Source organism: Podarcis erhardii (genome assembly GCF_964252035.2).
Source record: "Podarcis erhardii genome assembly, chromosome: W".
Taxonomy (NCBI): Eukaryota; Metazoa; Chordata; class Lepidosauria; order Squamata; family Lacertidae; genus Podarcis; species Podarcis erhardii.
This window is the reverse complement of record NC_138506.1, coordinates 8,123,399-8,267,577: the sequence shown is the minus strand read 5'-3', so window position 1 is coordinate 8,267,577 and position 144,179 is coordinate 8,123,399. Positions and strand designations below refer to the sequence as shown.

Below are 144,179 nucleotides of genomic sequence, written 5' to 3'. Positions count from 1 at the left end.
TTATAATGCTGTACTGTTTTAGTGTTGTTAGCCGCCCTGAGCCCGGCTTCGGCTGGGGAGGGCGGGATATAAATAAAATTTATTATTATTATTATTATTATTATTATACATGACAAAGCCATTTTTCACCTTTTCACCCCTTGCTTTTTCCTGTAAGACCTATTGCAGTCGTTAAGAGTCGTCAACAGGCTCATCACAGCTATCTGCCAATCACCCATTCCCACCACCCTTCTGAGTAATACCCCTCCCCACCTTCTCACTATATAGAAGGGTCTGGAAACTTCTGTTTCAGTGTATCTGAAGAAGTGTGCATGCACACGAAAGCTCATACCAAGAACTGACTTAGTTGGTCTTTAAGGTGCTACTGGAAGGAATTTGTTTTGTTTTGACTATGGCAGACCAACACGGCTACCTCTCTGTAACTGAAACAATATTGGGATCGTCTACGTCAGATACACCTGTCTGACAGTGCTGGTTCAATAATTGGACTAACTAGGAGACTGTATAGAACTGTGCTACCTGAAGGTGGATGTTTAATTACACACCTCCAGACTTTGCGCATGTTATTCCTCCAGCTGCAAAGGAAAGGTAAAAGATTTCCAGACCTGGATCAAGTCTATATCCTGCTATCCAGTCTCCCACCAAGCTTTAATATTGTGATAGCCTCTCTTGAAAGCATGAGGCAAGAAGATTTATCGATGGCGTATGTAACAACCTGTCTACAGGAGGAATCTGAAAAGCGCATGGAAAAGCTGAGTGAGAAGGCAGACTAGAAGAGTTTGAGTCGCCCTGCTAACGAGAAACCCAGATTCTCAGGAGGAGATGGGACCGAAGAACGCTCCACGGATCGTGCCATGTTGGCAAAGAAATGCTATTGGTGTGGCAAGCTCGGGCACATGAAGAAAGATTGCTGTGTGAAAAACCCAGGAAAAGTGAGTGATCCACGTGAGACAGAAAAGCGGATGCATTTCGTCTCGGCCACTGCAAGAAAAGAAAATTTCTCCAGACAGCTACATTTTGGACTCTGGCTCTGCCAGAATCATAATGAACAGCCCTGACTGCTTTACAACACTCAGCAAATTGCCAAAAGGCAAGGACAGAATTTGTCTTGCGGATGGGCAGCATTGCCCAATTTCAGGTATAGGTATGTGTTATTTGCCATGCCTAGATGCAGACTTGAGGGATGTATTGTTTGTTGAAGAACTAGAATTTTCTTTATTGTCAATTTCATGCCTTACCAATGTTGGTTTTGAATTTATTTTTGAGGGCGATGAATGTTTTATTAAGAAGCAGGGCAAGGTAATTGCTTCTACAAAAATGGTGGATGGCTTGTACTCTTTACAGCATTCTCCGCCCAGTGATGGGGTCACAGAGGGACCTATAGCTGGAAAAAATGATGTGCTAATAACTGAACAGGATAGGTGGGAACAGGTTCATGCCAATCTTAGTATTTTAATTCCTCTCTCAGTACAGTCACAGGAGCCTCTCAGGCAGCCAGCTGCTGAGGAAAGGCTAGAAAGTGGGGAAAAATTGCCCTCAGACACTGACACTTTGCAAAGTGCCACAAGCAGTGAATCAGAGGAACAACAAAATGATGAACTGGAGGAGCAACAAGAGAAGGAAAGCCAGTGGTTATTCCTAGGAGGTCCACACGGACTACCAAGGGTATTCCCCCTGATAAATTGACTTTTGGTGCAACAAAAGTGTGTCATGTTAATTGTACAGAGCCACAGGACTCTGCACAGGACAGCAAGTAAGCCTAGTGTACATGATTGGGCTGCTCTGAAGTGAATACTGAGATACCTGAAGGGTACACAGAATAAGTGTATCAGATTATCTGCATCTAATTCAAGTGATTTGCAGGTGTTTGTGGACAATGACTTCGCAAATTGTCCATCCACGAGAAAATCAACCAGCGGTCTAGTGGTCATGTTTAGAAATTCACTAATTGGTTGGAAATCCAAAAAGCAAGGTTTTGTTGCCACATCTACGTGTGAGGCAGAAGTCACATGGTACATCCAGGTATTAAATGATTTGGGATATGAAGTGCAACAGCCTGTGACAATCTATGAGGATAATCAAGCTTGTATCGCAATCGCTAATTCAGGGAACACTTCAGCACGTGCAAAACACGTGGCCATCAATTTTTTCAATGTTATAGACTATATACAACGTAATGTGATTAAGTTGGTTTATTGTCAATCACAGGATAATTTGTCTGATTTATTTACAAAAACGTTCCCTAGGGTGCAACATTTAGAATTGATTGCAAAGCTGAATCTTGTGGACAAAGTATATGAATAAATTAATTTTTCATGTTTATACTTCTGCTCTCTAGGTCTTTGGGGGAGTGTCATGTGACAAAGACACATGAGAGCAGAAGCAGCAAAGCAGGCTGGGAAGTGCTGGGACTGCACAATCATTTGGGCCTATTAAAATTATTCAGGCCTAACTGCTAACTGTTGAGTTACTCTGACATGTGACTTAGCAGCCAGTTTCACTGTGTGCTCTTTGTAAGATGTCAGTCAGAGTCTGCTTCAGTTGTGAACAGAGTCAGTATGTAATCTCAGTCAAACTGTTTGGAACCATGTTGTTTATGAAGAAGTTTATTTTAATTCAGTAAAGCTTTTATTCTTTAAAACGCTGCATTATTAATTTACGCTGCATGTCAGATGGAAAGAGAGGAAATGGCACTAAAAATACAGCCACAGACTAAGGACTATACAGATGCAAATATAACGTTTTAAGTGCACTATACAAATGTGACACTAGATGGCGACGGTGAGCTTATGGCAAATTCAATATATTTTTCAAAACACTTTTTTAAAAAGTATTTTCTTTATTCTTTAACTTTTTATTTTCAAAGTTTCAAAAAGAATTTTTTTTTTTACACACACACACACACACACACACACACTTTTACATTAAACCATAGTCCATATCAGTAACTTTATAGGGTTCCCTGAACCCCCGGACTTCCCTCCACCCCTCCCTTGGCTTCCAAAATTTATCTTCCTTTTTTAACTGCGTCTAATTGCATTTATCCAAATTATTGTACTTCACTTTTATCCTTTGTTATTTTAAACTGCAAGTACTATGTCAATATTGCCAACGTTTTAAAATGTTTAGTGTTCTTTAATTTATTCTGTAAAGGTATGTCATTCTTTATTAAATTTGTAATCCTTTTGGTGCCTGATTTTCCCTGTCAGCCTTGCCATCTCCACATAGTCCGTTTTGAAGCACGGATCCTCATGGATCCTCAGGGTTTTTGCATTGGATCACCCCTAACTCACCATCAAATCACACATCATGTCCATGTGCACAGCCTGTACCACAAAAAAACTCCCGGATCCATGGCTTCTGGCAACACCGGGGGTCAAAAACATGGTTTACAAACATGGATCCTCATGGATACTCAGGGTTTTTGCATTGGTGAACATCAAACTCACCATCAAATTACACATCATGTACATGGGCACAGTCGGCATCAAAAAAAGGATGGATCCATTGCTTCCTGGCAACACTGTGGGCCAAAAACATGGTTCCAAACAATGGCTCCTAATGGATCTTCAGGGTTTTTGCAACGGGCCACCCCAAACTCAGCACCAAATGACGCATCATGTCCATGGGCACAACCTGCGCCACAATAAACACAGGTCCACAGCTTCCTGGCAACACAGTGGGCCAAAAATGCTGTTTCGAAGCAGGGGTCCTCATGGATCCTCAGGGATTTTGTATTGGACCACCCCTAACTGTTAGTGGTTTCAGAACTCATAGGGTTAAGGAGTTCTGGATGACGTCTGTCCATTCCTGACGCGTGACTCAGAAGGAGGGAGGAGTTGTTCCTCACTGTCTGTCTCTGCTTTCGAAGGAGACGGTAGCAGCCATGAGCGCTAGAAGTCCAGGGAAAGTCTGAAGTGCTATTTTATTGTTTTTACTGCTTGAATAAACACTGTTAAATAAACACACTAATGCCTGGGTGTGTTTGCATCTTCTAAATCACCGGAAGCAATAGCTCCGCTGTGTTTACTCTGCATTTCGTGGCGGAACGAAGGATCGGCGCAGCTAGAGGGAAACGTGCCGGACTGGAGATCGTTGTAAGCTGGGGCTAATTGGGGTCGTAAACCAATTAGCTACGCCAATTATTCAACAGGTTATGGACTCTAATTACTGCTTTGAAGCTCTTGCGACATCGTGCCGGTGTGTTTTGAAGTCAGCTGGGAAGACGCTGGGGCCAGCTGGGAAGACGCTGAGTCCTGCCTGACGCTGAGAGGCAGAGGAGCTCGCTGGGGGAATCGCATCTCCAAGAGACAGGTGCCGGAAAGCTGCTGCTCCGTGAGTAAGCTGGGGCACTGGGGGAGAGATGGCGCAGTCCCAGAAGCATGGCTTTGAGCTTAAGCTGCCATGTGAGAAGTTGACGTGCGAAGGCTGGTTGGAGTGGAGCTTTCACGTAGAACTTTTTCTCGTCGGGACAAACCTTTGGGAAGCAGTCCAGCCCCCACAGAAGGCGGCTGGGGCAGCTATAAAGGCTGCAGGGCTGAGTGAAGCTGAGAAGCGTGTGCTTGCTTTTCTGGCAGAAAATGTGAGTGCTGATCTGAAGCATGTTGTCCTGGATGCTGAAAGGCCTGAGGCTGCTTGGCTGGCACTCCGTGAGGCTTGTGAAGCGGGAGTGGGAAGCAAGGGCCAACATGTGGCTGCATCCGAAGGGGAGAGGCAAGATGGCGCTGGGCACATTCTTGAGAGCCAACACACAGCTGAGGGAAGCTGTGAGCCCCCACGGGGGGACAAAGGGACTATTGCTGGCAGCTGTATGAATGCTGCACCGTACCTGTGTGAGGAGCCAGGCCAGAAGCCAAGCGTTGGGAGCCCTTTACCCACCAGAGGGGGTGCAGGAAAACGTCCTGGGAGCCCTGAGAGCAGTGGGGGGGCAGTGAGCAGTGAAAGCTCAGAAACGGCTTGTTTTCCAAAGGCAGCCAAAAGTTGTTTTCGTCGTGAGCCGGGGCCTGGGAAGCTGCGGAGAGTTAGACGCTTCAAGGCCAGCCACCTGCACAAAGTGCAGATAAGCCCTACAGAGTTGCGTGGGAACGCAGAGACCAGTCCGGTCTCCAAGGCAACGGAGGCAGTTGCATCTACGGAAGCTGCCAAGGTCCTGAGCAAGTCTTCCTGCAAGGGGGAGTTGGTTGCCGTGACAACCAGAGAGAACAGCTGCAGAAGCCCCAAGGGAGGGGGCACCGAGACGTTTGTTGCTTCAGACAATGAGGATGCTTATCAACTGACAGCCAGTCTTGCAATGTTTGAAAAGAGCTCTAAGAGAGACAATGAACTGTGCTTTGTCATCGACTCTGGAGCGAACCGAAACCTGATTCCAGAGACCCCTACTGTCGAGATGTGGAATTGCACGGCAATTCCAGCTGGAAAAACTGTTCAGTTTGCTAGTGGAGAAAAAAAATCTGTGTCTCATGTTGCAAATGTTTATTTTTCTGTTTTGCAGGAGCAGATGGAAGTTTGCATTGTGCCTGGGATGAAACACTGTCTTTTATCTGTCCCTTATTTGTTGCCAAAGGGGTTTAAGATTTGCTTTGAACAAGATGTTTGTACAATCTTCAAAGGAGGGAAGCAACTGATCAGAGTTGAAAAGGGGCAGAATGATCTCTTTATTCTTAAAACGCCTCTGGGGGGTGAGGGGAAGGCTGAGAGGGCACAAGCTATGCGTGCTACAGTTCCCACTCATGTTTCATGTGCATGTGCATGGCACAAGAAGACAGCCCATAGTTCTCTTGAAGAAATCCAGGTGTTACCTGAGTGCACTAAAGGTTGTAAAATTCAAGAATGTGGAAAAACCCTAAGTTGTAAGGCTTGCAAAGGGGCAAAGGTAAAAGGGTGCAGTTACCCCAGGGTGGACAGGGTAACCACAAAACCTTTTGAGCTTGTTCACATAGATCTGTTTGGTCCCATGGCAAAGCCAAGTCTGTGAGGGGCCAGGTTTCTGCTGACGATGCAGGATGATTTTAGCCAGGTTTCGTGGTGTTTTGCTCTCAAATGCAAGGAGGATGCACCACAACTGATTAAAAATTGGATTGCGGAGGTGGAACTAAGGTTCTCCACCAAGGTGCAAGGAGTCAAAAGTGACCGATGTGCAGGGTTTACTGGGTCTGCTCTGCAGAAGTTCTTTCACCAGAAAGGGATACATCACAAGGTGACTTCTCCTCAAGAGAGGGGGGTGGCGGAGCTCAGGAGTGAAGCTCTGGTTAAGGCTACAGAGGTTTTGCTGTCAGACTCTGGTTTGCCTCCAAGCTTTTGGGGGGAGGCAGTTCGGACCGTGACATTTACGGCTAATAGGTCCTACAATTCAGTGGTAGGTGACACCCCATTTTTCTTGCTTCACGGAAGGAAACCTCAGATTCATTTCCTCCGTGCGTTCGGGTCGCCGGCATCTGTGCCGGTGCCAAAGGCTTTGCAAAAGCCAGGTGGACCCAAGTTCCAGAAAATGATCTTCTGTGGGTATGAGCCAGCCACTAAAGGATGGAGGTTTGCATATCCAGGAGGTGATCAGAGCAAGCTTCTGGTCAGTAAACATGCTGAGTTCTATGAGCAGGATGGTTGGTCAAAGACTCCTGCAAGGCGTGACGTTCTCTCAGAATGCCTGTCTGATTCGGATGAGGATGAGGGAGAGCCAGGGGCTGAACCTGTTGATGAAGACCAGGTCGATGACCAGGGTCAAGAACAGGGTGGGGCGTCTCCACAGGTTGTCAAAAGAGAGCCCAAGAGTGAGCCTGCGTCTCCTGTTAGCGTGATGCAGAGAATTCGAAGACGCTTTAAGTCAGAGGGGGAATCCAGTGATGCAAAGGACACACCTGCTGACCACAGTGAGTCAGAGGAAGTACCTGAGTTTGTGCCCAGGCAGTCCAGTCGCACAACGAAGGGCATTCCACCTGAGAGGTATCAGGCCACAGGTGTGTGGGTTGGTTTCGCACAGTGTGAACCTGGGAGTTGTGAGGAGGTTCCACTGGTGCCTGACAAGGATGCCAGGAAGGGGCACAAGAGGTCTGTAAAGGTAAACACCCAAGTCACCTCAGGACTGGACAGAAGAGGGGGTGTTAGTGGTTTCAGAACTCATAGGGTTAAGGAGTTCTGGATGACGTCTGTCCATTCCTGACGCGTGACTCAGAAGGAGGGAGGAGTTGTTCCTCACTGTCTGTCTCTGCTTTCGAAGGAGACGGTAGCAGCCATGAGCGCTAGAAGTCCAGGGAAAGTCTGAAGTGCTATTTTATTGTTTTTACTGCTTGAATAAACACTGTTAAATAAACACACTAATGCCTGGGTGTGTTTGCATCTTCTAAATCACCGGAAGCAATAGCTCCGCTGTGTTTACTCTGCATTTCGTGGCGGAACGAAGGATCGGCGCAGCTAGAGGGAAACGTGCCGGACTGGAGATCGTTGTAAGCTGGGGCTAATTGGGGTCGTAAACCAATTAGCTACGCCAATTATTCAACCGTCAAATCACTCGTCATGTCCATGGGCACAGCCTGCTCAAAAAAAAAAGAGTATCCACGGCTTCCTGGCAACACCGTGGGCCAAAAACATGGTTCCAAACCATGGGTCCTAATGGATCTTCAGGGTGTTTGCATTGGACCACCCCAAACTCAGAGTCAAATGACACATCATGTCCATGGGCACATCCTGCACCACAATAAACAAAGGTCCACAGCTTCCTGGCAACACTTTGGGCCAAAAACATGGTTCCAAACCATGGATCCTCATGAATCCTCAGGGTTTTTGCATTGGGACACCCCTAACTCACTGTTGAATGACACATCATGGCCATAGGCACAGCCTGTAAAATAAAAATCATGGATCCATGGCTTCCTGATGACACCATGGCCCAAAAATGTGGTTTTGAACCATGGATCCTCAGGGTTTTTGCATTGGGGCACCCATAACTCACCTTCAAATCACAAACTCTCCATCGAATTACACGTCACATCAATGTGCACAGCCTGTACTACAAAAAACTCGGATCCACGGCTTCCTGGCAACACCGTGGGCCAAAAACATGGATCCTCATGGATCCTCAGGGTTTTTGCATTGGGGGACCCCTAACTCACTGTCAAATCACACATCATGGCCATAGGCACAGCCTGCACCATAAAAATCATAGATCCACTGCTTCCTGGTGTTAACAGAGAAATTCAAGGGCTTCCTTGGACAAATTTTTTTTACTGTTCACTGTCCTGCAGCTTGGAGGCCATCTAGGATAGCCTTTTAAAAGATTTTTAAGCTCCACATTCCCCCCAACGTATTATAATCCCAGGAGGGGTCGTTTAGGAGAATTTGGGTTGTTGAAGCGGTGGTTCCTGCTGGTCTGTCGGCTTGGTAGTCAGGTCTTCTATGGGCTTCTCCTGCTTTAACTAGAATTTCCCTCTTCTCTGCATCATTGAAAAGGGCATTTAGCAACATATGTGTCAGAGTCACCCGTGGTCCCAGCTCACAAGAGACCAAAGTCCACTGCAGCTTATGTACAAAAGCTTTTATTGAAGAACATTATTAGCTTTACATCCGAGGTCCGTGACTCTACGTCTGTTACACTTAGACCGCCGAAGTCCCCTCTGAGTCACTCCCGCCCCGACACCAGTTTAAGAGGCTTGTACTGGTCCACCTCTTTCTCTCTTTCCTTTTCCGCAGGGTCTTTCTGCCCCCCTGTGTTCTCTCCCTTCGGGACTCTCCAGAGGCTGAATCCTCTGCCGCCTCCTCCCCCCTCCTTCGGGCTTTGGGACCAGGCTCCTCCCCAGGACTCTCTTCATTTCCGCGCGCCTCCCATTTTGAACTTGGCGCGCGTACGTTGCTCCTGACCTTCCTTTCGACAGTTACACTGCCCTCGATACTACTTTCCTCCCCTTCCGGCAGGACGTCTTGCCCTGATCTCCTTCCCCTCTCTGCTTCCTGTTCTGCTCCTTCTGACACACTGGTCACTCCTCCCCCCTCACTCCGTTCCAGCGGAGCAGCCGGTCTCGCTCTCCAACTCCCACTGGGGGTTCCCCCTTCGTTTCCCTGCTCCTGACTGCTTCCCCCTCTAGCTCCCCTTGGCTTGACCAGAGGGGCTCCCTTTTGGGAGTCCTCCGATTCACTGGACGGACTCATGGACAATCTTGGGTCATTGTCATCCTCTTCCTCGTCAGTCTGGAATCCTTCCCCCTCACTCTGCGTCTCTCTCCCTGAACCCCTGACAATATGTATGTCGGGCCACGTTGGATTATGTGTGGAAAAAATGGTGGTGACTTGTCGATGTCATTTATCTGGATCATCTCGAAGGGAAGGCATTTTATCTGACCAGTTCATTAAATCACTTATGAGAAAAGGTTGAGGAGTAAAGACCATGCAAGGGGGGGTCTCCATGCCTTTCAGGGGGTATAGGTAGTGCTCTGAGAGGAAGTACAGTCTCTATCTCTCCATTAGGGAGGTTATTTCTCTGGCGTGTTCGGCTGGAGACTGGTGCTCCATCTTCCTCATCTGTGGAATTCTTTGCTGATGGATTGCCAGGATTGCCCCCCTCTGTTACCAGCAGGGTTTGGGTTTGGTTTTGGGCCAGAGGTGCATTAGGCAGTCCTCCCCCTCTTCCTGCTGGTAGATCTTGGGGCAAGTTAGGGGGTGACCCAGTTCCCCCGTTGCCAGGCAGTGGAGGTCTCATTGGTTCAGGATAATAAAAAGGAACAAGGGTACTGTCTAACTGATATTCCTGCGCTTGGATTTCATCATATGGCGGGGGTCTGATCGAATGTGCTTTTAATACTGCCATCTGCTGTGCGACCTGCAGTTGTTGGTGCTTAAAAAGATCTTGTGCCTCCGTAAAAGCGTTGAGGTAATACAGTTGGCAAGGTTTTTCGTCTGCTAAATAGCGTTTGAGGGTTTGGATTCTTATGTCATTGAAAGAACCTTGAGGTGGCCATTTGGATCTTGCTTCTAAGCAGTGGGTGTAAGCTACCCATGAATGATTGCAAAGGTCCTTTAATTTAGACTTGGAGAGACCCTTCGGCCCCCTCAAGTTCTTCCAGTTGGAGAGTACAAATTGGAGTGGGGTGTCAGAGTCCTCCCGCAAGCAAGAAGGTTTCCTAGAAACCTGGGTGCCAGGGGAGGTACGATAGCCGTGTTTAGAGGATTGTGCTCCCATCACCCTTGAGGGTGTCCGAGCTTGGAATTAAGGAATTTTTGGGTATTAGTCTAGACACTTTCTATAGATAGCACTACGTGTGTGATGATTTGAAGAAGGGGGGGGAAGGAGGGGGAAAGACAAAAGGAATGTCTCTGTCAGTTAAGGGTTCAAAGTGCATCCTTTCCTACAATACATGTCAACTAACCCAAGTGACACAAGCCTGGAAAAACCACGGGACACAAGCCTGAACAACTATTTCTGCCTGTATAACTAAACTTGGTGTGGTGCCCCGTCTTTCCTCGGTGAACCTCCCGTTCTACCGTCCATGGCAACTTCCTGCTGGCACCAAAAGCTAGGTTCAGAATCCCTTACTGGACGCTTGCACAGTGCAATGCCAGATCAGGACCTGAGAATGAGAGTTTGAAAAGGAACAAACAACCTTGCATTCTCACATTCACGTGTCATCCCCAACAAGGGTTTTCGTGAAGGAGGTGCGGCTGCACTTGGGCAATATAGTATATAGAGGTGGAAAGGGAGAGAAAGAAAGTCGAGTCCCACAACCCTCTCTGGGCAGCCACCGATGGATTGGGACGAGGAGTCGACGTAAAGAAAGAAAAGAGTTTAGTCTTTCAGGTGCCGTGGAGACATCACCCCCTTTCACCCTTGTCCCAGTGCACTGCTTCCAACCATACTCACGTTCTAGGAACGTCCCTCAAGGATCCTTGGTTGGACGGCTTGACCTTGCCTTTGCTCCTCCTGGCTGAGCCTTTTGGTGACAGTTGATTACCGCCCACAAAGGGAAGGCAGGAAGAAAGAAAAGGATCCCTGGGTCAAGGCTGCCCAGTGGCGCCCGATCCCCTCTATTTCCCTCCTCACCTCCACAGGAGAACCAAGCATCCCTTTGTATGGTCGCCAAACTGTTAACAGAGAAATTCAAGGGCTTCCTTGGACAAAAACGAATACACCAGCCAGGAATATCAGAGCAAAGCAGCAGCCAGTAGGCTTGGTCTTGATTGCAAACTGTCGTGACAGGACTCCCACTCACAACAAGACGAAGCAAAATGGAAGCCCCGAACAACAAGAGACCCCGACTTTTATCAGTTCCTAATCCCCATGCTACACCCCTAAAACTACATCATTGCTACATCATAACTACATCACTGATACATCACAAAAAGGAGGGGTTGAGGGAGGGGTTGAGGCTGTATCCTGAGTGTCTTGACACCTGTCTTGTTCCTCCCCTCTCCCTTCTCAAGCGTACATTCCAGAGGACAAAGAGAAGTTCACAGTTTCCTGCCCCCCAGAGGGGAGGGTTGACCACTGTCCTTTGTTTTAGTCCGTACTGAATCCACTTCCAAATGCTGGTTCTTTGTAAGTGAAAGCCACTTCTGACCCTAGGGAGGAGGTGGGGTTGCGGGCTTCCCGCCCCAACACCCGTGCGGAGGCTGGCTTCCAGCCCCACGCGTACAGGGGGAATCCTCTGCCGCGTCTTCCCCTGGCCAGCCTAGCAGCTGGCTCAGGGGGCGTGGCTTGCCGCATTTAAGGCAAGCGCGGCAGAGGAGCTTCCTCTTTTGCCGCCGATCAGCTGGGAAATTTGGTTTGTATACCTTGCTTGCGTGGATTGTCTGCTTTGCCTTTTCCCCTGTTTTTCCCTTTTAGTAGGTTATTTTTGCGTACTGCAGCACGAGGAGCGAGGGAGCGGAGGAAAGTACATTGGCTGCTTCCTGCCTGCTGAGTTCCCTCCCTGCTGCTGCTACCGCGCCGGCTTCCCTTTGCTGCCGATCACCTAAGCTTCTCCCGCCTGGGTTTTTTTCCTGCCTTCCTGTTTGGCTTGCCGCCGGCTTTCCTCCAGCGGCTGCTGCCTGCCTGCAGAGTTCCCTGCCTGCTGCTGCTACCGCGCCGGTACCCCCTTAGCTGCCGATCAACTCCCGGGAGGAGCTTCTCCCGCCTGGGGTTCTCTACCTTCCTGTTTGGCTTGCCGCCGGCTTTCCTCCTCACCTCAGCAACAGCGATCTGCCTGGCCATCCCGTGTGCCCCTGTGCAGCATTAAGAGGGAGCGGAGAGCATCGGATTAGCGTGGGCGCGCCTGAGACGCGGTTTGCTGCAGCAACCGCACGAGGTGGGATCTATTTTGGGCTCCTTGATCTGTGGGGGCTCCTGTGTTGGGGAGGGAGCAGCCCGATACCACTTTAAGGGAATTTGTGTGGGGGCGCAGCCAGGTATCTCAGCTGCTGCTGTAACTGCTTGCTCAGAGCTTCCCCTAAAATCATTGTGCAGTGCCTTTACGGCGATAGCCAAACACTTGCTTTTGCCGGGGCGGAAACTCACATTTGCGCAGAAAGGACCCGGTAGCTTCTAGCCACACGGGAGAAGGGGGCTTAATTCCTGTCTGTAAATTCCCCTCCTTAAACATTATGATGGCTGACTGGGAACAGTTATGGACCACAGGTATGAAATTTACGGCATGTAATGCCCTAAAAGAGATATTTTTTTTTATAAAGATATTTATTAAAGTTTAACAATTACAAAAAAAAAATAGTAATAAAAAAGATTACAATACTTCAAAAATAAAGGAAAATACAATACTAAAAAAAGGGGGGGAACCCAAAAACAATACAGCTAAACAATAACATTTAAAAACAATAACATCCAGTATTTTCATATATTTATCTTTCATTTACTTATTTCCATGACTTCCTCGCGCCTCCCTTTTTGTATTCTTAGTTCATAATTGTTTCAGCAAGTCCTTTCCCTCTTTCTCAGATTTTGTTCTATAATTTATCTTAACGCAATTTAACCTTAAATTTTACACTTTAACCCATTAACAATCCATTTTAACATAATTCTTTATAACTTTTCTTCTAAGACCATGTAAGTTCATTCCAGCATCTTTCTAACATTCATTAATTTTACAATGTTTTTTTAAATATACTCTAAATTTTTTCCAATCTTCTTCCATCGACTCTTCTCCCTGGTCTCGGATTCTGCCAGTCATTTCCGCCATTTCCATATAGTCCATCAGTTTCATCTGCCATTCTTCCCTGGTGGGTAGATCTTGCGTCTTCCAGTACTTTGCAATAAGTATTCTTGCTGCTGTTGTGGCATACATAAAAAACGTTCTATCTTTCTTTGACACCAATTGGCCAACCATGCCCAGAGGCAAGGCGTCTGGTTTCTTCAGAAAGGTATATTTAAATACCTTTTTCATTTCATTATAAATCATCTCCCAGAATGCCTTAATCTTTGGGCATGTCCACCAAAGGTGAAAGAAATTACCTTCTGTCTCCTTACATTTCCAGCATTTATTATCAGGCAAATGGTAAATTTTTGCAAGCTTGACTGGTGTTATGTACCACCTATAGATCATTTTCATTAAGTTCTCTTTTAAGGCATTACATGCTGTAAATTTCATGCTAGAGGTCCATAGCTGTTCCCAGTCAGCCATCATAATATTATGTCCAACATCTTGTGCCCATTTAATCATAGAAGATTTCACCGTTTCATCTTGAGTATTCCATTTCAACAGCAAGTTATACATTCTTGACAAATTCTTAACTTTAGAGTCTAGCAGTTCTGTTTCCAATTTTGATTTTTCCACCTGAATACCAATTTTTTTGTCCAAATTATATGCCTCCATTATTTGGTAATAATGGAGCCAGTCTCACACTCTGTTTTTTAATTTTTCAAAACTCTGCAATTTTAGTCTGTCTCCCTCTTGTTCCAAAATTTCCCAATACTTCGGCCATTTAGCCTCCATACTGAGTTTTTTCTGAGCCTTTGCTTCCATTGGTGACAGCCATCTTGGGGTTTTATTTTCTAGCAAATCATTATATCTTATCCAAACGTTAAACAATGCTTTCCTAACAATATGGTTTTTGAACACTTTATGTGCTTTAACCTTATCATACCACAGATATGCATGCCAACCAAATACATTATTGAAACCTTCCAAATCCAACACATCAGTGTTTTCAAGAAGCATCCATTCTCTCAGCCAACAAAATGCGGCTGATTCATAATAAAGTTTAAGGTCTGGCAGGGCAAATCCACCTCTTTCTTTAACATCTGTTAATATCTTAAATTTTATACGAGGCTCCTTGCCCTGCCAGACAAATCTAGAGATATCTCTCTGCCACTTCTTGAAACAATCCATTTTATCCAGAATTTGCAGTGTTTGAAACAAAAACAACATTCTTGGCAATACATTCATTTTTATCACAGCAATTCGGCCTAACAGCGATAACTTCAAATTTGACCATATTTCTAAATCCTTTTTCACTTCAGTCCAACATTTTTCATAATTATCTTTAAACAAGTTCACATTCTTAGCAGTCATGTTTACCCCTAAATATTTCACTTTCTTAACCAGTATCAATCCTGTCTCCTTCTGAAACTTATCTCTCTCTATCGCAGTTAAATTTTTCTCTAGGACTTTAGTTTTCATCTTATTCAACTTAAAGCCTGCTACCTGACCAAATTCTTGAATCAGTTCCAGTACTCTTTTAGTGCTTGATTCTGGCTCCTGTAAAGTAAGTACCAAATCATCAGCAAATGCTTTCAATTTGTACTGTTTGGCTCCCACTTGTATACCTTTTACCAATTGGTCCCTTTTAATCCTATTTAACAAAACTTCCAGGACCGATATAAAAAGCAATGGAGAGATTGGGCAACCTTGTCGTGTTCCTTTCTCAATCTTAAATTCTTCCGTCACTACATTGTTCACAATTAATTTAGCCTTTTCTTCTGAGTAAATTGCACCTATACCTTTTCCAAAACCTTGACCAACCCCCATCCCCAATAAATTCTTCTTCATAAAACTCCAGGAAATATTATCAAAGGCTTTCTCTGCGTCCACAAAAATCAAAACTGCTTTAGTATTAATCTTCACCTGTAACTTTTCTAAAATATTAATTATATTCCTCGTGTTGTCAGACAAATGTCTACCCGGGAGAAAACCTGTTTGATCTTTATGAATTTCTTCTACTAGCACCTTTTTTAATCTTTTAGCCAAAATGTCTACAAAAATTTTGTAATCCACATTGAGCAGTGATATGGGGCGGTAGTTCTTAAGCTGCGTCTTTTCAGACTCTGTTTTCGGTATAAGTGTGATGTACGCTTCCTTCCACGACTCTGGCGCCCTTTTCCCTTCCATTATTTCATTACAAACGTCCTTTAAAGGTTGTATTAACCATTCTTTCAAAGATCTGTAATATCCTGCATATTCTGAATGGCCCCTTCTACATCCTGTTCCGTTATTTTATAATTCAGCATTAATTTATTTTCTTGAGAATTTATTTGTAGTACATTTATTTTCAAAAATTCGTCAATATCCATTTCTTTCTGCTTCTCCTGTGTATATAGTTGTTTAAAGTACCTCTGGAAACATTTTCTAATCTCCACTGGATTCTGTATATTCTTTCCTTCCACTTCCAAATTCGTAATAGTATTAAGTTTTTGTCTTTTTTTCAATTGCCAGGCCAACAGCTTCCCACACTTGTTTGCCGATTCAAATGTCTTTTGTCTCATCTGTTTAATCTTCCATTCTATTTCCTGATTCATCATTTTCATATATTGTACTTGATATTACTTTATTTCTTTCAAAATCTCCTGAGACTTTGGTTTCGCCCTCAATTTCTTCTCTCCTTCCTTTATTCTTTCCAAAATTTTATCTTTTTTCTCATTTTGCATTCTCTTTTTAATTGCATTTTGTTGTATCAAAAATCTTCTCATAATGGCTTTGCTTGCATCCCAGATTACTCTTTTTTCCACTGTTGTGTTCATGTTTATCTCAAAGTAATCTCTCAAAGTTTTTTGGGCCTTTTTAATAAATTCATCATTCCTAAACAAAGAGTCATTCATCCTCCATCTAAAGGAACCAGATGGCATCAATTTCATTTCCATCTTCACAGCATTATGATCAGAACTGGTCTTGGGGCAAATTTCAACTTTACTTATCTTCGGAGCCATTCCTCTGGTTACCCAGATTTGGTCAATTCTTGTCCATGTCATTTTAGCCTCGGAGAAGAAAGTTCCCTCTCTTCCCAGAGGGTTCTTCGTTCTCCAGATATCAATTAAGTCCATATTTTCAGTCATATCAAAAAAGGGTTTTGGTAGTCTTCCATCCTTAGTAACTATTTGTCTTTGTGCCTTATCCATATTTGTAGACACTGCGCCATTCATATCTCCCATCAAAATCATATTATAGTCCAAAGAGTCCATCAGTGTCTCATGTAGCTTTTTGAAGAATTCCGATTTCCCTTCATTTGGTGCATAAATACCTATTATAAAAAAAATTTCTCCTTGTGCTTGAATTTCGATTGCTACAAATCTTCCTTGATCATCTTTAAATATAAACTTAGGTGATAGACTCTCCTTTGCATAGAGAACCACTCCTCTTTTTTTAACCTTATCCGATGAAATAAATTCCTGGCCTAATTTTTTGTTACTCAGTAGCTTCCTGTGTGACCTTATCACATGTGTTTCTTGTAAACAAATCAAGTCCAATTGCTCTTTTTTCAACAAATGAAACACTCTCCTCCTTTTTTCCGGGCTGTTCAGTCCATTCACATTCCAGCTCAAGGCTTGCAACGCCATCCTGTGGTTACTTTGATACCCCCCCAACTGCCCCCAGAGCTTGTTCCTCTTCTGTCAATAATAGTGTTGGTACATTCACTGGGGAGTCCAATCCAAAAGACAATGTTAATATTTCCAAGGTTCCCTTGCTTGGTGATATTCTCTCCCCTCTTTGCTCCGGTCCTCTGTCTGGTGATCCTCTGTTCAATGTTGTTGGCTCTTTTCCGATTCCCTTGTGTAAATCCTCTCCGTGGTTATACAGGAACTTTGTTTTGTCTTCTACTGATCTTATTTTTATTTTCCTTCCTTTAAAACTAAATGACAGGCCTTGAGGGAATTCCCATCTGAAATTGATTTCGTTCCTTCTCAGCGAAGCGACCAAATCTCCAAAATTGAACCTCAGGTCCAAAAGATGTTTAGGGATATCTTTAAATATTTCCACTCTTGACTGATGTATTACCAGGGTCTTCTCATAGTGCCAACTCAAGATTTTGTCCCTCTCTTCTTTAGATCGGAGGGTAATCAGACTCTTACCTCCTCTTCCAAGTCTGAAGGCTCTCACAATTTTAAACTCCTCTTTTTTCAAGTCCCGGTCTCAGTAAGTTGCAAATTCCTCCGTAAGATAATCTATCAAAGAGTCTTTTTCTAGTTCAGGTATTGCTCGAATCCTCAAATTTGTCTGTTTCTCCTTGAGCTCAATCATAGACAGCGTCAACTTATGGTCCTCCACTTGCTTCTTTAGATCTGGAACCTCTGTTTCCAGTTGAGTTACCTTCGTTTCCACAGTGACAACCTTTTCCTTAACCTCCTCTGCAATCTGCCGGGTTGAATTGGACTCCTTAACCAATTTCTCAATTGCTTCTGTATTAGAATTAACTTTTTGTCCCAAACTATTTATGCTTTGTGTATTTTGGTCCAATTTTTTATTCATTTGTTCCAAAGAATTATTAATTTTACTCAGAGCAAGTGCCAAAGCTTCTTCCGAAATCATTCGGCTAATGGCGGAGTTCCTCTGATCAGAGGAGCTTGTTCCGCGGAAATTGGGTCTCTCGCCGCGGCGAAGGTGGGGACCCCTTAGAAATCCCGGGTGGAGAAACCTGGGAATGTGGGATTTGGCAGGGCACCAAGAGCGCCTCCCCTACTCGCGGGGAACCCCAGTCGGGGGCTCCAGAGCGAAGTGGGGTGAGTGGCGCGGTGCTGGGAACTGACTGCTACTTTCGCGGAGAGAAGCCGCACAGCCGTTGCCGGAGAGCGCTGACTTTTTCCTGTGGGCAATTGGACTCAAAAGTAATTACCCGTGAGTAAAGCGAAGAATTGGAGTATTAAAAGCTGAATTTGACAACGAACGGGGGGAGGTGCAAAACAGGAAGTCCGCCTCCTCCTTTTTGTAAATAGTTGGAAGCAAATAGGCTTAAGCTAAAGCCTGAAAGTCTGCTTTAAACGTCTAAATTTTCAGTATAAAAATAGTGAACCCTCCCTTGGAAGCAGGGGAAAAGGGGGGGGGGAGCTTTTGGACTTTATTTCACCTGCAAAAAAAGAGGAGAAATTAACTTTCCATCACTCGGAACCTGGGAACGGCAGCCATTAAAATCGCTGCATCTTGGAGTGTTGACTGAGAACAGACTGTTTATTTGACTGTCAGTGAAATAGTGAAACTAGAGTGAAACTTTGTTTCAATTACTTTCTCCTGGTTTAAAAGCTACAATTACCTTCTTCTGACCTAAATAATAATAATAATAATAATTTATTATTTATACCCCGCCCATCTGGCTGGGCCTCCCCAGCCACTCTGGGCGGCTTCCATAAAAACCAAAAATACAGTAAAATATCACACGTTAAAAACTTCCCTGAACAGGGCTGCCTTAAGATGTCTTCTGAATGTCAGGTAGTTGTTTATCGCTTTGACATCTGCTGGAAGGGCGTTCCACAGGGCGGGGGCCACTACCGAGAAGGCCCTCTGCCTGGTTCCCTGTAGCTTTGCTTCTCGCAATGAGGGAACCGCCAGAAGGCCCTCGGCGCTGGACCTCAGCGTCCGGGCAGAATGATGGGGGTGGAGACGCTCCTTCAGGTATACTGGACCGAGGCCGTTTAGGGCTTTAAAGGTCAGCACCAACACTTTGAATTGTGCTCGGAAACATACTGGGAGCCAATGTAGGTCTTTCAAGACCGGTGTTATATGGTCTCGGCGGCCGCCCCCAGTCACCAGTCTAGCTGCCGCATTCTGGATTAGTTGTAGTTTCCGAGTCACCTTCAAAGGTAGCCCCACGTAGAGCGCATTGCAGTAGTCCAAGCGGGAGATAACCAGAGCATGCACCACTCTGGCGAGGCAGTCCGCAGGCAGATAGGGTCTCAGCCTGCGTTCCAGATGGAGCTGGTACACAGCTGCCCTGGACACGGATTTAACCTGTGCCTCCATGGACAGCTGTGAGTCCAAAATGACTCCCAGGCTGCGCTCCTGGTCCTTCAGGGGCACAGTTACCCCATTCAGGACCAGGGAATCCTCCACACCTGCCCGCCTCCTGTCCCCCCAAAACAGTACTTCTGTCTTGTCAGGATTCAACCTCAATCTGTTAGCCGCCATCCATCCTCCAACCGCCTCCAGACACTCACACAGGACCTTCACCGCCCTCACTGGTTCTGATTTAAAAGAGAGGTAGAGCTGGGTATCATCCGCATACTGATGAACACCCAGCCCAAACCTCCTGATGATCTCTCCCAGCGGCTGCATGTAAATGTTGAAAAGCATGGGGGAGAGGACAGAACCCTGAGGCACCCCACAAGTGACAGCCCAGGGGTCTGAACACTCATCCCCCACCACCACTTTCTGAATAAGGCCCAGGAGGAAGGAGCGGAACCACTGTATGACAGTGCCCCCAGCTCCCAGCCCCTCAAGACGGTCCAGAAGGATGTTATGGTCGATGGTATCAAACGCCGCTGAGAGATCCAGCAGAACTAGGAAACAGCTCTCACCTTTGTCCCTAGCCCGCCGGAGATCATCAACCAGTGCGACCAAGGCAGTTTCAGTCCCATGATGAGGCCTGAATCCCGACTGGAAGGGATCCAAATGGTCCGCTTCTTCCAAGCGTGCCTGCAGTTGTTCGGCAACCGCTCGCTCAATCACCTTGCCCAAGAATGGAAGATTTGAGACTGGGCGATAGTTGGCCATCGTGGCCGCATCTAAAGATGGTTTTTTAAGAAGCGGTTTAATAACCGCCTCTTTCAGCGGGTCTGGGAAGGCTCCCTCACAGAGAGAAGCATTCACCACCCCACGAAGCCCATCGCCCAGTCCTTCCCGGCTAGCTTTTATAAGCCAGGATGGGCAAGGATCCAGGAGACAGGTGGTTGGTTTCACTCGTCCAAGCAGCCTGTCCACATCCTCGGAGGTAACAGATTGGAATTGATCCCACTCAACTTGACCAGACAGAACTCTAGCACTCTCCCGCCCCGGTCCTGCTCCCACGGTGGAGTCTACTTCTTCCCGAATCTGAGCGATTTTATCTGCAAAAAACTTTGCAAAATCATTGCAGGAGAACATGTGGCCCGTACTGGGCCCCAATGTTGCAGGTGGTTCCGCTAAATTGTGAACCACCTGAAAAAGTCTCCTGCTGCTGCTTTCTGCAGATGCAATAGAGGCGGTGAAGAAATTCTTCTTCGCCGTCGCTATCGCCACTTGGTAGGCTCGACGTTGAGCTCTAACCTGTGTCCGGTCAGATTCGGAATGAGTTATCCGCCACCGGCGCTCTAGCCGTCTCAACGATTGTTTCATTGCCCTCAGATCCATGGAAAACCACGGGGCTGTCCGGGCTCCATGCAATCGGAGAGGGCGCTTCGGAGCCAAACAGTCAATAGCCCTGGTTAACTCCACATTCCAGCGGGCCACCAGGGAATCAGCTGAAAGGCCATCAACATGGGATAAAGCATCCCCTACCACTCTCTGGAAACCATTTGGATCCATTAAGTGGCGGGGGCGGACCATCCGAATTGGTCCCACCTCCCTGCAGAGGGGATGGGTCGCAGAGAAGTCCAGTTGCACCAGGAAGTGATCTGACCATGGCACTTCTTTCGTTTCGCTTTTAGTTAGTGTCAGATCACCAACATCCATAGAGGTAAACACCAGGTCCAAGGCATGTCCGTGGCTATGGGTTGGGCCAGACTTATTCAGGGACAGCCCCATGGAGGCCATGCTTTCCACGAAGTCCCGAGCGGCCCCTTGTAAGGTCGTGTCGGCATGGATGTTAAAATCCCCTAGGACAACCAAGCTGGGTGTCTCCAGGAGAACATCCGCCACGACCTGAAGCAGCTCGGGCAGGGAATCCTTGTTGCAGCGGGGAGGTCGGTACACCAAAAGGAATCCTGTACTGCCCCTATTGCCCAACTTCCAGAACATGCACTCAGAGAACTGGGTCTTCCCAATAGGACGCCTGGTGCAAACTAATGACTTCCTAAAAATCACTGCAACCCCCCCTCCCCGCCCACATGACCTGGGTTGCTGTGCGTAAGAGAAACCTGGTGGACAAGCAGCGGCAAGGACAGGCCCATCTGCTTCATCCAACCAAGTCTCTGTTACACATGCCAGGTCAAGTCCTCCATCCATGATCAAGTCATGGATGGCAGTGGTCTTATGAATCATTGACCTGGCATTGCACAGCAGCACCTTCAGGTCATGTGGGTATCCCTTGCTGATTCTAGTATCCATCCGGTCAGGACCAGACCCGGAGGCAAGAATAGTCCTCAGATAACGACTAAACCTGCTCCCTCTGTAATGACATGGTCTAGTCTTAGTGTAACTCCTCCTCCTACCCGTGATCGCTGAGATTGTCCCAGTGCATCCCCGGTTGTCCCAGTGCATCCCCCCCTGTGGAACATGCCCCAGCCATTTTGTGGGCTGGGGCCCACTCCCCGGCAGCCCTGACCCCTCCCCCTAAGAACAAAATAACACCTTAAACAAACAAACAAAACCAATAAAACAATACAACAACAAAAATGTATAAATTACAAAAACATCAAAATAAAAAAATAATTCCCCAAAACCAATCAAACATCCATCCCACCCCCACCCCCCACATACAAAAAATCCAAAAGAAAATTTTAAAAAACATTTTAAAACCACTCTGTGCTCCTCTTGCAGTAACAACTGTCCTAGTGAGGCCTGTCAGGCCAGGTGGTAAGTGGCAGGAAGGAGCAGGACCCTCAGGCACTCACTCAGGGGAGTCCTCCTGGGCAGCAGGCAGCAAGCCGCATGCAGTCCTTATGAGGCTTCAGGCCCCGCCCCAGGCCAGATGGTAAGTGGCAGGAGCAGGACCCTCAGGCACTCACTCAGGGGAGTCCTCCTGGGCAGCAGGCAGCAAGCAGCACGCAGTCCTTATGAGGCTTCAGGCCCCGCCCCAGGCCAGATGGTAAGTGGCAGAAAGGAGCAGGGCCCTCGGCACTCACTCAGGGGAGTCCTCCTGGGCAGCAGGCAGCAAGCAGCACGCAGTCCTTATGAGGCTTCAGGCCCCGCCCCAGGCCAGATGGTAAGTGGCAAGAGCAGGACCCTCAGGCACTCACTCAGGGGAGTGATACTAAATATATTGGTGCAACTGTAATTTTATATATATATATATATATATATATAAAGGATACTTTGGATTAACATAAGAGGAACAATATATATTTCCCTCTAGAGGAGGACTTTGAAACTGCTACAAGGAGTGGAATTTTCCAACTTTAAAGATAAGACTTTGGGACTGTGTTTGACCTTGAGGGTCTGTGTGTTATGGCAGATGGCAGAGAAAAAATAGATCCCTCAATTCAAGAAAAAACAACAAGGTCTGGGAAATCTTTTCGAAGAGCCTCTACATCTGGCCCTCCTGCCTCATCTGCAGCTGCCCTAAGAGAGAATTTAATGAAAATGATTTACAGGTGGTACATGACACCAGTCAAGCTTGCAAAAATTTACCATTTGCCGGATGAATACTAGAATCAGCAAGGGATACCCACATGACCTGAAAGTGCTGCTGTGCAATGCCAGGTCAATGACTCATAAGACCACTGCCATCCATGACTTGATCATGGATGGAGGACTTGACCTGGCATGTGTAACAGAGACTTGGTTGGATGAAGCAGATGGGCCTGTCCTTGCCGCTGCTTGTCCACCAGGTTTCTCTTACGCACAGCAACCCAGGTCATGTGGGCGGGGAGGGGGGGTTGCAGTGATTTTTAGGAAGTCATTAGTTTGCACCAGGCGTCCTATTGGGAAGACCCAGTTTTCTGAGTGCATGTTCTGGAAGTTGGGCAATAGGGGCAGTACAGGATTCCTTTTGGTGTACCGACCTCCCCGCTGCACCAAGGATTCCCTGCCCGAGCTGCTTCAGGTCGTGGCGGATGTTCTCCTGGAGACACCTAGCTTGGTCGTCCTAGGGGATTTTAACATCCATGCCGACACGACCTTACAAGGGGCCGCTCGGGACTTCGTGGAAAGCATGGCCTCCATGGGGCTGTCCCTGAATAAGTGTGGCCCAACCCATAGCCGCGGACATGCCTTGGACCTGGTGTTTACCTCTACGGATGTTGGTGATCTGACACTAAGTAAAAGCGAAACGAAAGAAGTGCCATGGTCAGATCACTTCCTGGTGCAACTGGACTTCTCCGCGACCCATCCCCTCTGCAGGGAGGTGGGACCGATTCGGATGGTCCGCCCCCGCCACTTAATGGATCCAAATGGTTTCCAGAGAGTGGTTGGGGATGCTTTATCCCATGTTGATGGCCTTTCAGCCGATTCCCTGGTGGCCCGCTGGAATGTGGAGTTAACCAGGGCTATTGACTGTTTGGCTCCGAAGCGCCCTCTCCGATTGCATGAAGCCCGGAGAGCCCCGTGGTTTTCCACGGATCTGAGGGCAATGAAACAATCGTTGAGACGGCTAGAGCGCCGGTGGCGGATAACTCATTCTGAATCTGACCGGACACGGGTTAGAGCTCAACGTCGAGCCTACCAAGTGGCGATAGCGACGGCGAAGAAGACTTTCTTCACCGCCTCTATTGCATCTGCAGAAAACAGCAGCAGGAGACTCTTTCAGGTGGTTCGCAATTTAGCGGAACCACCTGTAACATCGGGGCCCAGTACGGGCCACATGTTCTCCTGCAATGATTTTGCAAATTTTTTTGCAGATAAAATCGCTCAGATTCGGGAAGAAGTAGACTCCACCGTGGGAGCAGGGCCGGGGCGGGAGAGTGCTAGAGTCCTGTCTGGTCAAGTTGTGTGGGATCAATTTCAATCTGTTACCTCCGAGGATGTGGACAGGCTGCTTGGACGAGTGAAGCCAACCACCTGTCTCCTGGATCCTTGCCCATCCTGGCTTATAAAAGCTAGCTGGGAAGGACTGGGCGATGGGCTTCGTGGGGTGGTGAATGCTTCCCTCCGTGAGGGAGCCTTCCCAGACCCGCTGAAAGAGGCGGTTATTAAACCGCTTCTTAAAAAACCATCTTTAGATGCGGCCACGATGGCCAATTATCGCCCAGTCTCAAACCTCCCATTCTTGGGCAAGGTGATTGAGCGAGTGGTTGCTGAACAACTCCAGGCACGCCTGGAAGAAGCGGACCATTTGGATCCCTTCCAGTCGGGATTCAGGCCTCATCATGGGACTGAAACTGCCTTGGTCGCACTGGTTGATGATCTCCGGCGGGCTAGGGACAAAGGTGAGAGCTGTTTCCTAGTTCTGCTGGATCTCTCAGCGGCGTTTGATACCATCGACCATGACATCCTTCTGGACCGTCTTGAGGGGCTGGGAGCTGGGGGCACTGTCATACAGTGGTTCCGCTCCTTCCTCCTGGGCCGTGTTCAGAAAGTGGTGGTGGGGGATGAGTGTTCAGACCCCTGGCCGCTCACTTGTGGGGTGCCTCAGGGTTCTGTCCTCTCCCCCATGCTTTTCAACATCTACATGCAGCCGCTGGGAGCGATCATCAGGAGGTTTGGGCTGGGTGTTCATCAGTATGCAGATGATACCCAGCTCTACCTCTCTTTTAAATCAGAACCAGTGAAGGCGGTAAAGGTCCTGTGTGAGTGTCTGGAGGCGGTTGGAGGATGGATGGCGGCTAACAGATTGAGGTTGAATCCTGACAAGACAGAAGTACTGTTTTTGGGGGACAGGAGGCGGGCAGGTGTGGAGGATTCCCTGGTCCTGAATGGGGTAACTGTGCCCCTGAAGGACCAGGTGCGCAGCCTGGGAGTCATTTTGGACTCACAGCTGTCCATGGAGGCACAGGTCAAATCTGTATCCAGGGCAGCTGTTTACCAGCTCCATCTGGTACGTAGGCTGAGACCCTATCTGCCTGCGGACTGTCTCGCCAGAGTGGTACATGCTCTGGTTATCTCCCGCTTGGACTACTGCAATGCGCTCTACGTGGGGCTACCTTTGAAGGTGACCCGGAAACTACAACTAATACAGAATGCGGCAGCTAGACTGGTGACTGGGAGCGGCCGCCGAGACCATATAACACCGGTCTTGAAAGACCTACATTGGCTCCCAGTACGTTTCCGAGCACAATTCAAAGTGTTGGTGCTGACCTTTAAAGCCCTAAATGGCCTCGGTCCAGTATATCTGAAGGAGCGTCTCCTCCCCCATCGTTCTGCCCGGACACTGAGGTCCAGCTCCGAGGGCCTTCTGGCGGTTCCCTCACTGCGAGAGGCCAAGTTGCAGGGAACCAGGCAGAGGGCCTTCTCGGTGGTGGCGCCCGCCCTGTGGAATGCCCTCCCATCGGATGTCAAGGCGATGGACAACTACCTGACATTCAGAAGACATCTGAAGGCAGCCCTGTTCAGGGAAGTTTTTAATATGTGACATTTTAGTGTATTTTTTATCTCTGTTGGAAGCCGCCCAGAGTGGCTGGGGAAACCCAGCCAGATGGGCGGGGTACAAATAATAAATTATTATTATTATTATTATTATTATTATTATTATTATGATAATAAATGCTGGAAATGTAAGGAGACAGAAGGTACTTTCTTTCACCTTTGGTGGACATGCCCAAGGATTACGACATTCTGGGAGATGATTTATAATGAAATGAAAAAGGTATTTAAATATACCTTTCTGAAGAAACCAGAGGCCTTTCTCCTGGGCATGGTTGGCCAATTGGTGCCAAAGAAGGACAGAACTTTCTTTATGTATGCAACAACAGCAGCAAGAATACTCATCGCGAAGTATTGGAAGACACAAGATTTACCCACCTGGGAAGAATGACAGATGAAGCTGATGGACTATATGGAATTGGCGGAAATGACTGGCAGAATCCGAGACCAGGGAGAAGAGTTGGTGGAAGAAGATTGGAAAAAATTTAAAGATTATTTACAGAAATATTGTAAAATTAATGAGCTTTAGAAAAATGATGGAATGAAGTTATATGGCTTTGGCAGAAATGTTATAAGGAACTAGGTAACAACTAGATTGTTAATGTATTAAAGGGGGAAAAAACAAGGTTAGAATATGTTAAGATTAATTACAGGACAGAAAACAGAGGAAGATGGAAAGGAATTGCTGAAACAGTTAATTGAAGTGGATACAAAAAGGGAGGCGTGAGGAAGTCAATGAAACAAGTGAATGAAAGATAAGCTTGAAAATATTGGAAGTGTTTTTAATTGTTTTTGTTTTGTTTTGTTAATTCAATGTTCTATGTAGTGTTTTTGTTTTTGTTTTTGTATTGTATTATATTGATTTGTTTAATTCTTTTTCTTTCTTTTTGTAATCTTTAAACTCTTAATAAATATTTTTTTTTTAAAAAAAAAATATAAATTCCCCTCCTTAGCCTTGCATTACGCCGTTTGGAAGGTGGACCAAGTACGCGGTTGCTACGGTAACAACAATCACCGCCGCTATTTTTAAAAGGGTGACCACAGCGGCCGCCATTTTAGGAGAGGCATCTGGCTGCCTTCGCCTAGATTGTCTTTGCAGGCAGGAATACTTTGTGCCTGTAGCTGTAGCTCTGCAACGCTCAGTCAGGGCTACTGTGTGCCTGTAGCTGAAACCTTGTAACGCTCTTCCCCCTTTTACGGCAGGGTAACTGTGTAGCACATACGAAAATCCTTTAACAGTAACAAAGTGCTGAGTGCTTGTTCCCAAAGTGCCAGCTGCTTGTTTTATATCGGGTAAATCTGTTAATAGTTTTAAAGTGCTGAGTGCTAATTCCTAAAGTGCCGACCACTTGGGAAATTTATTAGCATAAACATTACATGCTGCGGCCTGCAGCAGAGGCTCAGTTATTTGAGTGCTACCTGTGATGGTTCTAGGGGTTGCTCGTGCATAAACCGGTGCCACACCTGGCTGGGTTGCCTGAGTGAAGCTTTTGTGTCCGGACAGCCACTCGCCCGTGGCTGTCTCAATCCCTGGCAGAATCCGTCAGTGGGCGTTTCTTGAACTTCTTCCAGCAAAGAAGCTCTTTGACACCAAGTCTCCGCCTACTCTCCCTGAGCGGAAGCCTTCTGCGCAAGGAGGGTGTGGGCAGCGGAGGACCCGTGCTCTCCCCGCTGGTCCCGGGCAAGGAGTCATGGGACCGCCTCACCAATTCCCCCATCTGCCCCCCTTCACCACTGGTGCTACGCTGATTTCCTTCCCCAGAAGATGGGCTGCTTCTCCCCATCCCGGGACGCTCTCCGGAATCCCTCTGGAGCCCTCTCTCTCCCTCTGGCTCCGATGGCAGTTCCCTGACATCCACCTCCTCCCCAGGACCCCCTCCACCCCCGGCGCGATTTTCCGATACAACCTCCTCTCTTTCCTCGGCCGACGATGCGGGGAATCCCCTGAAGGAGCTGTCATCATCCTCTGATGATTCAAAACCAGCCTCCCACCCGCTCAGATCTCTCCCTGCAGGTTGAACCTCCCAGTCTGATTCTTCTCCCTCTGACACCTCCCCTCCCTCCTCTTCGGAGGCAGGAAAACCCGCAAAGTCCTCTTCGTCATCTGTGGGTCCAAATTCTTCCTCCCAGAATCTAGCTAGTGGTTTTGGCTTATCCGGGAACAAACTGTGGAATTCTTCCATCAGATACCCGTCATTGATTGATTCAGCGGGGACCCACGTGTTTTCCGACCTGGGTTCTCCCTCCCAAGCTACCAAGTACTCCACCTGGCGACCTCACCACCTTGAATCGAGTATTTCCGTGGCTTGGTTGCGGTGTTCCCTCTCCTCTACCCGCGGGTGGGTGGTGACTCCTCCCTCCTGCCCCGGAAATTCCTGCCCCTCCCTGTACGGTGAAAGTAGGGACCTATGGAACACCGGATGTATCTTCATGCTGTCAGGCAACTTGAGTTTGAATGCCACTGGGTTCACCTGCTGTATTACCTCAAAAGGCCCCAGCCGCCTCGGCTGCAACTTCTTGCACCCTCCCTTTAGGGGTAACCCTTGGGTTGACAACCACACCCGGTCTCCCACCCATATGGCCTCCCCCTCCCGATGGTGCCTGTCCGCCTGCCTCTTGTAAACTTCCTTGGCCCGCTCCAAGTTCATCTTGAGTTGCTGGTGCAAGGCCTCCATTTCCTCCACAAATTGCTCAGCTGCCGGTACACTCCATCCTTCCTCCCCCCTCGCTGGGAAGGCCCTGGGGTGACACCCATAATTGGCCATGAACGGGCTCATTCCCATGGACACATGTTCAGCGTTATTGTACGCAAATTCAGCCAAAGCTAATTTCTCTACCCAGTCGTTCTGTCTCTCACTGACGTAGCAGCGTAGGTATTGCTGGAGTATGCCGTTCGCTCTTTCTGCTTGTCCGTTGGTTTCTGGATGCCTCGCTGTCGAGAAGCTCACCTTGACCTGTAGCAAGCTCATGAGCTTCCTCCACAACCTGGAAGTAAATTGTTTCCCGCGATCCGAGATGACCCTCGAGGGAGCTCCATGCAGTCTGAAAATGTGATCCACAAACAACCTGGCTGTCTCCTCTGCCATTGCCGCGTGTGAGCAAGCTATGAAATGGCACATTTTTGTCAGTAGATCGACTACTACCATGACTGCTGTCTTCCCCCTTGACTTGGGCAAATCTGTCATAAAATCAATGGACACCACCTCCCAGGGCCTTCCCGGTGTAGGTAAGGGTTCCAGTAACCCTGCGGGGGCAGCCCTCTCCCCCTTTGCCCTCTGGCATCGGTCGCACCCTCGTACATATTCTCGTATGTCTTCCCTCACCTTTGGCCACCAGAACTGCCTGGTGACGAGCAGCATAGTCTTGTGCTGTCCAAAGTGTCCAGCTGTTGGGTTGTCATGGAGTTGTTTAAGTACCTTCCCCCTCAAGGTCTCCCCTGGTACATACAGTGCCCCCTTATAGTACAGTAGCCCTTCCTTTTCCTCAAACCCTCCATTGTCTTCCCTTCCGTCCCGGAGTTCCCTGATTTTTGCTTGAGTGAACGCGTCGTCTCTAGTAAGCCCTGCCAGTTCTCGTTTCCCAACCAACGCTCCCCCACACACCCACAGGTCCCCGGGAAACACATGTCGGGTCTCTGGTGGTCCCTCTCCTTCCATGTACTCCGGTTTCCGGGAGAGAGCATCTGCTCTTACGTTTTCCTCTCCCGGCACGTATCTGATCTCGAAGGAAAACGTGGCGAGCTCCAGGGCCCATCGAATCTGTCTCTGGTTGAGCACTCGCGCGGTCCGCCAGTATTCCAAGTTCTTGTGGTCAGTACAAACCTGGATCTTGTGCCGCGCCCCTATCAATAGATGTCTCCATTGCCGAAACGCCGCATAGATCGCAAGCAGTTCTCGGTCATACACTGTGTTGTTTTGCTCTGACTTGCTCAGCTTCCTTGAGAAAAAGGCACACGGCCTCCAGCCCTGCTTGGCTGCAAAAGGACCGCTCCAACGGCTCGGTCGGACGTGTTCGTCTCCAGTCTCATGGGCTTCTCCAGATCCACGTGCATGAGCTGCTCTTCCGAAGCGAACGCCTTCTTCAGCCTTTCAAAGGATTGCTGCGCACTCTCTGTCCACGCAAACTTCTTTTTGCTACTAAGACAATCTGTGATGGGCGCTGTCAAGTGAGCGAAGTTCTTTATGAACTTCCTGTAGAAGTTGCTGAAGCCTAAGAACCTCTGCACATCCTTCCGGGTTTTGGGGGCTTTCCATTCCAGCACTGCCTTCACCTTGCCTGGGTCCATAGCTAGGCCCTTGTCTGACAACTTGTATCCCAGAAACTCGACCTCTCTGGTGTGGAATTGGCATTTTTCCAGCTTGACCCACAACTGATGCTTCTGCAATCTCTGTAGCACTTCCCTGACGTCTCTGACGTGTTGCTTCTCATTGTCCAAATAGATTAAGACGTCATCCAAAAAGGCTACGCAATTCTTGTACAGCAGGGGCCCCAACACGTGGTGCATGAATGCTTGAAAGCAGACGGACCCCGATTGTATCCAAATGGCATGACTAAGTACTCAAAAGCCCCCAGGGGGGTGAACATGGTTGTTTTCCATTCGTCCCCCTCCCTTATCCTAATCAAATTGTATGCTCCCCTGAGGTCCAGCTTGGTAAAAATCTTCCCCTGCCTCACCTATGTTAAAATGTCGTCAATCCTGGGCATTGGGAAGGTCACGGGTTCTGACACCAGGTTCAAGGCCCTGTAATCCACGACCAGTCTGGGCTGATTAGTCTCTTTTTTGTCCACAAAGAACACCGGACTGCCCCCCACCGCCTTTGATTCCCTTATGAACCCTCTCTTCAGGTTCTTGTCAATAAACTTCCGCAACTCCTGCATCTCCCGGTCGGACATGGCATACAGCTTACCCACCGGCAACTGAGCCCCTGGGAGTAGGTTGATTTGGCAGTCAAAGGGCCAGTGGGGGGGGTAGTCTATCTGCCTCCCTTTCGCTGAAGACCTCCTTCAAGTCAGCATATTGTGGTGGCACCTCCCCTTTTTGTTCCTAGGCCAGCCCAGCTACCCTGGCCACCGTTGGTGGTCACCTGCAAGGGAAAATCTAGAGGTAACAGGTGGAGTTGGTGCTCCAGAGCGAAGTCTCTGCTGAAGAAATTACACGAGCTGCCCGAATCCAGCAGTCCCTTAACTTTGACGGGGTGCCCATTCGGGAGTTTTAGCACCACTTCTATGGCTATAGCTGCCTTGGGGGGGTCAGGCTGGGGCACTTCTATTGGTTGCTGGCCTGGCTGCTGCCCCTGCTGGTTGGCAGCCAGGCGTTGTCGTTTCCCTGCACCTGCCCTTCCTCCCCCTTCTCGTTGTGGCCTGCAGCCCCCACCATTCCTTGCCAGGCTTTTCGTTGAGGGCAGACCTTAGCAAAATGTCCCGGTTGTTGACAGAGGCAACACTTCTTGGTAGTTTTCCACTCCTTTCCCTCCCTTTTATGACCTTCACCAGAGTTTGAAACTTCGCGCGCGTGCACGCCATCAATTTCCATCGGCTCCGCCGCCTGGGAAGGCTCCCTCGGTATCTCAGGAATGCGGTTGTCATGGAAACGTTCCCCTCTTATCTCCCGCTTCTCCTGAGCCCGCGCTTCCTGGCGTACGCCGATCGCCAGCACAGCCTTTGTGAGCTCATCCATCGACCGTTGCCGGGGTGCTTGGGACAACTCGTCTTTCACTTTGGGGAATAGACCCGCCTCAAACAACATTTGTATCGGTTCAGAGTCCAGATCCCACCCGAGTCGGTGGACTAACATCGCAAAACGCGACCAGTAGTTTCTGACGGACTGGCCCCCCTGCTTGCACCCCATCAGTTCCCGCCGTGTCACACTTTGCTCCACCTCACTGGAGAACATCGCATCCATTGCCTGGTAGAATTTCTTAAGGTCCTTCAAGGCATCATTTTGCGTCGCCATTAGGGGCCTGATCCATTCGCGCACCCCATCCTGCAGATGCCCCACAATGTAAGCCACCCTCTCCCCATCATCAGCAAAGTCATCTTTCTGCAGTTCCAAAGCGTACTGCACTTCCGTTCGGAAAGCATTGTAGTCCTGGGGCTTTCCACCAAACTTGTGTACCAGCCCCGGTACCTTCCTTGCGATGGGGGTGGTTCTGACCTGTGCATCCTGAGCCCGTCTCTCGTCCAGCCGCGCCGTCAGGGTAGCTACATGCGCCTCCAAGTCTCCGTTTCTCTCGACCAGACTCTGCACCGCAGCTTGTTGCTCCGTCTCTCCTGCTGTCCCTGTTTGGCTCATCGTGCTGCCTCTCTGGGGCTACGCACAAGCAACGTCAGTGACTGACGGATTGCTGTGATGGTTCTAGGGGTTGCTCGTGCGTAAACCGGCTCAATTTTTCTCAGCTTTTGAAACCTTCTATTTGCAATGTAGGCCAAGGGTTGCTGGGTCGACTTTGCCAATTTTAAGTTCTCAGGACTGTATTCCAGACACTTCACCTAGCATGCTGTAGCAGCCAGGTACTTCAGCCTCCGCCTCTAGGCTGAGTAGCGCACAGCCTGGCAGCAGTACAAGTAAGCGACCCAACACGCGCTCTCAGTCAGCGCGCAACAAAAAGTCTACACCCAGTGCCGCTGACGGTAGGTCCTCTTTTTTAAAAAAAATAATAATATTTATTGAAGTTTCGAAAAGGTTACAAAAATATAAAAGAGAAAAAGAAAAGAGGAACAAAAAATACAAAATACACACAAAAAGAAGTAAAAATAATATAAGAACAATTTTTTAAAAAAACACGTCGTCCTTTCCATATCTTAACTTTCCTTTACTTGTTTCCCTGACCTCCTCACACCTCCCTTTTTTGTATTCTAGTTCAATTAGTAATTTCAGCAAATCCTTTCTATTTTTTCTTTTATCTTGATAATTCATCTAAATATATTATAACTTTGCATTTTCACCTAATAACACTCAATTTTCAATTAAATAATTTATCTTAAAAAACCTAACCTGTTAATTAAGTCAGCAAATCCTTCCATCTTTCACTACTATATTCTGTCATTCAATTTGCCTTAATTTATTTTAACCTTATCTTACCATAAAATACCTTAAAACTTAAGACTTAATACTTATTTGTACATAACTCCATATTATTTCTACTAAAGCCAAATAGTTTCCTTCCAACGTTTTTCCTAATATTCATTAATTTTACAGTAATTTCCAAAATAAAATTTTAAAAATTTTCTTCCAATCTTCATCCAGCGTCTCTTTTTCCTGGTCTCGGGTTATGTCAGTCCTTATTGTCCTTTTCTTCTGGTCCATCAACCTGGTAATCTTATGTCCGAGGCTCTTAAGTCTCTTCCATGTCCCTTCTGCAGATCTTCTTCTTGTTTATACTTGCACTTTACCTTCTCTTTTGTTGATCTCTTTCTTAATTTCTTTCCTTTCTCATTGAAGAGTAGATCTCGGGGATGTTCCAACTCGAAAATGTCTCCATCTTTCCTCAAGAGATCAGCCCATTCCTCATAGTTCCATTCCCCACAGTCAACAGAGTAGTCCAGAGGGTATTTAAAGACATGCTTCAAGGACCCTCCAAACTTAAGGGCCCCCACAATTCCAGATCTCTCCAGGTTCAATCTTCAACAACAACGGCTTATGCTCCTGTGGGGCCTCAGGCTTCTCCATTTGTATTGCTTGAAGTTCAACAACAATTTCCTCCCCTGTCTTCTGCATTTGCACTTGCTCCATCAAATCAGGTTCTTGAGTTGGCTCCTGAGTAATTCCTGTATAAATCTTCACTGTTTGTCCAAAATTTTTAACTGCAACAGTCATCAAATCCATCTTCTCATGCAACTGTTCTAACAGGGCGCTCGTCTTGCAAAGAGCAAGCACCAAAGTTTCTTCCAGACACATTTTTGTTCAAGGTCACAGTCTGTTCCCAGGATCCTAATCACCACAGCTGGAAAAACCCCAGATCTACTCCAGCAACAATTTAACAAACTCCCTCTAGAGGAGGCAGTTTCTATTTGTATCCATCTTAAAAGCAAATCCAACAAAAGAAAGTTACTTTCACTTTTCGAATTTTTAATTCCTTTTAAATGCAAAGGGCAACATTGAAGATAATTTATATCTCTTCTTTAGCTGTCTGTCAAAAGATGTTTCTTTCACGGTCAATGAACTTCACCAAAAGTCTCTGTCTCTGACACACCGTTCCCAGGTTTGAGACGGTGGAAATTTATCTTTCTTTACTCTCTCTCCTGCAGGTATAAACAGTCAAATTTCCCCTCTTTACTCCTGCTTCAAAGAGGGGTTTGGATGGTTAAAACAGGAGGAGTTTTAGATCCTTATGAACAGCTTTTCAGACTTTAGCTTGCACAATTTTTGCTTCGGATTATTTACAAAAACGGAAGGCGGACTTCCTGTTTAGAGCCTTCCCGCTTGAGTGCCAAATTAAAATGTTTCTTAGCCCAATTTTCCGTTCTACTCACGGGTACTTGTTTTAGAGTCCAATTGTCCACAGGAAAAAGTCAGTGCTCTCCGGCAATGGCTGTGCGGCTTCACTCCGTAAAAATAGCGGTCGATTCAAGACACCGCACCACTCACCCCCACGTCGCTTCGGACCCCCCAAAAAGGGGGCTCCTGGTGTCAGCCGAATCCCACGTTCCCAGGCTTCCTCCGCCTGGGATTTTTAAGGGGTCTCCGCCTTCGCTGCGGCGGCAAGACCCGATTTTCGCGGAGCGGGTTCCTCTGGATCAGAGGAATTCCGCCATTGCCGATGGCGCTAACCCGGAAGTCCGAGGGTAGGTCCTCTTCCACTAGGCCTAAACGCTCTGCCCCACAGCGGGTAGAGATAGATGTTCCTAGTGTATTTCAGGATCCCTCCTCTCAAATTGCGCCCTCTGAAGGCAGTTCAGCTTCATCCTTGGAGGAGGAGGAGGCCCAGCTGCAGTCTGAAGCTTCCGTAAACACAGGACAGGCCCCACACGCCACCGAACAACAGGGAGGAAAAAGGAAGGCGAAGAAAAAACACACATCAAAGAAGACCAAGAAGAGCAAGCGTTCCGACACCGAGGAGGAATCAGGTACTTCCTCTTCAGATTCTGATAGTGATGCCCCCCTGGAGGCTTAATGGAGTCTTGGGAAAGATATTTCTGGGGTCCCCTTGTGGATGCACGAGAGTAGGGCTAATTCCCACCGTAAAACATTCAATGGGACCCTGGAATGGAAGGGAGGTGCGCTGGTGGAGGATGTAAAAACATCCACTAACCTTTCCACCAATTTTATTTTGGGTAACCACTTGTCCAAAAGGAAAAGGGCAAGGATCCGACTTCTGGGTTGGCGCCTCCAGCAAATGGCGGATTCCCTCTGAGCTCCGGAGGGATCTGCTCCACGGGATCGGGTTCTGCCGCTGCAGCAAAGCGGGGACCCCTGAGAATCACAGGCGGGTGAAGCCTGTGAGCGTGGGGACTCAGCGGGCACCATTTGTGCCCCCCCGAACCGTGAAAGAGCCTTTTTAAAGGCTTCGGAACGGATCGGAGTGAGTGGCGCGGTGCTGAGAGTCGACTGCTTCTTTCGTGGAGTGAAGCTGTGCAGCTGTGGTCGGAGAGCGCTGACTTTTTCCTGAACAATTGGACTTTAAAGCATCTACCCGTGAGTAGGTTTATTGAACTAATTGGAGGAACAAATTGGATAAATTCGGCACCGAAAAGGGAAAGTATAAACAGGAAGTCTGCCTTCCCTGCTTGTAGATAGATCAAAGCAAAGAGACTTTAAAGTGGAAACCTTGAAAGACTTCTTTGTAAAGGCTTAAAATCCAAGTTTGCAGTTTGCAGGAGCGGAGGGGGAAAGATTTAAACCTTTATACCTGCATGAGAAGGGGGAAAGAAAGTTACTCCCGTTGCCTCAAAACCCTGGGAACGGACTGCCTTTAAATAGGGAGCCGATCTGTGGGAAGCCTGCCTCAAACTAGAGTGAAAGTTAAAGACTTTTAAACCAGCTCTGTGAGAGAGATACAGTGTTTCTGGACTTCTTCTGATTCTAAAGTAACTTTCTTAGGATTTTAAAGTAACTTTCAGGGATTTTGAAACTGTGGCATTGATGTCCCCCTAGAGGAACATTGACATTGTTGCAATAACAACTACGCCACTGGAAAATTCCTCTCCAAAACAAATCTCTCAGGCGTGGGATTGACCTTGGACTTTTATGAGAGGGTTATGGCAGATGGGAAAGGAAAACTAGAACCAGCACATAACACTAGGTCTGGCAAAACATACCGGGCTGATACCTCACATCAGCGAAGGCCCTCAACATCTGGAGTACCAGGAGGAGCAGCTGCTACGCAGACTAAACCAAAAACTATGTCATCTGAAGATGTATTGGCCCAGGCACTTAGTAAAATTAATGACTCTTTGGAAAATTTAGCAAAACAGGTAGCAGAAACGAATAAACAAGTGGCTGAGACAAATAAACAGGTGGCTGAGGCATCAGCAAAAATTGACTTGAACACTACAAGTATTAATGATCTGGGAAAGAAAGTGAACTCTAATACACAGTCTATTGAAAAATTAATTGAGGAATCGGCCACGACTCGAAAAGTAGCTGAGGAAGCAAAAGAAATTGCATCTGCCGCCCAGGAGAAGATACTACCTGCATATAAGAAACTGGAGGACCACGACCTGACATTGTCCATGATAGAACTACAAGGGAAGGAGAAGAATTTGAGAATCAGAGCGGTACCTGAAAGTGAGAAGGAGAACCTGGCGGACTTTCTTACAAAGGAATTTACAGACTTTTGGCAAAAGGACTTGGGGAAGGAAGAATTTAAGATAGTGAGTGCATTCAGAATCGGGAAACGACAGAGGTAAGAGACTGCTTGATCACTTTTCGAACAAAAGAAGAAAGAGACAAAATCTTAAATCTGCACTACCAAAGAACCCTGGAAATTGAAGATTCATTAGTGGAGATCTTCAAGGACATCCCAAAACATATTTTGGACATAAGGACCTACTACAGAGATCTTGTCGTCTTGTTGAGGAGAAATAAGATACCCTTCAGGTGGGAATTTCCCCAAGGCCTATCTTTTAAATACAAAGAAAGGAAAATAAGAATAAGAACGGTGAATGATAAAGACAAGTTTTTGAAAGACTACGAAGAACACCTACAGAAAGAAGCGGAATCAGGAGAAGAGCGAAAAACACTGGAAAAAGGAATCTTGGGCATAGCAAATCTACCATTTGGACTCCCCAGTCCAGAGAAAGAGACACCACCGACAGAAAAAGAACAGCTACTCGGAGCAGTTGGAGGTAAAGCGAAGTAACCCCATCATGGCTCTGCAACTTCTAAGTTGGAATTGTAATAGACTTAATTCCCCTCGTAAGAGAAAAAGTGTGTTTCATATATTAAAAAAAGAACAATTGGATTTGATCTGCCTACAAGAAACACATGTAATGAGGCTACACAGGAAATTACTTATTAATAAGAGATTGGGACAAGAGTTTATTTCATCTGACAAAGTTAAAAAAGAGGAGTAGTGATATATGCAAAGGAGAGACTTTTACCGAAATTAATTTTTAAAGATGAGCAAGGAAGATACCTGGCAATTGAAATTCAATTTCAAGGAGAGAAATTTTTGATAGTAGGAATTTATGCACCAAACGAGGGGAAATCTGAATTTTTTAAGAAGTTGCATGAGATTTTACTGGACCATCTAGATGATAACCTGATTCTGATGGGGGACATGAATGGAGTAGTATCTACAAACATGGACAAAGCACAAAGACAGGTAGTCACCAAAGATGGTAGACTACCAAAAACTTTTTTTGAAATGACTGACAATATGGATTTGGTGGACATTTGGAGAACAAAGAACCCTCTGGGAAGAGAGGGAACCTTCTTTTCTGAAGCTAAGTTGACATGGACTAGAATTGACCAAATATGGGTAACTAGAGGAATGGCACCAAAGATAAAAAAAGTGGAAATCTCCCCCAAAACTTGCTCCGACCATAATGCTGTAAGGATGGAAATGAAACAAATAGCAACTGGCTCCTTCAGATGGAGGATGAATGACACCCTATTTAGAGACGAAGAAGTGTATAAAAAGGCCCAAAAAACCTTGAGAGACTATTTTGAAATAAATATGAATACTGAGGTTGAAAAAAGAGTAATCTGGGATGCTAGTAAAGCTGTTATGAGAGGGTTTCTGATACAACAGAATGCAATCAAGAAAAGAAGTCAAAATGAAAGGAAAGACAAAATTCTGGAGAAAATAAAAGAAGGGGAGAAGAAATTGAGAGCAAAACCAAAGTCGCAGGAGATTTTGAGAGAAATAAGATTATATCAAACACAATATATGGAATTGATGAATCAAGAAATAGAATGGAAAATCAAACAAATGAGACAAAAGACATTTGAATCAGCGAACAAATGCGGGAAACTCTTGCCTTGCCAAATGAGAAAAAGACAAAAATTAAACACTATTACAAATCTCGAAGTGGAAGGAAAAAACATACATAACCCAACTGAGATCAGAAACTGTTTCCAGAAGTACTTTAAACAATTATACTCACAAGGACCACAGAAAGAAATGGATATAGAACAATTTTTAAAGACAAATGGATTACAAAAAATCTCTCAAGAAAGTAAACTGATGTTGAACTATAAAATATCAGAACAGGAAGTAGAAGGTGCCATTCAAAATATGCAATTGGGCAAGTCTCCAGGACCGGATGGGCTGACTTCCAGGTATTACAAATCTTTGAAGGAGTACTTATTACAACCTTTGAAGGAAGTCTGCAATGAAATTTTGGAAGGGAAAAGGGCGCCAGAGTCGTTGAAAGAGGCATATATCACACTTATACCGAAAACAGAGACTGAAAAGACTCAACTTAAGAACTACCACCCCATATTGTTATTAAATGTGGATTACAAAATCTTTGCTGACATTTTGGCTAAAAGATTGAAAAAAGTATTGATGGAAGAGATTCATAAAGACCAAGCGGGCTTTCTCCCGGGAAGACATTTGTCTGACAATTTGAGGAATATAATTGATATTTTGGAAAAACTAGAAGTGAATATAAACACTAAAGCAGTTCTGATATTTGTGGACGCAGAGAAAGCTTTTGACAACATTTCTTGGAGTTTTATGAAAAAGAATCTACAGGGGATGGGGGTAGGGCAAGGTTTTGAAAATGGTATAGGTGCAATATACTCTGAACAGAAAGCAAAATTAATTGTGAATAATGTGGTTACGGAAGAATTTAAGATAGAAAAAGGGACACGACAGGGGTGCCCAATTTCCCCATTGCTTTTTATTTCGGTTCTGGAGGTCCTGCTGAATATGATTAGAAGAGACCAGTTGGTTAAAGATATACAGGTCGGAGCTAAACAGTACAAACTGAGAGCTTTTGCAGATGACTTAGTTTTGACGTTACAGGAGCCAGAATCTAGTACTAAAAGGGTTTTAGACTTAATTCAAGAATTTGGTCAAGTGGCAGGATTTAAATTGAACAAGTTAAAAACTAAGGTTTTAGAGAAAAATTTAACATTAATTGAAAAAGAAAGGTTTCAGAATGAGACAGGTTTGACTCTGGTTAAGAAACTGAAATATTTGGGGATTAATATGACATCAAAAAATGTGAATTTATTTAAAGATAATTATGAAAAAGGTTGGATGGAAGTGAAAAAAGATCTAGAAATTTGGTCAAAATTGAAGCTTTCCTTGTTGGGTCGAATCGCAGTTATAAAAATGAATGTATTGCCTAGAATGTTGTTTCTGTTTCAAACATTGCAAATTGTGGACAAGATGGACTGTTTCAAGAAGTGGCAGAAAGATATTTCTAGATTTGTCTGGCAGGGCAAGAAGCCCAGAATAAAATTTAAGATATTAACTGATGTAAAGGAAAGGGGGGGATTTGCCCTGCCGGACTTTAAACTTTACTACGAATCAGCAGCATTTTGCTGGTTGAAAGACTGGCTGCTTCTTGAGAACACAGACATTTTGGACTTAGAAGGATTTAATAATGCTTTTGGATGGCATGCATATTTGTGGTACGACAAGGTTAAAGTACACAAAGGGTTTAAAAATCATATTGTCAGGAAAGCATTGTTTAATGTTTGGATAAGATACAAAGACTTATTGGAAAATAAAACCCCAAGGTGGTTGTCACCAATGGAAGCGAAAGCCTTTAAAAGACTTAATATGGAGTCCAAATGGCCAAAATATTGGGAAATTCTGGAACAAGAGGGAGATAAATTGAAATTGCAGAGTTTTGAGAAACTAAAAAACAAAGTGCGAGACTGGCTTCATTATTATCAGATAATGGAGGCTTACAAATTGGACAAGAAAATTGGATTCCAGGTGGAAAAATCGAAATTAGAAACAGAATTGTTAGAACCTAAAACTAAGGTTTTGTCAAAGATGTATAACTTGCTGCTGAAATGGAACACTCAGGATGAAACGGTGAAGTCTGTTATGATTAAATGGGCATAGGATGTTGGACATAATATTATGTTTGCTGACTGGGAACAGTTATGGACCACCGGTATGAAATTTACGGCATGTAATGTCTTAAGAGAGAATATTATGAAAATGATTTACAGGTGGTACATGACCCCAGTCAAGCTTGCAAAAATTTACCATTTGCCCGATAATAAATGCTGGAAATGTAAAGAGACTGAAGGTACATTCTTTCACCTTTGGTGGACGTGCCCAAGGATTAAGGCTTTCTGGGAAATGATTTATAATGAAATGAAAAAGGTATTTAAATATACCTTCTTGAAGAAACCAGAGGCCTTTCTCCTAGGCATGGTTGGCCAATTGGTGTTAAAGAAGGACAGAACTTTTTTTATGTATGCGACAACAGCAGCAAGAATACTTATTGCAAAATATTGGAAGACACAAGATCTACCCACGCTGGAAGAATGGCAGATGAAGATGATAGACTATATGGGATTGGCAGAAATGACCAGCAGAATCCGAGACCAGGGAAGAGAGTCAGCGGAAGAAGACTGGAAGAAGTTTAAAGATTATTTGCAGAAATATTGTAAAATCAATGAATATTAGAATGATGTTGGACAGAAATTAAGTGGATTCCAGCTGTAATGCCTTAAGAGATATGGAAAATAAGGTTTTGAAATAAGCAAAAACTAATGGTGAGGATTTGCTGAATTAATAATTTGAATTGGAATATAAGAAAGGGAGGTATGAGGAGGTCTGGAAAATAAGTTAAAAGAAAATAAGGAAAGGGAAATTCTATGTGTTTTTTAGTTGTCTTTATTTTTCTGTTTTTGTATTTCTGTATTTTTGTTGTTTCTTTTCTTTTTGTTTTATAATGTATTATTCTGGAAAATTTCAATAAATATCTTATAAAAAAAAAGGAAAAGGGCAAGGATCCTTAATGGGGACTACATAGACATATTCACCCTACTACCACCAGCTAAGGTGTCAAGAAAGGGGGAAAAGAATCGGGCTTACGGTAGGCATAAGTATAGGACGCCACGGGCTGAACGCAACTTTGAGAACTGGCTCGATAGGTTTCAGGTTTACATGGCGGTAGTTTGTGCGTGTTATCCCAAACACAGTATGCATCTCGTGGCCTACATGGTTCACGTTAGGAGGGCCTTTGCCCTGGCGGGGGAGGAGGCGGCCTTAACGTATGATGAAGATTTTCACAGAAATACTTCTTTACTGCCCACTACCTGATGGGATCTGCGGGATCAGAACTATTGGATGGAGCACGTGGGCCCTTACATGGAAAAGAAGCCACAGGACCCTCAAAAATCTGGGAAGGTCAAGCCAAAAAGGCGTCGGCAATGCTGGGAATATAAAAGAGGCACATGCTTACGGCCAACTTGTAAGTACATGCACGAGTGCGAGAAATGTCTGGGTAACCACCCGGCCTCAGCATGCTTCAAAGGTAAGCAGCCCTTTCTGGGTGGCAGGGGGCACTTCCACCAAGGTAACCGTGGTGCCCCCAGTCCCTCCCAGGGCGCAGCCAGAAACCGTTATTAATACTAATCTCAGTCTGGCCTTCTCTCCAATTAAACATCATCCATTAAAAGCCCTCCTTAACTTATACCCAAATAGGCAAGCTAGGTACCTTTGGGAGGGGTTTTCCCTAGGCTTCAGAATCCCTGTCTCAGTCACACCCAACTCCGGAAACCCACCTAATCAGAAATCAGTAAAAGACATGCCAGAAGTTGCTAGAAAGAAAACACACAAGGAAATTGCTGCTGGTAGAGTAGCTGGCCCCTTCATGGTGCCTCCTTTTGAGGGTTTACATATTTCACCATTAGGTATCGTTCCCAAGAAGGCCCCGATGAATACCGTATGATACACAACCTTTCCTATCCTAAGGGGAGTTCAGTTAATGATTCAATTCCGCAAGAGCTATGCTCTGTTAAGTATGCCTCCTTTGACCAAGCGGTAAAGCTTATTCGCAAATACGGGAGGGGAGCTATGCTAGCAAAGTGTGACAGTCACAACCATGACATACTTAGGCATTGAACTTGATACTATCACCCAAACATCTCGCTTACCCAGGGAGAAGCTGGCTGCACTTCAGGAGTTCATCTTACAGCTGCTGCCCCTTAGGAAGGTTACCCTCAGACAAATCAAGTCACTCCTAGGTCACCTTAACTTCGCTTGCCGGGTTGTAGCCCCGGGCCGCCCCTTTTGTGGGCGTTTGGCGAGATTGTCAGCAGGTTTACGCTCTCCCCATCACAGGGTCCTCCTATCGAAAGCAGTTAAGTCTGATCTGGAGGTATGGCTGGAGTTTCTGCACACATACAACAGCATTTCATTATGGCCGGACAACCTGTCACTCCAGGCCAACTTTCAAGTTCAATCGGACGCAGCGGGTTCTCTTGGCTTCGGGGTTTATTTCAGGGGACAGTGGTGTGCGCAACTGTGGCCTTCTTCCTGGCAGGCAAACCTATTACATGTGACCTTACCTTTCTGGAGTTTTTCCCAATAGTGGTGGCGGTGCATTTGTGGGCAGAGGAGTTCAAGGACCACCGGGTGTGCTTCTGGACAGACAACCAGGCCGTGGTTTCCATACTTGCTAGGCAATCCTCGCGTTCACCAAGGGTGGCAGCTCTACTGAGATCATTTGTCCTTTTGTGCCTAAAATTAAATATTTATTTCTCGGCCAAGTTTGTACCAGGAATTAATAATGATATCGCAGATGCTCTATCTCGCTTCTAGATGGATCGCTTCCGCTCGTTGGCGCCGGATGCACAGCAATTGCCTCAACCATTTCCGGAACACCTTTGGAGCCTTGGGAGCGAGACGTCCTAAAGGGAGTATTAGCATCAGTTGCCCCGTTAACGCTTAGATCCTATAAGAAAGCTTGGGCTGATTTATTGGCATTCCGTATTAAATTAGGCATTGTTACTCAGGACACCCCCCCCCCAAAAAGCAGAAGTGCTGAAATATTTAGTGCATTTGCGTGAAATGGGCCGTGCACCTAAGGCCCTTAACATTCAGTCTTCAGATTTCTTTCTTCTGTAAGGCCCTGGTAGATCTTTGCGCCGACTTTATAGTACGGAAGGTGCTGGAGGGCTGGTGCAGGCTCCAGCCTCCCAGCGCAGATGGTAGGAGACCCATAACATTCGACATCCTGGGCCAAATTCATAAAAAACTAAGGTCTGTTTGTTGGTCTAAGTACAAAGCATGCCTATTTTCTGCAGCGTACTCTGTCGCCTTTTTCGCCGCCTTACTGAAGGATGTGACATTATCGCCTTCAGACCTACTTCTCCATATATCTCGCTCAGACTTAGTTCTCCATATCCGTAGCTCCAAAACTGATCAACTAGGTAAAGGGGCCCTAATTCGTCTTATAGCAACTCAAAAGAAGGGGCCACGCCCAGTAAAGGACACAAGGCAATTCTTATATTTGAGACCAAATGCCCCTGGCCCCTTCTTCATACATGAGGACGGCTCCCGCCTTACAAGGCATCAGTTTACGCGCGTCATGCGCAAGGCAATTGCTGCATGCAGCTTTCCCCCTGCGGAATTTGTGGCTCATTCATTTCGGATTGGGGCAGCCACTACAGCGGTACACTTAGGCCTCCCGGCCGAAAAGATAAAAAATATAGGGTGGTGGAAATCAGACGCCTTTAAAGGGTATGTTCGGTGATCCTTTAGGATGATATTCAACCCCCTCCTGATTCCTCCTTGTTATGCTCTTTTCCTTTTAGGTGGTGGGGCTGTGCGTGTCTGGATCATTGGCCATAATATTGTGCACTGGGCCAGAATTCAAGCTGTTAACCAGGGGCAAGGAGGAGTGCTAGAATTGCCAAAGAATGTAGAACTATAGTTGATTAGGACCAATGCCTAGGCCAATACCACTCATCACCTGTAACCAATAAAGTTGTGGCCAATTTTTGCCCATTAACCTTAATTATGGTGTCTCGTGTCATTATTTCTTCTGGTGGGAGGTGGGAACTCGCCACGCAAATGATCCACAGTCTGGCACCATCAACATTGGCATGTCCGCTGGGGTGAGCTCACTGCGGACGTGTTGGTACGCTTGGGGGATTATGGCTGCCCTATGTCAAGCCCCCCTTTGATAGTCCTTCTTCCAAGGTGCAAAACAAAAGTGGAACAGTACAGATCCGATGTACAGCTGAATTTCTATGAATTAATAACAGAAACACTACAGAGGTAGAGACACTTTCACTCAAAGAGGAAACATTCTGATACATTATGACAAGATTAGTCACAGTCAATTAAACCCGGATACATTGTATTAGTGGCTGTCAAAGTCATTGAGAGGGGTAGACATCGGCCCTGCAGTACCTGCTTGGCTGCCATAAGGGGCGCTGTTCGGTTACATTCATTAGCTGGAGCGCAGCGGTTCATTTGAATAGGGAACCGGTCTACCCAGTTTGAGAATAGGGAACGGGTTCCGTGTGGGGGTAGACTTATGTTTAGGTGCTTCCTTATTTACAGAAGCCCTTTCAAATAAAAGTTTACCAATGGGAGTTGTGCGTGTGGGTCATGCTTGTATAACTAGATGGTTGGGGGAGGGGAAATTCCTGCAACACTAGCAACACCGTGGGACAAAAACATGGTTCCAAACCATGGATCTTCAGGGATTTTGCATTGGACCACCCCATAAAAGGTAAAGGTAAAGGGACCCCTGACCCGCAATATTGGCCGAGGGAGCCGGTGTACAGTTTCTGGGTCATGTGGCCAGCATGACTAAGCTGCTTCTGGCAAACTAGAGCAGTGCACGGAAACGTCGTTTACCTTCCTGCCGGAGCAGTACCTATTGATCTACTTGCACTTTTGATGTGCTTTCGAACTCCTAGGTTGGCAGGAGCAGGGACCAAGCAACGGGAGCTCACCCCGTCGCAGGGATTCGAACCGCCAACCTTCTGGTCGGCAAGTCCTAGGCTCTGTGCTTTAACCCACAGCGCCACCCGCGTCCCTTTTTGGACCACCCCATACTCACCGTCAAATCACATGTCATGTCCATGGGCACAACGTGCACACTAAAAAAGCAGTATCCACGGCTTCCTGGCAACACCGTGGGCCAAAAACGTGGTCTCGAACCATGAATCCTTATGGATCCTCAGGGATTTTGCATTGGACTACCCCTAACTCACCGTCAAATCACACATCATGGCCATGGGCACAGCCTGCACCCAAAAAAACAACCCATGGATCCACAGCTTCCTGGCAACACCGTGGGCAAAAAACGTGGTTTCGAAGCACGGATCTTCATGGATCCTCAAGGTTTTCACTTTGGTCCACCCCAAACACACCGTGAAATCACAAGTCATGTCCATGGGCACAGCCTGCACACACACAAAAATGGGTCCATGGCATCCTGGCAACACTGTGGGCCAAAAACATGGTTTCAAAGCACGGATCATCATGGATCCTCAGGGTTTTCGCATTGGCCTGCACTACAAAAAACACGGGTCTACAGCTTCCTGGCAAAACCGTGGCCCACAAACTGCATGTGAGAATGTGTGTGGAAGCTCTCACACACAGCAGGAGTTAGTTGCCTTTATTGTACTGGGAGTGGAAGGATTACAGGCATATTTTGGTCCAGTGGGTACCAGTGGCTAACCCCTTTCTTATACAAATGTCCCAGCTTGTGTAACTGAGGTGCCACAACAGGGCAGGGAATGTGGAACCTCGGGTCCAGGGGCCAAATACTGTCCTCTAGGTGTCTGTATGGCCCTCTGCACTCATCCCAGGCACATACCCCTTAAACCAGGCCTCTCTGCACCACCCCCACCCCCTGGCCAATTTTATGTCATGGAGGTTCGCAAGTGGTACTGTATTTTTCGCTCCATAGGGCGCACCTGACCATAAGGCGCACCTAGTTTTTAGAGGAGGAAAACATGAAAAAAAATATTCTGAATCAAATGTTGTACTAAACTATTTAAAGCAGCAAAGCGGGTGGCTCCTGTCCGCTTTGCTGCTTTAAAGCAAGCCTCAGAGGAGGGAAGGAAGGGGAACCATAGCTTATCTAAGTCCAGTTAATAATGCTGAGCCTGATTTTATATGCATCTCAAAGCCCTTGACATATATACATTATAATAAGAAGCCGAGATAGGCCTCCTGCATAGGAGGAGGGGAGGAGAAGAGAGGGAGCCATCATAGCTCAATAGGGAGAGCATGGAGAAGATTCCAAGTTCAGTCCTTGAAAGCTTCTCCAGGTAGGATTGAAGGTGTGTCTCCTGAAACCCAGGTGAGCCTCTGCCCATCAGTGAAGACAAAACTGAGCTAAATGGGCTCAGGGGTCCTGACGTGGTACAGGGAAGGTCCCTCTGTTCCTGTTTAAATTAGCCCTTTCTTCAGAACTATGGGGACTACAATCTTAGTTTGTTTTTAAAGGGAACAGCTGTAACCTCAGTGGCTTTGCATGCAGAACACCACACGTTCAATCCCCAGCCTCTCCAGGCCTGAAACTCTGGCAAACTGCTACCAGTCAGTGTTGACATTACTAAGCTAGATGGAGTAGTGGATACGACTCCTTATAAGGCAGCTTCCTAGGTTCCTATTAATGCTTCAGATCTGGGTGTGAGGCTTGCTGTCACGTTTAGTGTGGCGAGGATGGTTCTTTGCACATCTGGAAGATGACTGTGCCACCTCCCATCACCCTCTTGAAGGTGCTTTTACAGCTCAGGGAAAAGGGCAGGCAGCCACAGCATGTGTAGACTGTAGCATCCTGAATTAAGGGAGGGATTCCCCTTGCAGCCAAAGGGTTGTTTGAGGCCACCACGAAAGAGCTGATCTTAAGCTTGAAACCAGGACTTGCTCTTTAACCGTGCTGCTCCTCCAGTTGCCAATGCCATCCATGTAACCTTGTGTGAATATCAAGTTTGGGTTGTGTCCAGGAACCTGGGAGGATTTCTTTCACATGAATGCATGTTTTCATCTTTAAATAAACAGCCCATGCAAGTTTCCAGCTCTTATGGCCATGCCTGGCTGGGCTGTCTCAGTGGAAATCTGGGGAGGCTGAGGTGGACTTTCCAGTGGTCAAAGTCTTCCTGCCCAGCATCTAATTCCTGCCCTCTTTCCCCACTGAACCCCCGAACCCTGCTTCAAAGCAAGCCACGGAGGGGATTCCCTCCGCTTTGAAGCAGGAAAGTGGGAGAGGAGCTGCTTACACGGGTGTAAGCTGCTCCCCTCCCACTTTCCTGCTTCAAAGGGAGCCCGGGAGGAGGGAATCCGCTGCAGCCTCGAGCAGCAAGAAGGATCCATGGGTCCCCTCCTTCCCTCCTCCATGGTTGCTTTGAAGCAGGAAAGTGGGAGAGGAGCTGCTTACACGGGTGTAAGCGGCTTCCCTCCCACTTTGCTGCTTCAAAGCGAGCCACGGAGGAGGGAGGGACCAACGGAATCCCCTTCCCTCCCTGCTCCCCGGCTCAGCTCAGCAGCCACGGCTCTTGCTGGGTTTACAATGTGCCGGAAGGAGGGACAGACGGCAGTCCCTCCTCCCGCCTCCCTGTAAACCCAGCCAGAGCCACAGACACACTCTATGCAGCTCTTGCTTTAAAGGGAGAGCTGTGCAGAGCTTGTCAGCAGCAGCGGCTCTTGCTGGCTTCGCTCCATAAGACGCACAGACATTTCCCCTTACTTTTTAAGGGGGGGAAAGTGCATCCAATGGTGCGAAACAACAGAATGGGAAGAACCAGAGATCTGTTCAAGAAAATTGGAGATATGAAAGGAACATTTCGTACAAAGATTACCATAATAAAGGACAAAAGTGGTAAGGACCTAACAGAAGCAGAAGACATCAAGAAGAGGTGGCAAGAATACACAGAGGAATTATACCAGAAAGATATGGATGGCTCGTACACCCCAGGTAGTGTGGTTGCTGACCTTGAGCCAGACATCCTGGATGGTTTTGAGTGGGTGCCCATTCGGGAGTTCTAGCACCACTTCTATGGCTATAGCTGCTTTGGGAGGGTCAGGCTGGGGCACTTCTATTCTGAATCACCACAATATGCTGACCTGAAGGAAGTCTTCAGCGAGAAGGAGGCGGATAGGCTACCCCCCCCACAGGCCCTTTGACTGCCAAATCAACTTACTCCCAGATGCTCAGCTGCCGGTGGGTAAGCTGTATGCCATGTCTGATCAGGAGATGCAAGAGTTGCGACAATTTATTGACAAGAACCTGAAGAGGGGGTTCATAAGAGAATCAAAGGCGGTGGGGGGCAGTCCGGTGTTCTTTGTGGACAAAAAAGACACTAATCAGACTTCCGGGGTAATGTTTAATGTTTGGATAACATATAAGGATTTGCTTGAAAATAAAACTCCAAGGTGGTTGTCACCAATGGAAGCTAAGGCTCTGAAAAACCCCAATATGGAGGCAAATTGGCTGAAATATTGGGAAATTTTGGAACAAGAAGGAGATAGATTAAAACTGCAGAGTTTTGACAAACTAAAAAACAAAGTACGAGATTGGCTTCATTATTATCAAATAAGGGAGGCTTATAATTTGGATAAGAAAAATGGTTTTCAGGTGGAAAAATCAAAATTGGAAACAGAATTGTTAGATCCTAAAACTAAGAATTTGTCAAGAATGTATAACTTGCTGTTGAAATGGAATACACAGGATGAAATGGTTAAATCTGTCATGATTAAATGGACACAAGATGTTGGACATAATATTATGATGGCTGACTGGGAAAAGTTATGGACCACAGGTATGAAGTTTACGGCATGTAATGCCTTAAGAGAGAATATAATGAAAATGATTTACAGGTGGTACTTGACACCAGTCAAGCTTGCAAAAAATTATCATTTGCCCGATAATAAATGTTGGAAATGTAAAGAGATTGAAGGTACATTCTTTCACCTTTGGTGGACATGCCCAAAGATTAAGACCTTTAGGGAAATGATCTATAATGAAATGAAAAAGGTATTTAAATATACCTTCCAGAAGAAACCAGAGGCCTTTCTCTTGGGCATGGTCGGCCAATTGGTGCGAAAGGAGGATAGAACTTTTTTTATGTACGCTACAACAGCAGCAAGAATACTCATCGCAAAGTATTGGAAAACACAAGATCTACCCACTCGGGAAGAATGGCAGATGAAGATGATGGACTATATGGAACTGGCTGAGATGATTGGCAGAATCTGAGACCAAGGAGAAGAGTCGGTGGAAGAAGAGTGGAAGAAATTTAAAGCTTATCTTCAGAAATATTGCAAAATTAAGGAATGTTAGAAAGATGTTGGGGAAAAAAACTATGTGGTTTTAGCAGAAAAGATATAAAGGATTAAGTAAAAATGATTTGGTGAAAGAGAGAATGTAAAATTATAGTATATTAAGATAAACTATTAGGATAAAAACAAAGTTGGAAGGATTTGCTGGAATATCTAATTGAATTAGAATACAAAAATGGGAGGCGTGAGGAGGTCAAGGAAATAAGTGAATGTAAGTAAGTGATTTAAAGGTTTGACTTGTTTCTTATTTCTTATTTCTTTTTTCTGTTTTTTGATGATGTTTTTCTATATGTATGGTTTTTCTTTTTCTTCTTTGATTGTTATATTTTTTTCCCCTATTTTTTTCTGTAACCTTTAAAATCTTAATAAAAATTTATATAAAAAACAACAACAAAAAAGACACTAATCAGCCCAGACTTGTAGTGGATTACTGGGCCGTCAACCTGGTGTCCGAACCCGTGACTTTCCCGATGCCCAGAATTGGACATTTTAACGCGGGTAAGGCAGGGGAAAAATTTTACCAAGCTGGACCTCAGAGGAGTGTACAATTTGATTAGGATGAGGGAGGGGGTCGAATGGAAAACCACCATGTTCACCCCCCTGGGGGCTTTTGAATACTTGGTCATGCCATTTGGATTACAATCGGGCTCCGCCTGCTTTCAAGCTTTCATGCACCACGTGTTGGGGTTCCTGCTGTACAAGAACTGCGTAGGCTTTTTGGATGACGTCTTAATCTATTCGGACAATGAGAAGCAACATGTCAAAGACGTCAGGGAAGTGTTACAGAGACTGCAGAAGCACCAGTTGTGGGTCAAGCTGGAAAAATGTCAATTTCACGCCAGAGAGGTCGAGTTTCTGGGGTACAAGTTGTCAGACAAGGGCCTAGCTATGGACCCAAGCAAGGTGCAGGCAGTGCTGGAATGGAAGGCCCCCCAAACCCGGAAGGATGTGCAGAGGTTCCTAGGGTTCAGCAACTTCTACAGGAAGTTCATCAAGAACTTCGCCCACTTGACAGCGCCTATCACAGATTGCCTGAGTAGCAAAAAGAAGTTCGCCTGGACAGAAAGTGCCCAGCAATCCTTTGAAAGACTGAAGAAGGCGTTCGCTTTGGAAGAGCAGCTCCTGCACGTTGATTTGGAGAAGCCCATGAGGCTAGAGACCGACGCGTTAGACCGGGCCATTGGAGCGGTGCTTTTGCAGCCAGGGGCCAAGAAGGGCTTGAAGCCGTGTGCCTTTTTCTCGAGGAAGCTGAGCAAGTCGGAGCAAAACTATACGGTGTATGACCATGAACTGCTTGCGATCTATGCGGCGTTTCGCCGATGGAGGCATCTGTTAATAGGGGCGCAGCACAAGATCCAGGTTTGTACAGATCACAAGAACTTGGAATACTGGAGGACCGCACGAGTACTCAACCAGAGACAGATTCAATGGGCACAGGAGTTCTCCAAGTTTTCCTTCGAGATACGATACGTGCCGGGAGAGGAAAACGTAAGAGCAGATGTACTCTCCCGGAAGCCGAAGTACATGGAAGGAGAGGGACCACCGGAGATCCGACACATGTTCCCCGAGAACCGATGGGTGTGGGGGGGAGCGTTGGTTGGGAAACGAGAACTGGCCGGCTTTACTAGAAACGACGAGTTCGCTCAAACTAAAATCAGGGAACTCCGGGACGGAAGGGAAAACCACGGAGGGTTTGAGGAAAAGGAAGGGCTACTGTACTATAAGGGGGCGCTGTATGTACCGGGGGAGACCTTGAGGGGGAAGGTACTCAAACAGCTCCACGACAACCCAACAGCTGGGCACTTTGGACAGCACAAAACCATGCTGCTTGTCACCAGGCAGTTCTGGTGGCCAAAGGTGAGGGAAGACATACGAGAATATGTACGAGGGTGCGACCGATGCCAGAGGGCAAAGGGGGAGAGGGCAGCCCCCGCAGGGTTGCTGGAACCCTTACCCATGCCAGGAAGACCCTGGGAGGTGGTGTCCATTGATTTTATGACAGATTTGCCCAAGTCAAAGGGGAAGACAGCAGTCATGGTAGTAGTCGATCTACTGACAAAGATGTGCCATTTCATAGCTTGCTTACATGCGGTGACGGCAGAGGAGACAGCCAGGTTGTTTGTGGATCACATCTTCCGGCTGCATGGGGCTCCTTCAAGGGTCATCTCAGATCGCGGGAAACAATTTACTTCCAGGTTCTGGAGGAAGCTCATGAGCTTGCTGCAGGTCGAGGTGGGCTTCTCGACGGCGAGACACCCGGAAACCAACGGGCAAGCGGAAAGAGCGAACAGTATACTCCAGCAATACCTACGCTGCTACGTCGGCGAGAGACAGAAAGATTGGGTAGAGAAACTCGCGCTGGCGGAATTTGCGTACAATAACGCTGAACATGTGTCCACGGGAATGAGCCCGTTCATGGCCAATTATGGGTGTCACCCCAGGGCCTTCCCGGGGAGGGGGGAGGAAGGGTGGAGTGTACCTGCGGCTGAGCAGTTTGTGGAAGAAATGGAGGCCTTGCACCAGCAACTCAAGATGAACTTGGAGCGGGCCAAGGAAGTTTACAAGAGGCAGGCAGACAAGCACCGTCGGGAGGGGGAGGCCATACGGGTGGGAGACCGAGTGTGGTTGTCAACCCAAGGGTTACCCCTAAAGGGAGGGTGCAAGAAGTTGCAGCCAAGGCGGCTGGGACCTTTTGAGGTAACATAGCAGGTGAACCCTGTGGCATTTAAGCTCAAGTTGCCTGAAAGCATGAAGATACATCCAGTGTTCCATAGGTCCCTACTCTCACCGTGCAGGGAGGGGCGGGAATTTCCGGGGCGGGAGGGAGGAGTCACCTCCCACCCGCGGGTAGAGGAGAGGGAACACCACAACCAAGCCACGGAAATACTCGATTCAAGGTGGCGAGGGCTCCAGTTGGAGTACTTGGTAGCTTGGGAGGGAGAACCCAGGTCAGAGAACACGTGGGTTCCCGCTGAGGCTATTGATGACGGGTATTTGGTGGAAGAGTTCCACAGCCTGTTCCCAGATAAACCAAAACCACTAGCGAGATTCTGGGAGGAAGAATTTGGAACTACAGACGACGAAGAGGACTTTGTGGGTTTTCCTGCCTCCGAAGAGGAGGGAGGGGAGGTGTCAGAGGGAGAAGAATCAGACTGGGAGGCCCACCCCGCGGGAAGAGATCGGAGCGGGTGTGAAGCGGGTTTTGAATCCTCCGAGGAGGGCGACAGCTCTTTCCATGGATTCCCTGCATCGTCGGCCGAGGAAAGGGAGGAGGTTGGATCAGAAGGTTGGGCCGGGGGTGGAGGGGGTCCTGGGGGGAAGGTGGATGTCAGGGAACTGCCATCAGAGCTGGAGGCGGAGGGAAGGCTCCAGAGGGATGCCGGAGAGGGTCCCAGTAGGGAGAGAGGCAGCCCATCTGCTGGGGAAGGAAATCAGCGCAACACCAGTGGAGAAGGGGGGCAGAGAGGGGATTTGGAGAGGAGGCTCCAAGACTCTCGCCAGAAACCAGCGGGGAGAGCACGGGTCCTCCGCTGCCCACTCCCTCCCTGCGCAGAAGACTTCCGCGCAGGGAGAGTAGGAGGAGACTTGGCGTCAAAGAACTTCTTTGCTGGAAGAGATTCAAAAAACGCCCACTGACGGATTCTGCCAGCGACTGAGACAGCCATGAAGTGAAGGGCTGTCCAGACAGGAAGGGTTCAACCAGACAACCAAGCCAAGAGTGGCGGCAACTTACGCATAAGCAACCCCTAGAACCATTACATACCGCATTGCCACATTCCTTCTAGCACAGCACAGCACCCCCAGCTCAACGATTGGCTGGAGCCCCACTAAACTACTAATAGGCCAGCACCTCGCAATCAGACTGGACCGCCTTCACCCGGACAGAGCTCAGGAGGATGTAGTGGGCGGGGGTAGGCAGGAAACCCCGGACCTTTGTGGCCCAGGACCCAGTGTACGCAAAGAATTGTGGGGCAGGCCCAGCATGGGTACCCGCCACAGTCACCAGGGTCACTGGCCCCGTGTCGTACGAGGTGCTAACGGATGGGGGGCAATGCTGGCGCCGCCACTGCGACCAGCTACAGCGACGATTCCTGGGAGAAAACCAGGAGGAGGACAGGTCAGAGGAGTCCCAAGGGAACAGTGGGGAAGTGAGGCCCGTAGAGCAGGAGGGGCCAGCAGGGGAGGCAGAATCAGTAAATACAGAGAGGACCCACGAGGCCGAAAGGACACCGGAACCAGAGCAATGACTGAGCGAGCCGGTTGTGCCAGACCAAACGGTCCCATCACAGCCAGCATCCTCGGAACATGAGCCAGAACCCGAACCCCTGACCAGGGAACACCCCAGGCCGCAATGCACATGTAGGCAGCCGGCGTACCTTGAGGACTATGAATGCAATCTCCCGGGCAGGACTGGAACTTAGAGGGGAGGGGTGTTATGTACTGAGTTGAATAGGATCCAAAAGGCAGCAGTCTGATTGGTCCTAGAACAATAGGATTCAGAATGCAGCAGTCTGATTGGTACTAGAACAATGCAGCAGTATGATTGGCCTGCAGGAGCCACCCAATTCAGCTGCAGGTGGAAGTGAATCCACAACCTGATTGGCCTACAGGAGAATCCCGGAATTAGCCGATCACCTGTGGCCCATTTTTTAAATAATGTATATAAAGCAGATATTTTAGTGAAACTTTCATTCCTCCTCACCCCTATGAGCTGAATAAAGGGCATGAAATCCACACTCGACTCCGAGTATATTTCAGTAAAGGACATGTTTTCAGTGTGTTAGTACAGGCTTTGTCCAATGGGCATTGTTGCCCTGCAGTTCTCATCAGCCCCAGCCAGCATGGCAGTGCTGGCCATGACTGATGGGAGTTGTAGTCCAAAATACCCAGAGAGCATTAGGTTGACAAAGTCCATGTTGACACACAGGCCAATATCATAAAATTAGGTGGTGGCATCTCTATGCATCAGACTCTTCCTGTGTCCTCCCCTGTTAAACTATTTATGAGGCTGGAGAACCCTCTTGTCCACGCAGAGCAAGAAATGGCTGGTGGTCTCAAACAACAGGCAAAGCCTCATATGTCCATAGGCAGAAATGGGGCCCTTTGAGTCCTAGCCAATGTGCTTCGAATGTGTAGCGATTCCCTCTCCCTGTTGTGTTTTAACTTTCCTCAAACACCCTGGAGGGTTTTTCTGGGAGCAAAAGCAATCCAAGCCTATACAGTGTCTTACTGGCAAGGACCATTTCTTCATTGCCTCCCACTGCAGATCACTTGTTGCACTGGTTTCCCAAATCATAGTGGCAGTAAACCATTATTTAAGTGGGTGCACTGAAACTGCAGGCACTTCACTCCCTCTGCCCCTCTGTCTCCACTCCCAGGAAACAAGTCTGGGTTAGTGCTACCTCTGAACCCAGGTTCACCATTTATTTCTCTCCAAGCAAACCACAAGTGAGTTAGCCAAGAACAAACCTTGATTATGGCTCCCAGCATCACTCTGATAATATCCTCTCTGCTTCTTTCATTGCTTAGGTCTGATTGCTCACACCAAATTGCTTGACATCTCTGATCCCTAAATCCTGTAGCATCCTGAATCTCCTAACTGTGAAGGTAACTTGAAACTCTTTTTTTCTTTTTTCTTTTTGCAAATGATGCAAGAGGTAGGAATGAATCATTGAATGGAAGCTTCTGGACCTGATAGTGAAGAAGGCACAGAACCACTTTGTGTGTGTTGACAGAAGGGGGACCCTTGAAACCAGGTCCCATTCCAATGTGATTTTGTTCCATGTCTTGTTTAAATATACGAGAGACCTCAGAGAGAGAAGGGGAAAGTGTCAGAGATACACAGAGAAGAATGGGAGGAAGAGAGAAGCAGGGTGACACAGACCAAGAAAGAGGAATAAGGGGATGTCAGGGACAGAGAAGTGTGTGAGAGAGGGGGGAGGGAGGGGGTGCCAAAGACAGAGAAAGAGGAAGAAGCAGTTTGTCAGAGACAGAGAAGTGAGTGGTCCATTCTCCACTGGCTTTGGCCTCTAACAGGTTAGTGCTGACGGAGTGTGGCCCTCAATAGGGGAAAAAATGTTCTCCAGCTCTGCTATGAAGGCTTACCAGATAAATGAATGGCCATTTTCCTTCTCTGCCCTTCCAGGTTTTAGATCTACATGACAACCAGCTGACCTCACTTCTTCCTGATATTGGCCAACTGACGTCTCTCCAGGTAAAAGAGACAAAACACATCCTGCGGGAGAATCCTGCTCTGAATTGTTTCTCGTGTGCAGTGTCAGTGTGGTGACTCAGAACGTATGGGAACTTTTCCATCTCTTTCGGGACCGTGAAGGCTCAGACTAGCCCCTCAAAATGGGATAGTGAAACCAGGGGCTGAATGGAAAGCCTCCTTATTGCTTGCGGCTAGGACATTGCCCCCTTCATGGATCACTGCCTTGCCGTGGTGAAGGGGCTTGAATAACTCAGAGAAGCTATGAACTATGCCGAGCAGGGCACCCAAGATGAACAGGTCATAGTGGAGAGTTTTGACCAAACATGATCCACCTGGAGGAGGAACCGGCAAGCCACTCCAGTATCCCTGCCAAGAAAACTCCATGGACAAAGACAACAGGCATATAAAAGTTATAACGCTGGAAGATGAGCCCCTCAGGTCGGAAGGCGTCCAACATGCTACTGAGGAAGAGCGGAGGACAAGTACAAGTAGATTCGGAGCTGATGAAGCGGCTGGGCCAAAGCCGAAAGGACGCTCAGTTGCGGATATGCCTGGAAGCGAAAGGAAAGTCCAATGCTTTAAAGAAAAATATTGCATAGGAACCTGGAATGTAAGAACCATAAACCTTGGTAAGTTGGATGTGGTCAAAAATGAGATGGCAAGAATAAATATTGACATCCTGGGCATCAGTGAACTAAAATGGACGGGAATGGGCGAATTCAGTTCGGATGACTATCATATCTACTACTGTGGGCAAGAAACCCGTAAAAGAAATGGAGTGGCCCTCATAGTCAACAAAAGAGTGGCGAAAGCTGTACTGGGATGCAATCTCAAAAATGATAGAATGATCTCAATACGAATCCAAGGCAGACCTTTTAACATCACAGTAATCCACATTTATGCACCAACTACTGGTGCTGAAGAAACTGAAATCGACCAATTCTATGAAGACTTACAACACCTTCTAGAAGTGACACGAAAGAAGGATGTTCTTCTCATTATAGGATTGGAATGCTAAAGTAGGGAATCAAGAGATAAAAGAGATAAAACTGGCAAGTTTGGCCTTGGAGATCAAAACGAAGCAGGGCAAAGGCTAAACTGAAGAAAGTAGGAAAAACCACTGGGCCAGTAAGCTACAATCTAAATCAATTACCTTATGAATACACAGTGGAAGTGAGGAACAGGTTTAAGGATTTAGATTTGGTGGACAGAGTGCCTGAAGAACTATGGATGGAGGCTCGCAACATTATACAGGAGGCAGCAACAAAAACCATCCCAATGAAAAGGAAATGCAAGAAAGCTAAGTGGCTGTCCAACGAGGCCTTACAAATAGCGGGGGAGAGAAGGCAAGCAAAATGCGAGGGAGATAGTGAAAGATACAGGAAACTGAATGCAGATTTCCAAAAAATAGCAAGGAGAGACAAGAAGGCCTTCTTAAATGAGCAATGCAAAGAAATAGAGGAAAACAACAGAATGGGAAGAACCAGAGATCTGTTCAAGAAAATTGGAGATATGAAAGGAACATTTCGTACAAAGATTACCATAATAAAGGACAAAAGTGGTAAGGACCTAACAGAAGCAGAAGACATCAAGAAGAGGTGGCAAGAATACACAGAGGAATTATACCAGAAAGATATGGATGGCTTGTACACCCCAGGTAGTGTGGTTGCTGACCTTGAGCCAGACATCCTGGAGAGTGAAGTCAAACGGGCCTTAGAAAGCACTGCAAATAACAAGGCCAGTGGAAGTGATGGTATTCCAGCTGAAGTATTTAAAATTTTAAAAGATGATGCTGTTAAGGTGCTACACTCAATATGCCAGCAAGTTTGGAAAACTCAGCAGTGGCCAGAGGATTGGAGAAGATCAGTCTACATCCCAATCCCAAAGAAGGGCAGTGTCAAAGAATGCTCCAACTACCGCACAATTGCACTCATTTCACACGCTAGCAAGGTTATGCTTAAAATTCTACCAGGAAGGCTCAAGCAGTATGTGGACCGAGAAGTGCAATCTGGATTTAGAAGAGGCAGAGGAACCAGAGACCAAATTGCAAACATGCGCTGGATTATGGAGAAAGCTAGAGAGTCCCAGAAAGACATCTACTTCTGCTTCATTGACTATGCAAAAGCCTTTGACTGTGTCGACCACAGCAAACTATGGCAAGTTCTTAAAGAAATGGGAGTGCCTGATCACCTCATCTGTCTCCTGAGAAATCTCAATGTGGGACAAGAAGCTACAGTTAGAACTGGATATGGAACAACTGATTGGTTCAAAATTGGGAAAGGAATACAACAAGGCTGTATATTGTCTCCCTGCTTATTTAACTTATATGCAGAATTCATCATGCGAAAGGTTGAGCTGGATGAATCCCAAGCCGGAATTAAGATTGCCGGAAGAAACATCAACAACCTCAGATATGCAGACGACACAGCCTTGATGGCAGAAAGTGAGGAGGAATTAAGGAACCTTTTAATGAGGGTGAAAGAGGAGAGCGCAAAATATGGTCTGAAGCTCAACATCAAAATAACGAAGATCATGGCCACTGGTTCCATCACCTCCTGGCAAATAGAAGGGGAAGAAATGGAGGCAGTGAGAGGTTTTACTTTCTTGGGCTCCCTGATCACTGCAGATGGTGACAGCAGCCACGAAATCAAAAGACGCCTGCTTCTTGGGAGAAAAGCAATGACAAACCTAGACAGCATCTTAAAAAGCAGAGACATCACCTTGCCAACAAAGGTCCGTATAGTAAAAGCTATGGTTTTCCCAGTAGTGATGTATGGAAGTGAGAGCTGGACCATAAAGAAGGCTGATCGCCGAAGAATTGATGCTTTTGAATTATGGTGCTGGAGGAGACTCTTGAGAGTCCCATGGACTGCAAGAAGATCAAACCTCTCCATTCTGAAGGAAATCAGCCCTGAGTGCTCACTGGAAGGACAGATCCTGAAGCTGAGGCTCCAATACTTTGGCCACCTCATGAGACGAGAAGACTCCCTGGAAAAGACCCTGATGTTGGGAAAGATGGAGGGCACAAGGAGAAGGGGACAGCAGAGGACGAGATGGTTGGATGGTGTTCTCAAAGCTACCAACATGAGTTTGACGAAACTGCAGGAGGCAGTGGAGGACAGAAGTGCCTGGCGTGCTGTGGTCCATGGGGTCACGAAGAGTCGGACAGGACTAAACGACTAAACAACAACAACAAAGGACCTTGCTGGGTGAGTTATCACAGAGCAGAAACAGAGAGAAACCTGTGTGGAACATCAGCCCATTTGACTGGCTGCCAGTGTGAAACCTGCTCATTGGCCAGGTCTCTATGAATACCAAGAGCCTGGCATTCCTGTTTTTTTGTTTGTTTTAAAGTTTTTATATCCTGACATTCTCTCACGTTGGGACTCAAAGTGGCTTCCAACATTCAAAAGAATCATTGTAAAATACAAATAAAATCAGACCAGTTTAAAAAATAGCTTAAATACATCAAAACACAATTAGAACCAGCAGTTAAAATCCAATTTGCCCTGACAGTAGCTGAATGATCAGTATCATCTGCACCTTAGTTTCCAAAGGTCCATCCGTCTATTGGCGGAAGGATAGCAAAGAGGGAGCCAGTCTAACTTCTCTTGGGAGGGAATGCTACAATCGGGGTGCAGTTTCTTTCTTGTGTCACCACAAACAAAGCTTCCAATGTTGATTGGACCATGAGAAGGTGCTGCCATGGACTGGCTGGACACAGGTATGGTGGGAGGCACCTGCTGCGGAACCCCCAAGGGACAAAGTTCTCAGAGTCCGGGGATTGGTGGTGGGACGACAATGCTTGGTCAGAGGGAGAAGCCTGGAGGAGGAGGTGTTGAAAGCTGAAGCACTAACAGGTTCTAGTGAGCAGGGGGAGTCTGTGACAGAGAGAAGTCCAGAATCAGAAGTAGAGGAAGAAGCAGGACAGGAAGGAGACCAAGAGGCAGAGCGGAGTCAGGCTGGTGAAGATACCAGGATGTCTCCCCCTCCTGCTGTCACAAGCTCTGCTCCCCTCCCCCTGGTCTCCCAGGACCAGGAGAGGCACAAAGAGGGAGGAGCAGAGACAGGTGCATTAGCAGAATATCAGATTGCTTGGGTAAGATCTTGGGAAGACTCTAGGGGAGGAGGAGATTTAGGCAGCTGTGGGAATGTGGGGACCTTCAGACTCCACAACTGCCTCATAGGGGCAGAGTTGCTGTGCTCATTAGGTTTGACACCCCTCAGCTGACCTTGTTTCTTCTAAGAAGGAGTTAACTTCATTTACTCTGTGTGATTTATTGCTGGCTGGCTCCCTTACAAGTGCTCACCTGAGGATCTTAGCACTTGAGGTTTTAGCAGGGTCATCAAAACAAGACATTTTGTCTCCTGCCCTCAAGACCAGGCTGCTGAACTCAAGAGACTCAGCACTCTGTAAAGTGCACCCTCTGACTTGGATTTCACAGGAACCTCCTACTGCCTCTCCCTAATGGAACAGGAAGGAGACCAACCCCTCTTGTTTCTGCTCTCTGTCCTTGATAGGTCCTGAACTTTGAAAAGAATCTATTGAAGGCCCTTCCAGATTCGATAGGGGACCTTGTCCAGCTGCAGACGCTTAATCTGAAAGGTAGGAGGAAATGCCTCAGGCTGCAATCCGCAGGGATACGGGAACATATTTCACACTAATAAAAACACACAAAAATAGATTTATAAATAGTTGTAGTAAAAACATCCAATTCCTGCATCTGCCCAAACGCCTGGGGTAACCAAGAATGTTGTTGCCTGGTGCCCAAGCAGTGACAAGGCTGGTACCAGACGGGACTTCCCCAGGGCAGCATTTTCCATTCTAGGGGTCGATAGGAAAAGAATTGAAAATAAAACTTCTGACATCATCAAGCCATTATACAAATGCACACACACACACATATATCCAAGAAGTGTGATTAATATCTGCGTCTTCCACATTCTGCCTTTTCTGGCAGGCAACAAGCTGAAGGAACTGCCAGCCTCCCTAGCCTATGGACCTTAGACATCAGCGAAAACCTAATGCAGGAGTTGCTGAAGGCACTGGCTCACATCCGAACACTGGAGGTACGTGCCCAAAGAAGTTTTTGCTTTGTTTGTGTTTGTGTGATGCAAAATTCATATTGAGCGGGAGGAAGAGGTCAATATGGAGCTGGAAAGGAAAGCTTTGCTTCTTTCAGATCATACTAGGATGGGTATAAGCAGCTCTTCTCTTCCTGGGAAGCTTGTGTGCCAATCTAGCCTTGTACAAAGGGCATGAATCTCAAGACTTCTCCTGCATTGTTGCAATTAGTGCCAGCACCGTCCGTTAAGAGTTTGGGTGTAATCTTCGATACCTCCCTCTCCATGGAGGCGCCCTGACCTAGCCACTGTGATCCACGCGACGGTCACCTCCAGACTGGATTATTGTAACTCGCTCTACGTGGGGCTGCCCTTGAGACTGACCCAAAAACTCCAGCGGGTGCAGAATGCCGCAGCGAGACTCCTTACGGGGTCTTCACTGCGAGATCACATTCATCCGGTGCTATACCAGCTGCACTGGGTCCCGGTGGAGTACAGGATCAGGTGCTGGTTTTAACCTTCAAAGCCCTATACGGCCTAGGACCCTCGTACCTACGGGACCGCCTCTCCTGGTATGCCCCACAGAAGAACTTACGGTCTTCAAATAAAAACACCTTGAAGGTCCCAAGCCACAGAGAGGTTAGGCTGGCCTCAACTAGAGCCAGGGCTTTTTCGGTTGCGGCTCCAACCTGGTGGAATGCTCTGTCACAAGAGACCAGGGCCCTGCAGGACTTGACATCTTTCCGCAGGGCCTGCAAGACAGAGCTGTTCCGCCAGGCCTTTGGTCAGGGCGCAGCCTGACTCCCTCCTTTGGCAATCTTTACAAAACTTTAGTTTATGGTTGCCATCAATTTTGATTTTAATTAATTTTTATAATGTTTTATAATGTTGTACTACTTTAGTGTTGTTAGCCGCCCTGAGCCCGGTTTCGGCTGGAGAGGGCGGGATATAAATAAAATTTATTATTATTATTATCAACTAAGACCCTCCTCCATCTGTTGCTGAAGTGTGTTGTGATTACATCAGTAGTTTAGTGGCCAGTTCAGAAGTGCAGGGTCCCTTCTTGATGGTCAAAGCCATGCCCCTTTACAGCGAGATCCCTTTCTAAAATGCAACAGTTTTATAATTAGACAGTAATAATAATTAGTGATGCATTGCAACAATCAATGCAGATCTTCATTTGTTGGCTTTCAGCTAGATCTTCCATTTACTGTGCAGGAACTGTGCAAATGATCTGGAGTCCTCCAACATCTTCTCTGAGTGACTTAAGTTGTGATTCTCTTGGAAGTTCCATTGTACCTAACAGAACTTTCACACTATTCTCTAGAAACCAAAGCAGCTTTTGTTTTCAGGGTTCCTAAATGCTTAACTGTGGAGCTTGCATAACTCTTTCTCCTCAGTATTTTCCCTGCTTGCTTTCTCCAGAGTGATCCTTGGAGCCAGTCCTCAGAGGATGACTCCTCTTCCTTTCATTCTGATTAGCTCAAATCAACACAAAGGCTAAGACTTCTTCCCAGTGGATAAAACACCCCCTTTTATGTGGATTGGGTGACATTGGGGACTGGGGCCATGGGGGGGGGTAGTAATGGGTCTTCAACCTTCCATGACTCTGGACCACTGCATTTCTGGGTTGCACAAAAGAGAAGAGGTTGTAGCCAACTAAGTTCTGCTCAGAGTGGGCTTCCTACTTGCGTGGAAACCCAGTTTCGGGGATCCGGAGCGACGTAGGGTGAGTGGCGCGGTGCTTCAAACCGACTGCTTCCTTCACGGAGCGAAGCCGCACAGCTGTTGCCGGAGAGCGATGACTTTTTCCTGTGGACAATTTGATTTTAAAGCAATTACCCGTGAGTAGAGTGGAGAATTGGATTTTTTAAAAACGTCTTAATTTGGCATCGAGCGGGGGAGGTTCAAAACAGGAAGTCCGCCTTCCCCTTTTGTAAATAGACTGAAGCAAAGAGGCTGTAAGCTAAGGTCTTGGAAAGCCTATCTTAAAAGACTAAATTTCCATCAGTAAAAAACATCTAACCCCCCTTGGAAGCAGGAGAAGTGGGGGGAAGTGTGGATCGTACATGCCTGCAGGAGAGAGTGAAGTAAGTTAGAATACTACCGCTCCGAACCTGGTCTGGGGCTGCCATTAAGATTGACGTGCTTTGAAACGTTTACGCACTGCAAATAGAACGTCTTCTGACAGCTTGCCAAATAAGAGAGATACTTTGTTTTGACTGTCTCCGTCTGACTTTTAAAAAAAAGTAACTGAAAACTGTAACTAATTAACTTTACTGCTTGAACTGCATTTTACAAATTGCAACTGTTTCCCTCTAGAGGAAGTTTTTGAAACTGTCACAGGAGCTGGATTAGGTAATTCCCAGCTGTAAAGATAAAAACTGTGGGACTGTGGGACTGACCTTGAATTCTTTAAGTGTTATGGCAGATGGAAAGGGAAAGATAGACCAGTCAATCCCAGAAAAAACAACAAGGTCTGGGAAGTCTTGGCAGCAACCTAGGAGAGCCTCAACATCAGGTCCCCTTGCTCCCTCAGCGGCTGCATCAGTACATTCTAAATCAAGAGGAATGTCAACAGAAGAGGCATTAGCGGCTGCATTGGGCAAGATTAATGAGGCTTTGGAACAGTTTAATAAGAAAGCAGATGTGACAAATGTGAAAGTGGATGCGACAAATGCGAAAGTGGATGCTGCAACTATTAAAATTGACTTAAATACAGAAAGTATAAATAACTTGGGACAAAAGGTGAATACTAATACAGAAACTATCCAGAAATTGATACAGGAATCTACTTTGATTCGACAGACCGCAGAGGAAGCTAGGGAAAAAGTTGCTGTTGTAGAAGATAAAGTAACACAACTGGAGGCAGAGAGAGTCCCAAATCTACAGAGGCAACTTAATGACCATAAGCTGACGCTTTCTATGATTGAGCTCAAAGAAAAACAGACAAATTTGAGGATTAGAGCTGTACCTGAACTGGAGAAGGACAGTTTGATAGAATTTCTCACGCAGGAATTTGCTGATTTTTGGGAATTGGACTTGGAGCAAGAGGAATTCAGAATTGTGAGTGCCTTCAGACTCAGAAGAGGGGGGAAAAAGAAAAGAGTAGAATAAGAGACTGTTTGATCACCCTCCGAACTAAAGAAGAGAGGGATAGAATTTTGGGCTGGCACTATCTGAAGACTTTGGAAATACAACAGTCAAGAGTGGAAATTTTTAAAGACGTTCCGAAATATCTTTTGGATCTTAGGTTTAATTACAGAGATTTGGTCGACCTGTTGAGAAGGAATAAAATCATCTTCAGGTGGGAATTCCCCCAAGGTCTATCTTTCAGTTTCAAAGGAAGGAAAATAAAAATAAGATCAGTAGAAGACAAAGTAAAGTTTTTGCATAAATACGAAGAAGATCTTCAGAAGGGACTTGGGAAAGAGCCAGAAGTACTGGATAGAAGACCATCAGACAGAGGACTAGAGCAAAGAGCACTGGACAGAAGATCATCAAATAAGGGAATATTGGATATATCAACATATTCCTTTGGATTGGATCCCCCAGTGAATGTGACACCAACAACACCAACCGAAGAAGAGCAAGCATTGGGTGCAGTTGGAGGAAAAGCAGAGTAATTACACCATGGCATTGCAAGTACTGAGTTGGAATGTTAATGGACTGAACTCCCCGGAAAAAAAGGCGGAGAGTCTTCCATTTATTGAAAAAAGAACATTTGGACTTGATCTGTCTACAAGAAACACATGTGATAAGGCTACACAGGAAGATATTGAGCAATAAAAGATTGGGCCATGAATTTATTTCATCGGATAAAGTTAAAAAAAGAGGAGTAGTACTTTATGCAAAGGAGAGCCTATCACCGAAATTTATGTTTAAAGATGAACAAGGAAGATTTGTTGCAATTGAAATTCAATCACAAGGAGAGAAATTTTTGATAGTAGGTATCTATGCACCAAATGAAGGAAAATCGGAATTTTTTAAGAAGTTACATGAGACTCTATTGGACTATATGGATTACAATATGATCTTGTTGGGAGACATGAATGGAGTGGTGTCTACAAATATGGATAAGGCACAGAGACAGGTAGTCACCAAAGATGGTAGACGACCAAAAAATTTTTTTGACATGACTGAAAATATGGATTTAGTTGACATTTGGAGAATGAAGAATCCTTTGGGAAGAGAGGGAACTTTTTTCTCTGAAGCTAAAATGACATGGACAAGAATTGACCAAATTTGGATAACTAGAGGTCTGGTTCCGAAGACTAGCAAGGTGGAGATGTGCCCCAAAACTTGTTCTGACCATAATCCTGTGAAGATGGAGATGAAATTGACGCCAATTGGTTCCTTTAGATGGAGGATGAATGATACTTTGTTTAGGAATGAAGAAGTAACCAAGAAGGCCCCAAAAACTTTGAGAGATTATTTTGAGATAAATATGAATACTACAGTGGAAAAAAGAGTAATCTGGGACGCAAGCAAAGCGGTTATGAGAGGATTTTTGATACAACAGAATGCAATTAAGAAGAGAACACAAAATGAGAAAAAGGATAAAATCCTGGAGAAAATAAAGGAAGGAGAGAAGAAACTGAGAACAAAACCAAAATCACAGGAGATCCTGAGAGAGATAAAGTAATATCAAGTACAATATATGAAATTGATGAATCAAGAGATAGAATGGAAGATTAAACAGATGAGACAAAAGACACTTGAATCGGCAAATAAGTGTGGGAAATTGTTGGCCTGGCAAATGAAAAAAAGACAAAGACTTAATACTATTACGAATTTGGAAGTGGAAGGAAAAAATATACAGAATCCAGTGGAGATCAGGAAGTGCTTCCAGAGGTATTTTAAACAACTTTATACACAGGAGAAGCAGCAAGAAATGGACATTGATCGATTTTCGAAAACAAATGGTCTACAGAAAATCTCTCAGGAAAATAAGTTAATGTTGAACTTTAAAATAACGGATCAGGAAGTGGAAGGGGCCATACAGAATATTCAATTGGGTAAATCTCCAGGACCGGATGGTTTGACTTCAAGATATTATAGATCTTTGAAAGAATGGCTAATACAACCATTGAAGCAAGTCTGTAATGAAATATTGGAAGGGAAAAGGGCACCAGAGTCGTGGAAGGAAGCCTATATTACACTTATACTGAAAACAGAGACTGAAAAGACACAGCTTAAGAATTACCGCCCCATATCACTGCTTAATGTGGATTACAAAATTTTTGCAGATATTTTGGCTAAAAGATTAAAAAAGGTGCTAATAGAAGAAATTCATAAAGACCAAGCGGGCTTTCTCCCGGGCAGACATCTGTCTGACAATATGAGGAATAATAATAATAATAATAATAATAATAATTTATTATTTGTACCCCGCCCATCTGGCTGGGTTTCCCCAGCCACATATAATTAACATTTTAGAAAAACTACAAGTGAATATTAATACTAAGGCAGTTTTGATATTTATGGACGTGGAGAAAGCTTTCGATAATATTTCTTGGCGCTTTATGAAGAAGAATTTACAGGGGATGGGGGTAGGTCAAGGTTTTGAAAATGGTATAGGTGCAATTTATTCAGAACAAAAAGCAAAATTAATTGTGAACAATGTAGTTACAGAAGAGTTTAAGTTTGAGAAAGGAACACGACAAGGTTGCCCAATCTCTCCACTGCTTTTTATATCGGTCCTGGAGGTTTTGCTAAATATGATTAGAAAGGACCAATTAATTAAAGGTATACAAGTGGGAGCTAAACAGTATAAATTGAGGGCATTTGCTGATGATCTAGTATTGACTTTACAGGAGCCAGAATCTAGTACTAAAAGGGTACTGGAACTGATTCAAGAATTTGGACAGGTAGCAGGTTTTAAGTTAAACAAAATGAAAACTAAGGTTTTAGAGAAAAAATTAACTCTGAACGAGAGCGAGAAGTTCCAGGAAGAGACAGGATTAACACTGGTCAAGAAAGTGAAATATTTAGGGGTTAATATGACTGCCAAAAATGTGAATCTGTTTAAGGATAATTATGAAAAATGTTGGATTGAAGTGAAAAAGGACTTAGAAATATGGTCAAATTTGAAGCTATCATTGTTAGGCAGAATTGCTGTGATAAAAATGAATGTATTGCCAAGGATGTTGTTCTTGTTTCAAACATTGCAAATCATAGACAAGATGGATTGTTTCAAGAAGTGGCAGAGAGACATTTCCAGATTTGTCTGGCAGGGCAAGAAGCCTAGAATAAAATTTAAGATTTTAACTGATAAAATAACTCTGCAGTTTTAATCTGTCTCCCTCTTGTTCCAGAATTTCCCAATATTTCGGCCATTTGGCCTCAATATTGAGTTTTTTCTGTGCCTTCGCTTCCATTGGTGACAACCATCTTGGGGTTTTAGTTTCTAACAAGTCCTTATATCTTATCCAAACATTAAACAATGCTTTCCTAACAATATGGTTTTTGAATGCTTTATGTGACTTTACCTTATCATACCACAAATATGCATGCCAACCAAATACATTGTTAAAACCTTCTAAATCCAGCACATCAGTGTTTTCAAGAAGCAGCCATTCTTTCAGCCAGCAAAAAGCAGCTGATTCATAGTAAAGTTTAAGGTCTGGCAGGGCAAATCCACCTCTTTCTTTAGCATCAGTTAATATCTTAAATTTTATTCTAGGCTTCTTGCCCTGCCAGACAAATCTGGAAATGCCTCTCTGCCACTTCTTGAAACAAAAAAAGTTGGATGTTCCCAAAGTGCTGTATCGAAGCACATTAATGGAAAGTTATGCAGAAGGGGAAAGTGTGGAAGAAAAAGGTGCACAAGCAGCAGGGATGACCACAGCCTGGAGAGGATTGTCAGGAAAAGACCATTCAAAAGTGTTGGGGACTTTCGCAAGGAGTGGACTGAGTCTGGAGTTAGTGCATCAAGAGCCACCACACACAGACGGATCCTGGAGATGGCCTTCAAATGTCGTATTCCTCTTGTCAAGCCGCTCCTGAGCAAGAAACGACGTCAGAAGCATCTTGCCTGGGCTAAAGGGGGAAAAAAAGAACTGGGCTGTTGCTCAGTGGTTCCAAGTCCTCTTTTCTGATGAAAGCAACTTTTGCATCTCATTTGGAAACCAAGGACCCAGAGTCTGGAGGAAGAATGGGGAGGCACACAATGCCAGATGCTTGAAGTCCAGTGTGAAGTAAAGATTTGGGGATCCATGTCATCAGCTGGTGTTGGTCCACTGTGCTTCATTAAGTCCAGGGTCAACGCAGCCGTCTACCAGGAGATTTTGAAGAACTTCATGCTTCCTTCTGCAGACGAGCTTTATGGGGATGCTGACTTCATTTTCCAGCAGGAATTGGCACCTGCCCACACTGCCAAAAGTACCAAAACCTGGTTCAGTGCCCATGGGATTACTGTGCTTGATTGGCCAGCAAACTCGCCTGACCTGAACCCCATAGAGAATCTATGGGGCACTGCCAAGAGAAAAATGAGAGACATGAAACCGAGCAATGCAGAAGAGCTGAAGGCTGCTATTGAAGCATCCTGGTCTTCCATAACACCTCAGCAGTGCCACAGGCTGATCGCATCCATGCCACGCCACACTGAGGCAGTAATTGATACAAAAGGTGCCCAAACCAAGTACTGAGTACATATGCATGCTTCTACTTCTCATAGGTCCAATATTGCTCTATTTGCAGTCCTTGTTTTGCTGATTTGATTTAATATTCTAATTTTCTGAGATTGTTAATTTGGGGTTTTCATCAGCTGTGTGCCATAATATCACAATTATAACAAATAAAGGCTTGACATATCTCGCTTTGCATGTCATGAGTCTATCTCATATATTAGTTTCATCTTTTAAGTTGAATTACTGAAATAAATGAACTTTTCCATGATATTCTAATTTTCTGAGTTTCACCTGTAAGATTATGCATCATGCAGAGAACGTGGTTTCCTCCCTCTCTCATACTGCTAGAAATTGGGAGTGTTTCTGTTGCACTTGGGTGCTGCTTGTGGGCTTCCCATAGGGGCATCTGGTTGGCCACTGTGAGAAAGCCACTCCCGAACTAAGGAGGGGAGGTTGCGGGCTCACGCCCTCATCCACATTTTTGCGGGGCTGGCGCCAGCCCCGCAGGACTCAGGGATCCCCATTAGTATTTATCTTCTGCAGCGCCAGCCGATTGGCTGGGGGTGGGCCCACCTGAGGGCACTTAAGGTCAGGGCAGCCCTGGCTCGCCCCTTTTCCTCCTTTGCAGCAGCCGCGGTTTAGTCTTTTTCTGAGGTTTGTATCTAGTTCAGGTTTCTGTGCTCGTTTCACCCACACGGTTTTTTTCCTGGTCCTCTGCAGGTCCGGTTGTTTGGTCGTCGTTGCTCCCCAATCCCCCTACTTGTGGCTACCCGCGCGCTGCGTGCAACACACTGTAAGGAATTCTACCCATCCTACCGCTTCGTCCGCTCTAAAGGATCGTTGCTCTAAAGGTGCCGCGGACCGAGCCTTCTCCTATTCCCCAGCCGGCTTCCCCCTGTGCTGACCTCTGAGCTTCGCGCCTCCGCGCCGCTCATGATTTTCGCTATCTGGAGAGGACCAGATTGGCTTTCCTCCCTTCGGTCGCCGCTCACTAGCTGAGCCTGTTACAGCTCACGCCGGCTTCTCTTCAGCGTTTCCCGGCTCCTTTTTGCTACTTTCCCGGCCGTCAGAGGACGCAGCGCACCCATTCATTCAGGTTTTGCTACTGGGGGTTCAGATTTTAACTTCAATTTCTGCACAGCGGAGCACCTCCACATGTGCGGGGCTTGTGTGGCTGCAAAGGAGCGTTGTTTGCTTTAAGCACCGCCACATTTGCGGGGTTTGTGGGGCTGCAAGGGAGCGTTTTTGTGGCTTGGGGCTTGAAGTTGGGGGGGGGCAGGGTGAAAAAATGGTTTAATTCGCCAGCTTTAGCTTGATCGCATTTTCAGGGTTTATTTCCTGTTGTAGCCTGATTGCTGTTCTCTGCTCTCCGGGGCTTATTTTCCTGTTTAGTCTGATCGCTGAGCACGAAGCGGCACCGTTGCTAAGCTACGGGCCCGCCCCCGGCTGCCATTTGCAACCGCCCACGTGGCTTTAAAGTGGCCGCCATCTTACGATAGGCAACTAAACGTGTGAAGTCTCTCACTTTAAGGCCAGGCAGGCAGCCTTTTTACAACACAGCAGCAATAGCGGCAGGACAGGAGGGTTATAATTCACTGCTAGCTGGCTCACAATAGCAGTAAATCAGAAGTACAAGAGGCTGATCTTCCATAGCTTATAAGGCTTTATATATTTGACAATACAGCTCATTTGGTTGATTTAAAGTGATTAAAGGCCTCAAAGAGCTCTGCCTTGACAAAGATATTCATTGGTTGGAATTTTAATTGAAGTACTTTAAAGGTTGATAGGAGGCTTATTTCTAATTGTTTTAAGGCTTTATATTTTCCTGCAATATATTTCATTTGGCTGCTTTACTTAAAGTGCGGAGGTGCCCCAAGGAGCTTTGCCTTGCCAAAGCAATTCATTGATTGGAATTTTAATTAATTTAAATAAGCCTTTATATATATAAAAAAGTATATCTGTTAGTTTATAAGGCTATACTCAATCTGGCAATTTAATTCATTTGGTTGATAAAATATAAAGGCTTAGCATTTGTTACTTTACAGGGCTATATTTAATCTGGCAAGCTACAGGGACAGTCATTGCTTGTTTCCCAAGAGGCTTGCTTTTTGACTGCTTTTCCTGGCCCTAGGACACAGCTTACTCTTATTCAGTATTGGCTATTGCGTTTTAAATTATTCATAGAGGGAAAGTCATTGCAAAGTTTTAAAAGGCTTGCTGTCATCTCCGCTGCCTTGTTTTTGAGCTGCTGGTTGGCAACACTACCAATATAATTGCTTAATCATTAGGTGAATAATTAAATATTATATAAATATAAATATAAATATAAATATAAATATAAATATAAATATAAATATAAATATAAATATAAATATAAATATAAATATAAATATAAATATAAATATAAATATAAATATAAATATAAGAAAGAAAAAGAAATAGCAGAAAAGGAAGAATAATAATATTAATAATCAGAAATAATCAATAGATAGATACTCAAATCCAGTACATACATACATACACTCATACATATTTTGGGGGTTTAACATGGCAAACAGGGGCAACGTTCAAACACCCCAGTCGGGTGGTGCTCTAGTGCCCGTTGCGCCCTGTAACCCACAAGCTATAGCGCAACTCGTCTTGGCAATTCAAGCCTTTTACGTGCAATGCGAACCTCCGGTAGCCCCGACGTCTTCCATAGTGGAGCTACCTCAAGATTGCATACCTGACACCCCCCCCCAGCCAGCAGGGCCAGGCAGGACCCTCCTCAGCTACATCTAGCACGACGCAGCAAGGCACCAATCGGCCCCAGACACGTTTGCAAACCGCACGTGCACAGAAGTCTAAGTCTAGGGCCCAGAAGGCCAAGTCCGGGGCGCAGAAGCCTAAGGCCAGCACCCAGAGGACCAGGCTATCAAGGGCCACCTCCTCTAATGCAAGTCAGGAGGCAATAGGTGTTCCTAGTGTTTTTCAGGATACTCCAGCCCAGCACAGTCCGTCCGAAGGGTCATCTTCGGATGACGAGTTGCCTCCCCAGCAGGCAGCTTCTGCGTCTAATGACCCAGCCCCGCGAGACAGCAGCTCCCGCGGAGGGAAGCGGAAAGTGAAGAGGAAGCACATGTCCAAGAAGAGCAGGAGAAGGGACCCATCTGACTCCGAGGATGAGACAGGTACTTCTTCTTCTGAGGGTGATAGTGATGCGCCCATGGAGACTTACTGGGGGGAGGGCGAAGAGACAGGTGCCCCTTTGTGGGTCCATGAGAGGCGGGCCAATTCGCACCGTAAAACTTTTAATGGGACCCTCGAATGGAAAGATGGGGCGCTAGTCGAGGATGTTAAAGTTTTAACTCACTCGTCTACTGATTTTAACTTGGGAAATCGCCTTTCTAAGAGGAAAAGGGATAAGATACTGAACAGGGATTTCGTAGATATGTTTACGTTGCTGCCGCCGGCACAAATAAAGGGTAAAATGGGAGAAAAAGAGATATTATGGTAAGAAAAGATATAGGATCCCTCTGGCGGAGCGTACATTTGAGAACTGGCTCAATGGCTACCAGGTATTCATGGGGATAGTCTTAGGAGGTTATCCAAAACGTGGGTTGCACCTTGCATCTTATCTGGCTCATGTGAGAAGGGCGCGGGAATTAGCGGGAGATGAGGCTGCCATCTCGTACGACGAGGATTTTCGTAGGAATGCCTTGCTTTTGTCCTCAACGCACTGGGATCAGAGGGACAATAACTACTGGATGGAGCATGTGGGGCCTAACATCGAAAAGAAAACTTAAGACCAAGCAAAACCCGGTAAGGTGGACGCCAAACGTCGTAAACAATGCTGGGATTTCAATAGAGGGGCCTGCCAGCGCACCTCTTGTAAATACTTGCACGAATGCGATAAGTGTTTAGGCAGTGACCCGGCTATTAACTGCTTCAAGGGCAAACAACAGCCCTTTCGAGGCGGCAGGGGTCACCTCCACCAGGGAAACCGGGGTGCCCCCTCTGGCGGTTCAGGGCCTGCCCAAGGGTCAACAGGGAATCGCTACTAATTTGTCCCTCGACCTAGCTCACTCTCCAATTAAGCTCCAACCCCTAAGAACACTGTCAAACCTATATCCTAATAGACAAGCCGCCCTTCTTCTAGGGGAGGGGTTTTCCCACGGGTTCAGGATTCCAGTTGTCTTCACCCCCAATTCTGGTTGCCCCCCAATCAGAAATCAGTATTAGAGAGACCTGACATTGCTATGAAAAAGATTCAGAAAGAAATTGTGGCCGGGAGGGTGGCTTGTCCATTTCCGGAGCCTCCCATTGATCAGCTGCATATTTCACCGCTCGGCATTGTCCCAAAAAAGGCCCCTGGGGAATTCCGGATGATACACAACCTTTCTTACCCCAAGGGTGCTTCAGTCAATGATGCTATCCCCCAAGAAATGTGCACGGTGAAGTATGCATCTTTTGATCAAGCGGTGAAGTTGGTCCGGGGATTTGGTAAGGGCACTTTTATGGGAAAATGCGACATCGAGTCGGCATTTCGCCTTCTTCCAGTTCACCCAGAGGACTATTGATGGTTAGGTTTTAAATTCCAGGGTGCTTATTTCATTGATAAAGCGATGCCTATGGGGTGCTTGATTGCCTATGCCACTTTTGAGACTTTCAGCACCTTCCTGGAATGGGCGCTGAAATTTAAAACTGGTTCCGAAGGGGTGGGGCATTACTTGGATGACTTTATTTTGGTCGCAAATAATGCAAATGACTGCAAGGCCTTGCTACAGGCCTTCAAGTCCATGGCTGAGGAGCTGGGTGTCCCTTTAGCAAACGAGAAGACGGAGGGCCCGGTCACCACGATGACTTACTTGGGCATTGAACTCGACACACTTGCCCAAACTTCTCGCCTACCTACCGAGAAGTTGGTTGCCCTAAAAGAGCTTATTTCATAGATATTGCCCCTAAGGAAGGTTACCCTGAAGCAAATTCAATCACTCTTGGGTCACCTCAACTTCGCGTGCCATGTAGTTTCCCCCGGTCGCCCCTTTTGTGGACGGTTGGCAAAGCTGTCAGCAGGTTTACGGTCGCCACATCATACGGTCGCCACCTCTCGAAGGCTGTAAAATCAGATCTCCAGGTTTGGCTGCAATTCTTAGACGGCTATAATGGTATTTCACTTTGGCAAGATAGCATGGCCCTGCAAGCGGATTTCCAGGTGCATTCAGACGCGGCAGGTTCCTTGGGATTCGGTGTCTACTTCAGAGGTCAGTGGTGTGCACGATGGCCCTCATCCTGGCAGGGTAAACCCATACTACGTGATTTAACATTCTTAGAATTCTTCCCTATCATAGTCGCAATTCACATATGGGCTGAGCAATTTAAAGACCATAGGGTCTGCTTTTGGACAGACAACCAAGCAGTGGTGTCGGTCTTAAATAAGCAATCTTCACATTCCCCCAGAGTAGCGTCGCTGCTGCGGTATTTTGTCCTTTCCTGCCTCCGGCTAAACCTATATGCCTCTGCCAGATTTGTTCCAGGTATTGATAACAACATTGCGGATGCTCTATCTCGTTTCCAGATGGATCACTTTCGCTCATTGGCGCCGGGTGCGCAGCAGCTGCCGCAGCCGTTTCCAGAGCACCTCTGGAGTATTGGCAACGAGAAGCAATAAAGGGAGTATTGTCAGCAGTTGCACCCTCAACCTTAAGATCCTATAACAAGGCGTGGTTAGATTTCACATCTTTTCACCAGGAAAAAGAGCGGTTTAAACCAGGCAGGCCCCCGTCTAAGTCAGAGGTCATAGAATATCTTATGCGCCTCCACGATCTAGGTAGGGCCCCCAAAACCCTCAATATTCATTCAGCGGCAATATCGTTCTTCTCCAAAGCCCTGTTCTCAGTCGACCCCTGTGCACACTTCGTGGTACGGAAGATGCTGGAGGGCTGGCGCAGGTCTCGGCCTCCTAACGCCGACAGCAGAAGGCCCATAACTTATGACATACTCATGCAAATTCGTAAGAAGCTCAGGGTCATCTGCTGGTCCAGGTATGAAGCCAGGTTATTTTCCACAGCATTTTCCTTCGCCGCCTTTGGTGCCTTACGCATAGGCGAGGTGGTCTGTGAGGACCGGCCATCTAGTAACAATAGGGGGCTCCTGTTAGAGGATGTAACCTTGTCAAGCTCAGATGTAATATTGAAAATCCGCAGCTCTAAGACCGATCAACTTGGTAGAGGGGCTCTAATCCGCCTGCAGGCAACTCAGAAGGCTGGCCCTTGCCTGGTAAAGGACGCTAGAAAGTTTCTGTGCTTAAGACCAAAAGCAAGTGGCCCTTTCTTCATACATGCTGATGGCTCTCACCTGTCAAAACACCAGTTCACGAGGGTTATGCACAAGGCGATCGTGGCCATTGGACTTCCACCTGAGGAGTATGCCGCGCATTGGGCATTGGGGCTGCGACCACCGCTGTCCACATGGGTTTACCGGCTGAGAGGATAATGGACGTGGGGCGGTGGAAGTCTAATGCGTACAGGGGATACATCCGGAAACCACGTTAACTCCCCCTTCCCCCATCAATCCCCCTGACCCGGCTCTTACTCTCTTATTTCAGGTATCGGGGCGGTGCGTCTCTGGATCATTGGCCACAGTATTGTACACTGGGCAAGACTGCGTGCAGTTACCAGGGGCTGGTGCGATGACCTGCAACTCCCTAGCAATGTCGAAGTGTCCTGGATTGCTTGGCGTGGAATGCATTGGGAAGAATTCTTCCCGGCAGTAACAAAAAGAATTGCAGCCGAAGGCCCACCCGATGCGCTGGTCATCCAACTGGGCGAGAACGACCTGGCTTATAGAAAAGGGGTGGACTTAATGTGGAATATTTTCAATGACCTGGAGGAGTTGCGGGCTACGTATTCAAATATAACAATAATCTGGTCATCTTTGCTTGAGAGGCGCTGTTGGCGGGACGTCGCAAATCCCGTGGCTGTGAATAGAGCCAGGAGGATCCTGGAGTGCTCGGTGGCACGTAGAGTGGCTGCGATGGGTGGGCGGGTCATTGAACACCCATGCATCCAGTTTAGCAAGGAAGCACTCTATCGCGGGGATGGCGTGCATCTCTCTGATGCGGGTAACGATATTTGGCTGGCCGACATTTTTCGGGGAATCAGGGATTGGTTACAGGTCTGAGGGTATTGGCGGCGAGCCTGGCTCGTGTGGTGGTTAGGCATTGGCCGGGGTATTGTTATGCAAATGAGGACGGGGGGAGGATCGCCATCACCTCCCCCAATTCTTGAAGGGTAGTTCGTTAAAGGACTCCGGGGGGCGTCGCCTTGTCCGAAACCTACGGAGGCTAGGGCCTAAAGCGCGCTCCCGAGCAGTAACCCCTTGGGGAGCGCCTAGGGATGTGCATCTCGGGGGCTCCCCCTGTTGGTGCTTAACCCTTCCTGGTTAGACCGGATAGTCTGTTAGGGCCAATGCCTAAGGCCAATACCGCTCTTACCTGTAATCAATAAAGTTGTGGCCATTTTTCGCCCATTAATCTAAATTCTGGTGTCCGGTGTCTTTATTTATTCCATCTGTGGGAGGGGGCGGGTATCGCCACGCAACAGGATGCTGGACTTGATGGGCCTTGATCCAGTAGCCAGGCTCCTCTTACGTTCTAAAATAATTATATTTCTGTCTGTTCTGCAGACACTGACCCTAGATGCCTCGTCCATGTCCTACCCGTCCAATGACATCTGCAGCGCTGGCACAGAGGCCATCCAGCAGTTTCTGTGTGGAGGTGAGCAGAGCAGAGGGCCTGCCTAGTGCAAGCAGGGTGGAGAGGACCAGCCCAACAGTGCTTGATACCTCTGAGACTCTTTCCTCTCCTGGAATGAAGGGCCTAGGGAGGGGCTGTAGCTCAATCGGAGTGCATCTGCCTTGCATGCAGAAGGTCCCAGCTTCAATGCCCGGCATCTTCAAGCAGGGCTGGAAGAGAACCTTGTCTGGAATTGAGAAGAGGGGTTGCTAGCCAGTGTAGATGGCCCTGAGCTACATGGACCAACGGTCTGGCTCGGTATAAGGCCACTTCCTATGAAAACATGCTTGCTGAATTCTAGAGCCACCTTGATGCGTTTGGTGGCCAAGCAGGGCTCAAGTCTCCCTGACTCATTTTTAGCGCTCTGCCCAGTGCATCACACTTACAGGTGAAACTCAGAAAATTAGAATATCATGGAAAATTTTCTGAGATTGTTAATTTGGGGTTTTTATCAGCTGTACCCCATAATCGTCACAATTATAACAAATAAAGGCTTGACATATCTCACTTTGTATGTCATGAGTCTATCTCATATATTAGTTTCACCTTTCAAGTTGAATTACTGAAATAAATGAACTTTTCCACGATATTCTAATATCCGCTGCCCAGGAGGACTCCCCTGAGTGAGTGCCTGAGGGCCCTGCTCTTGCCACTTACCACCTGGCCTGGGGCGGGGCCTGAAGCCTCACAAGGACTGCTTGCTGCCTGCTGTCCGGGAAGACTCCCCTGAGTGAGTGCCTGAGGGCCCTGCTCTTGCCACTTACCATCTGGCCTGGGGCGGGGCCTGAAGCCTCATAAGGACTGCTTGCTGCTTGCTGCCGCTGCCCAGGAAGACTCCCCTGAGTGAGTGCCTGAGGGCCCTGCTCTTGCCACTTACCATCTGGCCTGGGGCGGGGCCTGAAGCCTCATAAGGACTGCTTGCTGCTTGCTGCCGCTGCCCAGGAAGACTCCCCTGAGTGAGTGCCTGAGGGCCCTGCTCTTGCCACTTACCATCTGGCCTGGGGCGGGGCTTGAAGCCTCACAAGGACTGCTTGCTGCTTGCTGCCTGCTGCCCAGGAAGACTCCCCTGAGTGAGTGCCTGAGGGTCCTGCTCCTTCCTGCCGCTTACCATCTGGCCCAGGGCGGGGCCTGACAGGCCTCACTAGGACAGTTGTTGTTACTGCCGGAGGGGCACAGAGTGTTTTTAAAATGTTTTTTAAAAAATTCTTTTGGATTTTTTTGTATGTGGGGGATGGGGGTGGGATGGATGTTTGGTTGGGCTTGGGGAATTTTTTTTTAATTTTGATGTTTTTGTAATTTTTACATTTTTTTGTTTGTATTGTTTTATTGGTTTTGTTTGTTTGTTTAAGGTGTTATTTTGTTCTTAATAAGAGAGTCTGTGTACTTGTCCAGTAAACGCTTCCACTGCGCAACCAGCAACAGTTCTCTTTGCAGAGCATTGATTAAGTCCAGTGCAGAGATTCTTGTTGCAGTACAAGCTTCAGAGTCTCAGCAGCAAAGAAATAACGACACAGGGAAGCCTGTCTTTCCAAAGACAGGTTTATTGCAGAAAGATAACAGAAACACCTCCAGAGCTTTCAGACATTTTTGCTTCACGCTCCCCCTAGGCAGAGAAAACAAACACTCTTTATATACTGAGCAACTTAACAACTTAACGAGCTTGACTACTTAAAGTCACATGACATTGCTAACTTGCCAGCGTCTTAGGTTTCACACCCTAACACCCCCTCTCGCTGGCAATACAAAAACAAAATTACTTCATTTTTTTTTTTTAAATATTTTTATTAGTTTTACAGAATAAAAAAGAACAAAGAATAAAATATAAAAGTTTCATAAATCATATTTCTTTTACAGAATCTTTTGGACTTCCCCACATCTTCCCGAATCTGCATTATTTATAATACCAACTTCAGCATTTTGTTATCTTATTTCATCACTTATTGTATCTTTCATTTTGTCATATTACCCATTTCAATATATTTGTAACCCAATATTCATAATACAAAGTCTTCAGCTATTTATTATCTTATTTCATTACTTATTGTATCTTTCAGTTCATTATTGTATCTTTCAATTCATTACTTATTGTATCTTTCAATTTCATGTTACCAAAGTCAAAGTTATTGTAACCATGATCTTATATATTGTGATTAAAACATAATGCAATAAAGATTTTTCTTAATTTCACCTCTCTTTTCTTGTGCCTTAGTTTTCATTTCACCTAATTACCATTGCTGGGGCTAATATTTCCTAAAAAGTGCATTTTCTTAACATTCATACAGCTTATAATATTTTTGTAAATAGACCTTAAATTTTTTCCAGTCCTCTTCCATTTTTTCTTCTCCCAAGTCTCGGATTCTGCTACATGCCGTAAATTTCATTCCGGTGTTCCATAACCTTTCCCAGTCTTCAAACATAATATTGTGCCCCAAGTCCTGTGCCCATTTTATCATGGCGGATTTGACTGTCTCATCCTGTGTATTCCATTTAAGCAGCAAGTTAAACATTCTTGAAAGTAATTTGTCTTTAGGTTCTAACAATTCTGTCTCTAATTTCGATTTTTCCACCTGAAACCCAACCTTTTTATCTGTTTTGAAAATTTCCCGAATTTGAGCATAATGCAACCAGTCTCGCACCTTGCTTTTTACATTTTCAAAACTCTGCAGCTTCCAATTGTCACCATCTTTTTCAATTAATTCCCAATATTTTGGCCAGTAGGCCTCCATGTTAAGTCTCTTACGTGCCTTGGCCTCTGCCGGTGAAAGCCACCTTGGTGTTTTGCTCTCCAATAAGTCTTTATATTTTGTCCAGACCATAAAAATTGCTCTTCTAACAATATGATTTTTGAACATTTTATGAACTTTAACCTTGTCGTACCACAAATACGCATGCCACCCAAAAGCGTTATCAAACCCTTCCAGATCTAGGACATCAGTGTTCTCTAACAAAAACCAATCTTTCAACCAGCAGAAGGCTGTAGATTCGTAATATAACCTCAAGTCTGGCAGGGCAAATCCCCCCCTTTCTTTCGCATCTGTTAGTATTTTAAACTTAATTCGGGGCTTTTTGCCCTGCCAAACGAACTTAGAGATATCCTTCTGCCACTTTCCAAAACATACCACTTTGTCCACAATCTGCAGGGTCTGAAACAAAAATAACATTTTCGGCAAAACATTCATCTTTATAGCTGCTATTCGGCCTAACAAGGAAAGTTTTAGTCTTGTCCAAGTTTCCAAATCCCTTTTGATTTCTGACCAGCATTTCTCATAGTTGTCCTTAAACAAATTCAAGTTTTTAGAAGTCAGGTACACCCCTAGGTATTTTACCTTTTTAACCACATTTAATCCTGTCTCTTTCAAAAACTCATCTGCTTCTGTAGACGTTAGGTTCTTTGCTAAGACCTTAGTCTTTTGCTTGTTCAACTTAAATCCCGCCACCCGACCATAATCAGAAATTAAATCCAAAACTCTTTTTGTGCTAGAAACTGGCTCCTGTAATGTTAATACCAAATCATCTGCAAATGCTTTCAGTTTGTATTGTTTCACTCCAACCTCAATGCCCCGAACTGACCGGTCCCTTCTAATCATATTCAAAAGCACCTCCAGGACCGAGATAAACAATAATGGGGATAGAGGGCACCCTTGTCGTGTCCCTTTTTCAATATTGAATTCCTCCGTCACCACATTGTTTACTATCAATTTAGCTTTTTGATCTGAATATATTGCTTCTATACCATTTTCAAACCAAAAACAAAATTACTTCAGACCCATTTCTTCACAAAAGTTTTCATGCCGCTGAAACCCAAGCGGTTTCGTAAAACCATCAGCTTGATTTTCATGACTGGGACAGTAATTTAATTTAACAATTCCTGCTTTTACCGTTTGACAAACATTTTGAAAGCGGATATCCAAATGTTTAGTACGACCTTTAAACTGCCCATTTTGGACAGACTTCCGGAGGCGGCACAAAATGGCAATGGCGGTCCTCTTTACTCTGTGAAGAGGGGCTCCGCGAAAAAGGGTCGTCCGCTGCGGCAAAGCGGAGACCCGTTAAGAAAAATCACAGGCAGAGCGAGCCTGTGACCGTGGGACTCGGCGGGCGCCCAGAGCCCCCCCAGAATCGTAGAAGGAACCCCGTAAGGGGCTCCGGAACGGGAAAGGGGGAGCGGCGCTGTGAGTTCATCGCTCTTTTCGTGGATGCAAAGCCGCGCTGCTGCTGCCGATGAGCGCTGACCTTTCTTCTTGAAAACATCGAATTTGACAGCTACATACCCGTGAGTAAGGGGTACAAAATTTTGGACTAATTTGGACTAATTTTACGGATCTGGACTGAAAACGGGAGGCGAGTAACAGGAAGTCCGCCTTCCGATCCTGCTAACTAGATCAAAGCAAGGGCTGAAGTGCGCTGTAGCGCCTAAAAAGGATCGTAAAAATAGAACAAAGGGGCATTGATAGACTTTGTTTCGGGAAGTAAAAAGGAAAATTTTTGTGAAGCTTGTGGACTCAACTTTTGGAACTTTCTTCCTATTCTTGAGATATACGGAGTTAAAAGGGACAACCTAGTCGTCGGGCTGCCAGAGTGCAACAGAGAACTGTCAAACTGCTGATACTGTTGCTGAAGTCTAAACTGTTACATAGACTGAGTTACTAACGTCTAAACATTGTTTCTGAGACCATTCTTGACACCTTGTGGCTTTTAATCAAGAAATAGAAAGCTTTGGGAACTCTCCTTTTGTATTCAGGAATTACAAAGATTTAATACGGGATTATAGGAACTTCAATGGCGGAAAAGAACTCTTTCCTTTCTTGAAACTTTGAAATACTCCCCCTAGAGGATTGTGGAGACATAGAGGCCTGGGAACTGTACTTTATTGAGACTTCTTGTGGTTTAATTGTTTATACTTTGAACTTCTCTTTCTCATGGAATAAAAGACAATTTGACCTTGAACCGAGGCAGGTGTGGAATGAGTGGCCCAGGGAAAACAAGAGCAGCTAAAGAAAAAGAAAAAGAAAAAGAAAAGAAGCCTGTGCAACTTGTTCAAACAACTTTAACTCATCAACGCAGATCATCTGTCCCAACTGTGCTGACAGCACAGGAGGAGGAAATTGAGCAGCCTGCTACAGAAGATGTGGCAACTGGAGGATCTGAATCAGTCCTGAAACAAATTCTGGAGCAACTGGCAATTTTAAATCAAAAGGTGGACAATCAATCAACAAAAATTGACCAAGCCACATCCTCTATTGGTAAATTAACTGAGCAGGTTTCCCAGCATACTCAGGCAATTGACAATTTGCAAGGAGCTACGGCTGAAAATTATAAATTAGCTGTGGAAGCCAATCAAAAAGCAGAGCAGGCAAACCGAAAAGTTGATGAGATTAAAGGGGAAGTTAGGCCTTTGAAAAGACAAGTAGGGGAACAACAAGCCTACCTGTCACTGGTTGAATTGAAAAGTAAGGAAAATAATCTCAGGTTAAGGGCCATCCCAGAATTGGAGGCAGGTAACTTAGAGGGATTTCTGACACTCCTATTTTTTAAATTCTGGGGAATTGAGGAAGATAAAGACTTTAAAATTGTGACGGCCTTTAGACTGGGAAGATCGGTAAAGAAAGATAAGGCCAGAGACTGTTTAGTTATTTTGAGATCAAGAGAGGAAAGAGATAAGATATTAGGCCTACATTTCAAAAAATCCTTGGAGATAGAAGGTAAAAAGGCTGAAATATATAGAGATATTCCCAAACATCTACTGGATCTTAGGACCACCTACACAGACCTGACCAAATTGCTAAGACATAACGCAATTCCTTATAGGTGGGAGTTTCCACAAGGACTATCATTTACTTATAAAGAAAGGAAAGTAAGAATTAAATCACCTGAGGATCAGCAGAAGTTTCTACACGACCACGAGGAGGATCTTCAAAAAGGAGCTGCAGCTTCTTGGCCACCACCACCACCGGGACCACCACCAAAACCTACACCGTCTGGATCTGGACCAGCACCACTACCTCCAGGACCGGAGGAAAACCTAGACACCCCATTGTAAGACTCACCAACTAACCAGGATGTCTCTGCAGCTTCTTAGCTGGAATATAAATGGCGGAAACTCTCCGGAAAAAAGAAGAAAAGTATTTCATATTTTGAAAAAAGAACAATTGGACATTATTTGCCTGCAAGAAACACATGTGACAAGGCTCCATAGAAAAGTGTTAATCAATAAAAGATTAGGCCAAGAATTTATTTCTTCGGATAAAGTCAAGAAAAGAGGAGTGGTGATTTATGCAAAGGAGAGCCTGTCACCGAAATTTCTATTTAAGGATGAACACGGCAGAATTTTGGTGATTGAAATTCAGACGCAAGGAGAAAAATTTTTGATATTAGGAATATATGCTCCAAATGAAGGAAAATCGGAATTCTTCAGGAAGCTGCATGAGACTATGCTGGACTACTTAGACTACAACAACATTATTATGTTGGGCGATATGAATGGGGTTGTATCTGTAAACATGGATAAGTCGCAAAGTGCCAACATAACGAAAGATGGCAGACTACCTAAAACTTTCTTTGAAATGACTGACAATATGGACTTAATTGACATATGGAGGGTTAAGAACCCCTTAGGAAAAGAAGGAACTTTCTTTTCTGAAGCTCATCTGACATGGACACGAATCGACCAAATATGGACAACTAGAGGACTGGTACCTAAGACTAGAAAAGTGGAAATCTGCCCAAAAACCTGCTCCGACCATAATGCTTTGAAAGTGGAATTGAGACTTAACACAACCGGATCCTTTAGATGGAAAATGAATGACACCTTATTAAGGGACCAGGAGATTGTTAAGAAGGCCCAAAAAACTTTAAAGGACTATTTTGAAATAAATCTAAACACCAATGTGGAAAAAAGAACAATCTGGGACGCAAGTAAAGCAGTTATGAGAGGGTTTCTAATACAACAAAATACGATTAAGAAAAGGTTCTGGAATGAAAAGAAGGAGAAGATATTGGAGAAAATAAGAGAAGGAGAGAAAAAATTAAGATCTAGGCCCAAGTCGAAGGAAGTGCTGAGAGAGGTGAAATTTTTCCAGGCACAATACTCGAAATTGATAAATCAAGAAGTGGAATGGAAAATTAAACAAATGAAACAAAGGTCCTTCGAATCAGCAAACAAGTGTGGGAAACTGCTAGCATGGCAGTTGAAAAAGAGACAAAAACTTAATACAGTTACAAATCTAGAGATTGAAGGGAGAATGGTTCAGAAACCCGAGGAAATTAGAAAGTGTTTCCAGAGATATTTTAAAGAACTTTATTCACAAGGGCCACAGAAAGACTTTGAGATGGATCAATTCCTTAAAATTAATGGATTACAAAAAATAACTCAGGAAATGAGAACTACCCTGAATAGCAATATCACTCAGCAAGAAATTGAAAGTGCCATTCAGAACCTTCGACTAGGCAAATCTCCAGGCCCTGATGGACTTACCTCCAAATATTATAAGGTTTTGAAGGACTATTTGATACAACCTCTGTTGGAGGTCTGCAATCAGATTATGGAGGGGAGGAAGGCACCGGAGACGTGGAAAGAAGCTTTCATCACATTGATACCTAAACAAGAAACTGAAAAGACCCAGCTTAAGAACTACCGCCCCATCTCACTCCTAAACGTGGATTACAAAATTTTTGCGGATATTTTAGCAAGTAGATTTTAAAAAGTTCTTAATGAAGTGATCCATAAGGACCAGGCTGGCTTTCTCCCCGGTAGGCATTTGTTTGATAATACAAGAAACATTATTGACATTTTGGAACTTCTACAAACAAATCTTAATACTAGAGCGGTTCTAATTTTTATTGATGCGGAGAAAGCCTTTGATAACATTTCTTGGATGTTTATGAAGAAAAATTTGGAAGGGATGGGAGTCGGGCGGGGGTTTGAAAATCAAATAGAAGCAATTTACTCAGAGCAAAAAGCTAAATTGATTGTTAACAATGTGGTGACAGAGGAATTCAAAATAGAAAAAGGGACATGACAGGGGTGCCCCCTATCCCCCCCTATTGTTTATTTCAGTCCTGGAGGTGCTATTGAATATGATTAGAAAGGACCGGTCTGTACAGGGGATTGAGGTCGGAGTGAAACAATATAAATTGAAAGCTTTTGCAGATGACTTGGTATTAACATTACAGGAGCCAGTCTCTAGTACTAAAAGAGTGCTAGAATTAATTTCTGATTTTGGTCGGGTGGCGGGATTTAAGCTGAACAAGCAAAAAACTAAGGTTTTAGTAAAAAATTTGACAACTACAGAAACAGATGAGTTCCTGAAAGAAACAGAATTAAATGTGGTTAAAAAAGTAAAATATCTAGGGGTGTACTTGACCTCCAAAAATTTGAATTTGTTTAAAGATAACTACGAGAAATGTTGGTCAGAAATTAAAAGAGATTTGGAAATATGGTCAAGATTGAAACTTTCCTTGTTGGGCCGGATAGCAGCTATAAAGATGAATGTATTGCCGAAAATGTTATTTTTGTTTCAGGCCCTACAGATCGTGGACAAAGTGGAATGTTTTGGAAAGTGGCAGAAGGATATTTCCAAGTTTGTTTGGCAGGGCAAAAAGCCCCGAATAAAGTTTAAAATACTAACTGATGCGAAAGAAAGAGGGGGATTTGCCCTGCCAGACTTGAGGTTATATTATGAATCTGCAGCCTTCTGCTGGTTGAAAGATTGGATCTTATTGGAAAACACTGATGTCCTAGATCTGGAAGGGTTTGACAATGCTTTTGGGTGGCATGCATATTTGTGGTATGACAAGGTTAAAGTTCACAAATTGTTTAAAAACCATATTGTCAGAAGAGCAATTTTGATGGTCTGGACAAAATATAAGGACTTATTGGAGAGTAAGACTCCGAGGTGGCTCTCACCGGTGGAGGCCAAGGCACGTAAGAGACTTAACATGGAAGCCTACTGGCCTAAATATTGGGAAATAATTGAAAAAATTGGAGACAATTGGAGGTTGCTGAGCTTGGAAAAATTGAAAAACAAGGTGCGAGATTGGTTGCACTATGCTCAAATCCAGGAGGTTTTTAAAGTGGATAAAAAGGTTGGATTCCAGGTGGAAAAATCGAAATTAGAGACAGAATTGTTAGAGCCAAAAAATAAACTACTTTCGAGAATGTATAACTTGCTGCTTAAATGGAATACACAGGACGAGACAGTCAAATCCGCCATGATAAAATGGGCACAGGACTTGGGGCACAATATTATGTTTGAAGACTGGGAAAGGTTATGGAACACCGGAATGAAATTTACGGCATGTAGTGCCTTGAAGGAAAATATTATGAAAATGATATACCGGTGGTACATGACCCCAGTCAAACTTGCTAAGATATATCACCTGTCTGATAACAAATGTTGGAAATGTAAAGAGGCGGAAGGGACATTTTTTCACCTCTGGTGGACTTGCCCGAAAGTGAAGGCCTTTTGGGAGATGATTCATAATGAACTAAAAAAGGTACTTAGATATACCTTACCTAAGAAACCGGAGGCCTTTCTTCTGGGCATTGTGGACCAGAGAGTACTTAAGAAAGATAGAACTTTTTTTATGTATGCTACCACAGCAGCAAGGATTCTGATTGCTAAGCATTGGAAGACACAAGATTTACCCACGCTGGAGGAATGGCAGACGCAGTTGATGGACTATATGGAACTGGCTGAAATGACTGGCAGAATCCGAGACTTGGGAGAAGAAACAATCGAGGAGGATTGGAAAAAATTCAAAGACTATTTGAAAAAACATTACAAGTTGTATGAATGTTAAAAAATGCTCTTTTCAGAAATTTTTGCTTCAGCATTGGTAAACTAATGAAATGGAAATTAAGGTACAAGAAGTTAAAGGTGGAATAATGAAATAACTTTATTATGTTTAAGTTAAAATATATAAGATTTGAATTACAACAGCTTTGAAATTAGGAAACATGATAAAATGAAAGATACAATAAGTTTGGAAATAAGTTAACAAATTGCTGATATTTTGTATTACAGAGAATGCAGGGTTTGGAGGATGTGGGGAAGTCCAATAGATGGAAAAAAGGATTATGGAAATTTGTAATCTCTCTATTGTATTTTTCCTTCTATGTCCTTATTTCTTTTTTCTGTATTTTATAAACTTAATAAAAATATTATAAAAAAAATAAAATAAACACAGATGGGTTACAGCACACCCGGAGGACTCCAAAAAAAAAAACAAAAACTGCCCATTTTGTGCTAACTTAAGACACGGTTAATTATCACCCCATACAGTGATTGGAATGATGGCCTTTTCATACATCTCTTGTGCCAAGCATTTGTAAAATTCTAGATCTCTAAATAACTCAGATAAGGCACAGAACTCAGCTTCTGTTGACGACAAAGCAATCAGGTTCTGTTTCTTGGATCTCCACCCAATCAGAGAGTTACCAAATTTTATTACACAGCCAGACACTGATTTTCTATCCTTTAAATTTGCCCAATCACTATCTGCCCAACAAGTAATCTGTGCTTGTCCTTCAGAAGATAATTCAAGGCAAAAATCTTTGGTGTATTGTAAATATCTTAACACTCTTTGAATTCCTTTCCATGCATTTACACTAGGTTTTGAAGCTTCTCTGCTGAGTAAGTTAACAGCGTAAGCAATGTCTGGTCTACTCCATTGCGAAAGATGAAGTAAGCTTCCCAGTGCTGACTGAAAGATTTCAGCACGCTTGAATTCAGCACTATCCTTGAACTCATTGTCTTTTACAAAACCCATTTCCATTGGTGTTCTAACACCTGCACACTCCGTCATGCCAAACTTTTTCAACATTTGCAATATCTTGCCTTTTTGATTCAGTAGAAAACTGCCATTTTTGGTCCTGTCTATCTGAACACCAAGATAGACCTTTGCATCACCAATATTCTTAACTTTGAAGTGTTTATTTAACTCTTTGGCAAGTTTTTTTACTTGTTCTTGTGTCTTTGAAGTATAAATCAGGTCATCTACATAAACAAGCAAAGATTCTTGAGCATCTCCTGAACCTCTGAAATATAAGCAATTGTCAGCCTTGCTCCTGCTAAAACCAATGCCTACCAAAACGTCATTCAAACACTCATTCCAATTATGAGCAGATTGCTTGAGTCCATAAATAGATTTATGTAGTTTCCATACCTGATTTGATTTACCAACTTTCAATCCTGGCGGTAGCTCCATATAGAGCTCTTCAGCCAAGTCTGAATGAAGATAAGCTGTAGAGACATCAAATTGATTCACTTTGAACCCTTTCTGAGCAGCAACTGCTAATAGTGCCCGAAGGGTTTCACTCCTTGAAGTGGGTGCATAGACTTCGGAATAATGTAACCCCTCTCTTTGCGTAAAACCTCGAGCTACAAGCCTTGCTTTGTACTCTGGTTTCCCCATCGCTGTTGTCTTTATCCTGTACACCCACCTACAACTTACTGCCTTGGTACCTTCTGGCAGTTTGGTGATGGAAAACACACCCAGTTCTTTCACAGAATTCAACTCTTTTTGCATGGCCTCACGCCACCTACTGGCCTCCTCCTAGGGTAATTGCTCAACCTCCTCAAAACTTTCAGGTTCGCAATTTGCCAAACCAGCCCAAACACTAATAGCTTGGTACCTTTCAGGAGGTATACCTTTGTTGGCACGCTTGGAACGCCTTAACAGTTCCTGCGATGTTCCTTCAGTTTCCCCCTCTGACCCAGAATCACTAGTCGTCACCTGTTTGTCACTAGTAGTTGAAGAACTTTCTGATTCTGACTTTACACGTCTCTCTTGCTGTATGGGTGAACTTGTTGAAGAACTTTCTGATTCTGACTTTACACGTCTCTCTTGCTGTACGGGTGAACTTTTAGAGCTAGAAGATTCTGACTTTACAGACTTGGGTGAACTAGACGATTTCTCACCCTTGTCCTCAGACTCAAATTCCTCAGCCTGTTCTGGAACTAATACCTGCCCTGGGGCCTGAGTTTCATTGTTACTGTTCACCACATCAAATAGTATGTCGGGATTTCCATGAATTTTATTCCAACCATCCTGTTCACAAAATTCCGCACTTCTGCTGATTGTGATTTTTGTTTGATTGCCTTCTACATTCACAAATCTCCAACCTTTTGTATTTGCTTGATAACCACAGAAAAACATTTCTTTAGATCTAGGATCGCCTTTCCTACGTTGTGCCCTAGGCACCAGCACATAAGCACGACATCCAAAAACTCTTAGATGATCAATTTTTGGTTTTTTCCGAAATAGCATGAAGTAAGGAGTGTTGCCTACTGTGCTATTGTACACTCTGTTAAAAGTATAATTCGCATACAGTGCAGCCTCAGCCCAAAACCGCTGTGGAAGTCCAGAATCAAACAGCAAAGCAGCAATGGCTTCCTGTAATGTTCGAAATTTTCTTTCGGCAACTGCATTCTCCTGTGGTGAATAGGGATTGGTAAGTCTATGAACTATACCTTTCCTTTTTAACCACGTCTCCAGCGTGTGGTTCACATATTCCCCACCCCGATCTGATTGTATTTTACGCACCCTGGTGTCAAATTTACATTCGACTTCTTCAATCCAATCCATCAGGATGGAAGCTGCTTGTGATTTTTCTTTCAGAAAGAAAACCCAACTAGCCCTTGAAAAATCATCCACCAAAATTTGCATAAATCTCGCACCTCCAAGCAATTTGACTGGCATAGGGCCACACACGTCTGTGTGCACAAGTTCAAAGGGTTTCTTGCTTACTCTATCAGATCTAGGATAGTTACATGTCTTAACCTTAGCATGTTTACAAGCACAACAATCCAGAAAATTTGGACAGGGTTTAATGTTACACTCCTCAGCTAAATCTGGCATCTTGCTTACATACTTAAAGCATATATGAGCTAACCTTCTGTGTAGTAGATGTGCACAACCTATATGAGGAGCCTTATTTACACACTTAGCTTGCGCTTCACCTGTTGAACATCTACCTGCTGCTAACTGCTCTTCATCCAAAACAAAAAGCCCATCCTCACAGGGAATTTTAACTAGCTCCTTCCCCTGTTTTGAAATGGTGCACACATCTTTTTCAAACTCAACCTTAAAACCACTTTTTACCAGGCATGACACACTCAAAAGTCCATTCTTCATTCCTGGAAGAACAAAAACAGGAAGGTTAGTTTGCAAACAATTAACATAAATTGTGCCTTTAAGGTTCATTTCTCGTTTACTATTGTCTGCTATAGTCACAGTTTTTGCAACTGGCAATGTCTTGCAGTTCATCAAGCTGCCACTAGATGTCGCTGGAACTAAACTGTGACTTGCTCCACTGTCAATAATCCACTTCAAGGTTTGTTGGCTCCTTTTAGGACTCTGTTGTGCTGCCATTGCAGATAGTCCCTTATCAGACCTGCTCCCCCTCTGGATCGTTGATTCTTGTAGTTCTCACTTCGTCTTCCCCTGTAGCTCCGGAAACTGACTTCGGACTGTTGAAATTCCTGTTGCTTTTCTGGACACTTTGCTATCAAATGAAACCTGCTGCCACATCGAAAACATGACTTGCTGGCCATAGCAGACACTTGTGAGGCTTCCTTACAGCTCTGCCTGCTAGTTCCCCCACGCTGGGAATTATCTGAACATCCAACCCTTGGGGTATTTGAATTATCAATACGTTTTCGATGATGTTGATATTCTTGCTCACACAATCTACCAGTCACATAATTCATATTCAGCTGGTCCTCTGGCAAAACTTGTAAAGTTAGTACTAAGTTTTCAAACCCTGCATGCAGGCTGCTAAGCAGAGTATAAACTTTAATATTTTCAGGAAAATTCACACCTAGAGATGACAGTCGGTTGAAATACTCAGTCATCTGTGACGTGTGTTCAACCACACTATCCTCTGGCTTCAGTTTCAACTCATACAAAGCACGTATAATGTTCACCTTCTCTCCGGGCGTGGCTCTATGGTGAATTCGCCTAAGAGCTTCCCAAATTTCAAATGCAGACCTTACATTTTCCACGTGAGGTAATTGGGAATCGTCTATCGATACCATCAACATGCATCTAGCTTTAGTGTCCATTTTATCATGTTCCCTGTTCTGAGCATGTGCAGCAGCCTGTTGCTCTGCTGTGGCATCTGCTGCAACAGCCACAAACGGCTTTCGCCTTTGGACATAGTCAGCCCACACTTCTTTGGCTTCCAACCAGACTTGAGCCCTCTTAGACCACTGCACGTAATTAGCAGAGTTCAACTTTGTAAAGGGAACCTGGAAATTTTCCACTGCCATTCTTGGGGTCGGCTGCTACTCCCTCTGTGTGCCCTTGCTTCTCTTTCCCCTTGGGATTTGTTTTACTCACTTTTCAGACGCCTCCAGCCTCCTCTGAAGCCTTTTAAACTTTTTCCCTCCGTCTCTTCACTAGCAACCTACCACCGTCCTCTGTTTTTATTAACAAAACAAAAACACAACGGGAGGTCAAGCTAGCCTTTTGCAGCTAATGAAGCTGTAAATCTTCACTTACGCAGCTCTCTCAACTTTCTGCAGCCTCTCAGTTCCTTTAAGAGCTGGATTTACGACCAAGCCGGTCTTCTCTCATCCGAAAGCTGCTTTCACTTTCTCTGCACACAATACAGCTGTAGAAACGTAGAAGGATCCATAACCTAGAGAGTCTGTGTACTGGTCCAGTAAACGCTTCCACTGCGCAACCAGCAACAGTTCTCTTTGCAGAGCATTGATTAAGTCCAGTGCAGAGATTCTTGTTGCAGTACAAGCTTCAGAGTCTCAGCAGCAAAGAAATAACCACACAGGGAAGCCTGTCTTTCCAAAGACAGGTTTATTGCAGAAAGATAACAGAAACACCTCTGGAGCTTTCAGACATTTTTGCTTCACGCTCCCCCTAGGCAGAGAAAACAAACACTCTTTATATACTGAGCAACTTAACAACTTAACGAGCTTGACTACTTAAAGTCACATGACATTGCTAACTTGCCAGCATCTTAGGTTTCACACCCTAACACTTAAGGGGAGGGGTCAGGGCTGCTGGGGAGTGGGCCCCAGCCCACAAAATGGCTGGGGCATGTTCCACGGGGGGGATGCACTGGGACAACCGATCTCAGTGATCACGGGTAGGAGGAGGAGTTACGCTAAGACTAGACCATGTCATTACAGAGGGGGCAGGTTTAGTCATTGTCTGAGGACTATTCCTGCCTCCGGGTCTGGTCCTGACCGGATGGATACTAGAATCAGCAAGGGATACTGTTACCGGAAAAATCCGAGGGCTCCCTTGGACAAAAAGTAAAGACACCAACCAGAGTAAATTGGAGCAAAACAGCAGCCTGTAGGCTTGGCCTTTATTGAACTGTTGCAACAGGGTACTCCCCTCACTTGCAGGTGAGAGAAAAGACACAGAAGAATAGTGTGCAAGGTCTTATAAAAACTTTTGAAATTCCCCTCCTCTAGGTCAAGCCCACCCCCAGAAACATCATGCATACATTACAGAAAGGAGGGGTTGAGGGAGGAGTTGGTGGTAACCTGAGTGTCTTGTCACCTGGCTGGTTCCTCCTTTCCCCCTCCCCATGAGTCACTTCCAGGAACTTCCAGGAGACAAAGGGGAGTTTGCAGTTTCCTGTCCCCTGAGGGAAGATCTGATCAGTGTCCTTTGTTTCAGTCCATGCTGAATCCACTCCCATATGCAAGTTCTTTGTGATCTTGATTGTCTTCTGTCTGGGACCATCAGGGTTGGCATAGCAACTGGGCAGGGCTCCTGTGTATGTGCTGGGATGCTGAAGGGATTATGGCTGCCCTGTATCAAACCTTCCCCATTTTGTAGTCCTTCCTTCATGGAGTAAAATAAAAGTGGAACAGTGCAAATCCAATGTATGGTTGATTTTCTATGAATTTATAACAGAAGCATAACGTATGTAGTGTGTGAGTGTGAGTGTGTGTGAAGTTTGTACAAACTGAATGATTGGGGTGGGGGGTTCCTGCTACAGTTCCCCCCTTCGGAGATAAGATTGCAAAGGTGGCTACTTTGCAATCCTTTTCTCCGCACAATTTAAAGTGGTAAATATTAACCTGCTATTCTCCCTCCCAGATGCGTGTGTCCATGTGAACCTGAAAGGGACTTGGATGTCACGTTTCTCAAGGATATTTGCATAGAAATATAACAGTGTAACAGTGCACATAGTTAAGACATTAAATTAATATTTTGTTGCTCAGTTACTTGTGGTATTCTAGCACCTTGGAAGAAATATTTTCTCAATAGTGGTCTATGCTTTGCATTTAGCAGGAAGATCCACTAATGACTGAAAGATGCAGTTTGCTTTGCCCCCCCCCCGCCATTTTTGTGTTCTCAGGTGTCAAGGTAGCTCTTCTGTGGTCTCACACTGGCATGGTGTCACAGTAGTGGCAATCCCTGGTGAATTCACTTAGGGCTTTCATATTAACCATGTTGCCTGGCACCCACCACAGCTGGCACAGGTTTGGACACGTCATGAGAGAAATATCTTTGCCTTGGCCATTCCATGGGATTTTATTATTATAGGCTCTGGACTTGCAGTCATGGGAAGTTGCTCACTTGCACATTAAGGACCAAAAAGCTAATTGCAGCCTGGATACACTTGCCCAATTCAAACTGAGTCCAATTTGAATTTATCTTGCCCCATGGTTCTCAACTTTTCAAACCAATCTGTTAAAGCAAAACCATTCTTAAGGGGCACTTCTCCAAATAAGTAAATTTAACTCTATAAGGGATTATTCCTGCTAAACCAAAGCATATACACCTTCCTGAAGCTTCTCCTTGGTAAAGTGAGTTTTAGCACTTTTTTTAAAAAAAATGGGTAGGGAAGTTGGCAGAGTGCCAGGTGAAACAACTAAATGTGGTTATAAATTTATCTAATTCTAAACATTGGACTACATAATAGCCTGATCTGTTAAAAAGCATAAAATGTATGAGAATCCTCCACTGGGGTGTAAGGAATAAGACATTAGACATAAAAACAATTACACACAAAAATAGCCACAAAAATAGCCCCCCCATTTGTGGAAATAACACACTGTCAGACACATTTCAACATTCCTACATAATAACACATAATACAAAACAAACTAATTAAGTATCAGTTGCATATCTTGAGACAATTGTGATATTTTTACGCATGTATCTTCAGGTTCAAAAGTGAGAAAATGTCCTTGCATTTCAACTCCTCCCCCCTTTGTCAGCCCCACTCCCCCGGCAGTCTATATCCTTTGAAAGAGATAGCTGTGGCCACTTTGAAAACTTTGGTGTCTGTTGCTGTTGCAGGTCTTGTGGTGGCGAAGCTTTTCATTGGATCTGTAGTAACACATTTGTAGAAGAGATATCCTGTAAGGGGCAGGGTTTTGGGGACTTAAAAGACAGTTAAAAAAAGGAAGGGGCGAAAGGCAAAAAGGATGTCCTTCAGTTTCCGTGGGAAGCTGCAAATAATAAAAGTCTTAGCGGATTAAGCATTTTATTCATTTCAATATTATTATCACATTTCCATATAATTACTGTTATTATCTGCTAAGTTTGTTTGCTTTCCTTCACTTTGGTTTTTTTTCTTCTCCCTTCCATATTATTAAATAAAAATTACTCCATATGTAGAGAAAGAGAACTGTAAAAAAAAATACAAGGTTAAAATAATAATAAAACACACACACACATACAATGACCTATGAGGAACCAAAAATAAATAAATGCTAAGACACACAATTTTTAAGAAACCTGAAGTAACCTGTTTTGGCATTCTAACATCCCAAATGAAAATAAAAGAGTGTTTCTTGATGTGACAACATCAGTTAGAATGTTAATAGCAAAATACTGGGAAATGACTTAATACCAAGAAAATGAATGGCAATTTAAAGTTGTGCAAGTACCTTGAACTAGCCAAAATGACAGAATTAATAAGAAATGATCAGGCAAAAGGTAAACAAATACCATTCCACAAACAATGTTTGGTTGTGCTTCGATTAATTTCATAGACATCATGGAAAGACGGATTAAATAGATGAAAACAGATTATTTGTAACTTAAAAAGTGTCAAAGCCACAAAGAGATGGAAGTCACTAATATAGCAGGGATTCAGACTTGTTTCACAGAACAGAAAGAAAGTTGCTGTGGGAGAAAAAGGGACAAAAACTTTTTTATCAGGGTTTACATATCCTGTTAAAAGGGAAAATTATTTCATGTGAGAAGTCTGTCAGGAAATGCTGTTCCTAAAATGCACACAAAGCCTGTTATAAAAGTTAAATCTCATTGGGGGGGGAGGACTATTCAAGAGTGGAACTCACAGTGGGAGCGCTTTGATATTTACCTGTGAAAAGAATTTGGCATGTTAAGATTTGGAACCTGGAAAACTCTTGACTTTTAATGGGCTAGTTTTTTGTTTTGTTTTTTTTACCCTTTTGTCTTACGTAGCCCCTGGAGCAAAGAACACATTACGGGTGATTTCCCTCAATGGTTCCAAGTTTTTTTGTTTTTTGTTTTTTGTTTTTTGTTTTTTGTTTTTTTCAGAAGGAAATTTGGATAAGTTTCTCGAAAAAACCTCCTCTCCCCCCTTACAGTTCCCCCCTTCTTCCTCTCTCTCTCTCTCTCTCTCTCTCTCTCTCTCTCTCTCTTTTAAAGCTGATCTAGCCTCTGTGCATGTGCAGAGTTCATGTCTCAGCAAACCTTTTATACTATTGAAAATGTTGAATCTTTTGGCTAAATTACCATTTGAATAAAGGAAATGAAGGGTAAGGAGTAGATTTGAAAAAATAGGGTTAGATTTAAAACAAAACAAGAAACTCCACAATTCAAGCATTTACCAAGGCTAGAAGTTTTCTAAGGGATCATGTTTCATGCAGCCCAAGCAAGGGAGTGCTTCCTTTATTTACAGGAAAGGGCTATCATTTTGTGTGATTTCCCTCTGGTCATTCGTGGAACAATCCCACACCCTTATATATGGGAAAAAATGGCCAGAGAGTCAGAATTCATAGGATTTTTTTAACATTCTCAGTCATTTCAGCCTTACCCTTTGCAGACAAATTTTTCTGCCTTTTAGTTACAGGATAGATGGTCAAGACTCATTCTACTTGACTATATAAATTTTTAAGTGGTTAAACTTTGAATTGACTTTGAAGTCTGATTTTTTTAAAAGAGTAGACAAAATGATAAACACTGTAATCACTCAAATGCTTGATATTACCAGTTCTGCTTCAAACATCACGGCTTTTACCTCTCACCTTTTTTAAAAAAAAACAAAGAGCAAAGTTGGGCTGAATTTCAACTCATCACATGCTTGCAGACACATGGCCCTCCACACAGCCACAAATTGAGAGAGCTGAAGGGGACCCTGGGGTCATCTAGTCCAACCCTAAAATACAGTGTTCAATAGCAAGCTTTGTACTACGAGAGACACACACACATACTTATGTACACAGACACAACTGGGGAGGAGACCAGAAGCCATGCTCCTATCATGTACTAAGGAAGAGGAAAATAAAAGTAACCAACTTTACACATAACACTTTTAGCAGATCTTGAGATAGTTTGAGTGAGTTTGCTTCCTTAGACTAAAGAATGCAAGTAACTAGAGAAATTATCTTTAAAGGAAGATTGAAGTGAACAGTTTTTTTCTTAAGATAGGGAGAGGATCTTTTATTAAGCATAGTTAAAACAGCCATAGATTTGATTTAAAAGGAATACAAAAGTGAACAATTTTTTTTTTCTTTCTGAACTTGCAGAGGAATAGTAAGCCTAATTTAGATTATTATTTTTTTTAATAACTACACATAGAAAAGTGAGATGCAGGGTACTTTAGGAAAGATAGCCCCCCCTCTTTGCAGTTTCCTTTAAAGGAAGCTTACTCGGGAGTAAATTTACCTGGCACAGAAGTCAGAAGGGAGGAAAAAAACCCTGAAAGAGACAGAATGAAACAAGGGGGGGCATTTTCTAAGAAAAGAGGCCAGGAAGTCTTATAGAGACTGATATCAGGACTGGACTCAGATAGACAATTTTGCTGGCCATGGAAGCCTCTACATTTAATACCAATTTTCTTAGAAAGGACACATTTTCATAGGCATATGCTTAATGAAATACACACACTGCATTTTAGCTTGAGAGAGCAGTTGGCTCTACTAGGCTTTTGCAGCAGAAACATTAGTTTCTTCACAGCACATTTCAAAATACTGGAAAAAAATACTGGAACATGGATGTAAACTCATAAACTCAAACATTGCAACATAACATTATCTACCATCAACTTAAAATCATACTCCTCACTCAAGCTACTCGGAGGAAGACTCCTTGGAGCCTCTCTCAAATAACAAACATTTGCACACTTCATTCTAATGATTTTTTTTTTTGTCCTGTTTAAGTTTGATGAGGCCCAACATGGCTTCCTTAGATTTAAAATTTTGAAGCATGCTTGCAATTTAAAAACTATGTGCATTTAAGAACAGTCTGTGGATGCCGAGGCCAATGTAAATACAAACCCTTGAAATATTTCTAAATCTTTGAGTACATCTCTTATTCATTTTTTTATTTTTTATTTTTTTAGAGAAACTAAGATCTCTAATGCGTGGGCTCTCAGGCTGGGCTGTTATTATATCTACTGCCTTCTGAGCACCATTAAGTTTACGGTTTCATGTTCTAGCTTTAGGTTATAGTTTAACAACACAAATTTGATGTGTTCAGCTCTCCCTAAGGGTTCAAACCCTGATTTTGTTGAAGGATCCCTGGGGTGGCCACTGTGCCCTGGGTTCCAGGTGGTGGGCCTAAGCCACCCACTAAAAGTTACAATGGTCTCGTACTTTGTACTTGGAAAGACCATTTTGCCCCTTTATTTTTATTTTTCCCAATTGGAGATGACAAGCTGGAGGGGCATATTAGAATCCTCTCTGGGGCAAAAGGCTTCATGGAAGCTTTGTTGCCAGGAGGAGTCCAGCTAGGGTGTTTAGTGAGCTCCCATTCTCTCATATGTTATTATTAGGCCTTTTTTTTTTCGTTAACGAAGTACGCTAAAGACAGAAAGAGTGGACGCACACACACAAGGGAGGAGGGGCAATGGGAAAGAAAGGGGGGACAGAAAAAAGATCCTTTCAGTACTCGAAGTATCCTTGACTAACACAATTCCTACTTATCTATAAACCACGAATTAATTTCTGGAAATCTCAAACCTGAACCTGAAACAAAACCACGGGTCTCTCTGCCCGGAAACTCAAACCACGGGTCCCTCTGCCCGGAAAATCAAACCACGGGTCCCTCTGCCCGGAAACTCAAACCACGGGTCCCTCTGCCCGGAATTCCTTTACCTCAGCGCTGTTTACAAGACTAATCCTAGTGTGGGGCCCCAATTTGTGAACCTCCTGCTCTATCCTCCACAACAGCCTCCTGCCTAGCCTTTTGGACTAGGTTCGGGCTCCCTACTGAACGCCTGCGCAGTGCAATGCCAGATTAAGGCCCGAGAAAATGAAGGTTTGGAAAGGAAACAAACGACCTTGCGTTCTCACGTACCCGGGTCATCCCTAACAAAGGTCGCCGGGCAGGAGGGGCGGCTTCGTTTGCATAATTAGAGGAGAGAGAGAGAGAGAGAGAGTGCTTTGAAGGACGCCTCTGGACGACTCCGAGAGAGGGACGTCAGAGAAAACAGTAAAAGAGCCACGCTTTCCCGGACTCAATTCCAAGACGGAAAATGGGGCAGAAAAGGATAGAGAGATTAAGACGTTCCTGGACGACTCCGAGAGGTAACGTCGGAAAACAGTAAAGGTACCACAATTTCCCCGGTCACGTTCCGCGTAAGAAATTGGGGGGAGAGAAAGGGAAAGGATTTGACGTTCCTAGACGACTCCGAGAGGCAACGTCAGACAGTAAAGTTCCGCGACCTCCCTGGCCACTTTCCGAAAGGGGAGAATCGGGGGAGAAAAGGATAGAGCTAAACGTTCCCGGCCGACTCCGAGAGGTAACGTCAGAAATGAAAGAAGGAAAGTCTGGCTGTTGTGGGGATGTTACTTTTCCACCCCCCTCCCAATGTATTTACTTCAAACCATACTCACGTTTGAAGATGTCCCCCGCGGATCCCGGGATCCTTTTCCTTTTAGCCAGCTTGACCTCGCCTTTGCTCCCCCTGGTTGGGCTTTTGGTGACGATTGATTACCGCCCGCAAAGAGGAGGCAGGGAGAGGAAGAAGGATCCCTGGGCTAAGGTTGCCCAGTGGCGCCCGATCCCCTCTATCTCCCTCCTCACCTTCGCAGGAGAACCAAGTGTCCCTGAGCATGGTCGCCAAACTGTTACCGGAAAAATCCGAGGGCTCCCTTGGACAAAAAGTAAAGACACCAACCAGAGTAAATTGGAGCAAAACAGCAGCCTGTAGGCTTGGCCTTTATTGAACTGTTGCAACAGGGTACTCCCCTCACTTGCAGGTGAGAGAAAAGACACAGAAGAATAGTGTGCAAGGTCTTATAAAAACTTTTGAAATTCCCCTCCTCTAGGTCAAGCCCACCCCCAGAAACATCATGCATACATTACAGAAAGGAGGGGTTGAGGGAGGAGTTGGTGGTAACCTGAGTGTCTTGTCACCTGGCTGGTTCCTCCTTTCCCCCTCCCCTGCTAGAGTTCTGTCTAGTCAAGTTGAGTGGGATCAATTCCAATCTGTTACCTCTGAGGATGTGGACAGGCTGCTTGGACGAGTGAAACCAACCACCTGTCTCCTGGATCCTTGCCCATCCTGGCTTATAAAAGCTAGCCGGGAAGGACTGGGCGATGGGCTTCATGGGGTGTTGAATGCTTCTCTCCGTGAGGGAGCCTTCCCAAACCCGCTGAAAGAGGCGGTTATTAAACCGCTTCTTAAAAAACCATCTTTAGATGCGGCCACGATGGCCACCTATCGCCCAGTCTCAAATCTTCCATTCTTGGGCAAGGTGATTGAGCGAGCGGTTACCGAACAACTGCAGGCACGCCTGGAAGAAGTGGACCATTTGGATCCCTTCCAGTCGGGATTCAGGCCTCATCATGGGACTGAAACTGCCTTGGTCGCACTGGTTGATGATCTCCGGCTGGCTAGGGACAAAGGTGAGAGCTGTTTCCTAGTTCTGCTGGATCTCTCAGCGGCGTTTGATACCATCGACCATAACATCCTTCTGGACCGTCTTGAGGGGCTGGGAGCTGGGGGCACTGTCATACAGTGGTTCCGCTCCTTCCTCCTGGGCCATGTTCAGAAAGTGGGGGGGGGATGAGTGTTCAGACCCCTGGGCTCTCACTTGTGGGGTGCCTCAGGGTTCTGTCCTCTCCCCCATGCTTTTCAACATTTACATGCAGCCGCTGGGAGAGATAATCAGGAGGTTTGGGCTAGGTGTTCATCAGTATGCGGATGATACCCAGCTCTACCTCTCTTTTAAATCAGAACCAGTGAAGGCGGTGAAGGTCCTGTGTGAGTGTCTGGAGGCGGTTGGAGGATGGATGGCGGCTAACAGATTGAGGTTGAATCCTGACAAGACAGAAGTACTGTTTTGGGGGGACAGGAGGCAGGCAGGTGTGGAGGATTCCCTGGTCCTGAATGGGGTAACTGTGCCCCTGAAGGACCAAGTGCGCAGCCTGGGAGTCATTTTGGACTCACAGCTGTCCATGGAGGCACAGGTCAAATCTGTGTCCAGGGCAGCTGTTTACCAGCTCCATCTGGTACGTAGGCTGAGACCCTATCTGCCTGCGGACTGTCTCGCCAGAGTGGTGCATGCTCTGGTTATCTCCCGCTTGGACTACTGCAATGCACTCTACATGGGGCTACCTTTGAAGGTGACTCGGAAACTACAACTAATCCAGAATGCAGCAGCTAGACTGGTGACTGGGGGCGGCCGCCGAGACCATATAACACCGGTCTTGAAAGACCTACATTGGCTCCCAGTACGTTTCCGAGCACAATTAAAAGTGTTGGTGCTGACCTTTAAAGCCCTAAACGGCCTCGGTCCAGTATACCTGAAGGAGCGTCTCCACACCCATCATTCTGCCCGGACACTGAGGTCCAGCGCCGAGGGCCTTCTGGCAGTTCCCTCATTGCGAGAAGCAAAGCTACAGGGAACCAGGCAGAGGGCCTTCTTGGTAGTGGCGCCCACCCTGTGGAACGCCCTCCCATCAGATGTCAAAGCGATAAACAACTACCTGACATTCAGAAGACAACTTAAGGCAGCCCTGTTCAGGGAAGTTTTTAACGTGTGATATTTTAGTGTATTTTTGGTTTCTATGGAAGCCGCCTAGAGTGGCTGGGGAGGCCCAGCCAGATGGGCGGGGTATAAATAATAAATTATTATTATTATTATTGTTGTTGTTGTTGTTGTTGTTGTTGTTGTTATTATTGAGTTTCACCTGTAGGTATGTGATGCCTGAGCCCTGCCAATAACTGACCTGCCCGTGCTGTCTTCCGGTTTCTCCCAGAATTAGGAATCGAGTACAATCCTCCCTCCCAGTATTTACTCCCAGTGTTGGAACGTGACGGAGGTGAGACTTCGGTGGACGGGGTCGGCAGGATGGTCATGAAATACGCGGAGAATGAGGCTGAGCGGCAGGTAATTGCTGAAAAGCAGGCAGTGGTCTTCAAGTCAGGGATGGGGAGCGTGTTACCCTCTAGATGTCGCTGGATTCCCATTGCCCTTGACCAACTGGCCATGCCAGCTGCAGGGGCTGATGGGAGTTTGGCATCCTAACAGCATCTGGAGGGCCACAGCTTTCCCAGCCGTGCCTTACATGCAACCTAACAATGGTCACTTGCTCCCCTGAACTGTGAGAGGTGGTGTGTGTGTATGTGTGTGTCTGTGTTTGTGTGTATGAATGAGTGGGTGGGTTGTGTTAAACCCAGTTAAACCCAGGCTCCTTTTGTGAGAGCCAGTGTGGTGTAGTGGTTAAGAGCAGTGGACTCATAATCTGGTGAACTGGGTTCGGGTCCCTGCTCCTCCACATGCAGCTGCTGGGTGACCTTGGCCAAGTCACACTTCTCTGAAGTCTCTCAGCCTCACTCACCTCACAGAGTGTTTGTTGTGGGGGAGGAAGAGAAAGGAGAATGTTAGCCGCTTTGAGACTCTTTCGGGTAGTGATAAAGCGAGATATCAAATCCAAACTCTTCTTCCAAACTCTTTGTAATAGTGACATTTCCCATAAATATGCTGAGACATAACCAAATAATGTTATAGATTTCAATGGGATTCATGGAAGGGCCAAGTTTATTGAGCAGTTTAAATGAATGGGGCATGGAAGTGCTTAACTGGTTCTTGAGCAGGGCCAAAACCTGGGGGAAGGAATCTTCCGTCTCTGTAGCAAACAGCAGGCACAACAACATTTTGTAAGGAATGCAGAGCCAGTTCTTCTCATAAGCAAGCAAGGGGGCCCCCTGAGGTGCTGGATGCACCACTAGAACTGGCGGTATGGTGTGAGTACCAAGGTTGGTTTTGCTCTCTGCATTTTTCCTGAAGTTGTTGAGCTGTGAAAATCATGTCCACTGCCCCCCTAGAAGGCTGAAAACCATTTTGGGATTCAGGAAGGGTCACCTCGGATAATGTTAAGAGACGGTTTGCTAAGATCCTTGCAAGAATTTTGCCGGCCACAGCTAACAGAGAGATGCCTAGATAGTTTCCGCAATCAGTTCTGTCACCTTTTTAAAAAGAGATTGATAATTTTGGCATCCCTGAAGTCTGCTGGGATTGCTTCTCTCTCCCAGATTTTTTTGATGAGCTTGTGAAGTTGTTGTGTAAGTTCAATTCCACCCACTTTGAAGATTTCAGCAGGTATCATCAAGGGACAGAGGGGAGAAGATGGCGACGGAGGTAGCAGCCTAATCAGAATCTTCGACTTCAACTAAGCCTTTTTACTAGTCTTCAGCCTCTCCAAGACCCAAAACTGCACCTTAAGGACACTAAAGACTATTGGCTATCTGTCTTGTCGCCTTGTTTTAATTAGTTTACTTTTTAATACTCTTTTACACCCTTTATTGTTTGATTGTTTTACCGTCGCACCGTTTGTTAATACTGCCACACTGACTCACAACCTTGAAGCTCCCAGACGACGGATTGGCTTGAAATACAGCCAAAGAAGCAGAGGAAACCGCTGAACTCCATTGAGCCTAACTTCAGTAAGATAAGTCCAAGAACTCCCCCATGAATACTCTCCCGCCCCAAGCTAAGGCTTAAGGAGCGGAAAGATAGGGAGGCTTAAGGAGGCTTAAGCAGGGAAAGGTAGGGAGGCTCCCTGATCCAACAGCCTGGATACCGGACTTCCAAACTTTACCTCTACCTTTATCTCTACAATAAAGCTTCCAGCAAGGGAAGCTTCCAACTTAGGGAATGGTGACAGAGCTATAAAGAGCTGGGAATCCCCCTCACCAAAGCGGCTGAACCCTCTACAAGAGGAAGACAGGTGAAAATCTCACACTATTTTAAACCAAAAACAGATAAAATAAGCAATGCTGAGAAACGACACCCCCACGAATGGTCTATAGACTGCACTAGGTATGGGGAGCTCACGGAAATAGATGAAGAAGGGGTGGGAGTCAATCTGGCAACGGAAATAAAACAAGTTACCAAAGAAAATGAAACCTTAGTGAATCAACCGGGGCTGGAGCAGGAACAAGAGTCACAAGAGGAAAACTCAGTAATTAAGACAAATGAGCCCTCCCAGAGACCTAGGCCCGGGGAGAAGATGGGGTTTCACACTGTGACGAAGGAGGACCTGGAGGATACAAGAGCCCAATATCTGGACTTGGAATGCCTCCCCTACATACTAACAGGGCTATATAATGATCTGTTAAATGAACAGAAGTTGCAGATAGGCAGAGAATTGGGACACATCAAAGACTTCCTCTCACAATGCTTGGGCTTACTTACCGCCCTGATTGAAATAACTAGGAGAATAGACAACTTGCATTCGCATAAAGTTCTCTCTAGCACACCAAACGATAACAGCATTAAGGAAAATAAAAACCAACATGATGCGGAAAAAAAGAAAACTCCTAGGATCAAATCAAACCAGAAGGGAAACTTATGTGATCCTAAGAAACCCCTCTTAAAGGGGAAGTGGTCCAGGAATAAAGAGAAGAAGCCCAAGAACGTAAAAATGGGAAGGAAGACAAAGCTCCCATCCCGAACAAAGAAAATGAACTTCACAAGACTATTTAAGCTATTAGACAACCTAAACCCAACGAGCCCAGCTAACCCAGTTTTGCCACCCCTTGATAAAAGCCGAAGCCCAAGCTCAAATAAAAACCTCCATAAGGCTGGGCTTTTTAATTCAACAGAGGAACTCCACAAGGCTGGGCTTCACAATTCAACAGAGCAACTAGCGCTCCCGTATGGAACCGCGGGAAAATCAAGGGAAAACCCGATCCCTAAGCAAGAAACTCCTCTTAAAACAACATACTCTCGCAGAAATCTAATTCTAAATAAACAAAAACTCATCATCCTACCTGTATACATGCACAAAGATCTCCTTTCCCCAGCACAACAGAGAATCTATATTCTCAAGAAAACTGAACTAGCTGTCAGAGGGTTCGTCCCAGCAGAAAACATTATCAATGTTAAATTCCTGCCATCAGACAAGGAATGATGGACGAGAATGTCTATGATGGACGAGAACTGTAAGATGCTTCAACTAGAGGCAGATAAAGCCCCAAACCAGCTGGCCAAAAGACCAAAAACCCCATCTTCAAATCACGTACCAGACGAAAGCTCCAGCATAGAGAAGGAAAACCGTTTCATAGCAACTATCGAACAAATACATAAAGCCCAGGACGCACTAATTGAAAGATTAGCATCCATAAGGAAATCTATTACCCTCCTAGCCACACCTGTCACCAGGGAATTTAACTATGCAACTTATACTACAAAACCTTTATCCAACAGTGAGTGGATATTAAGGCTATACCTATCGCCAGAGGAATTGGGACCTACGGAACCACCGATAACAAAGAAAACAATAACACATCAAGCTGAAATAGCGGTCCCACTGGGCAAGAACGGTTCAATCTTTGTGGACAACCTAGGGGCCCTAGACACCATTTACACGGATGACTGAAATAAGGTCACGGGGGAAGGACGCCCCGCCAGGACACTAAAATATGTCCAAGTACACACTGTGCCAAAATGTCCTACTACACACCTCAAAATGGACACAATGAATGACAAATCTCAAATTGGCCATAAACCTGGGGCACCACTAAAAAAGATGGAGTACCCAAATGAGGATAGTCCACCTGAGGATCTCCACAAGATAACCGCCCCAACACTTGAGACAACTAGGCTTGATTGCCCCTCGAGATGTCTCCCAATCAAAAAACACAAGCTGGCCATCTGTACGTGGAACATCGCAGGGTGGGGAGCTAAAAGTAAAGATCCCAATCTAATGGACTTCCTCACTAAATTTGACATCCTGTTCATCCAGGAAACCTGGTCGATAGACGAGCTCTACCTGGATAATTACCACTCGTGTATAAAGAGAGCAACACCTAGCCAAAAAGGGGGCAGACCCAAAGGAGGCTTAGCCTTACTGTTCTCAACGCAGATACAAGCAAATATTACCCAATTACCCTCCAATGATGATTGGTCTGTAGCAGCAGTTTTAGATTTTGGACAAATCAAACTGCTATGCATAAACTTATACTTACCCATATGTCGACGGCAGGCACAAGTAGAACAACTATGGAAAGAAGTGGAAGCCCACGTGGTGCAATGGAAGAGACATCATCCGTCAGTCATGATATTACTAGCTGGTGACTTAAACGCAAGACTGGGCCCCAATGACATCGCCCTATACACACATTTTCACCAATGGCCTCCAGAAACGGAAATTATCCCACCCCTAATGATAAGATCATCCTACGACAAGACATGTAACATTGGAGGACTACATCTAGCACAGATGGCCTACAGACAGAATCTACACTTACTGAATGGGGCTATACAAGGAGACTATCCTGGTCAATATACATATTGGTCAGGACACAAACTGTCAGCGATAGACTATTGCGTTATTTCTCAGGACTTGATCCCTAGAATATCTAAATTCACCATTACAGCAAGAGCCGAAAGTGATCACCTACCTTTATCCCTCGTGTGTGATCTACCCTTTGATCTGCCCAAACCACAACATAGATACCAACCAGATCTAACACCCGGAGCAGGCCTCAAGAAAATCAGATGGAATGGACAAGTGAGCGAGCGGATATCTAACTGGTATAAATCTGACGAGAGCTATTGTCTCTCAAAAGCAATTATGGAACGGTGCTTAGAAATAGAGGAGAGCGCCCCGAACATGATGACAACATATGAAATGCTTATACAAAAAATTCAAGAGTTTGTTGTAAAACCGAATTCCAAGTCTCCCTACCATAGGAAAACTTCCAGGGAGTGGTTCGATCAAGAGTGCATAGCCTCCAAAAAATATTGATCCACTCCTTCATCTGTCATAAGGATAATCCAACAGAGGATAACAGACAAAAGATGCTTGAAGCCAAAAGAAGCTACAAAAAACTCCTGACACAAAAGAAAAGGTACGCAATTAAAGGGAGATGGGAAGGATTTCTTTCAATACTCTCTGTGCTTTGTACTTTGTACCTAAGAAAGGTTGCTCTCAAATACTATCTGCAGTAAAATCCTGTGCTAATCCTGTGCTAATCTTACTTCTGCAAATTTTGGCCAGACAGTTAGCACATCGCCAGTGACTGTTTGCTAAATCTGTCTGGCAGGTCAAAAGTACATTTCTTAGCTTGCAAAAACATTTTAGCTGCTGTTTGCAGATTTAACCAGGCCTGCTAAGGAGGCCAGGAGGCCCCCTTCTTCCTGCCTTATGCTTACTAATGCAAAGATAAGAAAAGACACAACAAGCAAGAGGGGAGGGGGGAGTGCTTAGCTAGCAGAAAGACACGTATGAGGAATGTTTAGCAAGCAGTAAAAATGTGTTTAGCAAGCAATATAGATGTGCCATATAAGGGAATAAGTTGAACATTTGCCAGCTGATTGGGAAAATCTGGAAAGGGTATGGGAGGGGGGAAGAGTGTTCAGAAAAGTATAAGAAAGTCTGCTGAAGTGTCTTGCGACACAGCCAGTTTGCAGGAGCTATCCTGCTGGTTGTCACTGCGCGCAGATTGCAATAAACTCTTTTCTCCAAAGAAGAAACTTTCCTGGTGCTTTTTGCTCTCTCTTCGGCACTGGGGACGCAGGCAAACGATTCCCTGGCAAGGACAAGGTTCAGCCTTCACAATGAAGTTATTATGGCAGCAATTGATAGAGGCCTCCAATTCCAGTAACCCATCATTATTCTGGAGAATCGTTGCTGTACACCAGGATAGGGGCCTATCACATCTATCCTGCTGCATATCAGTGAAAGCCTGGGAAACACACTTTCATAATCTTTACGAGGAATCTAGCGATGAGTCCTATGTATTAGACATACCGGAAGATCAGATTCAGCCATGGCCAGCAGTCTCAACAGCAGAGACTCATCTGCTGATTGACCAACTAAAGAACAGGAAAGGCCCCGTAATTGACTGTATACCAGCGGAACATTTTAAAACCAATGCGACCCGGTGGGCCCCCTTGCTAGCCTCTCTGTTTACATATATAGATAGAACTGCACAGATTCCACATGACTGGGGGACTTCCATCATTATCCCCATTTACAAAAAAGGCTTGAGGGATGATCCCTCCAACTACAGACCTATAAGCCTCCTGAATATAATAAGTAAATTATATGCTAAACACCTCAGCGAGAAACTGTGCGAATGGATAGAAAGGGCGAAGATTCTTGATGATGCACAGGCAGGATTTAGACAGGGGAGATCCACAATGGATCACTGCCTGATCTTACAGCACCTAGCTGAGAAATACACGTCGCATCACAATCAACACCTATTCGCAGCATTTGTAGATTTTAAAGCAGCCTTTGACTCCATCTCAAGAACCCGACTCTGGGACAAACTCAACAAAACATCCATAGACCGACGTCTACTGCTATTAATATTCAAATTGTACAACAACACATGACTTCGTATAAGATGTAGTCAAGAAGGTCAACTCTCTAATTTCATTAGAACAACAAAGGGAGTTAAACAAGGATGCATTTTGGCCCCCTTTTTGTTCAACATCTATATAAACTCCCTAATAGACCACCTACAAGGAGCGGATACACATGCCCCAAAATTAGCAGACAAAAAACTGTCCCAGACTCAGATGGGCCTCAAAAGAGCTCTTAACAGCTTATCCCAATATTGTAGAGAAGAGAAACTAGCAGTGAACTACCAAAAAACAAAAATCATGGTTTTCTCTAATAAAAGAAAAATATACAGATGGAATTTAGACAATCAGGAGATTGAACAAGTGACATGCTTTAAATACCTAGGAGTCATATTCCAAGCATCAAGGAAGAAGACTGCCCACATAAATTACAGCTCCTCTACAGCACAAAAAAAGTACAACAGCAATCCTAAAATACCACCGCACAACGGGAGGAAATTTCATTCCTGCTACAATTAAACTATTTGCTGCAAAACCAACAGCACAAATACTATACGGCGCACCACTCGTCTCCCTCTCTAATCTAGACCCATATGAAAAGATACAATCAGGCTTCCTTAGATCACTCCTGCAAACACCTAAATGCGTCCCAAATGCCACCCTACGACTGGAAGCGGGCTTATACAGCATTAAAGCCAAAGTATGGATAAGTACCTTATGCACTTGGCTAAGACTTAACAATTCGCCGGTTGGACTACTTTCCCTGATGTTTCTTGACAAATTCCAATCTAGTTGGAGGAAGGGCACTCTCAGAAAATTGGCCACATATGGTCTCTCCCCAGAGTATTTATTAAGCTTAGAAAGGGGAAGGGCCAAGAACATAATCAAAGAAAGACTCAGGGACATTGAAGCCCAAAATGACTTTAATCAACTTCCGATAACCTATAAACTCCTGTACAATTCCCAAAGGCCCCATCTAGCAAACTATCTCAAAGTTCTAGACAACGCAAAACACTGATGGGCATTTTCCAGGGCCCGCTTTAACGCTCTCCCTTCAGCTCTTCTAGAGGGAAGATACAACAAAATACCGATCGAACAAAGATTATGTCCTTGTAACAGCGACAAAATCGAAACCATCGGGCATGTCATCTTATACTGCTGATTATATCGAGACTCAAGAAAGGAGCTGATCGAACCGATTCTGAGGAAAATACCTCGTAGTACAGACGACACCTATATCAGACACCTCTTAGCCGATAAAGAGCCCGAAATTAACAGGCCTGTGGCAAAGTACTGTTACATTGCAACAAGAATAAGACGAGCAATGATGTCAGCAATGGAGTTCAAATTGTAAACATCGAAGGAACGATAATAAACAGTAGCGACATTTGAATTTAATTTTTAAAACCTTAAAAGATGAAACCTGGTCATAAATATAAGCACCAATTTTGTGAATTGGCCATATTTCCACTGTTATTTGTAGCACAATACTGCTTATAATGCCGTATTTCTTTTATAAACTGCTTTCTGGTCATTGACCGTATTAAAGATATTAATATTATTCAGCAGGTATCCCATCAGGTCCACTGCCTTTGTTGTTTTTCACTTGGTTAATAGCTGTACACAACTCTCCCAGATTTGGAGATACTGCAAGCTCATCTCTAATTTGTTTTTGCGGGATTTGTGAGAGGACCTCAGCAGCTATGGGGGAGTTGTGGTTAAGGAGATGTTGGTAGTGTCCTTTCCAGCACAGTGCAATAGCTTCTTTATCTTTCAGAAGTGTGGTACCATCTGCTGAGCGTAGGGGGCATATGCCATGATTTATTGGTCCATAGATGGTCTTTGTGCCTTTAAAGAAACTCTGTGCATCATGAGTGTCGGCTAAGTGCTGGATCTCTTGAGCTTTTTTTTTTCATCCACCAGGTGTTTTTTAGTTCTCTGGTTCTTAGCATTGGCATAGGTTTTTTTTTTTTTTCTTAGTGGCACAGTTTCTATCACCAGTGTGGTGTAGTGGTTAAGAGCGGTAGTCTCGTAATCTGGGGAAACAGGTTCGCGTCTCCGCTCCTCCACATGCAGCTGCTGGGTGACCTTGGGCCAGTCACACTTCTTTGAAGTCTCTCAGCCCCACTCACCTCACAGAGTGTTTATTGTGGGGGAGGAAGGGAAAGGAGAATGTTAGCCACTTTGAGACTCCTTTGGGTAGCGATAAAGCGGGATATCAAATCCAAACTCTTCTCCTTCTCCTCCTTTTTCAGAACAAATTTATGGACTATGAGAAACGGAAGGTAAGAAACATTTTCCATTGCTCAACCCTTCTCCCTTTTGGAAAACTGTTATGCCCTCCAGATGGCTCCCCCAGCTTGTTCCATTTCTTCACTGGATCCGCCAATTTCTGTGGGACAGTATTATTTACGTACACGAGTGGCCGTCATATAATAATGATGATGATGATCATGATAGTGCCATCTGAAGAAAAATAGATCCGGCTCAGTTCCCTCAGTCAGCAAATTCATTTGCTTTAAAGCCAGGATGGGAAAGCTTTTGGCCCTTCAAGGTTGCTGGAGTACAGCTGCCATCATCCCTGAGCATTGGGCATGCTGGCTCAGACTGATGGGAGTTAAGGGTCCAGCAAGATCTGGAGGGCCACAGGTCCCCCCACCCCCAGTGTAAAGTATTGAAATAATAAAAAATGCTTCAGCCAGAATGGTAGCTGGAGCACCTTACACAAGATGAGTAGCAAACAGTCCTTAACCTGCAGGTGTATAATCTAAGACATGGCACAAAAGGAATGAAGAGAGAAGAGGCAAACAAGTAAGCTCATGCATTAGTTCTTACAAAGTTCTCATAACAAGCAGCTTGGAAAGGAAAGGGTTTAAGGAGAGAGGAGGAGCTCAAAGTGAGCTGGTTTGCCAGCTGAATTGATGGAGTGGGCACCCGCTGTCCCATCTTACTCTATGCTCTAGCTTGATGTATTAATTGCCCACTGGGTGGCAGCTGAAGGAGAGAGGAAAATTCAATGGAAGATGAGGTGGCAGAGTTGTGTCTGGACTATACCACTTCAAACTGCAGGTGTTGGCTCATACAACGATTGCTCCTCTGCTCACACACGCACCCCACCCCCCAAAGAAAAGTAGCATATCTAGCCTAACTTTTCCATGGCATACTAGTTTTCTACATGCATGGGGATTATCTATTGGGAGGGATTTTTTCCCAGAAAGCTTTATTTGTAAGGCTAGATGACAACAAGCAAAAAACATGCAGGGGGATAACTCTTACTATATTTTGTGTGGGTGAGCTTTCAGTTAGGCCAGCTCCACCCCCCACCCCCACCTGCAGTCTGTAGTCCAAACACAGTCCAAACACAGGTTTGTTCACTTCCATCTGCTGTTTATGAACACACAAGCCCTGTCTCTCATCATGCACTGGGAGGAACACTACAAGCCACAGTATGTTCACATGCTTGAATGTGTGTGATGATGAGGCTCTTTGCTGGTCCTTCCCAGTAGTAGAAGATGCAGGAGAAGCTGAAGTTTGAGCACTGGTTGAATCTGGAGCAGCGAGGTCAAGCCCACCTCATGCACCAGAGCCATGCCCAGAAAGGGGAGATCCTCCAGAGCATGAAGGAGGTATCTTGTCTGTCTCCCTTTTCCACCACCATCCCGGACCCTCCTGTTGCTCCGTGGCTAAGCTGCTCAAAAATATTTCTAAGTAAAAGAAAATGAAATAGGTCATCCTAGGATGGATTGATAATTGCCCTGTAGGCAGTGATGACTGACGCCCATTGGGACTGGTAGGGCAGAAGGCTGGGAGCCCAGCAGTAGATGGTGCCAGAGCCAATGACAGGTAGAGACTGCTAAGTACTTTTGTCCTCATTCTCACTGCTGAGTTCTGCAAGGGGCCACCCAGAGACTAAAAAGGAAGAAGCTGGCGGGTGGTGCTGCCACCTGCTGAACTGGTTGCAAGTAGGAGGGTAGGCTGGGGAGGCAGTGCCCCATTCACCCCGATGCACCAGCCTCCACTGCCCATGAGAGAGGTTCATACGTTTGCTTATTGTGGTTGGGAAAATGTGCCATTCTGAGGAATCCAGATGTAGGCTTACCCTCGAGTCGCAAGGTCCAAGGAGGCCTCTGTGGGAGATAAGGCTGTCCTGGAGATCAAGGAAACGGTCCTTTGATGCTGTTCTCCTCTCTGCTTGCAGGAGCAGGTGAGGCTGGAGCAGGGCCTGACCCGGTGTTAGTTTCTGTTTGCTACTGAGCAGTGCTTTGGACTCACAAGACTCTGTTTACATTCCACACATTCCATACTGTTGGAAGTCTCACAGGAGACAGATGTGACGTTACTGGTTTCCTGTTCCTTTGTTTCAGTTGCTCTCTGCTCTCACAGAGAGAGGATGTGGGGTTTTTTTGTTTGCATAGTTAGGATAATAGAACCCTTTGCAATGTAGCCATAAATCTCATCATTTCCGCGTGCTGCTTTGATTCTCTGTGTAATGGGAATGTGCCTGAGGCCTCATCAAAGGCTCAGGTCGTTAATCACATTGGAGGTGATTCCGAAGGACTCGGCCGGAGGCAGATGAGCTTTATCAGCTCGGTCGAGCGGAGATTCCGACACCTGGCACCAGGAGTGCCTAGGAGAAGAATGCATGAAGCTGTTGGAGCAGCTGAAGCAGATGGAGCAAGGGGTCTCCAGCTGGATCAAGAACCTGCTGGAAGAGAACCAGAGGTCAGAGGTGGTGTTGAGCAACAGTCACAGGAGCTAGGGAGCTACGCTTGCAACTCTTGACTGTTTTCACTTCCAGGTTGGGTTTATTGCACCAAGGCTCAAAGACACCTGGGCTGGATTTTCAGATCTGATGGTGTGACTCCAGACAAGGAGTTCAGTTAGGGTTGGGGAACAAATTTAACTGAAGGATCATGTTTCCTTCTGGGAAGGTTTCCAGGGGCCACTTGCCAGTGGTTTGCAGGGCCAGAGGATAAAATAGGTGGAGCATCACATGCAAATTATATATTGGAACTCTCTCACACAGCTGTCTATCCTCCCATCTAGTCAACCAAGAGGCATTATCAGAGTTCAGGGGCACATCCCAGCCAGACAAAAACACTCAAGAATTTAAGTAGGGCTGGCAAGGGGGTTGGCTGGGGAGAGTTCCAAAGACCAGGCAGAGAGGCTTGGAGGGCCAAATTCAGCCCCTGGGTCTGAGGTTCTCAGCTCTCAAGTTAAGAGGTCAAACAGGAATAGCCCTGTCAGGACATCCCTGATGTTACCAAAATTCGTCCAGGATTTTTCCTTTGAAAGCAAATCCCAAGAGTCATGGTCCGGAAACGCCAGACCCTTCATAGCGGAATTAATTTTTCTCTTGCTATCTTTTACCAAGATCCTTCATCCTGTTGCTTCAGCCATGATTTTGTTCAGGTGGAGAGTTTATATAGGTTCCACTCCATGCTGGACTGACAGGTGGTTGCATGAGCTTCCCCCTTCCTCTTAGAACTGAACAAGGACTAATAATGCCGTCTGGCGTTTTTTCCCCTCCTTGCTTTCTTTCTAGGCAAAAGCAGAGCTCTGAGATTCTCAAATCTCTGGAGAATGACTGGTGAGTGTCCCAGATGCTCTTGGCTGGGTAAGGAGTGGGGAGGATGATGCCTTTGCATGAGAACATAAAAAAGTGTTGCCTGGGTCAGGACAATGGGCGGTCTAGTTCAGCATCTTGTTCTCACAGTGACTGACCAGATGCATCTTCTGACCACCACCAGCAACTCTCTGCACTTGGTTCCCAGCACCTGGCATTCAGAGGCATGCTGCCTCCATTGTAGCTTGTAGCCATTGATCGTCACTGGGGAAAGGCCATAGCTCAGTGGTAGAACACCTGTTTTACATGCAGAAGGTCCCAGGTACCATCCTTGGCATCTCTAGGTGGGGTTGGAAAAAGCTGTGAGGAGAATCAGAACTTACAGGGTTAAACAGTTCTGAGTGACGTCTCACATTCTGAGGCGTGGCTATGTACACATAGGGGAGTGTTTCTCTCTGTGTGTTTCTTCTTTCGCTTTTGACGGAGAAAGCGGAAAGATGCCTGCCAATTCGCCGGGCTGATTTATGTTGTTATTCTACTCATTAAAGACTATTGGAGATAAGAGGAAAGCCTGCTTTCAGTTTGATTTATTTTTCCACACACAGCAACAGTTTTCCCCGCTGCGTGAACTCTGCTAGGACTAAGCTAAGAGAGCTGAAGTTGTTTTGTTCGGCACGGACAGCCAGTGACGCAGCAAGGAAACGTGCCGGACGCCATTTTATCTAACAAAAGCTCCCTCTCAGAAACCCTGGAGAGTCGTCGTCAGTCAGTGTAGGCAATGGTGAGCTAGATGCACCGATGGTTTGACTTGGCGTTAGGTGGCTTCCTCAGTTCCTATCATCTTTTCATCGAAGAGTTTGTCTTATCCTATTGAAAAATTCCACATGCTATGCATAAAAATGTGAGGTGACCGCTGCTTTCATGCCCAGGCTTCCCAGAGGCTTCCAGCTGCCCCCTGCTGGAAACTGGAACACTAGGTTTGATGAGCCTTCAGTCTAATCTAAACAATGAAAGAGGCAGGGCAGGCCTTGCCATTGGCTGACAGTTGAGGGAAGGGCATGCAGTGGCTGAATCTCTCCCTTTTCCCCTGCCAGGATCCGGATGGAGCAGCTGATGGCCATTACTCAGGAGGAGGATGAGCAGCTGCGCAGGAAGGAAGTGGCCTGTGAGTGTGGCTGTGGGAGTTCTGGGTGGGACCCTTTACACCCCAGGCATAGAACTGCTTCTCCTGGCTATGTTGATTTCTACAGAAAGAATGTGGGATATTTTCCCATTCAAGGGCTGCATTCTCTTCTGGGCAGCCATCTGGGGGCCACATGCCAGGGTGGGTGGGGCCAGAAGCTAAAGTGGGTGGGACAACAAATGTAAATTTTTCCATTTGTACCATAGCCTATTTTTTACATACACATGCACAAACACACCTCCTCTCTGTCTTCCATCGTGACAAATAAGGTATTTTTAGAATTCATTTTTTTAAATAATATTTATTACTTTTAAACACTACAAAAAAGGAAAGAAAAAAGAAAAAAAGACAATACAATACAATATAAAAACATTACACAACACTAACACAATAAACTAAACTAAACAAAACAAAAACAATTTAACACACATCGTACAATTTCAATGTCATATCTTTCCTTTACTTGTTTCAATGACCTCCTCACACCTCCCTTTTTGTATTCCACTTCTGTTAATTGTTTCAGCAATTCCTTTCCATCTTTCTCTGTTTTCTGTCCTATATTTATCTTAACATATTCTAACCTTATTTTTCCCTAATACTCTAATAATCTATATCTATAATAATCTATCTATACTTAATTCTGTATAACATTTCTACTAAAGCCATATAACTTCATTCCAACATTTTTCCAACATTCGTCAATTTTACAATATTTCTATAAATAGTCTTTAAACTTTTTCCACCGTCTCTTCCACCGTCTTTTTCCACCGTCTCTTCTCCCTGGTCTCGGATTCTGCCAGTCATTTCCGCCAATTCCATATAGTTCATCAACCTTGTAATCTTCTGTCCGATGCACTTAACTCTTTTCCAAGTCCCTTCTGCAAGTCTTCTTCGTATTTATACATGCACTTTACTTTGTCTTCTACTGATCTTAATTTTATTTTCCTTCCTTTGAGGCTGAAGAGTAGATCTCGGGGAAACTCCCACCTAGAGATGATTTTCTTCCTTCTCAACAGGGCAACCAAATCTCCGTAGTTAAACCCAAAATCCAAAAGATATTTCGGGACATCTTTCAAAATTTCCACTATTGACTGTTGTTCTTCTAGGTTCTTCTGGTAGTTCCAACAGTCTCTTATTTTTTTCTTCTCTTTTTTCCCTCCTCTTCCAAATCTGAAGGCCCTCACAACTTTAATCTCTTCTTTGTTGAATGGTTTCTTTAAATGTAAAGGTTCATCATTGTTCCACCTAATGTGTATGTCTTTAAGGGGCCAGAGCAAGGGCCAGAGCAAGATAACGAGACCCAGCTTTACAGCTGTGAAACATAGCAGGTGCTGCCGAGTTGCATTGATTAAGGTGTGTCAGCATTTGCATGTAGTATATAAGGAGCAGCACCTAGCTCTCCCATTACCCTGGGGGTTGGGTTGGTGGTTGGGTCTGGTTTGTTGTTAATGTATTTAGTGTATAAGGAGTTTTTGTTTTTTGTAATTAAAACCTTGTTTAAGTTATTTTTGAGTCCCTTTTTAATGCATGGTCTCCCCAGCAAGCTCTCTGCAGCGCTACCATACTACAAATAGCCAACATTCTTGACCCAAGTCCAGGTCCCAAAAATCAGCAAATTCCTGCGTGATGAAATCCATCAAACTCTCCTCCTCCAGTTCAAGTAGGGCTCTAATCCTCAAAATCTGATTTTCTTTAAATTCAGTCGTAGAAGGCATCGACTTATGGTCATCAAATTGCATCTGTAAGGCTGGGACTCTCTCTCTCTCCAACTGTGTTACTTTAGGTTCAACGGCAACTACTTTCTCCCTAGCCTTCTCCGCAGTTTGCCATGTCAAAGTAGATTCCTGTATCAATTTCTGAATAGTTTCTGTATTGATGTTCACTTTTTGTTTTTTAAAAAAAATAATATTTATTACTTTTAAAACTTACAAAAAAGAAAAAGAAGAAAAAAGACAAAAAGAAAAAAAACAAGAAAGGGAAAAAACAATACAATACAATATATAAACAATACAAAACACAACATTGACACATTGACCTAAACAAAACAAAACAAAAACAATTTAAAAACATACATCATACCATTTCAGTACTCTATCTTTCATACCCTTGTTTCATCGACCTCCTCTCACCTCCCTTTTTGTATTCCACTTCTATTAATTGTTTCAGCAATTCCTTTCCATCTTTCTCTATTTTCTGTCATATAAATATATTAACTTATTTTTACCCTTATTTTCCATTAATACTATAATGCTTATTTATGCTTAACTCCTTATAACATTTCTACTAAAGCCATAAGATTTCATTCCAACATTTTTCTAACACTCAGTAATTTTACAATATTTCTATTTCTGAAAATAAACTTTAAAACTTTTTCCAATCTTCTTCCACCATCTCTTCTCCCTGGTCTCGGATACTGCCAGTCATTCGTCAATTCCATATAGTCCATCAACCTGGTGATCTTCTGTCCGAGGCTCTTAACTCTTTTCCAAGTCCCTTCTGCAGGTCTTCTTCATATTTATACATGCACTTTACTTTGTCTTCTACTGATCTTGTTCTTATTTTCCTTCCTTTGAGGCTGAAGAGTAGATCTCGGGGAAACTCCAAGCTAGCAATGCTTTTCATAGAATCATAGAATCATAGAGTTGGAAGAGACCACAAGGGCCATCGAGTCCAACCCCCTGCCAAGCAGGTCCTTCTCAACAGGTCAACCAAATCTCCATGGTTAAATCTAAAATCCATAAGGTATTTCAGGACATGTTTCAAAATTCCTCCAAATCTAAAAGCCCCCACAGCTCCAATCTCCTCACGACCCAAGTCCAAATCCCAAAAGTCAGTAAATCCCTGCGTGAAGGGATCTATCCAACTTTCCTTCTCCAGTCCAGGCAGGGCTCCGATCCTCAAAATCTGACTTTTTCTAAATTCAATCATAAAAGGCCTCAACTTATAGTCCTCAATTTGCCTCTGTAAGGCTGGGGCTCCCACTAGTATTACTTTAGGTTCAACAACAGCAACTTTCTCCTTCGCCTTCTCGACAATTTGCCCTGTCAAAGTAGATTCCTGTATCAGATCCTGAATAATTTCTGTATTGATGTTCACTTTTTGTCCCAAATTAGTCACTTTTTGTCCCAAGTTAGTCACTTTTTGTCCCAAGTTATCAATTTTAGTAGTCATAACATCTGTCTTCTTGTGGAGTTGTTCCAACGAGTGACTTATCTTGCATAATGCAATCACTAAAGCTTCTTCTGTCGACATTCTCAAATAGTCCAGGGTCAATCCCTGATTCTCACAGTCTCTTATCTTGCAGCTGGTTCCCCCAGCTCAGCTCTTATAACAGTTTCAAAAGCTCCCTCTAGAGGGAAACAGTTTCTATTTGTGTCAATCCTTTTAAGCACAGTTCAAACAGTAAATATAGTTTCAATTTTCAGTTACTTTTCCCCCTTTTTAAATGCAGAAGAGGACAATGGAAACAATATATTTCTCTTGTTTAGCTAACTGTCAAGATACGTTTTATTCACAGCCAATGAACTTCAAAATGTCAATCTTACTGGCAGCCCCTTTCCAGGTTCAGAGCGGTGGTGATTTAATTTTCATCACTCTCTCCTGCAGGCTTGCGCGATCCAAAATTTCCCCCCCTTCTCCTGCTTCCAAGGGGGGTTTAATAGTTTTAATCGATGGAAGTTTAATCCTTTACGGAAGACTTTCCAAGACCTTAGCTTGCAGCATCTTTGCTTCAATCTATTTACAAAAGGGGAAGGCGGACTTCCTGTTTGAAACCTTCCTGTTTCGGTGCCAAATTAAGACATTTATAGATCCAGTTTTCCGTTCTACTCACGGGTAGTTGTTTAAAATCGAATTGTCCACAGGAAAAAGTCAGCACTCTCCGGCAACAGCAATGCGACTTCACTCCGTGAAAGAAGCAATCAATTCGAAGCACCGCGCCACTCACCCCACGTCGCTCCGGATCCCCGAAACCGGGTCTCCCCGCGAGTAGGGGAGGTGCAAAAGGTGCCAGCCGAATCCCAGGTTCACAGGCTTCTCCCGCCTGTGATTTTTAGTGGGTCTCCGCCTTCGCCGTGGTGGCCAGACCCTGTTTCCACGGAGTAAATTCCTCCCGATCAGAGGAATTCCGCCATTGCCAGAGGCGCTAACCTGGAAGTGATGTTCACTTTTTGTCCCAAATTATCAATTTTGGTAGTTACCACATCCACCTTCTTCTTAAGCTGTTCCAGTGAGTTACTTATCTTACTTAATACGACTGCTAAGGCCTCTTCTATTGACATTCTTAACCGATTCAAGGTCAGTCCCAGAGTCTCACAGCTTTTTATCTTGCAGCTGGAAATTCCCCCAGATCAGCTCTTGTAACAGTTTCAAAAGCTTCCTCTAGAGGGAAACAGTTTCTATTTGTATTAGTCCTTTTAGACACAGTTCAAACAATAAAGTTAGTTTCAATTTTCAATTACTTTTAGGTATTTTTAGAATTCAGCCAGGCAAAAGCCCTTGAAGAGGGCCAGAGTAAGGCATTGTGTCTTGGAGAGGATTCTGGGGACCAGACAGAGAAACCTGGGATGCTACATTTAGCCCCCTGGGGCCTGAGATTCCCCACCCCTGGCTTAGTGCATGGAAGAGATTGTTAGGATGCTTTTGATCCAATCTTAAGCGAGAATGTGGCCCGCAAAATTCTGCACGAATCCACCAAAAACTCTCCAGGGTTTTTCACCATTGAGATTTATGCACTCTGTATTTTTTCCCCCATCAACAACAAAGGCACTGACATTTGGGTTCCTCCTTCCCAAGAAGCAGAAACAATGCTTCCCTACCTACCCCTAGTTCTGCTCTTTGATCTCTCCTGTACCCCCCCCCCCAGCTTCCTGAGCTGCTTCCTGATCTCTGGAAAATTTTGGTGCTATTCTAATGTGCGGGAGGAGACAGTTTTTGAAGAGGCTCTTATAAGCTCAGGAGAAGACTCCAGGGCCCTGACGTCCTACATTTTCTTTCCTCCACAGCGGCCATGCCGCAGATGCTGGCCGAGACCTATAAGAACAAGCTCCTGCAGATGGCTTACGAGTCACGCCGGCAAGATCTTGTCAACCAGACTTGTTCCAGGTACTCCCAGAGAGAGTGGGGCATTTCTCTGCTTTGTGGGGAGGGGGCCATATTATTATTATTATTTAAATCTAACCTTTCATCCAAGAAGCATAATGTGCTTTCCTTCCACTTTTTATCCTCACAACAATCCTGTGAGGTGGGTTTGTCTGAGAGAGAGTGAGTGGCTCAGGCTCACCCAGCAAGCCTTGTGGCTGAGGGGTGATTTGATCCCGATTCTTCTCCCACAGGCTGACTTTCTGTCCACAACACTGTACTTGTAGAAAGGGAGGTGATGCTGTTGTTTTTATTTGTGTGTGTGTATTGCTGTGATTAACGAGATAAAGGTTTTATACATGAGTTGAAATGTTTCTGCTTTCACCTCACTAGCTGCTCTGGCTGGAAAGGCGGAGCAACCAGTTGCTTAGACATTTTGATTCTGAGGGCCGCAGTCTGTCGGACTTGTCAGTAGCAGCAGTAGAAATTATGCCACAGGATTAACAAAGAGCACACTGGCCACCACATGCCCTCAGCCTGCAGAACAACACCAGTATCACTTAGCTTCTGCAAGCGAAGCCCTTCTGAACGTTCAGTCTCAAAGCTCTGTAAGTGCCACTTTGGAAATGGCGGGCTTTCATTTTTAGTGGAATAGCTGGCAAAGGTGGAAGCTGAATTTTTTTTGCCACATAAATAGAACCTCTGTTTTGTTAATCACAGCAACGTATAGATTATGTGAGTGCAGGGGTGGGAAACCTCTGGCACATGGGTCAGTCTTTCTCCCCACATCCAGGGAGTCTAATTTGGCCCATGATGCCATTCCACTGTTGATCAGCTGACATCACTTGTCATTTAGAGCGATTGGAAGTCTGACAATAGATGGTGACATGGGGGTGTGCATGGGGGTGGGGGGTCCCTCCATCCCCATGTACCAGAACCCAAGAACACCATGCTCACACTGGCTCTGCTAGAGTAAGCCAGAAAGGTGGAGGAGAGGGAGAGGGAGAGGGAGAGGGAGAGGGAGAGGGAGAGGGAGAGGGAGAGAGAGAGAGAGCGCGCGCTTGGGATATTGGCTCTGTTCCCTAAACCCACTGGAGTTAGTTTGGTTCCGTTCTCTGACAGGCTTTGATTTTTTCCAAATGTACTGATACTAGTGGCTCCTGTCCTGACAGCCTCTAAAGGTCTTCCAAAGTGCCTCTCACCCTCAGTTTGCCTCTGTCTCCCAAGAGGCAATGGTGGTAACCCTTGGAATGTTTTCTCTTGTAGCCTAGCCAAGATGGACCAGAAGTTCCAGCAAATCCTAGCTTGGCAGGAGTTGGACCAGAAGAAAGCCATCAGCCAGATCCTACAGGAGGTATTTTGCTGGATATGGGTGCAAAAAGGGCACCTCTGTATACAGGATGGGAGAGGGTGATCCAAAGCAAAGTATGGTGGGGGGAGGGGGAGAATCAGAGTTATGAGTTGGAAGGGGCACAAAAGGACATTTTTTCCAACCCCCTGCAATACATACCAAGTCCATCTAGCTAAGTTGTTAGCTCTTTCTGTGCTTTGGCCCCAGGATACTCTTGGAGCACTCCTGGGTGGGACTCATTTTTATTGATTTTATTGATTTTCCAATAAAAAACATCCAATTAAATATCCAATCATAATGCTTCAATTAAAATAAAAAACTAAAATAAAAAAGATCAAATTATAGTCCAAATTGTATTTATTAATTTCTCGGAGCTCCCCACAGTCTGGATCTCTGAAACATATTTCCACATCTTAGTCCTGCTTCTCCTTGTTGTTTCCATATTTTCCACATCTTGATTTTAACGCTTCATAGTTCTTTGTCCCTGGGATCACGATTCTCATTCATGTCAAACATCATATACTTTCATCCGCTGAATACAGCTTTGTTAATATATATTTTTCCAACTGTCTTTTTGCGTGGCGAGTTCCCACCCCCCACCAGGGAGAAATAAAGACACAGAACACCAGAATTAAGGTTAAATGGGCGAATTAGGCCACAACTTTATTGATTTCAGGAATGAGAGGCATTGGCTTAGGCATTGGTCCTATCGACTATCTGGCTCCAGTCCGTTTGCTGAAGACCGGGAAGGGTTAACACCATAAAGGGGGAGTCCTGCTGAGGCATGTCAACTAGGAGCTCCCCCAGGTCACCACTCGGGGCGTGCCTTAGGCCCACACCTCCATAGGCTTCGGACAGGGCCACGCCCCCGGAGTCCTTTATCGGACCACCCTTCACTTTTTGGGGGGAGGTGATTGTGAGGAGAACCTGAGCTTACAGGGTTAAACAGCTCAGAATGTACGCCCTGCCTACATTTGGGAGGGGGGAGATTGCATCATATCCAAGAGTCTCCAGCCTTTGTTCTTTTTCTCTACTTTCGCTTTTGAGGAGAGAGGACGTGTTTTCACGATGCTGTTCGCTGTGATAGATAATGGATAGTCTGCTGTAAATAAAACTGCTTTTAGCTGCTAAGATCCTGAGTGGACTTTGTTTGGGCACACTGAAGAAAGCTCTGAAGGAGATTTTACAGCTTTCTCTTGCCGCTGCTGAACTCTGCTGTTGCTCAGAGCCTTTGGAATGTGGCCTTTGAAGTCCGGAGGCCTGCCTGGTAGCTGCGCAGCCGAAGCGGGCTGGACGCCAAGGCTTATCTGAGCAATAAATATTTTTCAGAGTGATGGCGTTTCCTCCCCCCCCCCACATCCTCTTAACCCCTCCTTACCAATGCCTAACCGCCACTCGAGCAACCACTCGGCGCCAATACCCTCATGCCTGAAACCAATCCCTGATCCCCTTTGCTATATCAGTCAGCCAAATGTCATCTCCCGCATCTGAAAGATGCACGCCATCAAACCGGTAGAGGGCCTCACAGTTGAAACGTATCCCAGGGTGGTCAATGACCCTCCCACCCAGGGCTGCCACTCTACGCACCATCCAAGGCTTTCCTAGCCCTATTTATGGCTATCGGGCACCAGCTATCTCTCCAAACCCGCCTCTCCATCAACGAGGCCCACAGAATGGTGATGTTTGGATAAGAGGCCTTCAGTTCCTCAAAGTCGCTAAAAATATGCCACATCAAATCGATTGCCTTTCGGTAAGCTAGATCATTTTCACCTAATTGGATTACTAAAGCATCTGGGGGGCCCTCCGCTGCCGCTCTGGCCCTAATTGTGGGCAACATTTCGGCCCAGCGCATTCCCCTTCGGGAGATCCAGGATATATTGATGTCTGAAGGTAAGTTAAGGTGCGGCCCGAGACCGGAATTGATGTCGAGGACCCTGGCCCAATGCACAATGCTGTGCCCAATTATCCAGATGCGCGCCCTCATAGTTCCTGCAAGAAAATTGAAACAACAGGCCAAGGTCAGGTAACCCCAGGTAAGTAGTCATAATTTTTTTCTAACATAGACCTTATAAGCATCCGATTTCCAGCGGCCTAGGTCCTTAATCCTCTCGGCATTCAGGCCCAGGTTCATTGCCGTGGTGGCTGCTCCTATCCGAAAAGAGTGCGCCACGAAATCCGCGGGGCGGAAGCCGCATGCTGCAACTGTTAAGCGCATGACACGAGTGAACTGATGCCGCGTCAGGGGTGAGCCATCTGCATGAATCAATAGTGGCCCTGCTGAATTAGTCCTCATAAACAAGAGGCGCCTAGTATCCTTAAGCAGGCATGGGCCTGTTTTTCCAGTTGCCAAGAGCCGAACTAAAGCCCCCCTCCCGTACTGGTCTGTTTTGGAACTGCGTATCCTCAAGACTAGATCCTCCCGTGATAGCGTGACATTGCTTAATAGCAAACCCCGGGAAGAACCTCGTTGACCCCCTTCATATACCACCTCCCCAACACGAAGTGCGCCAAAAAAGGCAATGGAATATGCCGCTGAGAATAAGCGGGCCTCGTACTTAGACCAGCAAACAGTTCTCAACTTTTTATTAATCTGGTAAAGGATGTCAAATGATATTGGCCTTCTCTTATCGCAGCTGGCCTCCAAGGCCTTCCGCACAACAAAGTCGGTGCATGGGTCAGAGGAATAAACTGCCTTGCAAAAGAATGATATTGCCGCCACCTGCAAGTTGAGGGTTTTAGGGGTGCGGCCCAAGCATCTCAGGTGCATTAAGTAGGCAAGAACCTCAGACTTGACAGGAGGGGAATTGATTCTAGCTCCATTATAAGATCTTAAAGTGGAAGGCGCCACCGAGGCTAATACTCCCTGCATCGCTTCTAGTTCCCAAGGCTCCATAGGTGCTCTGGGAAAGGCTGAGGAAGCTGGTGTGTGTCCGGTGCTAACGAGCGGAAGCGCTCCATCTGAAAACGAGATAGGGCATCCACAATGTCATTGTTAACACCAGGCACAAATTTGGCGGAAAAGTGGATATTGAGCTCTAAGCACAAGAGAACGAAGGAACCAAGAAGGGCACCCACCCTTGGTGACCGGGCGGCGTGCTTGGAAAGGACTGATACTACTGCCTGGTTGTCGGTGTGGAAGCATACCCTATGGTTACTAAATTCCTTAGACCACAAGTGCACCGCCACTACGATCGGGAAGAATTCCAGGAAGGTTAAATCTCTGGTTATGGGGGCCCCCTGCCAGGCTGCGGGCCAGCACTGGGCACACCATTGCCCCCTGAAGTAAACACCGAACCCAAGAGAGCCTGAAGTGTCTGAGTGCACCTGAAAGTCAACTTGCAGCGACATGTTATCCTGCCACAAGGAAATTCCGTTATAACTTTCCAAAAACTTCAACCAGACTTCCTTTAAGAATATTTTTTTATTAACCGACCAATCACATCAAATCAAACCAAATTACATAAATTCCAAATTACACAGCCGAATTTTTAATTTTTGTTGGGGGTACCCATATTTCAAGTTCTGAAGGGATCCAATCAACTTCTTGCTTCTTACCGCTGTTTTAATGTCCACAAATCTAACCTTTTGATGTTCACAGTACTATCCAGTCCTTTCTTATTATTTTTCCACATCTCTTGTTGTTATTTTCATATATTTTTCCTTTCTCTTTGTGACCTCTGATAGTCTCCGCAAGCTGGTTAGAACAGTTTGTAATCCTGCGTGGATTTTTTTTTTTTTTTATCCAATAGCCATATCCAGACGTTTTCCATATAACATCACTTCCATACATCAAAACAGTCTTAGCATCATTAATCTTCGCCAATCTGCCTCCTTTCTCAAAACCTCTGAGGAGATTCACTAGGAATGCAGTCTGAAAACAAGTCCATTCTTCCTCCTGGCTATAAATCCTTTGGCAAGATGGCGACTCCAAAATAATTGCTGCGCCATTCCCAAAAGCTCTTATTGCTTCTCGGTCTCCATAAAGCATACTTTTGGTTAAAGTTTATCTCCACACAGACCTTAATCATCCTGCTTGGGTCAGTTCAACCAACGGTTCTAATGAGGAGGGGTTCTTGTAAATCACATAGAAGGAAAGTAAAAAAAGGTTCCCCCCCCCATTCAGCCCTGTTGTCAACATACCCCGCCTTTGGTGTATCTTCATCATAAAATATTCCTGTTTCTCCAGCCCGTCGTCTTCTTTCGCAGAGGTCACTTAAATTAGCAGACTTCACTCCCCTTTTTCACTTGAAATATGTGCATTTGCTTCTTTTGTAATTAATTATTCCAAATTGCTGCAACTAGTGCGCGATCAGAGACAGCGTCCAGGAGAGCCGAGGTCCACACAGGGGCATTCTGCCTAGGGCCCTCACCCCCTTCTTTCGAATTAGGGGGTGATTTATGGGCACAGCAGGCAAGGGCAGTGTTCCCCATTTCCTTGGGGCAACAAGGGAGGCTGCCTACTCCCATAACAGCCTCTTAATTACCCCGTGTGGGTCGGAGAGACGGTATTGTCAGCCATCTTCCAATGCGCCCCCTAGTGGCCCCCCTTCAACCAGACTTCCAGATCGGATTTTACCTCTTTTGATAGGCAAACCCTGTGATGAGGGGATCGCAGACCTGCTGACAGCCTCGCGAGGCGGCCGCAGAATGGGCGACCAGGGGAAACCACACGGCAAGCAAAATTTAAATGGCCTAACAGTGACTCAATCTGCCTGAGGGTAACTTTTCTTAGGGGGAGGAGTTGTTGAATAAGGTCACCGAGCGCAATCAATTTTTCTCTGGGCAGTTTAGAGGTCTGGGCGACAGTGTCGAATTTAATACCCAAGTAAACCATAGTTGTAGCTGTTGGAATTCTGCCTCGGTCAGAGGAATGTGCCTTCTTCTCCAGGCACCGGCTGAATTCCTTTTGACCTCCCCCTGCGACTCCCGGCAGCAAACAGGCGAGGTCTGTATCGGCGATTTTTCCCAGACTGTGAGAAAAACACACCACTGCTTCTCTCCTCCTCCCTGCTCCCCAGGGAGGGGAATCAGACTCAGACAGAAATGTATTTACATGTCTTTATTTCTGTCTTTAGCAGCCATACAGATAAAGATGTCTGCACTCTTCACAAACAAACAGCAGAGAGTCTCACTCCACCCATGTACATCCTGTACAGGTCATATGACACACACTGAGCTCACATCCGGTGCTCAATACGGAGAATGGACTGCCCCTTTCTTGCCATGGTAACAGTCACAAACATTCTGTCTGGCTTTCCAGCCACCAGCAGCTGGCTTAGCTGCTTCTTGCTTCCGCATTGCTTCTTTATAGTAACAGTAGCTGGGCCCTCCATTTTGTCTGCGGCTAGAGGTACGCCCAACTCCCCCACTAAAGATGTGAAGGCTTTGAGAAGTTCCGAGCACTTATGTCTACTATCAGCCACGAGGATAAAGTCGTCCAAGTAGTGCGAAACACCCTCAGAGCCTGTTCTAAAGCGAAGCGCCCAGTCCAGGAAGGTACTAAATGCCTCAAAGGCTGCACAGGCCACTTAGCAACCCATGGGCATTGCCTTGTCCACGAAATAAGCCCCCTCAAATTTGAAACCCAGCCACCGGAAGTCTTCCGGGTGTACTGGCAGGAGTCTGAAGGCAGACTTAATGTCACATTTAGCCAGCAGCGCACCGTTTCCAAATTTGCGAATCAGTTTAACCGCTTGGTCAAAGGAGGCATACCTCATGGAGCAAAGTTCCTGGGGTATCGCATCATTGACGGACCCTCCTTTTGGGTAGGATAGGTTGTGAATCATGCGAAACTCGCCGGGTGCTTTTTTAGGGACGATGCCTAAAGGGGATATATGGAGACCCTCTATGGGAGGGACAGAAAAGGGGCCAGCTATCCTCCCTGCTTTAATTTCCTTACAAATTTTCCTTCGTGCGACCTCAGGCATCTCCCTTACTGATTTTTTATTTGGTTGGTCACCTGAATGGGGGGGGGGGGAGCTACTGGAATCCTGAAACCGGCACTAAAGCCTCCCCAAAGATACAAAGCAGCTGTTCTGTTGGGATAAAGATTCAAAAGGGTTTTTAACGGGGTCAGCTTGATAGGAGAAAATGCCAGGCCGAGATCAAAATTACTGTCAGTTTCCCTGAGGTCCGAATGGAGCTCCATGGCCACCCCTGGCACCCTGGTTGAAGAAGCCTCTCCCGCCCCGAAAGGGCTGCCTCCCTTTGATGCAGGCAGTGGCTGGGTGGTTTCCGAGGCATCTCTCGCACTCGTGGCTATACTTACAGATAGGCCGCACACAAACCCTGTTTCGCATTGGTCTTCCAGGATTTTGATGATTCCTGGGACTTCTTTTCTACATAGGGACCAACGTGCTCCGACCAATAGTTTTGGTCCCTCAAGTCCCAACGCGTAGAAAGATAACAGAGAAGCGTTTCTGCGGAAATCTTCATAATAATTTAGTGCCGCGGTCTCCCCCGCCAATTCTCGCGCCCTCCTAACATGGGCCAGGTAAGCAATTAGATGCATTGCGCGTTTGGAATAAGCCGCGCTGACCACACCCATGAACACCTAGAACCCGTCCAGCCAATTTTCAAAATTAAGTTCAGCCCTGGGTGTTCTGTACCTTCGCTTCCCATAGCTACGCTTCTTTTCCCCTTTACCAGTCATCTTAGCTGGTGGTAACAATGTAAATATGTAAATAAAGTCACTGTTAAATATCGTAGTTCTCTTTCTTTGGGATAAGTGATTCCCAAGAACAAAATCAGTAGACAGGTTTGTGGATGTTTTTACATCCGGAACTAGTGCACCGTCCTTCCATTCCAAGGAACCATTAAAGGACTTGCGGTATAAATTAGCCCTCCTTTCATGCACCCACAGAGGAAGACCTGAACTATCCTCCCCGTGGCCCCAGTACTCCTCCATAGGAGTATCGCTATCTGAGTCCGATGAAGAGGTACCTGATTCATCCTCTGATTAAGACCACTTACTCTTCTTGCTCTTCTTTGATGTATGCTTCCTCTTTTCTTTCCTCTTCCCTGATTGGCCATCCAGCGGTGCTTGTGCACCTGCGCATCTTGCTGCCCCTGCACTACCTCGTCTGAAGAGGAGCCTGAGGCACCCTCAGCTGGTGCCGCTTGCGGTGGCGGGTTCTGAAAAACACTAGGGAGACCTACGTCCTTTTGTGGGTTAGTGGTATTAGAGCCCTGAGTACTTGCCTTGCGCTTCTTGCCACCCTTCTGACCCCCTTTTGACTTGCCTGAACTGGAGGACTGTGATCGCGTATTGGGCCGGTCTGTTGAGTCATTGCTTGCCCTCAGCGCTGCCGCGCTGGCCGCAGAGGTGCTGGGATGGTCCAAATCGCTAGGGGGTGTATCCAGGATGCAATCTTGCGTGAGCACCACCTGCACCACAGCCACCTGGCCTGCAGGCTTGCATTGCCTATAAAATGCCTCAAAAGCAGTGAAGAACTGGGCAAATGCCTGTGGGTTACATGGCATTACCAAGGCCTGAGACCCCTCCTGGTTCCCTTCTGCCCCCCCCCCCAGAAACAGCAGAGTTCTGCTGATTTTCTTGAGCAGACATAATTATAATTTGGTACCCTTAATAACCTAGTTCAGTAAAATCAACACCAACTGGTTTAGAATTCTATGCACAAGATGCAAGTAATGCAGCAGTAGTTCAGTAATGTCAGCACTGGCAATTCGAAAGAAAGCCAAGGATGCCTACCCAATCCTCAATCAGTTGTATTTTAATACAAAATGCTCAGAAAATTGTCAATCCCTGCAGGAATGCCTATGGATTCTGATCAAAAGTAATAGAAGAGTACTTCCTGTAAGCAAGGAGCTATGGGCCAAAGCTATAAGATGAAACTATAAAGTAAAACTATTAGGTGGAACCCAAAGGTCTGGGAGGGAAGGAATGCAATTTAATTGAAATACCAGAAGGAGAGAGTTATATTGTTTTATATTTATTAAGATGAGGAGCTCCCAGACTCTGTGGAGCACCTTAATTGAAATTAACCAATGAATTATTAGCAAAGAAATGCATAAATAAGGACCAAAAAGGCAGCCATGAACCATAAGAATCAATCAAGGTTTAAATCAAACCACAGGGAAAATGCCCTTTACAAACCACAAGTAAGAAATATAAAGGAGATCAAAAGAAAGAATCCCTAAACAGCATGTACTAGTTCCTATAAATTCCCCTTATCTTATGACAGACTTGGCAAAAAGGCCCCCTAAATCCCTTAAGGACTTTAATTGAAATCCACTGAATGAATTATTTATTGAAGTCTCTATTGCCTTACTAGGTGCTGCTTATTTAATGCAATGAAGTAAATACTGAAGGTCTTTGTTGCCTTTGTGCTATCTAATTAAGCCTTATGTATTGTTGTTTATTTTTTAATTTGTTTTATTTATTTATTTATTAATTATTTTTTAATGCGATGAATTTATTTAACTTAAATAAATTTAACTCCCGAAAAAGGGAGCTACCTTATTAAAATGGCCAGCCTTTGCCTAATATTAGCGAAAGAAATAGTATTTATACAACCGGGGGGGGGGGGTTAAGACAAAGGTAATCCGGTTTTAAACGGCAGGATCCGAGAATAAGGCAATCAAGATTTAAAAGGCAGAAAACTAGAAAAAAAACTTTGGAAGGGGTGGGGAAGCGAACAACAAAGCGATCCGGTTCACGGAGGCAGCAGCTGCTTGCGTTAAATGCCCAAAGAACGCGCTCCGCTGGGACGCGTTATTGCTAAGGAAGCGTTATTAACACCCTAAAAGAGGGGTTACGGAGAAACCCTTCCCACGTTCAGATGCCTATAGCAAGATGGCGGCTGCTGTGAGGCCACGTGGGCGGAAAACGTAGCGCTACTATTAAACCGGCACGAACAAAGGGATCTCGGAGGCACTGCTGCCTGGAGACTATATAAGCAGGGAAGCATTACAGCTGTCCGTTGTGCTGCTGCCTGCTATAAAGGGCTGGCCAAGGAAACACTTCTTTACGTGAGTTGCCTCTAGCAAGATGGAGGTCACCCCGAAACCACGTGGCCACTTTAGAAAGTGGCCGTGGGCGGGCCCATAGCCCGGCAACAGCACAGCCCGTCGCCTAGCTTCAGCGCACGAGCGGAGGCAAAATCAAACTAATAAGCGGAGAACAGCCACCAAAGCACAAAACCCCCAAATACAAAAGCCGCCGACACACAAAATCCCCAAATGCAAAACCCACCAAAACAACACGCAAGACGCGCCCCTGAAGCCTCCCTCCTTACGCAGCACGAGCCCAGGCGGTGCCCCGACGCACCGTGATTTGTGATTAAAGTTTTAAAACCCCCAGCAACAGAACCTGATCAGTCGGGTTCTCCACGTCTTTCCAAAGGCCGAAGAAATCACAAAGGAGGAGGCGGCGTGGATACGCGAACTGCGTCCAGCAAGCTCAGCTGACGAGCGGGCTTAAGGGAACGGCTGCTGCTGCAGCTCTCCCGGATGCAGTAGGAACCGGCGGCAAGCAATCCACAGGTGACGGTCACCGGAGCGAAGCGTAGACAAATCTTCAGAATTAAAACAAAACAAATTCCTTCCAGTAGCACCTTAAAGACCAACTAAGTCAGTTCTTGGTATGAGCTTTCGTGTGCATGCACACTTCTTCAGATACACTGAAACAGAAGTTTCCAGACCCTTCTATATAGTGAGAAGGTGGGGAGGGGTATTACTCAGAAGGGTGGTGGGAATGAGTGATTGGCAGATAGCTGTGATGAGCCTGTTGACGACTCTTAACGACTGCAATAGGTCTTAGAGGAAAAAGCAAGGGGTGAAAAGGTGAAAAATGGCTTTGTCATGTATAATGAGATAAGAATCCAAGGTCTTTGTTCAGACCAGGTTTCTCCATGGTTTTAAGTTTGGTGATAAGTTGTAATTCAGCAGCTTCTCTTTCCAGTCTATTTCTGAAATTCCTTTGTAGTAAAACAGCTACTTTGAGATCTTGTATAGAATGTCCTGGGAGATTGAAGTGTTCTCCTACTGGTTTCTCTGTCTTGTGATTCCTGATGTCCGATTTATGTCCGTTTATTCTTTGGCGTAAGGTCTGGCCTGTTTGTCCAATATAGAGAGCTGAAGGACACTGTTGGCATTTTATGGCATACACAATGTTAGACGATGAGCAATTAAATAGTCCCGAGATGGTATGTGTGATGTTGTTGGGGCCAGTAATGGTGTTGTCCGGGTGTATGTGGCAGCAAAGTTGGCATCTGGGTTTATTGCAGGCTCTGGTGCCAGTGTCCGTGTTAGGTCTGGTTGTAGTATTATTGTGGGTTAGGAGTTGTTTAAGACTGGGTGGCTGTCTGTAGGCAATGAAAGGTCTTCCTCCCAGAGCTTGAGAAAGAGAACTGTCATTGTCCAGGAGAGGTTGTAGATCTCTGATGATGCGTTGTACTGTTTTAACTTGGGAGCTGTATGTGATGACTAGAGGTGTTCTGTTATTTTCTTTTTTGGGTCTGTCTTGTAGCAAGTTCTCTCTGGGTATCAGTCTGGCTCTGTTGATCTGTTGTCTAACTTCATCTGCTGGGTATTTTAGTTCTAAAAAGGTTTGCTGTAGATCTCTTAGGTGAGAGTCTCTGTCTGTAGAATTGGAACAGATGCGGCTGTAACGTAGTGCCTGGCTATATACAATGGACTGTTTGGTATGTTTGGGATGGTAGCTAGAGGCATGTAGATATGTTTGTCGGTCAGCTGGTTTACGGTATAAGGTGGTGTCTATGTGCCCATCCTGTATTTTTATAGTAGTGTAGGAATGAAAATCACGACAGACGAGTAGTGGGTGTCATGAGGCGTCTGCCGGGGAAGTCCCGGGAACTCTCTTTTATTGAATATTACAAACATTGCCACAGGTGTACTTGTGGCTGATTGGTTGATACAAACACAAAGAAACTTAATGCTGATTGGTTAACATACATACAAGGCGGGAATTACATGTGAGGGGTGGGAATTACATGTGAACATTAATCACCGGTAGATTAAAGGCTGGGAAACGAGGTTGGGACTAGACAGGCATGAAACCTCCTAATTAATAATAACTAAAGATTAATATGGCATAAAACAATTACTAATGATTGATCATAACATGAAAGAATACAATAATCAAGTTCTATAGATGTGGTCAGCTATGCATGGAGAACAAGTCACCATGAACTTAAGGTGAACTGAACGATGAGAGAATGTCTTGGTGTTTGGAACAGGTTCGTACAATGTGTGCAGAAACAGAGAAAAGATTATAAGCGAGAGTTCCCAGAATGCAAGAGAAAAGAAGCAATGCTTCCCATAAGGCCACAGTTATGTGTAGAAAGAGAACGATGCAATGCTTCCCTATAATGCAACAATTATGTGCAGAGGGAAAACTTCCCTTTATCTCCCCCTTTCTTTTCTTTTTTGCGAGGCGTACTGGGTAAGGCAAAAATATTTCGGGATTAGTGGTGTGCCAGCAAATGCCCAAAATAAGTTCGCCAGGGAGGATGGGACAGAAGATACTACGAGATACGTGGTTTGCCAGCGCATGCTCGAAATAAATCTGCCCATTTCTCCCCTTTGGTTTACTGTTGGTGTTGCCATTTCGCAAGATAAGCAGCAAGGATTTTATTGGGTGGCTGAGGGGGAGAGAGAAGCCGAGAGAAAAGACTTATGAGGCCAGGAATGCATTGGAGGAAGCAGCAAAACAAAATTAATATACATATAATAACAATGGCATATTGAAAAAGACTACGAAGCCAAGTAAAGTTTGGCAGCCAAGCGGTAAGCCACTGGGTGAAAGAATCCCAGAGGCCGGAGAATTCAACATCTTGTTTAATGTGGTGTGTAAGATTTTGCAAATGGGAGATTTGTTTTTGGATGGCCTTAGAATTGTCTGTGATATTAAAGCAGCACATGTTTTCCACTTGTTCGCATCCGTAATGATGGAGCATCAATAGGTAATCGATAGCAGCGCGGTTCTGCAGGACGCCATGCTGGAGTTCACTCTGCTCTTTATTCAAAAGATGAAGGGCTTGTGAAGTAAAATTCAAAGCTTTTGCTGCGGAGCAAGCTAAAGAGTTAATATTTCTGCTATTCCGGACAGCCAATCCAGGGACTCCTAAAAAAGAGACAGCTAAAAAAATATATTCAGATCTGCTAGGGGAAAAAACAAAATCGTTACAATCATTAATCAATTCCACAGAGTGGTGATATCTAGAGTGGGACAAATGATGCTTTTTGTCACTGGTCCATTGTTCCACTCATACAAAGATGGTGGATTTCCAGTTGAGGGGGAATGCAAGCTTACTCATTAAATTGAATGGTAGCTTGTAATTGTTGTAGTAGGTCTCTGCCCCACAGATTGAGGTGAATTTTCAGTACACAGGGCTGAATACATGCAATGGTTTCAGAGCTATCAGGCAGAGAAACAGGCAGCCACTGTACGCTTTTGGAAGAGGTTTGAGGTCCACCTACACCCCAAACTGCAGAGGCAGACTCAAGGGGCCACGTGGGGTCCCAACAATTACTGGAAATTACAGAAACGTCCGCGCCAGTGTCAATCAAGCCTTCCAGAACTCTGCCATTAATTTTATACTTACGAAGAATTTTTTGGTCACCGATCCTCTGGATTACAGCTAATAACTGTGGAGAGATAGAAGAGAGCTGGTGCAAATTACTATCCATAATAGAAGCAGTAGGAGGGGTAGGAAGCACTACCAAATGTGCCCAGGAGTCACCCTTTTTTAACTGCATGGGCATATGGCTCCAAAGTTGAAGCATTATTGTGCCCACATAGTCAGGATCCAAGGCTGCAGGAATAACCATGATTCCTTCTTTGGCTGCAGAAGATTTCGGCAAAATCAAGCCCGCGACCTTGGGAGGTAGTGGGCCTGCCAATTGGGTGGGCATGAGCACGATTTCACCTGGTAAAACAGAATCTTTGGATTCCTGATTAATTAAATCAATGGTGAAATCTGAAGGTGTCTCCTTAGGAAAAGCATCAATGGTGGTAGCTGATGGCAATGGGCCCTCTAATTCTCGTGGCCCGAGGGCGGGGCCAGCATGGAGTTTCCCGAACTCCTGCACTGATTAGCCCAATGATAGCCTTTTCCGCACTTTGGGCATTTCTTGGAGGGTTTAGCCTTATTGGCAGTACCATCCCTGTGCGCCCCACCGCCAGGTGCCCTGCATTCTTTTGCAAAATGACCAGGGCGCTTGCAATTAAAACAGTTACCAGTTGGCTTATTGCCAGCCTGGATGGCACCGGCAAGCAAGGACATGGCATGGCTCTGGCTTCCAATGTCCGCACAGGCTTGAATCATCTGTGCCAGATCGTATTTAGGACGATTAATGATCGACTGCAAAGCCTTCTTACAGTCGGTGTTTGCATTTTCAAAAGCCAATTTTTTCATCAGCTCATTCTGGGCCGTAGTATTATCAATCTGCCTGGTCACTGCTTCTTTCAATCTATCTATAAATTGGTGGTAGGGTTCCGAATGCTGTTGTTTAATATTAACAAAAGAGCTCAGCGGCTGCCCTGAGACAGGGACTTTCCGAAAGGCGCGCTGTACACAAGTCGCGGTGCGGCTAAAATGTGCAGGCGTCAGCGTCGCCTGGGCTGTTATATCGTCAAAAGGACCGGCACCATAAAGTTCATTAGCTGTATGCTGGGCATCAGACAGGGCTGAAGCACTAAGCCGAAATTCACTATCAAAGACAACATACTGGGCTGGTGAGAGCAACATGCGCATTAAATCCTTCCAGTCTTGGGGCAGCATGGTATAACCAGACGCAATCCCCTCCAGCATCCCTGTGACATAGGAGGATTTTAAGCCAGAATCAGCGATGGCCCTCCTCAATTCTCTCAGTACAGAATAAGGAAGGGTTTCATAAAACACCTGTTGTTGAGCATTTCCTGCGTTTGCATAGGTGATAGGGAAGACAGATGGCATTTCCCCCGCCCACTCAGATTCTTCCTGCAAGGACAAAAGCCCCTTCTGTCTTGCCTGAGAAAGTGCAGCACGCACGGCTCCAGTAGGAGCAGGCAAAGAAGGAGGGGGGGAAAGGGGGGTGGGGGGGTGGAAGCAGGTTGAGATGGATGAGAAGCAGGGGGGGGTTTGCCGGGCTGCAAAGGAGAAGGAGGCAGAAGCTGTGGAGAAGGGGGATAAGGGGGGGGATTGTCTGCTGCAGGCAGGAGAGCAGGGGCCGAAGGAGACGCCTGGGGGACCTGGGGTCCAAATTTTGCAACGGCCTCTGCACATTTCTGCCAGGTAAGCAGACAATGAATCGGAGCCCTCGGTTCTGCAAAGAGGGTCTTTCCGATCTTCTGCCAAGTCTCCACCTCCAGAGAGCCAGCCTCTGGATAGGAAGGATATTGGCAATTGATTTCACAAAGAAGTTGTTCAATTTCTTTTAAGGAAACATGAACACCCACAACCCGTTGTCTAACTAAAGAAAACAATTCCCTAGCATGTTCTTTCTGCAATTTAGTTAAATCGCCCCCCATACTCACGAAATAGCGCGCTATTGTTCAGTTCTTTTTTGTATTCTTGTGTGGGGTCTGAGTCCAATTTTATGTAAAATTTTATGTGAAAGGAGAGCCATAGATAATCTCAGAAACAACCCAGACATTATAATTAAAGAAGCGGACAAAGGTGGAGCTGTCGTCATCATGAACAAAACTGACTACATTCAGGAGGCTCACAGACAACTTTGTTTGTTAAGGAGCTACCCCCACACATCCAAGAACAGATCCTCACTAACACACCAACAGAACCTCGACCAGGAACTTTCTATCTTCTACCTAAAATACACAAACCAGGAAATCCAGGACGCCCCATCATTTCAGGTATTGGCACTATTACAGTGGGTGTCTCTGGTTATATGGACTCTGTTCTGAAACCATATGCCATCAGTGCTCCCAGCTATGTACGTGACACCACAGATTTTCTGAGGAAAATACAATCTTTAAATAATCTTCCCAACAATACTATACTAGCTACTATGGATGTGGAATCTCTGTATACCAACATCCCACACAACGATGGTTTACAAGCTATAAGGAACACCATTTCAGATAAAACCACAGCGGACCTTGCCACCAAACTCTGCCAATTTGTCCTTACCCACAACAACTTCAAATTCGGTGATGACCTGTTCCTTCAGATCAGCGGCACAGCAATGGGCACCCGCATGGCCCCACAGTATGCCAACATCTTCATGGCAGATTTAGAACAACATTTCCTAAACTCCTACCCACTCAAACCTCTCTTGTACCTGCGATACATTGACGATATTTTTATCATCTGGACACATGGTCAACAGACCCTGAACACCTTCCACCAGAAATTCAATGATTTTCACCCCACAATCAACCTAACAATGAATCAATCTATGCAAGAAATACATTTTTTGGACACTACTATAAAAATACAGGATGGGCACATAGACACCACCTTATACCGTAAACCAACTGACCGACAAACATATCTACATGCCTCTAGCTACCATCCCAAACATACCAAACAGTCCATTGTATATAGCCAGGCACTACGTTACAGCTGCATCTGTTCCAATTCTACAGACAGAGACTCTCACCTAAGAGATCTACAGCAAACCTTTTTAGAACTAAAATACCCAGCAGATGAAGTTAGACAACAGATCAACAGAGCCAGACTGATACCCAGAGAGAACTTGCTACAAGACAGACCCAAAAAAGAAAATAACAGAACACCTCTAGTCATCACATACAGCTCCCAAGTTAAAATAGTACAACGCATCATCAGAGATCTACAACCTCTCCTGGACAATGACAGTTCTCTTTCTCAAGCTCTGGGAGGAAGACCTTTCATTGCCTACAGACAGCCACCCAGTCTTAAACAACTCCTAACCCACAATAATACTACAACCAGACCTAACACGGACACTGGCACCAGAGCCTGCAATAAACCCAGATGCCAACTTTGCTGCCACATACACCCGGACAACACCATTACTGGCCCCAACAACATCACACATACCATCTCGGGACTATTTAATTGCTCATCGTCTAACATTGTGTATGCCATAAAATGCCAACAGTGTCCTTCAGCTCTCTATATTGGACAAACAGGCCAGACCTTACGCCAAAGAATAAACGGACATAAATCGGACATCAGGAATCACAAGACAGAGAAACCAGTAGGAGAACACTTCAATCTCCCAGGACATTCTATACAAGATCTCAAAGTAGCTGTTTTACTACAAAGGAATTTCAGAAATAGACTGGAAAGAGAAGCTGCTGAATTACAACTTATCACCAAACTTAAAACCATGGAGAAACCTGGTCTGAACAAAGACCTTGGATTCTTATCTCATTATACATGACAAAGCCATTTTTCACCTTTTCACCCCTTGCTTTTTCCTCTAAGACCTATTGCAGTCGTTAAGAGTCGTCAACAGGCTCATCACAGCTATCTGCCAATCACCCATTCCCACCACCCTTCTGAGTAATACCCCTCCCCACCTTCTCACTATATAGAAGGGTCTGGAAACTTCTGTTTCAGTGTATCTGAAGAAGTGTGCATGCACACGAAAGCTCATACCAAGAACTGACTTAGTTGGTCTTTAAGGTGCTACTGGAAGGAATTTGTTTTGTTTTGACTATGGCAGACCAACATGGCTACCTATCTGTAACTGGAGCTTCAGAATTAAAGTTACAGATAGGTAGCCGTGTTGGTCTGCCATAGTCAAAACAAAACAAATTCCTTCCAGTAGCACCTTAAAGACCAACTAAGTTAGTTCTTGGTATGATATCTGAATACCAGATATCTGAAGAAGTGTGCATGCACACGAAAGCTCATACCTAGAACTAACTTAGTTGATCTTTAAGATGCTACTGGAAGGATTTTTTTTATTTTGTTTTGACTATGGCAGACCAACACGGCTACCTATCTGTAACAGCTTATACACTTCCTTGGAACTCTGTTACTTTGTGTTACCTGCAGACCTTCTTCCACCGACTCTTCTCCCTGGTCTCGGATTCTGCCAGTCATTTCCGCCAATTCCATATAGTCCATCAACTTCATCTGCCATTCTTCCTGGGTGGGTAAATCTTGTGTCTTCCAATACTTCGCGATGAGTATTCTTGCTGCTGTTGTTGCATACATAAAGAAAGTTCTGTCCTTCTTTGGCACCAATTGGCCGACCATACCCAGGAGAAAGGCCTCTGGTTTCTTCAGAAAGGTATATTTAAATACCTTTTTTCATTTCATTATAAATCATCTCCCAGAATGTCTTAATCCTTGGGCATGTCCACCAAAGGTGAAAGAATGTACCTTCAGTCTCATTACATTTCCAACATTTATTTTCGGGCAAATGGTAAATTTTTGCAAGCTTGACTGGTGTCATGTACCACCTGTAAATCATTTTCATTAAATTCTCTCTTAATCATTTTCATTAAATTCTCTGCACTACAACTCCTATCACTCCTCTGCCACTGACTGTGCTTGCTGGGGCTGCTGGGAGTTGTAGTTCAGCGGGCCAAAAGTTCCCCAGCCCTGCTTTAGCTGAAGGCTTGCACCTGGCCTTTGAGGAAAGGGCACCTCAGTTCCCAGGATAAGGTTTTCCCTTGGTTTTAGGAGAGCAAGGTATTTCATCATGATTTGTCAGGGTAGGGGATTAAGCTGCATTTCCAAAGACTCTTTGCGGCGGGCTTTGTTTATCCCCACATCTTTGGCCAGGGTTGATGAGAGTTGTGGTCCAAAGCATCTGGAGGATTTCAGGTGGGTGAAGGCTGTTCTTGAGGATCCCAACAAAGGAAAACAAAACAACAAAAGAAACAGGAAACCAGTAACGTCACATCCCGTCTCCCTTTCCTGTGAGAATCCAACAGTATCTGGACTGTGGAATGTAAACACAGTCCTGTGACTTGCAAGCAGCTGCTCAGTGAGAAACAGAAACTAACACCTGCTGCAGCAGCTGCTGAAGGAGAAGAGGCAGTGGGAAGAAGAGTTGCAGGCCATCTTGGTAAGGAGACAACTCACCTGTGAGCCAGGCTGATTCTCTCTCTCTCTCTCTCTCTCTCTCACACACACACACACACACACACACACAGGCTCAGCCTTCTGCCCGTTTCCACACCTGGTGGCTTTGCCCCTCTCTCAGAGGTGCTTTGGAGGAGGCCAGGTGTCAGGCTACACTCCTGGAGTCAGCAAAAGCTGCACATGATGATCATTTGTTTGCTTGTATATCCCACCTCCCCCCCCCAGAAGCTCAGGGGAGGCATGCATTTGAACCCTGGTCTCTCCCAGATCCTAGTCCGACACTCCTAACCACTACACCACCCTGGCTGGCTGTTTCTCTTCCTTGCAGAGAGAGCTGGAAGCTAAGAGTGAGACAAAGCAAGAGAACTACTGGCTGATTCAGTACCAGCGGCTTTTGGACCAGAAGCCCCTTTCACTCCGGCTGCAGGTGACTGGCTAGCAGAAGTGCTGGGGTGGAGAAGGTCGTCTCTTCCATAGGCTTCACTGGGTCTGGCAGCCCCTTATGGTTCTGGCCTCCTCTTTCACCTGTGGCAGGTTCCAGGCTTCCTGGGTCTGGGTTTCCCAGTCAAGAGGCCACCTGGTAACACTGCTGTCCTTTTTCTTTGAAGGAGGAAGGACTGGAACGGCAGCTCGTGAAGCTCCTGGCAGACCTGTCAGCCGACCAGTATACTCCCATCTTTGCACATCACCGGATGTCGCTCAAAATGCTAAGTGCCATGGTCCCAAGTGACTTGACCTAGGTACGTGGGGAAGTTTAGAGCAGGGGTGGGGAACCTCAGGTCCAGGGGCCGGATGCTACCTTTATGGCCTCTCTGTTCAGCCCTCAGAACTTTCCTCTGGGCCGCACCACTGGAGGCTGGGCACGTGGGGTGCTCTCCCCCCCCCAGCTTCAATCTGCCCTCACTCAGCCAGCCCCCACCTGCATACCTTCTCACAACCAGTCCAGGGGGTGGAGGTGGCACAACCTCTCAACTTCACTCTGCTCTTAAGTCTCAGGGTTGCCCCTTGCAGGGAGGAGGATGGGGATAACTTTAGAATGAGTTGACTCTGTCTGCGATTGGCTCTGGCTCTGCCAGGCATGAGCTCTGGCTCCGCCTACCATTTGGGCGCCCTGCCAGTCTTGATGGGCATCCTGCCAGTCTTGATGGGCATCCGCCACCTTTCACTGGACTGGACCGTAATTTGTACTGATATAGAAGTTCCACACACAGTGAAATGGATAAAAGTAAACCTGGGAGAGAACCATGCTGTTCAGAAGGCTCCTTTCTGCGCTCTGCCATTTGCTTATGTCCTCTTCCAGATGGGGGTCACAGAGACAGGCCTGCAGCACTCCATCATCCGGAAGGCCCGAGAGATCCACGCCGTGGCTGAAACCATCCCAGGTAACTTGCTGGATCCTCGCTCCTAAGGACATAAACTGCCTTGCACAGAGTCGGAGCAGGGATTGAGGTTTGGCACAAGCCCCATTCCCCTTGCCATCTCTCATGAGCTTGTTTTTTTTGGGGGGGGGTGACATTCCTCCACTCCCTTTCAGCCCAGCTCATCAGCAAAGCATCCACTCTGCATAAAATTGCTTGTTCTCAGTGACCAGCTCCTTCCAATTGCTTGCAGAGTTGCTGAAGCCTGCAGAAGAGGCAGAGCTTGCTGCTCCGGGGACCAGCAGAGAGCCCCCCACCGCCATGGCTCCTTCTGCCCCAGCACCAGAAGACCACCACTGTGAGTATGTGATCTGCAAGGAGCGAGAGGTAGGTTGACCGTCATCCAGGAGCTTTGAAAGCTTAACCTGCATGCCAGGCAGAGTCAGTGATCCTCAGAGGCATCAGGGAATTAGCATGACACAATGGAATGCTACTCCATCTCTATGCCACAGCTATAGAAGGCCTTCCTAAAACCCATCAATCCTAATCTGTGAAGTTTCTCAAGGCCTGATCCAACAGGGATCCTCTGCTGATGTTCTTATCTTGTGCCTGAACTTGCTTTTTTCCTCCTCCTTCCCATCCCTTTTTCCTTGTGTGTTATGTCTTAGATGTCAAACCTGAGAGAAGAAACTGTTTTGTTTGTCAGATGCTCTGGCAGGCTTTTTTGTGCAGGTATGGTGGTAAGGATGAAGCACAGGATCAAAATGCTTTGGAATAAAACCCTGATCTCTGACAACATGTGTGCAAGGGGCAGGTTGCGAGGAGGCCCTGCTGTTGGTAAGAGCTGTGGTCCTAGCATTTGCCTCTTCCTCTTCTTCTTCTCTTCCCCCCAGGCCCAGGTGGTATTCCTGACTTGCGGCCATGCCTGCTGCTGCCAGACCTGCTCCAAGGCCCTGAGCACCTGCCCGCTGTGCCGCAAGGACATCGTCCAACGCATCCGTCTTTTCCACAGCGGATAGCCCCACATGGGGACAGCGTCACTCCCATCATGTGCCCGCTTCTTCCCCCTCAACCTTGTGCACTGGGTTGCCAGGGGTGGGGTGGGATCAATGATTCTTTTGGAGTGCTGTGTAGGCCAGTCCGGGATATGCACTACCTCCTTGCTCTTTGCGTAACCATCACCATCCTCTGCTCATAGAGCATGGCTGCAATTCCCCCCCTCCTCAACTCTCAGCTGTTGGCTGTGGCTGCTCAAAGGCCAAGATGGAGGCACATCTCTGGGCTGAGGGCAGAATGGTGCTTGCAGTTCCTGAAAAGCTACCCGCACATTTTGAGGAACAGGCAAACACCACATCTTCTCTGGCAGCCTGGCAGGGGTTATTTAAAGATGCCAGTCCCAACCTATGTGCGGAGTGGGTTCTAGGAGCTTCAGTACAGGAGAAGAGATTCCCTGCTGTCTGCCTACCTAACGAATCAGGGCTGGTGTGTGTGTGTGTGTGTGTGTGTGTGTGTGTGTGTGTGTGTGTGTATTTCTGTGGCTGGGTTTTAGGCCACTACTGGCTGAGCTGCAACAGCACCCATTGGAGCAAAAGTGCCTGGAAGCTGTCCCATCTGTCACCCTGGGAGAGAGTGGTTGGTGATTCCCAGCCGTCCAGCATCCAGCTCCCAATCTAGACCACTTTGAACTCTTTCCAGGCCAGCATTTTAAAGCTGCCACCCCCAACCTGGTGCCCTCTAGCTGGGATGACTGCATTAAGGACCCCACAAAGGGTGGGTGGATAAGTCAAGCAAGAGTCCTGGTTGGGTGGAGGTCTCGTCCCACCCACTACATGTTTTTCACTAGTGGAGTATGTGTGTGTTTGGTTCATCATCCCTCTCGGTTCATTGGTCAGTAATTGACCTTGATAGTCTGCCAAGGCAACATCTCCTCCAGAAGAAACTAGCCTCCACCCAGTTTTGCTTGGCAGGTTTCCTGGCAGGAGAAAGTGGACACTTGTATTTGCAACTTCCAAGAAACAGGCCCCTGGGCCTTTTTCACTGCCTGACCGCTCACTCACACTCATCGTCCTGTGTTCTCTTGGAGCCAGGTGAGTGAGGAAACATTTTGGCTTCTTCTGGCATTGCTGAACCACTACTTCCATCTTCCTCAGCAAGCGTGGCCAACACCCAGGGATTATGGGAGTTGTAGTTCAGCCACAACAGGAAGGCCAAAGGCTCCCTACATCTGAACTACGGGATGGCCAAGAGGTGAGGTCTTTCCTTTTTAGCAAAGTCAGCTAACATGAACAGTACAGTGCTTTATTCTATCAGTTTTCTCCAAAAGGATCTGCAAATATTTTATAACTAAAAGGTAAAATGCATCAGAAGAATGAAGTGTTGTTTTGCCTGCCAGGAAGCCTTAGTCCCAGTGCAGGTGTGGGGATTGTTTGCCACTCCAAATGAGACTGAATTACAACTCCTGTCATCATCCCTGGCCTTTGGCCATGCTTGCTGGGCCTGAGGGGAGCTGTAGTTCAGCAATGTGTGGAGAGCCTAAAGTTCCCCCACACTTACAAGGAAAACCAAGAGGGGAGAGATTGGCAGAAACCCTATGGAAGGGAGGCCTTGCCTATGCCTGGTCATGGAGGCTGTGTCTCAGTAATCCCTCTCCACCCACCTACCCACAATTCCTTGCTCATGGTGATTTGTGCCCCTTCCAGGTAAGGGATAAGGTGCCTTGAGTCCCTGTCAGGAGAAACTGCAGGGTACAAATATAGAACAGAACCACAGAATTGTAGAGTTGGAAGGGACCCAGAGGGTCACCTAATCCAAACCCCTGCAATGCAAAGATCTCGACTAGATCATACACGACAGATGGCCATCTAACCTCTGCTTTAAAACCTCCAGTGAAGGGTAAGTCCACAGCATACCGAGGGAGACCATTCCACTGTTGAGCAGCTCTTAAATGTCAGAAAGTTCCTCCTGATGTCAGTCTCCTTTCTTGAAGCCACTGATATTTGTGTGGGCTGGGTTTTAATAGGTAGCAGAGGATATATTAATTGCAATTTATCCCTTCACACACCCATGTTTGTGGGCTGAAACAAAATAAAGCATAGGAATTAGTCTATAAAACTTTGTTTTGAGCAAGTCCAGCTAACAAAGTAAGCTGGCTTCCCCCTTCTTACCCAACTTAAACAAAAAAACAGGCAGCAACTTGTAAAGTAAGATTTACTTACTTTATAATCATGCATAGGTTCACAGCAACAGTAGCAGTAAAAACCATGAAGGCAAAATATGGTATAGTTACAGTATATGTCAGGGGCTCAGGAGCAGAGGCACAGGAGAGGGAGGAAATGGAGAGTGAGGGGGAGGAATCCGAGGGGAGCGTAGGCGGTGACAGTGGTCAGAGTGATTCCATGAGCCTCTCCAGCGAATCGGAAGATTCACAGAAGGGAGTGCCGATGGCCAGGGCAAGGGGGGTGCCAAGGGGGAAACACCAGAAGGAAGGGGCCAGCGGGGACTCCCAGAGCAGCAGTTGGAAATCAGGACCAGCTTCCCCACCAGAGCGCAGTGGGGGGGAGGAGTCCCAGGCATCGGGACCAGTGTTCTCACCACCAGAGAGAGGAGATGAGTCAGGATTGACCACGCCTCCATCGGAGAGCGGGGAAACAGTCAAGAGGAAAGTTACCGGCTGGGCGCGCGCGCCAAGTTCAAATGTACAGGCGAGCGGCACAGCAGGTAGCCCGGATAGGGAGCCAGGTCCTAAAGCCCGCCGGAAGGAGGGGCAAGACTCAGGGGGGTCAGCGTCAGAAGAGTCCAGAAAGGAGGAAACCCCAGGGGGCAGAAGGACCCAGAGGAGGAAAGAACAACGGAAGAGGTGGAGTAAGGCTAGAGTCTTAAACTGGTGTCTAGGAGGCGGAGACTCAGATGGAGCTTCGCCGGTCTAGGTTCTAAGACGTGGAGTTGCACGCTGCGGTTTGGAAATGGAAACTAATCTTCAATAAAGACTTTTATAAGTTATTACTGACTAGCGTTGGTCCTCTGTGAGCTGGGACCTAGAGGCAACTCTGACAACCGGCTTCATGCATGTGCCTAAAACTCGAGCTAGCAGAAGCATGTCTGCATCCATCGCTAGTCAAAGGGAGAGTGATTGCTACATGAAGTACTATATGCTTCTTCCTATCCAGGAGAGGAGCGGAAACAATACCACACAGCCAATTATATTTCTATGATCTGAGTATCTGCCTTTCAGTAATACACCTCTGTAGTATTAACCACTTCTCATACTAACTAGCAAGAATGTGCATTTGTTAGGTTTGTCTGCTAATCTCCGATGGCTTTTGCAGTTTGCAGATGGCTATAGTATCTCCTCTCAGTCTCTCTTTTTTATATAAATTGTTTTAATTGAAAATTTCAACACAATGGTTTTATCCAAAATACATCATCCACATTATTATTATTTTTCCCCTCCCCCCTTAAAAAAAAAAAGCCCAACCTCCCAACCCACCCCCGGACTTCCCTCAGCTCCTTTCTCTGGTTTCTCAACACATATTTCTATCTGCATGTTATAAAATTGTAAAGATCCTCAAGTTGTCTATCTATATATTACAATAAACAGTTTGTGAATGTTTATTCAAAACCTTCCAAAAAGTCCAGATCATTTTGTTGCTTCTTCAAATATTTCATAAAAGGTTCCCATTCGTCTTTGAAATCACAGTTATCCTTATCACGTAGTTTGTGTGTCAGTTTTGCCAATTCCGCATAATCCATCAGTTTTTCTTG

At 45.5% G+C, this 144,179-nt stretch overlaps 1 long non-coding RNA gene and 1 pseudogene across 2 annotated transcripts; one reads left to right on the top strand and one right to left on the bottom strand.

Moving 5' to 3' along the window:
- Positions 1–34,306: 34,306 nt before the first annotated feature.
- LOC309333189 (E3 ubiquitin-protein ligase LRSAM1-like) lies at positions 34,307–140,437 on the top strand (annotated as a pseudogene). Its single transcript, XR_014161633.1, has 19 exons — positions 34,307–34,331; positions 34,437–34,613; positions 54,749–54,826; positions 55,365–55,433; positions 59,955–60,039; positions 60,395–60,503; positions 75,794–75,884; positions 100,311–100,441; positions 109,126–109,155; positions 111,069–111,102; positions 111,457–111,592; positions 112,416–112,460; positions 113,531–113,733; positions 137,982–138,043; positions 138,389–138,487; positions 138,669–138,800; positions 139,361–139,442; positions 139,672–139,805; positions 140,312–140,437. The product of XR_014161633.1 is annotated as an E3 ubiquitin-protein ligase LRSAM1-like (transcript).
- LOC309333282 lies at positions 93,268–94,287 on the bottom strand. Its single transcript, XR_014152445.1, has 2 exons — positions 94,196–94,287; positions 93,268–94,138 (listed from the first exon to the last, which is right to left on the bottom strand). It is a non-coding gene; the product is annotated as an uncharacterized lncRNA (long non-coding RNA).
- Positions 140,438–144,179: the final 3,742 nt, after the last annotated feature.